Source organism: Peromyscus eremicus, chromosome 18 (assembly GCF_949786415.1).
Source record: "Peromyscus eremicus chromosome 18, PerEre_H2_v1, whole genome shotgun sequence".
Taxonomy (NCBI): domain Eukaryota; kingdom Metazoa; phylum Chordata; class Mammalia; order Rodentia; family Cricetidae; genus Peromyscus; species Peromyscus eremicus.
This window is the reverse complement of record NC_081434.1, coordinates 12,735,422-12,859,032: the sequence shown is the minus strand read 5'-3', so window position 1 is coordinate 12,859,032 and position 123,611 is coordinate 12,735,422. Positions and strand designations below refer to the sequence as shown.

The 123,611-nt window shown below is 44.7% G+C and overlaps 1 protein-coding gene across 1 annotated transcript; it reads left to right on the top strand.

Moving 5' to 3' along the window:
* The first annotated feature begins 1,955 nt into the window (after positions 1 to 1,955).
* Positions 1,956 to 82,054, top strand: Myrfl (myelin regulatory factor like). Its single transcript, XM_059245798.1, has 25 exons — positions 1,956 to 1,971; positions 2,214 to 2,304; positions 6,947 to 7,014; positions 7,108 to 7,360; positions 8,077 to 8,168; positions 17,776 to 17,926; positions 22,909 to 23,104; positions 25,787 to 25,863; positions 26,971 to 27,081; positions 28,542 to 28,632; positions 34,293 to 34,493; positions 39,590 to 39,698; positions 40,426 to 40,535; positions 54,271 to 54,437; positions 55,312 to 55,375; positions 58,177 to 58,262; positions 61,863 to 61,937; positions 62,203 to 62,255; positions 62,349 to 62,531; positions 73,985 to 74,047; positions 74,791 to 74,878; positions 77,484 to 77,558; positions 81,274 to 81,385; positions 81,708 to 81,782; positions 81,897 to 82,054. The coding sequence occupies exons 1-25, from the start codon at positions 1,956 to 1,958 to the stop codon at positions 81,981 to 81,983; spliced, it is 2,694 nt and encodes an 897-aa protein (XP_059101781.1). The 3' UTR covers positions 81,984 to 82,054.
* Positions 82,055 to 123,611: the final 41,557 nt, after the last annotated feature.

Here is a 123,611-nt window from a genome sequence, read left to right as displayed (position 1 = left end):
GTAAGACTAAGCACCTTCCCATGTGTTAAGGCTGGGCAAGATGACCCATTTTGAGGAACAGGGTCCCAAAAACCAGTTAAAGAGATGGAGACAGCCCCTGTTCCCACTGTTAGGAGTCCCATAAGAGGTCCAAGCCACACAACTGTAACATATAGGCAGAATGTCTAGGTCAGTCCCTGACTATGTAGGCTCCCTGGTTGTTGGTTCAGTCTCTTGAATCCCTACAAGCCCAGGCTAGTTGGTTCTGTGAGTTTTCTTGTGGTGTCCTTGACCCCTCTGGCTCCTACAATCCTTCCTCCCCCTCTTCTGCTGGATTCCCTGAGCTCTGCCTAATGTTTAGCTGTGGGTCTGCATCTGTTTCCATCAGTTGCTGGATGAAGCATCTCTGATGACAATTGGACTGGGCACCAGTCTGGTCACAGGAGATGGCCAGTTCAGGCTGTGTATCCGCTATTGCTAGGAGTCTTAGCTGGGGTCCTCCTTGTAGATTCCTGGGAGATTCCCTTGTGCTAGATTTTTATCTGACCCGGAAATGCCCCCCTTTCAAGAATTATTTCAAAAACACTTTAATGTGGAGAGCATTTGATTTAAGTGAGGGTTTTGAAATCAAATTGAAAGGGGGTTATTGTGGGTGTCCAACAGTTTGATATGCAATTGGAATCAAAGTGGAATAGCCAGGACTCAGAAGGTTAAAACATTTTTAAACAGGATTTGGGCAGACTGCAGAAACATTTAGATTATTATTTAGTCTTCTGCCTTACTACTGGATGACTTCATCTAAAACACTGGATCTCAAAGCTGTTCATTCAAATTATTGACTGATAAAGTGAGTTGGTCACTAGCCAATAAATTGATTGGCTCTGCCTGATTCTATCTGTGGAGGCCATGCGCTGTGAATGCGCCTCCTCTGTGAGAGGAGTCGTCTCAGGAAAGGCACAGTGGCATCGGCAGACACTAAATAATGTCTACTAAAAACTTTGTAATGCTGAGTTTTTCAGCTAAAGAACAATGTAGGTCTCTCCATTTATGTAAATCTCATCTAAAGGCCTTGGATAGAGATTTTAATTAAAAATTATTCTGGTATAATAATTAATACATTATGAAACCTATTATTTAGTATGCTAAAATAAGAAACTAATTAAAAAGTTCTTAAATGTATGCTTAGGTGGTTTAGGCTTTTTGCTGTTTTCAATGAAATCTCCCCATTGTATTCATCTGAATGTTAATTGGCATTATCTATATAAGAACAATTAGTTTTATGTTTTATTTTAGCCAAGCATTCTTTTGATGCTCTGATCATTTTTTTTCTCTTGAGTTCGCTAAGTATAAAATAATTTTAACTATTGGCAAAATTGTTTATTTTACTTATTGCTGTGTATGTGTGATGTATGTATGTGAAGGTGGGCATGTGTGTATGGGGGTTAGAAGATAACTCTTTCCTCCTCGAACCATAGTTTCAGGGATTGTACAGAAAAATTTTTTTATGTGCTGAGCCATTTCAACAATCCACAAAATTGTTTTTGTCTTCCTTAGGATACTTATTTTTACACTCTGTTTTATATTCTTTTAAAATTCTAATAATATTTACTACAATCAGTGAAAACTAATTTTTTTCATTTTGTAAGTCAAGAAGAAGGACAGAAACATTATATTTTAGGAAGTCTAACAAAAATATAAAGAATACATTGAACTTAGGTTGATCAAACCAATCAGCAAGCAAGCCATGTATGTATCCATCCATCCATCCATCCATCCACCCACCCATCCATCCATCCATCCATCCATCCATCCATTATTTGCTTATCTATCCAACAAATGATTGTTCCTTGCTTCTTTTATGCCTTGGATCCATGTGGATAAAATAAGAAAGATACAGTCCCTCTCTTTAAAGGAGAAAGGGGGGTGGGGAGGGAAAGGAAGGAGAAGGGGAGGAGAGGGAGAAAGGTTTTTCAACCATGCAAAAAGCAAGCGGTCAGTGTTACAGGGGCTTATAAAAGAGAGCACTATACCCCAGCCTCAGACAACCAGGAAGTCTTGCTGGAAAGAGTGATCTGAAGAGATTTCCAAAGGAACTATTTAAATGGAAAAAAGACTACATTCCCAACAAATACATTGTGTTTTTTGCCTTGTAAGTTTGGGTATCTGCCTGTCAAGGTTTTAGCAGTCATCCTGAAATGGTCATGGTTTTTAAGATTTTCAATTTTCCTTTGCAGCTCAGGGAGCCAGTGGTACTCTGGTGAACCCAGCCCTGGATACGAGTCTGCTTGAAGAATTCTTGGGCAATGACTTCGATTTAGGAGCCTTGTAAGTAATGGTGGTACCGCTCTCCACTTGGACTACTCGCCAGATGTTAACCTCGAGTGCACTGTACATCACCATCAATCTTGGTTTCTTTCTGGACAGTGGCACTTCTGCATCTGGGACTGTAGGCACTGGATGAGACAATGGATGCAAGATTTAGCCCTGTGCCAGCCCCAGACAAGAGTCTCCAACTAGGGCCTCTGTGTCTAGAGCAGCAGAAGATGGGGTGGGGTGGAGGGCAAGCGAGCCAGAGCCTTGCAGCTTGCAAACGGGCTAGAGGGGAATTGTGGCATCCTTCTTGTGTGTTTCTTGCTGTCCTGTCATGAGATGGCTTTCTTGGGATATCTTAGCCACTGATATGTCTTCAGAGACATTGTTTAAAAATCTTAATTCCGGGGGAGTAGTTACAAGCTCTAATTGTGCTTGGGCAAGTATTTACCTCGGAGGGACTCTGGAGCAGTGCACTCATACTGTTGAGATACATCTTTAACATGGAGGTCCTCATGGGGGAGATAAATCGTGCACGTTAAGATTACAGGAAACATCATCTGTAACAGCTACTTTATGGTTGGGGTATGAGATACGACCATGAATGAAGCCGATGGATTCTTCATCGAGAGGTTACCCAGGGCAAAGAGCAGTTTGTCCTGGCAGGGTACCCAGTTTTGTCCCCCTCCAGGACTGGTGATGCATTTGGAAAGTCATAAAAAGCAGACTGACTCTTTATAGGCTTCAGTGTGGATTTGAAATTCTCTACGGACAGTGCATTTCCTTGTTGCTGGCTCTGGGGGTAAGCCGTTTCTTTTTCCTCACTCTTGGCACGCCATAAGTGACTGTCAGGCCTCTCCAGTGGGAACAGAGAGACAATGGCAGGTGTCTGGAGTCCTTTAGTGAGATGAAGGCACGTTAGAGAAAGTAAGATAAGCAGGAAGTGAGGGATGGGGGAAGGTTACTATTTCAGACTGGTGGTGATAACAGCCCTCTCTTGATACATGAATTTACATACACAGCATATTCATGTTTTTTTTTTAAATCTTTCATATTTATGGAGTTCCAGATCTGGAGCAGGTGCTGTGCTGAGCTATGCTCACTGTGGGGCTTTAGAGATGTACCGCTGATGTGTGTGTGGAGGCAGGGGAGTCAGTGCGGAAAACCGGGAACTGGGCTACTGACTTGTTTATAGTCTTACCAGGATAGTCACGTGAAGATCGTGCTGTGATGCGTGTGGGTCCTGCATGGTTTCTCACGGTGTCATTAGCTCAGTGCGCAGTCAGTAAGTCTAGGACTCCATCAGACTTGCCTGAGAGCAATAGTGGCTGCTTTGGGGGCAGCACACGAACAGCACACGAACATGTGATCTCAGCTACTGGAAGGTAAAGTCTCTCTGGTCTCCTCATGCTTTGTGTAGCCCCCAACCTCCAGAAGAGTGCATCTGTCCATTAATCCTCCAAAAGACAAAAGCAGAGTGTGTGTCCAAGAGGAAAGAGATTATAAGGCAAATCGGTACATTTTTTTTTTTTTTTTTTGCCAGCTGCTAAGAATCTCTTGATGTTTGTTTCCACAGTCACCTGCTCCAGAAGCTAGAGACCATATTAACCACTTAGAGAGTGACCCATGTGTCCATCACTCTCTGGTTTCTGGAAATTCTTTTGACATAAGAGACAAAATCAGAGCACAAAGGCCCCAAAGAGCCTACTGTGTGCAGCCAGGGTCCTTGACCCCGTGATCATGAGGAGGGAGAGACTTACAGCACAGATTAACTCCAAACAAATGTGTGCATCATCAACGCCTTTGTTTTTTGACCATTTGTCTAGTTTTGAACATAGTGCTTATGAGTTCTTTGTTTAAATTTCCTGAAAAGAACCACAACATTTCTTTAAACAAGTGCAATGCACTGAGCCTGGGCTGACTTATTATGAAGTAAGATAAAGGCGTGGCCATGCTGAATTTGGAGGGCAGCAAACTGTGAGGAAGACACAGAAAACTTAAAATTGGTTGAAAACCACCAACTCACATTGCAGTCGCTGGATGCAGGGGCTCGTCCACTTCTCTCTCTCTCTCTCTCTCTCTCTCTCTCTCTCTCTCTCTCTCTCTCTCTCTCGACAGGGTTTCCCTGTATAGTTTTGGTGCCTGTCCTGGAACTCACTTTGTAGACCAGGCTGGCCTCGAACTCACAGAGATCCGCCTGCCTCTGCCTCCTGAGTGCTGGGATTAAAGGTGTGCGCCGCCACCGCCCGTCCCGTCCCATCCACTTCTCTGAACAGTGAATAACTTTTGTTTTGACCGGCATTTATTCTGCTCAGACAGCAGCTGTAGTAGATATTTTCTCGAGGATTGGTTCACATTTCAGTTCCCCACCACACCACACAACAGCACAGTGACCAGCAGGAGATGTGGCCAGTTATGCACTGACTCTGGGGTATCTTCTCTCTTTCCCAAGATTCTCCATTAAATTTTTAACATGCGTGTTTGTTCCACAGTCTCTTCTGGTTCCTCAGGCCCGAAAGACTGAATTTGTATTGGAGTTTTAGTTGCTCTGTGGTTCCACTTTGGTCAGCTAAGAGCTGTAAATAGACAGTCAGTGCCAGCCATTACCATCCTCTAAGTCTCTGGCTCTCCAGAATCCCGTGCTCTTGTCTACTTCCCAGCATCCCTAGGTAGTTATGCCCTCCCAGAGCTTAAAGCTCCCACCAGCTGGAGGACCGGGTTAGACAGGAGTGTACCACTCAGAGGTGGGAAAGCTGTTGGCGACTCTGCCGCAGTCCTGATCTGGTGGAAAGCTGTTGGTGACTGTCCTGCGGTTCTGAACCAGTGGCTGCTCTGGTTTTAATGTCACAGGCTTTCTGGCCGTATGCGCTGTTTCATTATTCTGTACGAGTCCTGCATGCAAGCGGTCATGTTCAAAGGTGGGCTTCACTGCAGAGTGATCAGCTAGGGATGGCCATTGATTTCCAATTAACATGACTAAAATGGGGGAGGGCACAGGAGAGAGATGGCTCAGTGGCCATCTGAGGGCGCGAGTTCCTGTCCTAGCATGTACATCTGGCAGTTCACAGCTACCTGTAACTCTAGCTCCCAGGAATCTGACACCTTCTTCTGGCCTACACACACACACACACACACACACACACACACACACACACACACACGCTCATGCATAGATATATACACACACTCATACATACATACAAACATACATACATTCATACATACATACATACACACACACACATGCACACATACATGCACTCATACGTACATACACATAAAATTTTTCTGCATCACAAATTATTATAAGATTGTGCCCCCTCCTTATCCACAAGCACGTTCAATGTTCCTTCAGAAATATTCCAGTTCCTTACTTGTCTTAAACCTGCTGAGATGTGTGCAAAGCAGGACCGGGAAAGGGTCTTACAGTTTAGCGTTCACATTTCCTTTCCTTTGGAGGGCTGGGGATAGAACCCAGTGCCCACCACATGCTAAGCGAGCTCTCCACACCGAGACGTGTCCGCAGCCTCAATATTTAGTTTGCAGTGAACCCTTTCGTGTTTATCCCTGCTGTCTTGAGTGTGCCTGGTCACCCTGTACCACAGTCTCCCTGGCTCCGTTTCCTCAGAGAACAACCTCCTCCAACTGTGGAGTGGGGAGTGGGGACTGACCTCAGGGTCCAGTCGTTCCTTATTCCCCCATCTGATTCTATGTCCAGCTCCACACTTCTGGGTTTGAAGCTTCAGGTGACGCTAGTGTCCCGAGCTGTGTTTTGAGCTTTGTTTGATGGGATTTTTCCTTGTTGTGCCCTGATACCCCCTCTTCCATACCCCGACAGTCTCTGTTAATTCAGTCCCGCCATCCAATCTCATCCGCCACCGTGTTACTGAAATGCAGTCTGTGGTGGGCTAAGTCCAGGTACTCTAAACCTTTTGGTTTTTATGCCTGTGGATTCCTTTACCTTGATAAAGATAAATATTCACTCTTCCTTATTAATAGGGGGAGAATAAATTTTAAAAGAACCAATCTGAGGGTAAAAAGTTTCTTTTTTAAAAAAAACTTCTATATTTAAAAATTACTTTTTAAAATTTGCATACAAAGTAACAGCCATCAATCATGTCATTTTCACATATACGTGTCATTGTATCCCAACCCCACTGCTTCTCCATTCTGTCTCCCCCACACCCCCAAACAGTGAACGATGAAAACAAACTCTTCTCGTCTTTGCATTTTACCGGAATCTTTTTTTTTTTCTTTACATATTCCTTTTGTGGAACCCTTGAGTTCCTTCCAAGAGCTTGGGATGCCCCACACTTACATGGACGGAAGACCTCTGCTCGCTTCCGTGACAGCATCTTGCGCTCTTTTGAACACTAAATTTCGGAGCATTACAGTACAGGCTTGGTGGACGCTTCCCCAATTCTCCCAAAACTGTGAAGATTGTGTGGTCATGATTGACATTTTGTAGGGGGCGGGGCGGAGGCCTGGCGAGGTGAAGAGCTGGGACTCAAAGACCAGCCACTCACACTGGAGGAGTTGGAGGAACTCAGCTTTCTTTCTTCCCTGATGATGCTGTACACAGAGGGCTGCTCCCGTTGGAGACTAAAACAGGATGAAAACAGAGCAAAAACAAAAAAGCAGTATTTCTAATCCCCAGGCAACGGCAGCTCCCTGACACCCCGCCCTATTCTGCATCGGACCCACGTTCTCCTCCACAGGTCAAAGGTGAGTCGTCCGTCCACATAGCACCTCTGCACGGTTGACTCCAGATCGGGTGGTGTGACTGAGAGGTACCTGTCGCTCCTGTCTTCCCCGCAGGCGCATGCTGCGGGACCCCGAGGCCTGCAGCGGGCAGGATGCCCGCCACCTTCCTGCAGTCCATCACCACCACCACCACACCCGGGGTGCCGCCTGAGCACCCACCGCAGAGCGTGTCCAGCCAAACCCACAGCAGCTTTCACAACGGCTACCTGGACTCCAGACCCCTCGCCACCCCCCGCCACCAAACCGGGCCTTCCCATCTGGGCATGAGTTGCCCTTACCGTCAGCAGCCTCTGTACCACGTTCCTGGGTAAAGGATAAGATACTTAATGCTGAGCCCACCACCTCAGCGTCCACAGCTGGAGTGCCCAGGAGGGACCGCGGCAGCCTGTCCAGCAGGTGGCAGTGTGGAGTCGCACACAGGACCACGATGAGGCCCTGATGTTCTCTGCTTAGACAGTTTTCATTAGAAATCCCCTCCACTCAAGGTCCTCGTCCGACAAAAAGTCAAAATGTCAGGAATGCTAGAACAGCTCCAGGTGGCGAGACGAAGTACTACTTTCTTACGCCGCCTCCCTCCCGCCGAGGGGCTCAGGGCAGTTTGAGAATGAGTTAGTTCTCCCATAACTGTCAATCAAGTCTTCTTCTCTTTGCTCCTCTTTTTCTGGCCTCTCTTCCTCCCTTCTCTGAAAAGCCAGGGCCGCTGGTGACTGTGTCAAAGTCCCACGAGAAGAGAATTCTCAGATGTAACATGTACTCACCTGAATGCTCAGTCTGGATCTTTCCCGCTGCTTTGAAACTACGGCCAGTTTACCTTTCAGGCAGGTGGATCTTAGATCGGTTGGACATAGAAAGACTCAATTTCAGAACAGTAGCCACCACCACCACCACCATCCCCCCCCCAAAAAAAAAAAAATCTGAAAGAATTGGGATTAGACTAAGGAAACCAGAGAGCAAAGATCTGGGAAATTCAGTTTGTTTTCGTGCAACGAGCCAAGGTGCTAATCAACTTTTCGGTTTCTTTAGAGCCTCGTTGCCTCCGACAAAGAAGAGAAAGCATGCGCAGATCCGAGAGGACTCCGGGGATGGCCGCGTGTGGGCCCACCACTTCAGTCCAAGTGAGCAAGCGGGGCTGTGTGTCAAAGCCAAGATGTGAAAGCCTTGGCTGTGGTGTCGAGGCTTTTGACCTGCCTCTCTGCAGCCCGCATAGCCATGTCCCCTCCCATAGAGGAGCCACAGCGGGCTCCGGGATTGTCTTCCACCCTCTTGATGTAGCTTTCGTGTAGGTCAGCCACACAAGCGCCCCCCAGGGACAGTTGCTGTTGTCCCTCCCTCGCGTAGGTAAAACGCTAGCCTTTGTAGTTCAGGAGGAACGTGTCTCAGGACGCAGGCTCCAAGCCTGGGCGAGTGGGTACATCCAGAGCTGCTGCTCGTTTCCTCGAGACCCTCTGTAACTTTATTACAGTTGACTCGGGATCTTTGTAAAATGCAGGCTCGGCTCAGTGAGTCTGAGCTGGGATCTGAGCGGTGGGGTGGGGTGGGGGCAAGTTGAGCGTCCCCATCGCTCGTATCAAATTGGATGCTTCCTCAGAGAGCTTGAGAGTTTGTAAAGTTATTGCAGAAGTATTTCATTAGCAACATCCGATGTCAGGCCGGGGAGATGGCCCAGTAGTTAGAGCGACTGGGCTTCACACTGCATGCTTGAGGACCTGAGTTCGGATCCCCAGAACGCACAGAAATGCCAGACGGCTGTGGCAGCCAGCCTGCAACTCCAGTGCTCCAAATGTGAAGACAGTTGATCCCAGCAGCAAGCTGGCCAGACAGGACATCCATATGGTCAAGCTCTGGGTTCCCCTGAGAGACCCTACTTCAGCGAGGGAGGTGGGGAGCAATGGGGGAAGACTCCCCAGACCAACCTCAGGCCTCCACATGTACACATACAACACATGTATCTGCACACATGTGGATATGTATACACACTGCACACCACACACATAAACTTGAGAAAACAAACAAACAAACAAACAAACAAAACCACCCAATGCCGAAAGTGGTCAGCCTCCTAGTTATTTACCTTATATAACAAGTAGCACATCTGTTTTGAGCTTAAAGTGATGGAGTTGGGAATAGCTTGGTCTTTTGAGATCTGAAGGGGAACGGTTAGAATTTTTGGGAAAAGGGATAATACTCCAGGCCTATTCTACTTGCTACTGTAAACATTCAAATGCATGCAGCGTGAACAGTGCCCCAAATTCAGTGTATAAATCCATATTCTGTCTCCAGGAGTCAGTTTGGTGAGAAGCCCAGGATCTCCTCTAGGCACCCCCCCTCCTATTCTTGTCCCCAAACTCTCATGATCCATGCTCCAAAAAGAGGTACCTCTTGCTTCCTGCAAGCTGGGGTTGCTGTCTTTGACTTAAATAACCCCGTGGTGGGAGAGGACCCTTCCAGAGACAACTGGCTTCAGCTGTGGCGTGGGCACGTGTGTACGTGGCTTTGTTGTTTGCTTCTGTGGATAATGACATCACCTTCGCAGTCAAGTCCCACGTGTGGTGGTCATCTCTGAGAGCGCTAATGCTAGAATTGCACTGGGCACCCTGTGTGAGCTGAGCCTTGAACCTCTTCCTGCCTCTTATTGATCCGGGAGCACTAGCAGTGAGACCTTTCTCCCCAACCATTGATGCACAGAATGCTTGTTAAAGCCCTGCTTTTGGATGTAGAACCCTCTCTCTCCCTTTCTGTGCAAGGTCACCCTAGTTTCTTCAGGGATCCTGGCCATTTAGCTCACAGCTAGAACATATACACTGATCTGTCCACTGTTCTGAGGACATCCCAGCTGCCTAGGTGATGCCTAGCAAGCCAGTCAGGTCTTCCAAGAGTTTCTTCCTCAAAGGGCCAGGTTGCTGCTCAATTAGTCTTGGCCATTCCAGAGTTAAAGCTTCATCCTGTGATGGTTTTCTGCCACTGTCTTAGAATGGACATTGATTTTTTTTTTCACCTTCTTCAAAGGAAGCTCTGAAGAGCAGCTGAAATGTCCCAGCAGGTAGGAACTCCTGGATCCCTTAAGTCCCCTTTAAAGGTCACTGAAAAGCTGGCTAGAGGTAATTGGTTCCAGATGACTGTTTGAGAATGAAAAATAAGCAATTTCCAGGACACAAAAGAAAGAAAAGAAAAGAAAAAGAAACATAAATGACTTAGCTATGCCGTTTTGGTATACATTTTGTGCTGTTTGATTTGGGGTCGCAGAGACCACAGACCCTTACACCACTTGGCAGGAAGGAGAAGCCTACACTGGTCTTGTCATCGAGGGTAGGACTGGATTGCAGATTTTATTTTTATTTTTTAATGAGGAAAGATAGTCTACATCAACCAACAAGGCTTTGCTAACGTATCAGTTCTATTCTCGTGTTGTTTCAGAATGCCGGACAAAGGCAGTGTCATGAAAGTCAAAGGCAGTTTATTTTGGCTCACAGTTTGAGGGTATCCGCCATCATTGTGGGGAAGTCATGACAGCACATGCCCAAGGCTTGTGGTCATATCGTATCCACGGTCAGGAAGCAGTCAACATGAATACTGCTCCTCAACCAGTATTCTCCCCTTCTCCCCATTTCTTCTTTCCTTTTTATTCAGTCATGGAACACAGCCCACAGGATCCTGCCACCACATACAGGGTGGGTCTTCCCTGTTCAGTTGGGTGTTTTGAGAAATGTTCCTATAGACACACCTCCCCAGGTGTGTTTCCATGGTGATTCCGAATCTTGTCAGATCTACAGTGAAGACTCTCCATCATAGCTGGTGACCTTCTCCCAGCAGTACACACTGGGCAAGGCCTCCATGGCACTGTTTGTGGAGCTTGAAATGTAGAACGGCTGGGTTGGTGGGAACAGAGGTAGAGTATTACAGAGAGAGAAGGAGAGAGAGGGGAAGGGACAGAGACAGAGAGAGGGAAAGAGAGAGAGGGAGGGAGAGAGGGAGGGAGGGAGGGAGGGAGAGAGAGAGAGAGAGAGAGAGAGAGCGTGCGAGCACACTACAGGTGTATTGGTTCCAGTTCTTTGACTCTTGACCCTACCTGCCTGAATAAGGGAGGGTTCCTTTGCTTCACATATATACTATTATATGTATGAAGCATTTGGCCTGCACCTATGTATGTAATGTCTGGTGCCTGTGGAGGTTAGAAGAGGGTGTTGGTTGCCCTGAAACTGGAGTTATGGATGTTTTAAGCCACCTTGTGTGTGCTGGGAACCAAGCTCAGGTCCTCTCTCTTAAATCACTGAACCTTCCCTCCAGCCCTGACTCTCCCGTATTTTGAACCCCAAACATGACAGGGTTTTCAGCCTTAAAGGCAGGATCACAGTGGGAGGTACAGTGGCTGAACATGCCATACAGGGCAGAGACTGACCTGTTTTAGCTCTTCAGCAGCTGGGGATTCTCCCAGCATGGCCTCCCTTAATTATCAAACAAGTATTGTGACTTCTGATTCGCTCACCTGAGAGTCTTTCAGAGTGAGGTCTACAGGGTATTTCAAAAGGCATTAGACACAAGCCACCAGCTCTCTCTAGTGGAATTTGGATTCGCTGCTGCCCTCAATGTCTTATATGTTCTCCAGAGATGCTCAGATAACGTGAAGGGAAGAAGGAAGTTTACATGCATGTTTTCCTCGTAACAGCTGTGACACTAAGAACGTTATTTCAGGACTTTGAACCCTGGTGTCAACACTTGTTCCTGAGATTTAGGATCCTTGTCTCACAACCAGATCAGAAGCATTTGGTGGCACATCCTCAAACATACTCTATTAGCCACAGATACAACACCCAGGCATAGACCTAACAGAAATGTAAACACCCACCCACCGAAAGACAGGCGACTCAGAATGTCCATCATTCCATCACTCATAATTCAGATGGTTGTCAATGGCCAGTTATACAATAGTGTATGATATGGCAATGAAAACAAAAGATGCCATTTGCATCAATAAGAGTCGAACATAAACATAATGGTGGGTAAAAGATGCCAACACGCCTTTAATCCCAGCACTCAAGAAGCAGAGGCAGGCGGATCTCTGTGAGTTCGAGGCCAGCCTGGTCTACAGAGTGAGATCCAGGACAGGCACCAAAGCTACACAGAGAAACCCTGTCTCAAAAAACAAACAAACAAAAAACAAAACAAAAAAGATGCCAACACCGATATTACTATATTATGTTCTCTCTCTCCTCTCCCCTCCTCCCTTCCCCCCTCCCTCTTTCCCTGCTCCACTTCCTTCTTTCTGATGCTGGTGCTGGGGATGGGACCTGCACCTTGTTCATGTAAGCACTCTACCAGTGGGCAACACCCCATCCCTGCTACCCCATCTCTACAAATTTCTCTGTGCTGTCAGAGTGCAAGACAGTGGCGGTTATCAGAAGGGATATGTGTGTATCTTCGAGAAGGCTAATCCTGTTGCTTGAGCTGATGGTGGTTATACAGTAGACGTACATATAAAGAAGTTTAAAAAGTGTGCTAATGTCAACTAAACTTCAAAGACCTCTATCGAAAAAGGGGCTTCTCACCTCGGAGATGACTTTAGGAGTTGGTGAAAAGCCAGCTCTGGGGCAGTCCTCAGGGTGCAAAATGTGCCAAGGGCTGCTTATTAGAAGTAATAAGACAACTGGTGGTGGTGGTGCATGCCTTTAATTCCAGCACTCAGAAGGCAGAGGCAGGCGGATCTCTGTGAGTTCGAGGCCAGCCTGGACTGCAGAGTGAGTTCCAGGAAAGGCGCAAAACTACACAGAAAAACCCTGTCTCAAAAAAACAAACAAACAAACAAACAAAAAAAAAGTAATAAGACAAGGAAAAGAAATTAAGAAAAAAAAATGGATCTCAGTTGCTGGGTAGTGGTGGTGCATGCCTTTAATCTCAGCACTCAGGAGGCAGAGGCAGGTGAATTACTGAGTTTGAGGACAGTCTGGTCTACAGAGTGAGTTCCAGAACAGCCAGGGCTACAGAAAGAAACCCTGTCTTTAAAAAAAAAAATGGATCCCAGCATCGACCTTGGGAAGCTAGGACTAACCCACCCCAGCATGGCCACAGGGACTCCTTTACATTTTGATGGGGAAAGGCAGGAAATGCCTTTATCTTTAATGGTAACTCCCATGTTGTTGGCACTGAACTCCCGCTGGCATTCCCTTTCAATGAAGGCTGGAAGGAGCAGAGTTGGTCTTTGGGTCCACCTGGGTCCACTGACCTTGTTCCCACATGTGAGTGAGTAGAAGCCAATGAGTTGGCCTCCAGTCAAGACACCAGATAGAGTCACTTCAGGATCGGGAGTATTTCCCAAGCTTCGTAGGAATAGCAGACATTAACAATACCACAGGCAGTTCTGTTTAAATGCTCACAGTGGCAGACACTGAGCAGACAGGGCCTCACTGAATCACTTCGGTAACACAGGAGGAAGCATGCGGTGGTTCCACTGAAGCTCGGAGACTGTCACCTTTTTCCTGGATGTTTCTCCTTTAGGAGTGAAAGTGTGATACACAGCCCAGGACAGGCTTGGATGGAAGGAGAAGCGAGGGCAGCCTCTGCTTTTGAGCCTGAAGGCAGTTGGGACAGTGAGGACGTGAGGCGTTCCAGCATTGCGCTGCTTGTATCCTCAGATGAGAAGTCTAACAACAACCCCAAATCACACGCTTTGTTAGGAGACATCTGGTGCCACTCTCCCAAGAAAGTACATTTTCTGTGACATTTGGGGTGCAAAGCAACTTGAAGCCACTCTGTTTTATGGGAGGATAAGGAAATGAAAATCGGATGAGTTAAAAGAAAACACAGACCCTTTCTCTTACATTCCCCATGGGCTGGTGGCACATTCTGTAGATGCTAGTGTTCCGCCCCCATGGCACTGCTGACAGCCCCACCTGATCTTACCAAGGCCCGCTATCTCATTCCTGATGTCAGGCAGGGTGTCCCACAACCTGCTGATCCCCTTGCTCTCACCAACCAGTCCTCTTTTTATTTCTCTGTCCTTATTTATTTGTTTATCTTGATGACCCAATGATTTTTCACTAGTGTTTCTTATAAAATACAGACATCTTACCAATAGGCACAACACTGAAGAAAATGTCTCACCCTCTCCTACCAACCACTAATTGCATACGAGTTTTTGTGAGCTACGTCCCACTCCATGACAGGAGATTGATGGCCCCAGTCTTGTTCAGATAATCACAGTGGCTATGAGCTCAAGAGAGCAATGGCCATGTCATACCCAGAACGCAGGGTTCTACAATATTCCACCCCATCCTCTGGCCTGATGTTCTTTCTTTCCTCTCTTCTGTAGTGTCCTCTGAGCCTTGGAGGAGGTGATATGGATATCTCATTTACAGCTGAGCAGGCAGCAGTTATTTATTCTTGTCACTGTGACAGTGTATGCATCTCTGTGGTCACCACTGACCACTGCAGAAAGAAGCTCCCCTAGCCACAGCTGACAGCCGCCGCCGCCACCGCCAGTGAGCATAACCATGATTATTTAGAAGACAATTGGATGGGCAGATCATGTCCATTTAGCAAAGTAACTGTGGTAGACTCCCTCTTAGGGCCTGTGGCCTCCCTAGCTGTGGACTTTTGACAGGTTTACAGTGTCAGAAGTGAATTCCCTCCTGTGGAATAGGCCTCAAACCTAAGCAGAAAGTGATTGTTTACTCCCATCACAGACTTGACACTATTGTACAAGGGGTGCATCTTGCCCAGCTGGTTGGTGGTGTTGCTTTCAGGGTCCACAATTGAACATGACTGTTGATGGTCAATCCTTCCCCAGGAGTTAGCATAGCATCTTCCAGTGCTGTGTGGGCTAGCTAGCAGAGAGGAAGTTTCCAGTCTGGATCTGATTAATTCCTTTATGTCCTGGGACTAGAGAATGTGGTACCTTTAGCAGCAGGTCTTACCAACCACTTTTGGTGGGTAACCGGTAGCAGTTACAATTGCATGTATTGATTTGGCAATCTCGGGGGCCTCCTTGGCCAACAGCCCAGGGGAAAGTAGCCCACCCCTAGCACTGGGGTTCGCATTTAATAATGCATGGCTTCTTGGGTCAACTGTATCTGTCCATATAATTTAACCTCTGTTCAAGATATATATATATATATATATATATATAAATATGTGTGCATATATTATATGTATACATATTATATGTATATACACATGTGTATATAATATATGTATAATTATTATATACGTGTATAAAATATATAAATAAATATAAATATATTATATAATATTATTTATGTAATTTTTAATTGTATATAGGTGTGTGTATGTGACCATGAGTGCAGGTGCCCACAGGGGCCAGAAGAGGGCGTCAGATGCCCTGAAACTGGAGTTACAGATGGTTATGTGCTGCCTGACATGAGTGCTGGGAACCAAACTTGGGTTCTCTGCAGAAGTATGCACTCTTAACCACCGAGCCATCTCTCCAGTCCCCTTTGAAAATAAGCTGAGGACCCAGTTTCTTTATAGCCTTTTACACATCCCTAGTTTTGATTGGCTCTCGGCCTCTCACTCACCTTTCGGCCCCACCCCCTTACACCATTTCACACCAGCGTCATCTTGCATGAGTCCTGCTACCATCCCTCAAGCTTCATTTCCTCTCTCCCGTAGGACCTTTTCCAGCTTCACTGCCTCTGCACCCTCCGCGGCGCACACAAATACGCATGTATAAAAATTAGAAAATAGGATCTTCATATGAAAGCAAACTTGTGACATTCATCTTTCTGAATCTGGGTTAACTCTCTTTATATAGTATATTCTAGTCTCATCCATCTTCCTTTCAATTTTTCATTTTTATTTACTACTGAATAGAATTCTATTCTATTTATGGGCCACATTTTCATTATCCATATACCAGTTGATGAACACCAAGGCTGATTTTACCTCCTTGCTATTGTGATACAGAGGAGAAATAAGCTCGGATGTGCAAGTCTCTCTGTGGTAGGATATAGAGCTCTTTGGGGACATGCCTAGGGATGGTTCAGTTGACCATACTGTATTCTCATTTTAGTTTTTCATGACTCCGGGGCTGACTTACATGCTAGCTGTACCAGTGTATTCTCTCATCAACAGAGAATAAGTGTTTCCCCTTCTCTACAAACCTCCCAGGATCTCTTGACATCTGTTCTCTTGAGAAGAGTCTCAGAGTAGGTTTAACTCGGTTTTCCTGATAGCTAAGGATGCTGGCACTTTTAAAAACATCTATTGGGGGAGATGGCTTAGCAGTTAAGAGCACATGTTGCTCTTATAGAGGAGCTGGCCTCACATGGTGACTCCCAACTGTCTGCAACTCCAGTTCCAGGGAGTCTGATGCCCTCTTCTGCTCTCCATGTGCACAAGGAACACACATACACACACACACACACACACACACACACACACACTCACACACTCACACACACACTCAGGCATAACACTCATCCACATAAAGTAAAATAAATAAATGTTAAAAAACATATTTATTGGTTATTTGTATTTCTTCTTTTGTAAATTCTCAGTTCAGTTTCTTAGCCCAATTTTTAAATTAAGTGGTTAGTTTTCTCACTTGGTTTCTTGAGTTCTATGTATGTTCTGGGTATTAATTCCCTGTCAGATGTGTACCTAGCAAAGATTTTCTTCCATTCTGTGAGCTATCTCTCCACTCAGATTGTTCCCTTTGCTGTTCAGAAGCCTTTGAACCCCATGAGGTCCCATCTAACTAGATGCTGGTCTCCTTCTGAGCTACTGGAGTCCTGTTGAGAAAGTCCTTATCTGTGACTGCATTTTCCCTCTAGTGATTTTAAAGTATGAGATCCTTGACCCATTTGGGGTGAGAAATAAGGATCTAGTTTGTTCTTCTACATGCAGATATCTAGTTTTTCTAGCACCAGTTTGAAGAATCTACATTTTTCTCCATTGTGCATCTTTGAAATCACTGAGAGCCACAGACTCTTGGTGCTACAAAGATCTGTAACAAATTAGGATGTTGACTGAAATTAGTAAAGCTGAAAACCCAAATCATTAAATTGCCTTAAACACACACACACACACACACACACACACACACACACACACACACACACAAGCAAATACTCTCCTAACCCAACCACGAAAACCCAAACCAAACATAAAACCAACCAGATCTGTTGGCTCCTTTGACACAAGAGTTTAGGATTGGACCCAGAATTCAAGTCATATCAGGACCGAATGCCAACATTGCTTTCCCCATTGACTCAGTGCTGTCTTCATCCCCAGATGGGCTTTCTCTTCTCCCTGAATGGTACCAGCTGCTCTTGAGAATGTATCTCAGAGGCTCAAACCTTATGGGAAAGAGAAAGCATCTTGGTCATTTCATTACTCAAAGTGCTGAGATCTACTGTGCTTTCATTGGATGAGGTCACATGGCCACCCTGGATGCAAGTAGTTAATGCTGTATCTTGATTGAACCCTGGGTAACTACACTCTTGGGGCTGGGCATAGACTTCACTAGGACCAGACACACAGGAAGTGACAAGCTATATAGGAAGTAGGATCCCACAGGTGTCCAATGATCCTTCTTAGTGCTCACTGACCTGAAAGGGCTTTTCTGGGTCCGCGGCATGTCTCTTGCCTCTTAGCACTCAGTAGCTCCTGCTTTACATACAACCCGCTCCCCAGCTCCGTGCAGCTCCCTGTGAGTCTTAGAGGAACAGCCTGGTAGGAATAATCTAACTCACCTGTTTGTTTTTGCAGTGACAAGTAGGACTCACAGCATTGATGTGCAGGACCATGACCAAGAGGGACACAATGGGATGCCCGTGGACCAGTGCTCCCCTGCTCTGAAGTGGCAGCCATACCAAACTGTTCCTTGGCACAGCTTATTAAACAGTCATTATGAGAAACTGTAAGTGGTCTTAGCAATGCCTTGGGATGGACTGGAGATTCGGTGTCAGGTGTGGGAGCCGTGCTAAATCTTAGGACTTAATCCATGTGTTGGGTGGATCACTGAGAAAGTTCTGTCCTACCCCTTATATTTTACATCTTAAATAAAAACATCATTGGGATGAAGGCTCCTGGCTTTCAAGAACCCAGGCTTGTAATTCCAATTCATTATAATTTACCCACTAAATGTCGGCAGGAGAGGAACTCTTCCTAGGATAAGAAGCCCGGTTAAAAGGAAAAGCTGGGGGCTGGCCAGATGGCTGAGCAGGAAAGGGTGCTTGCTGTCAAATTTGTTGACCAGAGTTCAATCCCCGGAACCCACATGGTAGAAAGAGAAAACTGAGTCCTACGAGTTGTCTTCTGACCTCCACATGTGCATCCAAGATAAACGTTAAAAAAGAAAATATAAAGCAAAAAGGAAACACTGGAAAAAACCAGCACCCAGCTTTGCAGTAAATGTATAAATACCATAGAATACTTGGGGTGCACTAAATTGGTTGCCAAGTGACTACTCCTAAGTTCTGTGCCGGGAATCAGTGTTGTCGTGCTCAAAGGCAACATGCTTTGACTGAAGCTTGACTTTTCAAGTAATAAATATAACATGAGATGAGAAATACTAGGAAACATACTTAAGGGTCTTTCTGGTGTTTACCAAACTCAAATATAACAAAGCTTATCTCTGGAACCCTTATCCAGGATAGGCTACAGGAATAAATGTTTTTCTAGAAGTCAAGCCCAAGGGTTCAAAAAGATTTGGGGCGTTGTGTTTACTAGGTAGCAGAAGGAAGCTGATTTCATTGAAATGTCACAGCTGTGCCTGGCTTCTGTGTGCAATTAGAAAACACAGGGAGGCTGCTGGGCCTTGCTTCTGAGTCAGCCTCCCTTAATTACCTTTTGGAGAGAATGTTCTGTCTGAAGTACGAACTGTCACAGGCAGGTGTGTGCTTTAGTAAAGCCTTCCTGTCTCCATGCGTCTGAGTCAGCCTTTAAAAGGTAAGTGTTCTCTCTCTCACAGAAGAGACTTTTAAACCATGTTTCCATGTGGCTTAGTGGGGAGAGCAGTCCTGAGTTCCATCCCTGGTCCCACAAGATGGCAGGAGAGAACCAAATCCTGAAAGTTGTTCTCTGACCTTCACATGTGCTGGCACTTAGAGCCTGCACTCACAGACAGACCACACACACACACACACACACACACACACACACACACACACACACACAGAGTCATACACACACACAATCATATACATACACACTCACTCATGCACACACTCACACACAGATACAAACACACACAGACTCACACACAGTCACACACACACAGACGCACACAAGACACAGAGTCATATACACACACATTCATACACATACTTACACACAAGACACGCAGACACAGACACTCACACATACCCACACACACTCACACACATTCACACTCACTCACAGACACATAGACGTACACTCACATACAAGACACTCACACACACTCACACACATACACACAAGATACATACACACTCACATAGACATAGACACTCACACATAGACACTCACATGCAAGACATACACACATACACACACAAGACACATACACACTCACACACACACAGTCACACACACATACACACATATACAGCCACACACACAGACACAGACACACAAGACACTTATACACACTCACACACACACAGTCACACAGTCATACACACACACACACACACACACACAGGTCTATTTCAACAGCCTGACTGTGCTCCACTGATCTGGAAAAAAAAGGAGACCCTAGATAGAATCAACTTGAAGGTACAGAGGCAGATTTATTTTGAATACTTAGGCATCATTCACTTTTTCTAAAGAAACACACACACACACACACACACACACACACACACACGGCAACATTCACTGAGATTATTATTCAAGCTCTCTTGATCTGACTATTCAAGTCACTGAGACAGAAAATCATTTACTTGTTTATAGGTAAATGTGTTTAATTTGTTATGAAAATCTTGTTTCCCTAGATTACCTCAAAACAGTGAGGTTGGGGATTAACACTTATTAACCTGCCTTTCCCTGGGTGTTTCAAGCATGAACTACCGAAGAGAGTTGGCAAAGGGAGTTCCGTTGGCTTCCTGGGTCATTTCTGATGTCAAAAGAAGAGTTTCCTTCTGCAGTGAGGAGACAGACTTTTAGTCAGAAACTGTCACAGTTCAGCATAACCCTGTTTAGTTCTCGTGGGTCCTTCCATTTCTGCTTACAGCTGCTCGGCTCTTCAGTCCGACTCTTGTGTGAGCTGTAAGCCCGCCTCTTTCAGGGTTATTGACAGTGAGGTATGAAACACTGCGAAAGTCTTCCTTTCTCACCCAGGCAGTTATTATTACCCATAAGTCAGCATAACTTCACCCATCTAGTCTTTAGACTTGGCTTTCTCAAACATTTCCCACTCACAGACCTTTCTCCTGAGCAATTTTTATACAACCCTGGGAAGGTATGTAAGATAGGTACACAAAATATTTGAAAAACAGTTCTTTGGTAGAAACATAATTTCACCATTTAAAAAAGAAAAACAAATTTGCATACTAACAAGATGGGTGTGTGTGTGTTAATTTTTATATAAAGAATTAAATCTTGGCTCATATTTGATACTGTAAGACATGGAATACCTTCAATGTTTTTCAGAGTTTATAGATGTTTTGATTTTATTATTAATGCTGAGAACACTGATTCACAGAAATATATAGTATAACATTATGAAAGGTGTATTTAAGACCATTTCAGAAACTTGGCAATTCTATCCAAACTCTAAGCCAAAATTCATTTAATTATTTTTTTTTAAATGAAACTCAAGTTGGCAACTCAAACAATTTTTAAAATCAAATATTTAAACACAATCCAGTCCAAAGATATACTAATTGGATCCTTACCCTCTGAGTTATTATGATAAGAAAATATTAAAAAGTCTCTGTTTTCTGTAATCAAGCTTTTTCCTTTCTGTAAGAACAAAGACATTTGTACGGACAGTAGAAACACTACACCCCATAACATACAGTTGTTTGGAATGGGAGCCGTGTTTCAGGCAGCCTTGTGTGGTGCGATGGTATGTGTACTACAACGTGCCCGTGTGTGTTCAGAACTGAGGGTGCAGTGACGTCATACAACATGACATGACATGAGCAATCGCACCCAGAAACATGTATTCACTGCACATTTGATTTTAATTAACTGTTGGCCACTGTGTGGCCACAAACCTGTTACTGTTACTAATTTCTTTGGCACTGAAATTTTGCCCATCCAGTTTTGTGGGCCCTGTGTGGGGTTATGACCCACAGCTTAAGAAGCGCATTAGTGGATTGACTGCGGAAACCAGAGTCAATCTCAAGTTCCTAGACAGAAGAAGGCACCTAATCTTCCTCAAATTCTTTGTCAATGGTTTTTCCTTTGCTGCTGGTGAGCACTGAGATTGTCGGACCTTCAATTGGTTACTTGAAGGCAATCAATGATGCAGGAACACCATCCATTGGCAGGTACTCAACTCGGTAAGGACGTGGACATCTCTGTCCCAAGAGATCTGCTAACAGTTTCTGGCTTTGGAGTTAGAGCAAAATTTCAAACTTCTGTGCTTTTGTGATATGAGCAGCCACCCTCGCTGGGACCTCAGGAGGCAGGTAGTCCCACAAGAGACCAGTGGGTACCCCTGTCCTCTCTCACTCCTGGCTCTGAGGAGGAACTGTTTTCCTGAGCAAAAAGTCCCGTTTTAGGAGCCTTGATGAATTAAAAACCATGTTCCACATCAGCAACATGTACAGGAAAAGTCACCAAGGAAGTTCACAGCCTTTATATTTTTGTGTCTAGTTAATGATATTGGCATCCAATGCATCCATTTTATTAATATTTTTTTAAAAGGTTGACTTTGTTAATTATATGTCTGCATAGGGGTATGTACACATGAGTGCAGGTGCCTATGGAGGACAGGGGGGTTGAATTCTCTTGGAGCTGGAGGTCCAGGTGGGTGTGAGCTGCCCAGAGTGGGTGCTGGGAACCAAACTCAGATCTGCTGGAAGAGCAGTGCACACGCCTGGCTGCTGAGCCATCTCTTCGGCCCCCTTTTATTAACACTTAAAATATTTTTATTAATCCTATTATACACAGAGCATTACTATTGGAAGTATTAAATACAGCCAAAATTCTGACTAGCCACTCTGCTGCTATCCCTCTCTTTTCTGCAGAGGAAATCCTTGAGGTGGTTTTCAGTGCAGTTACCAGACTGGAAGGACCCAAGGGAACGGAGAATATTCTAGGGGAGAAAGTGTTTCCAGTCAGTACAATGACCGACTCGGGATAACTTGGTTTAGAGTTGTCCCTAGCCCTTTAGGAGTTTCTTTTAAAGGGAGGACATTAGTTGTACCCTAGATAACTGTGAGTGATGTCGTGACTGCTAAGCCTCCAGCCTCCCCCTTTCTCCGGTGTGGTGTGGAGTCAGATTAAAAGTTCAGAAAGCGCCGGGCGGTGGTGGCGCACGCCTTTAATCCCAGCACTCGGGAGGCAGAGCCAGGCGGATCTCTGTGAGTTCGAGGCCAGCCTGGGCTACCAAGTGAGTTCCAGGAGAGGCACAAAGCTACACAGAGAAACCCTGTCTCGAAAAACCAAAAAAAAAAAAAAAAAAAAAAAAAAAAAAAGTTCAGAAAGCACCAAGGAGAATTCCGGGGAAACAGCAGTTCCATTTGGCAAAATCTGTACTGCTTCCTTATAAGATTTTAAAAAGGCCAGTGCGCTTCGAAAATGTTATTTCCATTTCTGCAGTAGAAATGCAGGAAGTGGATCGATTAAACGTTGCAAAGGGGACTTTGCCCAGTGAGCTCTGCACAATGGGCTGCTTATACTCCTGATACCATCATGCAAAAAGCAAACACCGTGCAATTGGTTTCGTGATCCCTCTCTTTTCAGGCCTGATGTGGGCTATCAAGTGGTGACGGACAAAGGGTTCACCTTCTCGCCAGTAGATGAAGCTTTTGTTTGTCAAAAGAAGAACCATTTCCAGATAACTATCCATATCCAAGTCTGGGGAAGTCCGAAGTTTGTTAAAACCCAAACGGGCCTGCAGCCAATAGAAATGTTTTACTTGAAAGCTTTTGGAATTAAGGTAGGTCTTTTATTAATTCAATTTACTTCGACCAGTATTTCTTAAGTGTTCTAGTTACCTATTACCTCATAATCCTAACCTTAGACCTCAGTGATGTAAAAATAACAGCGATAACTTATTCAGACCCCAAAGCTGCCACCTGGTCAGGTGTGGCTGTCACAGCTCACCCCTCTCCTGCTGTCAGCCAGAGAAGGCCCCTGTGTGGTTTCTGATGTGCCAGTCACATCCAGGCTTCCTGTCGCCTGATGCTGGGAGGTATCAGCTCTTCTCTGCGTGAATGTCTCAGGGAGGCGGCTTATGCTTCCTCCAGCCTGGTGAATAAAGGTCCGAGATAAAGGAAGTAGAATCTGCCACTTCCTCAGATGTGAGCCCCAACCTCGGCACCACATCGCCTCCAACTGTGGCTTTTAGTTTCCAGTGTGTACATTGTAGCCTCATCTTAGTGCATTTGCTCTCAACCATGTTCGTGTTGATGCTGGTGCGTGACCACAGGGAGTGGATTCAGTCTTAACCCAGTTCTCAGAGCGTTCTCCAACTTCAAAAGCTAAAGAATCATTATTTAGTTAGTGCCCCCTTTCTGTAGTTTAACACAGGGAAACAGAGGCCCAGTGGTGTTACATAATTCATCTAGGATAGTAATGGCAGAGTCGCTTTATCCACACTACATAATCCCTATCGCAAATAGTAGTGACTTAAAGGTAATAGCAATCATTTATTTGGGTCACACATCTGTAACTTGGTCAGTCTGAGTCTGATGCCTCACTTTTGGCAGTCATCAACAGCTCAACTGTGTTTCTTCTAATATGCACGTAGTGTGGTTTGAGAATGGCCAAAATATCTCCTGTCCAGCCCCTGAGGAGAAGTGGTGTCCAGTACACATAGACTTCATCCTAATGGCGAACCTCAGCTTAGGTGTGGTATCTTCTAAAATGTAGCTTTGTTTCCAACTGAACTCTTAAAATGAACCAGCAGCAAAAATCGAATACAGACAATGAGCAAACAAGCAACAACCATCAAACATGTTTTTATGAGTATGGAAATAATGTGTCCACCGCAAAAATGTTGGTCCATAATAGAAATGTGTGAAGAGATGGAAGGTTCCCTGTCGAGGTTCAGCAGTCAGTAGACTAATTTCGCTCTTGTTATAATGAATGGTATCCTGCTGACATTCCGTTACGAAGGTCTGTGGTAGTGTAGACTTCTTGGGATCCTGTTAACAAAGCCAACACAGTTTTGTGTTCTAAGGACGCATAATATTAAGGGCTTTATTATTGGAAATTTCATTTCCGTCTTGTAGAGTTCTTAGCAAAACTTCACTGAACATGTATGTGCCTCCATGGATGCCGGAGGATACATTCCAAGAGGGGATTTGATGTCAGTTGCCTCTTTGCTGCCTAGAAAGACTGCCCCAGTGTGAATGCCCACATGCAGTGTATGGGAGCATTGTGCGGGCAGTGTTCACAGAATAGGGTGTGTAGCGGTTGTAGAAGAAACACCATCTTATGTATTACTTATATGCCATGCCATTGCTCCTTCATGCTAGAACTTAAGCTCTGCCAGAACTGATGTGTGTGTGTGTGTGTGTGTGTGTGTGTGTGTGTGCACTCACGCGTATGTGTATGTTAATAGGGAGCAATCAATGGCCTCATACATGCTAGGCAAGGACTAACTGAACTCTATTCCCAGACTTCTTTTTCATTTTCTATTCTGAGATGGGATTCCACTAAGTTGCCCACGCTGTTCTTAAATTCGTTTGTCACCCAGACAAGTATGAACCTGATTACTGGCCTCAGCTTCTCAAGTACCTGCCATTACAGGCTTGTACCACCAGGCCTAGTGATTTTTATTCATTTTTACATTATACCTACCAATATGTATTAATCATACATATTATTGGAATTCACTGTATTTCTGTGTGTGCATCCAAGTGCATTCATCTGGTCCATTTTCAATTTTATTCACTTTTTTTTATTCTAGAAAGAAAAGGGCAGTAATAAGAGAATTGACTGCTTTGTCCACTTATCTGTAATGCTTAGAGTGGTGCCTGGTGCATAGTAGGTGCTCACTAAATTGTGAATGAATGGATGGCTGAATGAATGAATGGATGGATGGATGGATGAATGAATGAATGAATGGATGGATGGATGAATGAATGAATAGATGAATGGGTGGATGGATGGATGGATGAATGAATGGATGGATGGATGGATGAATGGATGGATGAATGAATGGATGAATGGGTGGATGGATGAATGAATGAATGAATAAATGGATGGTTGGATGAATGAATGGATGGATGATGAATGAATGAATGAATGGATGGATGGATGATGAATGGATGGATGTATCCTTTGAGCTGCCTTGCTCTTATTTAGTTTATTTTTATTTTTATTCATTTTTGCTTCTGATAGTTTGGTCTTTTAATAGCTCACTCTATATTCCGTCATTTACTTCTACAGGCATCTCTCTCTCTTTTACCGTCAGTGATAGACAGTGCCCACTATCTGGTCTAACGGGTCTTTTTTAGAATTCAGAACACACACACACACACCCCGCCCCCCGGGAGTCTAGCCTGGTACCCTGGCAAAGGTTCTAAGTACCTGAACATTTTCTACGAATGCACATTCATTTTAGAAAGTTGACTGGTTAAGTAATTGATTTACTTGTTGTCTTCCCATACAGGTAGAAGCCACCAATCAAGTGATTGCTATCGAACAGTCCCAAGCAGATAGGAGCAAAAAGACTTTCGATCCTGTTAAGTAAGAATTTCTTTTCTGAGTGTCTTGGTGAAGGTTTGGGGAAGGTGACTAGTATTATTTGTTTTTCCTATTTACAACAGAACCCATAATAGATCTAAGTCAGTAATAGGATGCTAGTATTATAAACACATGTTTATCAATAAAAATAAAACTTTGAGATCATTGCAAAAAAAACTTTATGAAAAGGTCCATGCAAAAACTCTCCATTCTTAGGAGCTTTGATAACTGATGAACTTGCTAACAATTTGATTCCCTGAGATAGATATTTTAATTTTAATTTGGATTAGCACAATTTTGGTTGAATTTTCAATATTTCCGACATGCGTACATACAGTTCATTTCCCCATGTATTTCACGGTGACCTGGACTGTTGCTGGTGTGAGAGCTTGCACCCATGATAGCATCCACAGCAGTAATGAAGTAACAAGTTAGAGTCCTCTCTCTAGCATGGCGTGAGGCCGCATCTGTTCCCTGGCTTATTTGGCCCGGATGCAGTGGAGGTGGCTTAGACTGTAGTCAAGCTCATTTGAGGCAGGATGCTTCTAGAGCCCGGACAGAGCCACTCATACAAAATGCCGTGGAGCCCAGGCTCATGATCTGGCACATGGGGCAGGAAGGGGGATGCAGGAGGGGGTGGTGCTCCCTTGCTTGGGCAGGCTGCGTGGCTTTTCTTAGAAGGATGCTGCCTCCTGTCGCTAAGCTGTGGGAGGTCACCTACTTGAAGGAGAAGCCAGAGTTCTGGAAGAACCCAAAGAGGTCCCTTGTGAGGAGTGGGGTGCTATAGCAACAGTGTAGCAACACACATGAGAGCATCTTGCCTCCCGCTGTGGAGGCACCAGAAACCGGTTGGTACAGGTTGAGTTCCTGGTCCTTGGGTCCAGAACCTGAAGCATAGCTTGTGTTAGCAAGGAGTCGTTCTGTGACCTTCCATGGTGGACACTCCTCCCCGTGCTCTGGATCCCTACCTAAGTGACAACCCCTGGAGCATGCTGCCTCTGCAGTGTGGTGAGAACACGGGACCAAACACACTGGGGGTCTCGGGAGACCAGACGCGATCCAGCGCGGCGTTCTTTTGCGGTCTTTTCACACTTCGGTTGTTTGTTTTAGAATTGACCTCCTGACTGACCAGGTTACCAAAGTGACGCTGGGACGGTTACACTTCAGCGAAACCACAGCCAACAACATGAGAAAGAAGGGGAAGCCAAATCCCGACCAGAGGTACCTGGGTCACTGTGAACAAGAATCGCCAGACGCATCACCTAGCCAGGAAGCGGTGGCCCCCCAACCCCCATCCACTGAGCTACCCAGCCTGCTTCACGGATCTCCTCCCTTCTCCGACTTGGTTTATTAACGTATCTCATTTTACCCGCACATCTTTGTTCTCCCATCCCCGCACCCTGCAGTTCCCACTCCTGGTTCTCTAGATGGGTGACTATGTGTTCTGCTCCATGCTCTTGGGTTGAGGACTGACTGTACTTAGCAAGCCTGTGTGCTGGACCTGAAACTACACCCCCCCCCCATCTTTTTTTAAAGAAGGAGTAGGAAAAAAAAGCCGGGCAGATTGGCATATACCTATAATCCCAGCACTTGGGAGGCAGAGGCAGGGGATCTTGAGTTCAAGGCTAACCTGCACTATGTAGTAAGACCTTGTCTCCAAAAACAAAAGGAAAAAAGGGAAAAAATAAAAAAGGAGAGAAGAAAAAAAATGAGGAAAAGTTCCTTAATAATGTACACTGGCTCCTTGAGGCCTGCCTGGTAGAGATGGCAGCTACCTGGGCACATTTGGAAATACAAGCTCTCAAGCCTCACCCGGATCTGCTGACTCAGGTGTTGGCAAGCGAGCTTAGCCAGCTGTGGCTCCACAAACCTTCTGGGTAGTTCTGATGCGGGCTCAAATGGGAGAGCCACTGGTCCCAGGACAGACGCTGTGCTGTTGGGTGGGCCGGAGTTTGGCCGTGATACTGTTATTTGCTGGATCAGTGACCTTAGGCGTGTAATTTAACCTGTCTGAAATGAATTTCTGTCTCTGGCCACACCACCCCGGATGCTACTGGTCTCACCTGTAGTTCATTTCCTAATCTATAAAATAACGTGAGAACAATACTTACCACAAGTACATTTTAGGGGATCTGAAGAAATGGCGTGACTAACTGTTTAGCCCAATATGTGCCACCTTCTGAGTCCTCAGTGGGAGTCCATAACAACAACGGAAGCCGTCATTATTAATATTGATTTGATTTAGTTCCAGGGGAGAATTCTTGTCTGGAAACTGAAAAGACTAGAGTGCCACTGTGAGGGCTTCTGGAGTGGCTCAGGAGTTAGGATCCCTGCCACAGGAACTGCCGTGTTCAGGATAAGCCCCCCCGCCCCCATCCTCACCCCTCAGAGCCCCCCCCCCCCCCCCCGTGCCCTCAAGAAAGACTTCTGTTTCCCAGTAGAGGAGAGTGTCTCCCAGTCCCCTGCCTGAGATCCACAGTCAGCTCTGGATGTGTGTACCCCAGCCTCTCTTTCATCCTTTTCATAGGTTGAAACACTACCATGAGCAAAGAGGGCGTGGCCTGGAAAACTTTTTTCTTCCCAAATTTATTTTATATGCATGAGTGCTTTTCCTGCTTGTATATATGTGCACCATATGCATTCTTTGATGCACCCCCATTCGTCTGCTCTTTCTGAATTAGATACTTCATGTTGGTGGTCGGACTGTATGCTGCTAATAAGGACCAGTTCTACCTGTTGGCTGCTCACGTCTCTGAAAGGATCATTGTACGGGTAAGCTTAGCTCTCTGGTTTTCCGGACTGTGTATGCTTTTCTCCTTTGCAGGAAGATACTGAATTTGTAACATACATGAGGTGTACTTTTTCCTAACGGCTGCTGTTGATGGTGATAATAGCAGAAACTATGTTAGTTTTTATACGGTGGTTCTCAACCAAGGGCAGTTTTGTCTCTTGAGGGTCTTTCAACACACCTGACATCTTGTGTGCAGAGACCCCGAGACGCTGTGGGATACTTTACAATGTACAGGGCAACATGCCCACCGGAAGCATTCCCTTCCCAAACGCCATGGTACTGAGGTTGGGAAACCCTGACAATGACTCTCTGTGGGAGGTGCTGGTTAAACATCTACCCATGATACCACCTTATACTGATGATGCATTTTCACTCTATGAGTATTCTCTATATAGTCAGAGGAACAGAGGTCTGGGTGCAGGATCACTCAGCTCGTAAACAACCGAGTCTGCACAGCAGCCCAGCTCCCTCTGACCCAGGCCTGATGAATGAGGGAAGCACCAGGAAGGTTTCCTGTGTCCCAATGTGATTGCTGACCCCAGGGCATCTGGGCCAGCGCCTCACACACTGTAAAAAGCTCAACACATTTGCTGAACGGTTGCAGCTGTGGATGGGCGTCTTGGCAGACACAGGAACATTAAGCCACTAGAGGCTGCAGCTGTGGCTGAGAGTCCAGACTGGCTGCCCCTGAGAGCGCCAGGGCGTGAGGCAACAGGTTCCACAGGCATGGCAGCCTTGGGTGAGTGAGGCTGTGCTGTGACGTAGGGAGGCTGTGAAGCTCCTGTAGGTAGCGTCATTCACTGTGGGCATGCCCATGATCACAGCCACCAACCCAAGGCCCTGGGGACACATCTACCCATTTAGAGAAAGCGATATTTCTTCTTGCCTGTTTCGAGCTGGTTTGAAACAAAGAATCCTCTGTGATTCTTTAGTCAGTTAAAACTAATAAGCTACCAACTAGTAAAAAACCCTTCAGTTACCCCTAAAAATTTTATTAGAGGTGAGGTCATGACAGAGGTGGAGAAAAATATTTGCATGAAAAGTCGGCTGTTCACACACAGGCTGTTTTTGACAGAACTGTAGGCCAATGAGGCTCTTTGGAGGCAAAAAACAGGCAGCAGCCAATCACAGAGATGTCTGCCCAATCCCCCGGGGTCAGAGCCATCCTGGACATCTCATCTGGTATAATCCGGATTGCTATGCTAACAAGTCCGATTTGAATTCAAGTCCAGAAAACAGGTTGCTCACTGTTTTTGACTTCAGAAGGAATGAGACAGCATAGGTCAGTGGGCAAGACAGTGTGGTCTGGAGCCTTGACTAACACTGTCCTGTGATTAGCACTTCAGTCATGAAGTCTGCTAGTCACCCGCATTCTTCGAATAATATACCTGGCAGTAGGGTTTCTCCTTTCCTGGCTGGCTGTGCCCTCAGTACCCTGCAAGTTCACACAGGAACTTCCAGGAGAGGAAGGGAGCCCAGCTCACCCGAACTCCGCTAACTGGAAACTCTGTTAACCGACACCTCCTCATCACAGCACGAAGGTCACCGGTGCGCTCTTATGGTGAGCTCGGGAGCTTGGAAGTTGGCGAAACTCACATGTAGTCTGAATATGAAACACACCGAGTGGTACTCAGCACAGATTAGGTGTTATGCTATTTTCTCAATTTTTAAAATTTAGAATCATATTGGACCTCAGAGACAGTAGCTTCCTTCCAGCTATTATTTTTGGTTAAAGAGAGCACCTTGCTGTAGCAATACACTAGGAGACACCAACTTACCCTAGAAAAGAACAACGGTAACACAAATTGTCACACCCAAGCCGAAACCATCTCACTGATGCTAGTTCATGCTCATTCCAAAACACAGGTGTGAAAGTGAAAGCGGACTCCTCAGTCCACTGAAATGGTTAACACTGGGGGGGAAGGAAGAGAGAGAGAGAGAGAGAGAGAGAGAGAGAGAGAGAGAGAGAGAGAGAGAGAGAGAGAGAGAGAGAGAGAGAGAGAGAAATGTAAGAGATAGCATTATTGTTTAATTCAGGTAGTTTTAGAAATGCTCGCCCAGCGTTTGCTGCACTCAACACTCTAGAAGGGACCATGTCTGTGTGGTAGATACATACGGGTCGATACTGCATTGTACCCAAGAATCAAGTGTGGCCTCTAAGGCCATAGTTCTGTCAGCTTGAGCTCCAGAATAAAAGACAAGAAGGAAAGTTTAATAATTAAAGGCACTGCATGCTTGGCTATGCCAAGGGGAGAGGGAGCCGCTCTTTGAAAATCAGATTTAGTTTTGTGGACTAAGAGCCGTTTCACAAATGGAAACCAGTGCTTTACTGTTGGATAGAAGGGGCGGTATGAGGACTGCCCCTGAGACACTGGCCTCTGGGAGGTGTCCAGGACACCACATTTGTCAAAATTCTCCTCGGAGGAAGAATGGTGGCCTGAGTTCAGTCATTGTCCACCTAACAGCTTTAGAAATACGTTAAACATGCCTGTGGTGTAAATGGACTAGTTTAGTCTCCAATAAACAGATGTATTTCCCAGGCCTTTGCTTCTGGGAGCCTTCCTGGGTGGAGGTCCTGGACGAGGCTTTTCGTCAGCTTTGCTTTCCTTTCTGAAATATTTAATTAGAGCTGGTTTGGGGGTGCTGTATGGCAAGCAGTAGAACAATTACTTTGTCTGTCTTTCAAAGATACTTTGAGATTTTCTCCTTTTAAAAAGAAACACATTTTTTTCTGTTTCATTCTGGATGGAATAGAGATGGCCCCATCCTCAAGGATTCCTGCTTTCCCCCTGCAAACCACACCGTGGTAGAAAGTCAACACCAAAGACAGCAGCATCTGCATGACTGGCGAGAGATCAGGCTAGAAAAGGCCTATCCTGGGAACCAGCTCCTTTTCATGTGCTCTTGGGGATTTCTGGTCACAAATTTTCTTTCCCTACGCATGGGCACGCATGTGCATGCGCACGCGCGTGTGCACACACACACACACACACACCCCTACCTACCCGGGGAGCTTGTGCAGAAGACATAGATAGATAGCCATGCCCACCCCAGAGTTTTTATTTTAATAGCTGGAGATGTCCAAGAATATGCATTTCTAACAATCTCCCGGCAGTGGATAGCTGTGAATCCGTACACCACCCTGTATGGCCCTGCTGAGGAATATCTTTGGACCAATTTTAGTAACTCTAGAAGAGGCACAGATTGATTTCCTAAGAGCTGCTTGCTAAGGCCAAGCTCTTCTACTGGGGCCTTGACTGTATTTAGAGTCATAAACAAAGCTGAGACAAAGAAATTCCAGCAATTTTCGTTCCAGACTCAAACCACTTCTAATGTGGTTTGCTACCCAAGCACCTGCAGGGGGCGCCCTTTGCATTGCGTTCTTGCCGAAGGGAGTCCCGGGAACTGTGACTCCGCAGGTGTGTTGCTCTGTGGTTACAGTGATGGCTGCATCCAGTCAAATGTGGAGGATGAATTTGTGTCAATTCAGCTTGCAGACTGTTCACGCACACACGATTTCACTTAATCCCACAATAGCCTTTGGAGATGTGAAAAGACAATAAATAGGGTTATCGCTATTCTTCAAAAGATAACGCTGGCACCCAAAGATAAATGGTCACCCTAGAGTCCTACTAGTCACTTTCAAAACCCAGACTGGAATGTTCAAGTCTTCCCTAAACATATGAAACCATGAGACAATATTTTAGGGAAGTACACGAAACCATTTTGGCGTTTGGTGTCCAGCCACCACTGTGGAGAGAGTACAGTACACACTGTTTTGACATATGAAGACATGGGTTCCGGGGAGGGGAAGGAAATGCATAGATCTTACAGTATTTTTCATTTGAGATGACGACCCCTTCTTAGTATTCATTGTAGATCTATCTGTGTCCCTTTGTGAGAAAATTTGAACACATTCTAGGGATTTAGCTTTAGCTGATGAAACAAGTAAGTGTTGTGTTAAAAAAAAAAAACAAAAAACTACTTACATTTGTTCCTCTAGTATCCAGTTACCAACATGATAAGAATTATCCCAGAGCTCGCTAACAGCAAGAGTCCATCCCTGTCCTGGTGTGTTGCCTCAAAGTGGTTCTAATCAGCACTCGCCTTGTGTCTCTGTTGATCGCTCACCATAAAAGAATTTGAGTCAAAGCCAACTCACAGTTCCCATCCAAAGGGCTCCAGGGATCTTGCAGAAAAGCTTTTGTTTAAGTGAATTTATATAAAATAGCATTTCAAGCTGTTGGTTTGAATTTTCCCACCGCTGTTGTCTGTGAAGGGTCAGTGGCGGGGTCTTCTGAGACGTCCAAGTTTTAAGATGGCAGAAACAGAAGAGGAGATGGGAGTTGCCCAAAAGTTCTTCAGTTGAAATCAAACTAAGAGCTGCTAACCTTGGTGGCTTCTTTTAATTTTGTTTTAGTGTATAACACATGCAGGTAGCAGAACATTCAAGCAATACCAAACAAGTGTCTAGTGAACACTGCCTCTGCTGCCCACCCCAGTTCCTAGGTCTCCCTGTGTGTGTTCATGAGCAAACTGCTATGTTGACTTCTTGGGCTGTCTAGGTACGCGAGGCCCACCAGACGGGCAAAAGTGAGGTCACTGTATTAGTGTTACCCACTGAGGTGTCAGGGTCCTAGTGAATCTGGATTCTCCACGACTAGCTACAAATGCAAAAATCACATTTAGAAGAACACATCACCATTTAGAAAAAGAAAGCAGATTTTATTGTGAGGAATGGGAGGGATTTGGAGACCCCTATGCAAGGTATTTGGAAACACGTTCATCAGCTCTAAGGAAGCCGGGAGGAAAGAGTGTAACCCAGTATAAATTCTTTGGCAAAGGGTTTTATTGGAAGGAAAGTCTTCAGAACCTTGGCTGGCCCAATAGTTTCACTTGGGTTCTTTTTAAAGATTGCCGGGGCTACCTCTAGGCCACATTGTGAAATAGCAAAGTTTGAGTCATTCTTTAGTAATCAGAGGGAATGTAGCATGGATTATCTTCCTGTTCTTGGGCAATTTATTGTCCTTTTGGTGTGCCAGCGTCAATAAAGGAGCATAACGGTGCTTCTATCAGAATTGCTGTGTGGATTATCACAGGAAAATGTAGCTGCCACTATTCCACAGTCCCACCCGTGTTTAGGGAGTAATTGAGGTGTATTTTATATGTTTGTGGTGTTTGTCAATTGCGTAGAAATCACTAATATGAGTGTTTTGAAGTTATAAAAGGCTAGTTAAACACAAGGTATTTTAATTTCCTTGAGCATTAAATAATGCACATTTTTTTTGTTCTGAATTTAAATTCTTATTATGTCTGAAATGAGAGTCCTTTTTAGACCCCGCTCCCCCTCCCCATCTTTTAAAGTTGTCCATGTAACTGAACACCCAGTGCAGTCTCTGAGAAATGTTACAGAGATTGGATGTTCTCAGCCATGGCATGCAGAGCTCCCGCTGTTGGGGGCCTCTCTAGCTCTCCTGGGCTCTCAGTGTTATCTATCTGCATCAGAGTGTTCTACCCAGGAGGGGAGTCTCACGGGAAGGACTCAGATAACAAGTCTGTTTTTCTTTGCTCCGGAGGACTCATGATCAACTGTTTCTGCCACCATAACTTTTAACTGTGGCTTGCCACTGTGTTTCCCCAGGCCTCTAACCCTGGGCAGTTTGAAAATGACAGTGATGCATTGTGGCAGCGAGGACAAGTTCCAGAAGCTGTCATCTGTCACGGTCGAGTAGGAATAAACACAGATGCACCTGACGAAGCCCTGGTTGTCTGTGGCAACATGAAAGTGATGGGAACCATCCTGCATCCCTCTGACAGCCGGGTGAAGGAGAATATCCAGGAGGTGAGCCTGGGGTACGCCACAGGGCCCTTCTTCGGACACCTCAGTCAGGTGCCTGGGACTCCAGTCTGACACTCCCGGCCAGGGCATGTTTCTGTGTCACCTGTTGGTGTGAAGTAACATCTTACTTGAAGATAATGATGGTTGGGACTGCTGGGCATCTCTGCTGCAGTTGTAAAGCTGTCCCTCTCCCTTGGGGACGGGTTTACCGAACAGAGTCAGTGGGTAGCGGTAGTATGTCACTGCTGTCACGGAGAGCATGTTTTACAGTTACTTCCCACAGGCCGGGGCCTTCCTTCCATGCTCGGCGTTTCCTGTCTCCCATTGGTACCCCTCCATCGGGTTGCTGGACATAAACTTCTCCAGCCCCTTCCTCCCAGGGTCCCTTGTACTGGCTCTGTTAGCCATGCAAGCATTGGCCCCATGTAAGATCTTTGGGGAGTACTTGAGAAGCTCCCCAGTCCGGGGCCTTCCTGGGACAACCACCTCTGGGCCTGACCCCTGGTGTCTTGCTCCACTTAGGACAGACAGTGGCCTAGTGGATAACACAATCTGGCCCGAAGAGCCACTTTGATAAAGGTGCTTCCCCTGGCTGAAGTCAGGGTCCTCAGCTGTGACATGGAAGTGGGCCTGCCCGACCCTTGGGAGTTATTTATTTTCTAATTACTTGGAACAAGAGTACAAAATTCTGGAAAGTTGTAGTAGCTCCGTGGGCCAAGGTGATCAGGATGAAGACTGAGTCTCGAGTCAGGCCACTCCTGATTCTAGCTTCTCTGGTATCTAATCTTCTCTTCACCATATCCACCATTTTTCCACCTTCTCACAAGACTGCTAAAAATTGTTTTAGCCTCATTTTCCCTCCTTTATTTGTTCTTCTTTTAACCAATAGCGGGTCTAATCTCTTAATCGGTGGCCCTTCTTCCAGACTGCGTTCCTTTCCAGTGCAAATGTGTACTGGGTTTTCTGAACTGGCTGCTGAGAGGATTCCCAAGAAGGGTTGTAACTGCTGACTTTCACACTGCTTGCCAAGCTGCCGTTCACATTAGGGTTGCTGTGACCTCCTCCTTGGGTGGGAATTCAGGACTAGAAAGTCCTGGCATATGTTTCCAAGTTATAGTTCTAAATTTCGAGCTTTAGAGAGACATGCATGTCAGCTGATACCAGCTCAGACATGTTCTCGAATCTGGCCACACCAATGCACCAATGGCTTATGACTGCTCAATCGGAAGTCTTGGTGGAGTGTCACAATTTGAGAACGTCCTCCACAATCCTGGTTGCTATCACCAGGCTTACGTAGAATTTCATTTACCAAAAGTCATCACATTTTGCTCTCAATTAAAGAAAATAGGTTGTCTTAAATAACAAACGTCCCTGGAGCTTCTAAAGTTCTTCTAGGAAGCATTCTTGGTATAAGTAACGTGTCCCCTCGCCTTAGACTCTGGATGAGGAACTCCCCACTCCTGCCTCTGTTCCCAGCAGCCTGAGGGGACAAAGAGAATTGTGGACTGTTTAGAAGGCTGGAGATGTACCCTGACAGCGTCAGCTCAGGACTTAACCCAGGGGTGTGTCAGGCTTCTGGCTTGCAATCCGTGAGGAGAGAATGCTTGGGTGTGAGCCTTTTACCCACGTCATGAGTTTTTTCTGAGATCATATGTGTGGAACATTTTTTTAACCTGTATACAACTAAGCAGTAGATTTACTTGCACAAAATACATACTATTAATATGATATATTAAAAATTTGTCTCATATTAGTATGTGTGTTCTGTCTGTGTTTGTGAAGTGGATATATTCCTAAAACTTCTAGCTGCCCCGTTTGCCACTCATTACAGATATGAGATTGACGGTGGTAAAGTCATCGGTACTGGCGTGGATCTGTGAACATCATCTTTTCTTCTCTCCGACTCAGTTTTTCCAAACTTTTAATGAAAACGCCATCCTTCCAGGGTTTCTAGAAGGATCACAGACCATTTGTGCGCTATAATGAAATGTCACTGGGCAATTTATACACAATAGAAATTTATTACTCGTAATTCTACAGGCTATTACAAGGAATTCCAAGATGAAGGCACTGACGGGTTTAATGTCTATCAAAGGCTGCAGTTAAAGGCATGCCAAGGAGGTGTGTGGAACAGTATTTTCACATGGTAGAAAGATGGAGGGGCACAAAGAAAAGAGGTCTGACTTTCTGAGCTAGTCATATATATATAATATATATACATATATATAATATATATATACATATATAATTTTTATTTTATTTTATTTTATTTTTTTAAAGAAAGAATTCCATTATGTAGCTCTGGCTGGCCTGGAACTTGCTAGGTGGTCCAGTCTGGACTTGAACTCACAGAGACGGATCTGCCTCTGTCTTCCAAATGTAGGGAGTAAGGGCCCGTACAACCACATTCCCATTCTTTATAGCCCTTTATCAAACCATTCATGAGTGTAGAGACCTCATAACTTAATCCCTGCTGCGGTGGGTTTAAAATGTTTAGGGAGCTGATTGCTTTGGCTATCTGGGGTCTTTTGTGGTTCCATATGAATTTTAGGATTTTTTTTCTCTTTCTATGAAGAGTGTTGTAGACATTTTTATTGGAATTGATTGACTCTGTAAATTGCTTTTGGTAGAATGGTAATTTTCACAATATTAATTCTACTAACCTATGGCCATGGGTCTTTCCATTTTCTGATAACTTCTTCAATCTTTTCTTCAGAGATTTAAAGTTTCTGTTGTAGAGATTCTTCACTTCCTTGGTTAGGGTTGTTTCTAGTCCTTTATTTTTTTTTTTTTTAAGTATTAGAAATGGGATCATTTTTCTCATTTCCTTCTCAGCAAGTTTACTATTTGTATAGACCAAAGCCCTGGGTTTCCTCTGTTGATCATTGCATCCTGCAATATAACTGAAGGAGTTTTCTAGAAAGGTCTGTAGGGTCTTTTGAGTATAGAATCATGTGATCGGTGCATGAGGATAATTTTAATTCTTCCTTTCTATTTTAACCCACTTGTAACGTTCTCTTCTCTTCCTATTCTGACTTTGAGGACCAGACTGAATGCGAGTGGGAACCTTTTCTCATTCCAGAGTTTACAGGAAATGCTCCCAGTTCCCCCACTTACATAATGCTTGCTGTATGTTTGCATATATAACCTCCATTATTTTTAGGTCCAATCCATTTATTACCAATTTGTCTAAGACTTTTTATCATGAAGACACACTGAATTTTGTCAAATGTCTTTTGTGCCTCTATTGGGAGGATTTGTGATTTCTGTCCTTCTGTCCAGTAATTCTGTGTATTACATTTGTTGATTTGCTCGTGTTGAACCAACCTTGCATCTCTGAGGCGGGGCCCATTTAGTCATAACGGGTCACCTTGCTACATTCTTGAATTCAGTTTGCAAGCATTCGGTTGAGAAATTCTGCATCTGTTGTCAGCAGGGAAACTGGTCTTCTGTACTTTAGTTGTCTGTTCGTCTTTATCTGATTTTGGTGTCAGGATAATGCAGGCTTTGTAGGATGGATTTGGTGCTACACTTTCTCTTCCTGGTGTGTGCTGGCAGAGTGCTGGGTTCCCCAGAACTGCTACTTCACAACTCGTGAAGGCAGGTGAAAGAAAGCTGCTGTTTCTGGATGACTCCTGTTGGCAGTCCTGCTCTCACTGTTTGGATTAGTATCCTGTGCTTACCCTGGTCAGGTTTGCAAATCTCTCTGAGATGCCAGGAGCCGTACCTCTGTGAAGCTGAGCAGTGGAGATGAACGATGCTGATTCCTATGTGTGTGTGTGGGGCTGATATGATCCTGGCTGTACTAGGGACAGCTGCCCTGATAAACTTTGGGGCAGTGGCAGCTGCTTTACCATTCACTGCTGTTGGTAGTTATGCCTTGGTGGGGGTGGCAGATAGGGTGTGGATGCAGGGGAGGCAGGCAGTCTGGTGGTCACTGCAGATCTCTGTGGTAGAAACTCACTGATGATACAGCTTCTGTAGGTGTTTGCTAGAAGAGGCATCTAAGGCTGACTTGGAGAGGGCCCAGGCCAGCATGCCTTATTCCAAGTGGCCGCTGTGGTTGCAGTGGTGGGTGCCAAGTCAGACCTTGGAGGAAGTTCACTAGAGAATGAGGCACATGTTTGTCAGTCAGTGGGTCCTGAGGTGAGAAGCTTGCCTGGGCAGTACTGCAGGGCTGACCCTATTTCCCTAACTATAGTCATCCACTCACTTAGAGATGGCTTTTAGTCTGCCATCTTACCCAAAAGTCCCTGGGTGATATATTTCTAATTGCCAAAATAGCATTGATTTCACAGTCCAGCAATATTCTAAAAGAAAAATCAGGGAACATACAGAAAAGTCGCCAGTTTGTTTTTTCAGATTAATGTCATTAAAGTTAGATGTAGCTGTTTTGTGAATTTATTTTTAAAAGATCCTTCAGATTAAAGGGGAAAATCCTTTGGAGCAAACATTTAGTTTTTAGGGAAGATTAACTTCACTATCTTGCTATCAGTTTTCTGGAGACCAGTAGAATTTGTATTGAGGACTTGGCAGTGACGACTGGGGACATCATTAGACCCACAGCTGGGGAGAAGGATGCTGAACTAAGCCCTGAGAAGCTTGGGGAGGGAAAAGAGGGCAACTCACTCAGAGAAACTTCCTCAGGCAAAATGGCCCAAGCAACCCAAGGGTATGGGACCCCTCCTTACCTCAAGGTTCTCCTTGAACTAGCAATGCGTTTTCAATTTGAAAGTAGAAGCTGGGGGAGGGGGGCAAACCTTTAGACTCAATTGAGCAGGACACCTTGGTACCCCGAACAGGCTCTCTGATGTGAGAATCCTCGAACGTTACCAAGAAGGGAAGGCGAGAGCGGAGTAGGAGGCACTTGGGCCCCATAATTTAGACTGAAATTTTTTAGGGGATGGGAGTTACCAGTGCGTATCTTAAAGCCTTGGCTTTCCTGAGGAGGGGGTAGGAAGCATCTCCTAGTCTAGTTCAGTCAACAGAAAAGGGCAGTCAGGCTGTCAATCTACCTAGCCTCTCGGGGTCATGCTTGCTGTTGATTTGAATAACAAATACATAAACAGGTGAAGTTTGCTCTCCTTTAATTAAATCAGGTTGACACAAACGAACAGCTGAGAAGAATCGCCCAGATGAGGATTGTTGAATATGACTACAGGCCGGAATTTGCATCTGCCATGGGGATAAACACGGCCCACCAAACAGGTACAGACACAGAGCCTCTTCAGTTTTCTGTTCTCAGCTATGAAGCAAGTCTTGGTCTCTTGATCATGAGCTTGTGTGCTGGGGCATTTGACAATACCGTGCTGATCCAGCACATCCTCTGTGGAGCCCACAGTCACTGGAACAGGGAAGGTTAGAGAATGTGTGGGTCACCTTTACTTAACACCTCCATGCTGCACCCCAAGTCCTGGTAGAGTAATTTGAATAGATTGCTTGTGAGGTGAGGGTGTAAGGGCAGAGAGCAGCACAAACTGTGTGAAGGGGAGACCTGGGCAGTCTAGGGACGGAGTAAAAAGATGACAGATGAGTGAAGCTAGTTAAGAGACCATCAGCACAGTAATGCTCGTTCCTCAGCCTGGGAATCCTAAAAATAAGCAGGAACACTGAGGAATCAAAGTCTCCTATAGGAACGTAAAGGAATCAAACTAATAACTTGCTTCCTTCTCTGTACAGGGATTTAAAGGTGTTTATTCACCCTTCCCAACATTAGATAGAGTCTTAAAACAATAGAAGAGTGTGGGGGGGGGAAGTCGTGGGGAGACTTTTACTTTTATTTCTATAGTGGTTCTTGCTTCAGTTGTAGATCAAAGCAAAGCTGAGGTAAACTCTTTCCAGAGTCCCCAAGGCTGTTGGTAGTCCATTCTGATGTAGGAAATCCTGCAAGCATCGCCCCACCCCCACTAACCCTGTTGGAGTGTTCTGTGTATAGGAATGATTGCCCAAGAGGTGCAAGAGATCCTGCCCAGAGCCGTAAGAGAGGTTGGGGATGTCGCGTGTGGAAATGGGGAGACGCTGGAGAACTTCCTCATGGTGGATAAGGTAATTAGTTGTTCAAAAGGTGTCAGCAGCTAGCTGTAGCTGCCACTCACCGCTGAACCCGGTGGCAGCACAGTGGGCAGACACAGTTCACCTGGAAATGTGGCTTGAAAAGAATCGTTCACTGAGCTGTAGAGTGGGTACCAATTATCACACACTGGCCACTCGAGGTACCACAAAGTCCCAAGGAGGTTTTCATCCTGAGAGGTGTCAAATGGCTGCAGTAATGAATGACTCAGTTGGTGGACTTCATTTAGTCATTCCACATTGTATTTAAAAAATTGGAATGCCACTTTATACCTCATATCTAAATATATCTATACTTTCCTAACCTATAATAACAATAGCAATGATGATGTTGGTGATGATGATGATGATGATGATGATGTTGGTGATGATGTTGATGGTGATGATGGTGATGATGATGATAATGATGATGATGATAATGATGATGATGATAATGATGATGATGGTAATGATGATGGTGATGATGATGATGATGATGATGATGTTGGTGATGATGTTGATGGTGATGATGATGATGATGTTGGTGATGATGTTGATGGTGATGATGGTGATGATGATGATAATGATGATGATGATAATGATGATGATGATAATGATGATGATGGTAATGATGATGGTGATGATGATGATGATGATGATGATGATGATGATGATAGGCTCCATAAGGGAAAAATAATGCAATGGTTAGAATCCTTTCCAGCTAGGATTATTGAAAGAAATCTGGCCCAGGCAGAATCCACTTTGTATGGCTGTTTTCAAAATAAGGTCCAGACAGCGTGGGAAACCTTAACAAAAAGCTCAGTCGTATCTCATCTTTAAAAACAGAACTACAGGTGGAGCAATGGCTCAGTGGTTAGTGGCACATGCTGATCTTCCAAAGGACCCAGGTTCAATCCCCAGCATCCACATGGCAGCTCACAACCATCTGTAACACCAGCCCCTGCACTCATGTGGTGCACAGACATACATGAAGGCAAAATAGTCATACACACAAAATAATAAAATAATTAAAAATAAAATGGAAGCAAGACAACAGCTTATAACAAAAATACTTGTGTTCTATGATACCAGGAAAATAGTGATTTTTCAATGTGCTTCTTTTCGAAATAATTAATGATTGGACACAGTGTTGCAATTTTTGCATAGTTTTTTTTTTCTCGATGAAACTGTAAGTTCCACAATGGGATCATAAAGTGGGTAATTTTTACAAGGATCTTTGTGAGTCTCTTCTGTTTCACCGAGGGCTTGTCTAGATCCGTTGATATTCAAATCGTTCTCTGTTGAAGGATGCCCCTGTGCCTCTAGATTAGGCCCCTCAGTGGATAACAGGTCTAAATTAGCCAGCTTCTCTCCTGTCAATACAGCCTGTGTGATTTGAGTAGTTCTGTGATATCACGTCTGTCAATCTTGTGACATCCTGCTCTTTTGCAAGGCTCGCAAATGACTCTGCTGCCAGCTCACGTGCATTGGATGAATGTATTAGGTATGGAGAGGAAAGCCTGATTGCCATAGGGATTTTCTTAGCAGTGGGCATGGATGTTTGTGTGGAGACTAATTTCTAATTCATTAGTTCATGGGGGAGTGCTTCTCGAACTTTGAAGTGTACATACCCCACTGGGGGCGGGGTCTCACTTAAATGCACGTTCTAATCTGCCAGGAATGGGACAGCACCCATGGGACTAAGCACCCTGCAGGTGATACCAATCTTGCCAACCCTGCTGGTCATAGCCAAACCAAACTGTGCCTTTTTGTGCTCAACTCCTCCACCATCTTCCGCTAGCAAAGCTCTGTTCAACAAACAAGTGGGAAGCAGCCTCTCAGAGGCTCGCTCCACCCTGGGCTGCAAGAGCCACCTGACAGAAGCAATTCCTGCCTCTGCTGCCAGGACCACATCTCCCTCATCTTCCTCAGAAGCTGTGCTTTAGATGCCCTTGCCCAGACTGTCGGAGAAGCACAGAGTGAGAAATCAATGGACTTCTTTTCCATTTCTTTTTGTTGTAGTGAAGATATACATATAGACAACGTGATGTTTAGCATCTTAGCCACCTTTGAAGGTCTAGCTCCGTGATCTCAAGCATATCCATTATGTGGATGAGCCACCATCACCACCCATCTCCAGAACTCTTTATTGGGTAACACTGAAATTCTGTATTCATTAGCAATCCCTCTGCCTGTCCTCTTTCTCCTCATGACTGGCAGCCCACATTTTACTTTGTCTGGATCTGACTACTCCAAGTACTTCAGATGGACGGCATCGTGCAGGGTTGCCTTTTATGATAGCCTATTTCACTTGGTCAACCAAGGCCTGTCCATGTTGTAGTATAGACAATTTTTTCCCTTTTTAAGGCAAAGCAATGTTCTGTTGCATGTATTAATCACATTTTGCTTACTGATTCAATCACAGATGGACACCGGTTGCCTTTCCATCTTAACCACTGTAAATGATGGGTGTGCAAATAACTTTTTGAGTCCTGGTTTTCACTTTTGGGGGGATGTACACCCAGAAGTGCAATTTCTGGGTCATATGGTGTCTTAGGGTTTCTATTGCTATGATGAAACACCATTCAAGTGTTTCAACACCAAAGCAAGTTGGGGAGGAAAGGGTTTACTTGACTTATACTTCCATATATCTGTGTTCATCATTGAAGGAAGTCAGGACAGGAACTTGAGCAGGGCAGGAACCTGGAGGCAGGAGCTGATGCAGAGGCCATGGAGGGGTGCTGCTTACCGGCTTGCTCCTCATGGCTTGCTCAGCCTGCTTTCTTATAGAACCCAGGACCACCAGCTCAGGGATGGCACCACCCACCATGGGCTGGGCCTTCCCCCATCAAACACTAATTAGGAAATTGCCTTACAGACTTGACTACAGCCAGATTTTATGAAGGCATTCTCTCAGTTGAGGTTCCCTCCTCTCAAATGTCTCTAGTTTACATCAAGTTGATATAAATCTAGGCAGCACATATGGTAGTTCTATTCCAGATTTTGAAGAAAAATCCTACTGTTTCAGAAATGCTGCATTCTCATTGCAGTGACAAAGTGTTCTAGTTTCTTCACCAACACTTGTTATTTTCTGAACAGCAGCCATCTCATTATGTGGCTGAGATTTGCACATTCCGAGTGATTAGTGACAAGTGTCTCCTAATGTCAGTGTTGACCATTGTTGGGACATCTTCTGAGAAATGTCTATGTCAATTTGGTTTTTTGCCTTCTTTGTTTTGTTGGAATTTTCTGTACTCTGGGTGTCCATCACTTTTTCAGATACACTTTCTTCTGGTCTATGTTCTACATGCTGTCTTCTCCTTTTTTCCCTCCCTCCCTTCTTCCCTCCCTCCCTCCCCCTCTCTTTCATTTTCTTCCTTCCTTCCTTCCTTCCTTCCTTCCTTCCTTCCTTCCTTCCTTCCTTTTCTTTCTTCTCTCTTTCTTTCTTTCTTTCTTTCTTTCTTTCTTTCTTTCTTTCTTTCTTTCTTTCTTTCTTTCTTTCTGTTTTATGAGACAGGGTTGTTTTAATTAACCCAGGCTGTCCTTAAACTCACGGCAGCCCTCCTGCCTCAGCCTCCTGACTTCTGTGACTACAGGTGTGTACCTCTACGCAGCTATAAATTATCCTTTGATTCTCTTGATAATGTCTTTTTATGTGCAGAAGTTCTTAAGTTTGATGTCCTGTTTATCCATTTTTCTCTTTTATTTCCTGAGACTTTGGTATCATATCTGAGACATCATTGCCAAATCCAGTGTGTAGACTCTGTCCTTTGGAGGGTTTTATATGTTTAGGTCTCACATTTAGCTTTTTGATGCACTTGAGTTGATGTTGTAGTCAGTGTGAAGCAAGGTCCAGCTCCAGCATGTGGATATTCAATTTTCCAATCTATTAAAAACGGTCCTCTTGTCGCTAAGTGGCCCCAGCATCCTTGTCAAAAATTACCTGGCTGTTCGTACAAGTGTGTCCCTGGGATGCCACCAAGGTAGTCTTGAGGGTATATAAGAAAGCAGGCTGAGCAAGCCGTGAGGAGCAAGCCAATGAGCAGCACTCCTCCATGACCTCTGCATCAGCTCCTACCTCCAGGTTCCCGCCCTGAGTTGTTCCCTGGTTTCTCGGGGGTGATGGTAAGCATGAAATAAACCTTTTCTTTTCCAAGTTGCTTACAGTCACAGTGTTTTATTATAGTACCAGGAACCTTAACTAAGATGCCCTCCCCCGCCGTGTCCTGCTCCCCTTAATCAGCCATGTAGACACCTCCTGTTTGTGAACCCCCCCCCCCTTTTTTTTAGTAGACTTTTTCCTTCTCATCCTCAAAACTGCCCAGTATGTTTCTGCCCCAGAGCGGAGTGTTTTCTGCCCTAAAGACTCTCCCCACAGTCAGGCTCGTTGTCTGGATTTCACTGCCCAGGCCTTCCCTGATGGTTATCTGAAATGGTCAGATCAGTTCTGTTTGTGAGGCTCGGGGTCATTCCTGGGTATATGGTAACTTTGCACAGACCCCATCTACCCCTCAGCTGGGCCTCTCTACTGTGAATATTTGTATACTCTGGCTCAAAGCAGCTTGAGGGGATTTGTATCCAACTGAAATTACCTGTAAATTTACTTGTTCTTTGTTGTCTCCCTAAAGAGTTGTGTGAGAGCCAAAACCTATGGTTTTCAAAATTATTTCTCTAGTACTTTACTGTGCCTTTTGCGCCAGGGCTTAAAGCACTGTAGGAATTCAATAAATATTGGAAGCATGAATTAATGAGTTGTGTGATGTCTAGGTTGATCCGTAAGCCTCTGAAGACACACTCTTGAGTGTTTATCCCATTGTTCTGTCATGGTAGGAGAACACACTTCTTAAACCCTGTGCTGACAAGTCCAGGGTCCATTCTGCTATAGGCATCCTGGGAAGGATTTATGTTTATTCCTGGTTTCTGAATCCCAGTAAAGAGAAGTGGTTTCTTGGCCTAAGAAAATCTGAAGAAGTAAATTTCTGGGACAGATGAGTTCAGATTTGGCCTTGAGATGTCGATTGAACCCTCAAGACGAACATGGCCAGAAGGCTATGTGGGTTGTGGAACTCCAGAGAGCAGCTGGGGACAGAGAGGAGGCGGCAGCAAAGCGTGAGGATGCCAGGAAGGGAGAGATTATGGACGAAAGTCACAGATGAAAAGCTGGTGGCCAAGTCTGGCCTGAAGATAGTTCTTCTCTCGTAGCTTAAAAAACTTGCAAATCTGTTGCCTATATTTAAACAATCAGAAATCTTCTCATGCTTTTTTAGACTCTTGTCTTCTGTGAAACATCAGAAGTCCTGGAAACGTGGGGCTGGGGTGAATGTCCCCAGCAGGGGCTTCATGTGCCTTCACACTGTGGCTTGTATGGCCCTACAAGTTTTCAATTTTATGTGGAATGAGAACTAGAAGACCAATACGAATAGTTGGAAGTGGCATTCGGTTGAGGCTATAGAGCAGTGGTTCTCAACCTGTGGGTCACACCCCCCAAACACCATCTGAAAACACAGCTATTTATATTGTGATTCATAACTATAGCAACATTTACAGTTATGAAGTAACAACGACAATTTTATATGGCTGGGGGTCAACACAGCATGAGGAGCTGTATTAAAGGGTCGCAGCCTTAGGAAGGTTGAGAACCGTTGCTGTAGAGAAAGAAGGGCACCCACAGAGACTGGGAGTATGGGGCAAATTAGGAAAAGACATGGCAAGGACAGCAAACCTCACGTTAAGAGGACCAGAAAGGAAGCAGGAGGAGATAGATGAGCTGGGAGGTCCCAGCTGGGACATATGCTGGGAGTGGTACTGGATGCGGGCAGCCTTCATGGTGTGAAATACTGCCTGGCTGGGTACGGTGACCATGGCTACAATCTCAATACTCGGAAAGCTGAAGCAGGAGGATCATGGGTTTCAGGCCAGCCTAGACTAAATGAAACCCTGTCTCAGCAAGCCAACAAACTACCTACCAGATTGCTGGCTGATTCTCATCCCCAGCACTAGTGGGACATCTGACTTTCTAAAATATGCTATTTTTATCGAATGAAATTATCTTTGCTTTTCTCTGATTAGTAAGGGCCCTGTGGGCCGCTTTCTTGTAGTCCATACTTACATTCCTTCTTCTGTGAATTTGGTCTAGCATTCTATTCATTTATATTTATTTGTTGTGTGTGTGTAGGGGAGGGGCGGGGGAACAAATTTAGCTCTTGTTATTTTATTCTTTCCTGGTACTCTCAAAACAAAACTAATATTCAAAATCTAAATCAAAATAGCTGCAGGCAGTGATGGTAGTGTTAATAACACTTTAGAACTATGTGACTTATTTCCACTTTATTCTTATTGCTGGACTGTTTCTCCATTAAACAGTGTGCTCTTTGAAGGCAGGGACTTTGTCTGCAGTGGTTGGTTTATTTCCTCCTGCTCTTCAGGAGAATGTCTAGCACATCAAAGTGTTCGATGATGAGGATGGATTCCATTCAAACCATGGATAAGAAAGTCTGTGGGCTTTGAAGCAGTTAGTAACTGTGTGTGCACACATCCCATGACACATGCCTGGATATCAGAGGACAACTTAGAAGAGTTGGTTCCATTCTTCCACCATGTGGGGCCTGGAGAAATGAACTCAGGTTATCAGATTGAGCAACCAGAACTTTCTGTACTGAGCCATCCCACTGACCCAGGTGAGAAACTATTGTTGCTGTTTTTCTAGCAAAGATAGTTAACCAGACAAGAGCTCCACTCCCTGAACCTCCCCTCTCCCCCTTCTTCTTGATTACCTAATTACATTAGATTGTGAAATAGAGCTCCCTGCTATGGGATGGGACATAGTGACCACCTACATGGGGAATAAAAGACGGAGGCCATGTTGGCCATGCGTGCTAGCTCAGTCTGGGCTCTGGCACATACACTCTTTTTGCAAATGAAATTGCCTTGCTGAGTTACTCCACTTTGCTCTCGTGTCCCTTTGTGCAACACCAAGACTACCCTTTTCCAACATTAGCAGTAATTTCTACGACAATGTTTTTCCTATCACAACCATGAAGTTGTGTTTCCGCTGAGGTATTGGACCCCATTCATAGCTGGGCAGAGTTAAGCAATGAATTAGATTCACTTGTTTCTAACCAAAGGTGATTATCAATAAGAAAGGCCTCAGGGTAGGGTGTACTCTGCTCAACACTAATAAATTCAAACCTCTACATGGACACTCTTCATGTCTATGAGGAAAGAGTTCTTCAAGCATCCAGATGTACATTCCTCATCAAATACTCTCAGGGTGACCCTATCAGCAGGGTAAAGGACATTAGAGAAAAACCACACAACTATTTCTCATCCTTACAAGCCTCATTGCAATGATGTAGGACAAAAGTTAGAATTTGAAGTGTTTTAGCAAGAGTTGATGGCTATAACATACCCTAGAAATTTCCGTAAAGTCATGACAAGCCATGATTATAATCTGACAGGAGTAATAAATTTCCTCTCCATTTTTATTGCTTTCTAAATAGGAAAGTATGTGAATTATCTCCTTGCCTATTGGACCTACTACAAGCTATATGGTGCTGGAAAATCTGACCTGAAGAAATTAGAGCTGGCCTTTTATCACTATTGACAAGTAACTAGACATGTGCAGCAATTGCTTATGTCTCCTAAGGCAGTGTTAAAAATCCCCTTGGGGAAGGCATTGCAGAAAGAGTTGATGCTAGTTAGAGAGGACTTCATCCTTCTCCACCGTCTGCTTTGGTTAGAGCTAAATCACGGTATATTGAGAAGACATTTTTCAAAAAGGAGTAAGCAGAGAAAGGATGGAGTGTGAGCAGGGCATGGTGGAGGAAGGGAGTGGACTCTGGAGCGGTGGGATAGCCAATGGTCTGTGTGTGCGTTGAGAGGGGAAAGAGGTCAGAGAGGATGGCTGACAATGTGGTTTGGACTGCTGAGTGGATATCTACTGACCATGTGGTCTGCTGTAAATATTACAGCTGTCGTTGTTCAATATGCTCTGTAATCTAAGCTCAGCGGGCAATCATATGACATCCATTTTGATTTAGAACCATGGAATAGCTCTCTTATCTTCACTATTTCTGTTTTTGTTTTACTAAACAAATGGAAAAGCCTGGACCAGCATTGGAAACACTAGAAAGGATTTTTTTCCCCAGAAGATCTTTCATTTATTTTTAAAGAAAAAAAATTTAAATGAATGTGTTTTTTTTTTAAAATGATGTATATGTATGTGTATGTGAGTGCAGATGCATAAGGAGACTGGAAGTCACAGGCATCAGACTCCCCACTGGAGTTACAGGCAATTTTGAGCAGCCATGTGGATACTGGGACTAAACTCACTTCCTCTACAAGAGCAGAATGTGCTCCTAGCCACTGAGCCATCTCTCTAGTCCCAAAGAAAAAGTTTTAATACACACAAAAGTAGAATAGTAGTTGTCTTAGTTAGGGTTTTATTGCTGTGAAGAGACACCATGACCACAGCAACTCTTATAAAGGAAAACATTTAATTAGGGCTGGCTTACAGGTTCAGAGGTTTAGTCCATCATCATCATGGTGGGACAGACATGGTGCTGGAGGAGGAGCCGAGAGTTCTACATCTGGATCAGCAGGCAGCAAGAAGAAAGAGAGACACTGGGCCTGGCTTGAGCACCTGAAACCTCAAAGCCCACCCCTAGTGACACACTTCCTCCAACAAGGCCACGCCTCCTAATGGTGCCACTCCCCATGAGCCTATGGCGGCCATTTTCATTCAAACCACCACAATCTTGAAAACCTACGCCTATCTCACTTGGACTCCATTGAATATTAATTATTTTTCTCATCACTGTGACAGAAGCTGACAGAAGCCACTTGAGGGAAGAAAGATCTATTATGAGACAGGTTCAGCCACTGATGGTGGGGACATTTGTGACAGCGACCCCATGAGGCAGCACTTCCTTAGGCTTTGTGAATCAGGAGATGAAGTCTCAGGCTGCAGGTAGCCTGGGCTAGACCCCTCAAAGGCCCATCCCACTGACCCACTTCCGGAAGCTCTGTGCCCGTTCAAAAGGTGATGAATTCTCAAAACAGTGCCACCAATCAGGCAGCCATGTGTTCGAGCACGTGAGTCTATGGAGGGCATCTTGGGCAACCCTGAGTCTGTAGGGTATCTCACATTCAAATCCTAATATACTACAGATTCTTATTTCCAACTAAATTATTTAAACCAAGTTCCAAAGTTATATCAATTTATTATAGATACTCTAACATATTCTCCCCCCCACTGTGTGTGCATGTGTGTGTGTGTGTGTGTGTGTGTGTGTGTGTGTGTGTGTGTGTGTATCTTTCCTCAGAAGTGCCACCAATCTTGTGTTTTGAGACAAGGTCTCTCATTGGCTTGCTTATTAGCCTAGCATGTCTAGCATGAGCCCTGGGGACTGCCCATCTGTCTCTCTAGAGCTGGAGTTACAAGTGCACATCACTATGGCTGCCTAGCTCTCCCCCCTTGGGTTCTGGGTGTCTAACTCATATCTTCCTGCTTGCACAGCAAAGATTTTACGTGTGGAGCTATCTCCTCAGCCCAGCAACATTTTTCTGAAAGGGAAAGACCAACTCTTAAAAACTGAACTAATACACCATTATCACACACAAAAATCTACCAATTATGGTACATTTTACCATAGTTGGTGCTGAAATTTCACAAGTGTATTTTTTTTTAAATTTTTTAAAAGAAGTATAGATATCCATCTGGTTTGGGCAACCGTTGAAAATAATTTTCTATTAAATCTATTTAATTGGGGGTGATGCTCTATGATTCTTTATTCAACCTTCGGCATTCTACTAAAATGAAGACCCTTTTCCTTACCAGCTACGTAGATGACATACAGTTGAGGATGCAAAAGCTCCATCCCTTCCTTCCTTTCTTAATGAGTTTTTGAAGAAAAAAAAACCAGTTAAACCTCTAATACCTACTGAAGGCAACCAATAAAGCATTTTTAAATTGGGTACAACATACAACTGTGGGTGCTTTTAAAACACATTTGAGTCTTTGATCTAGTTCAGCAATGTGCCCTTTGATGTCCTCTGGTTTCTCCAGGCAGTTCTTGGTTACTCTGGCATACCCACAGTCGTGGGTGGCCATCCTCTGCTGCCTCAGGTAGCTGTCTGAGCTCTCCCTTCACACCCTGCCTACCCCAAACCTGAGGCTGCCCCTCCTCTCAAGATTCCTGGTTCCTTTCAGTGAGCAGTGTCTAGAGACCACAGTGAAGGCGCTCACTGTTAGTGGGTCAGAAATATCTTGTTATTATACTTTGTCATGGGTAAGGCTAGGAAATGGCTTTCTCTAAGGATATAGAATACATCAGGAATCCATGGTGATACTTATAATTTAAACTTAGAGTTGCTAGGCTTTTACGCAAATTTTTGGCTTTGTATTTATATCTTGTATCTTAAATGCTTAAAACCCCAGGTCTCTAACATAATCATGTATCTGTTATAATCAGTTATAATCATATATGGTATATGTGTACATATAATCCCTCACTGTTATTACTAACAGTGTGATTATTAAACGTTTAAGATTTCATTGCTAATTATTTTTATTTTGGTGTATAGAATATATCTTTCTAAGAAGGACTAGTCAATTACTGTTTTAAAGACATAGTTAAAAATAAATTCTTTCTGTAAAGCTAAACCAGAAACTCAATACCACTTTATGTTCATTCCTTTGCTTTTTCTTTACAAAATGCTTTTTTGGCCTAATGATGGTTCACCATTTTTATTTTTTAATAATTTATTTATTTTTATCTTATGTTCATTGGTGTTTTGCCTGCATGTATTTCTGTGTGAGGCTGTCAGATCTTGGAGTTACAGACAGCTGTGAGCTGCCATGTGGGTGCTGGGAATTGAATTGAACCCAGGTCCTCTGGAAGAGCAGTCAGTGCTCTTAACCGCTGAGCCATCTCCCCAGTCCCCTGGTTCACCATTAAAAAAAAAACAACCGCCGGGCGGTGGTGGCACACGCCTTTAATCCCAGCACTCGGGAGGCAGAGCCAGGTGGATCTCTTTGAGTTCGAGGCCAGCCTGGGCTACCAAGTGAGTTCCAGGAAAGGCGCAAAGCTACACAGAGAAACCCTGTCTCGAAAAACCAAACAAACAAAAAAAAAAACCCACAATGTTCTTTCTTTGCATTTTATTGTATTTACATCTCTATTTTTTTTTTATAACCTTACAAAGCAGTAGGATTCCCAATGGGGTATTTGTACGTATTGCCTTTGGTTGATTTTCCCAGTATCTCTCTGTACCTTTTCCTGCGGGGCCTTTCCCCTGAGCTGACCCTTTTAATCCTGATCTGTTGTCTTCCCTACCCCACTCCCTCAGAACATCCTTCTCCCAGTCTCAGGAGCCCCTTCCTAGTTTCTTGGACTTTCCTCCTATATTCTCCCACCTGATATATGTATTTAGCAATTAGAGGGTAGATTCCCCTGTGAATGAGAACGTAAAGAAAAGTACCCACCTTATTCTCAAGGCAAGTCTACATATTACAACATAATATATATATGGTATATATATATGGAGGTTTATTTGTGGTTTTTTTTGGAGCTGAGGATCGAACCCAGGGCCTTGTGCTTGCTAGGCAAGCGCTCTACCACGGAGCTAAATCCCCAACCCCAGGAGGGTTGTTCTGAGAGCCTGGTTTTATCCACTTGACCTACCTTGCTTCTTCTTTCCCATTATGTATAAAATTTTTAGTTATAATTTTTGATTTTTTCAATATGAGAAAATTAGGCACAGTTTATATGTCTCCCTCACTTTTAGACAAAATGGATACTTTGTGTACACCAGCCTGTGGTTTTGATTCTAACATGTTCGTAGTCTCATCATCGAGCCCACCACTGATGGGTATTTGAGTTGATGTCAGTCTCTATTCCCCCTTTTTCTTGTATTTTACCAGTCAGTCTAGGGAATAGATTTCTAGAAATGGGCGTTACTGGCTCAGAAAACATATGCATTTTAGCTAGGCTATGGCTAAGTTCTGCCCCATTCCTTGTTTATCACTAGGTTTTTTAGATAGATTTTAAAAGGCTATCTGATATTATTTTAGTGGGGAAAAGGGTTTTAGAACACACACACACACACACACACACACACACACACACACACACACACACACCCTTAAAGCAAGCATAGGCCTCAGCGATGAAGCGGTGGGTCCTTAGCCTCGCAAAGCTTTCTGCTTTGCCAAGCTGCTGACTTGGCACTTCTCAGTTTGCCTGCTGTCATTTAGATTTAACCAAGAATCAACACCGTGCTTGTCCACCACGGACTCTCCATTTAAACAGAGAGAGAGCCTGCTACAGTCAGTGTGGACAAATGGCCAAGTGACAAGGTCGGGGGGCTTCAGGTAGACCTCCTTGGCTGGCTGGGAATTTAAGAAGATCAGTCAATGTTTCTCAAGACACACAAAAATTGCACAAACTGAATCTTAACCCTGGAGTGCTCAGCTTTGATCCTCACTGTATCAGCATATATCCGTTGTCCCCACTGTATGGGCATGTATTTCTTGTTCCCACTGTATGAGCATATATTCATTGTTCAAAATAACAGCTTTCATTAATTCATTCCCAGCCCTGCATATACCACACTCCAGTTCCATTTCCAGGGATGGTCTCTCAGGGTTTCAAACCCCAAACAGACCACCTCAAGTCTGACCTCCCAGCCAGAGATAACCTTGAGTCATTGGCCTTCGGGCTCTTTACCATACTGTACAGTATTGGCCTGCTCTCTCTGTAAGACCCAGGCTTTGAACTTTGAACTTTTTAGAAGAGAGAAGACAAAGAGGAAAGGTCATGGGGTCAGGTGAGCTCCAGTGAGAGTTCACCAACGTTTTTTATTATGGCCAAGATGGACACGTGTTCATAGTCCAACCAAACCCTGCGGGTGGGGAAGGGGCTGGCCTGGGCATCCCTGCTTTGGCATGGTCCCTCATTTCTTTGTCTTTTCAGGTGTGTTAGTGACTTTCATTGAACAAAAGGGGTTAAGTGCGTTTTAAAAATTCTGTTTGAGAGTCAGATTAGAAGTTGAATTACGCAAAATCACTCAGGAGATGGCAGAGCAGATGGGGGGTAGGAGGTGGGAGTCCAGGCTTTTAGAGTAATGTTGTTTTTGTTTCATTTTGAAATTTATTTTGGAGACATGGTCTCTATATGTAGCTGAGGCTGGCCTGGAACTTACTCTATAGCCCAGACTAGCTGGAACTCATGATCCTCCTGTCTCAGCTTCTGGATGCTGCACTTACAGATGCATGCTCCAACACCTAGCTAAGCTTCGCCTGAATGTCTTGGCCATATTTTACCAGGGAGAGCTGCAGTCATTTTGTAAGAAGATTTAGCAATGGACACAAATCAGCCCATGGAAGCCTGTTCTGATTTTCTTTTTATGGGTTTTACACATAACACAACGGTCATAGAAAATGCCTTTGGACTTCAAACTTGACTGTCCTTCAGCCCCATTTTCTCTCTTGGGTTACAAGGACATATTTTCATTTTATTGAAAATTGATCAGAAGCAGTTTGACCACCCAGCTGGCAGTTTGGCGAGCCTGTTCCAGGTTTTGAACCACTCCCGCTGATTTCTCCTGAGCTAACTTGAAGTTGCGGGTATATAACCCTTTACAGTGGCATCTTCCGTCTTTGGGTAGTGCGCGGACAGTTCCCTGGCCTCAGTTTCTCCCATTCTGCAGCTTGCACTGTGGTCCTTTCTAGGACCAGATCTTCATGGAGAACGTAGGCGCCGTGAAACAGCTCTGCAAGCTGACCAATAACCTGGAAGAACGGATCGAGGAGTTAGAAATATGGAACAAAAGGCTGACCAGGTTAAAACGCCTCAGCAGCAGCTGGAAGTCCTCTGTCAGTGAAGCCAGTTCGAGCAGGTATGTTCAGTGTCTCCACAGAACTCCCGGGGAGGAAAAGAGTGGACTCCTCCCATTGGGAGAGAGCTCTGCCTGGCCTTGATGGGGCAACAGTTCCACTTTCTGACACTGAAGTCCCTAGTCCTCCCGTAGAAGAGTTTAGGATGCAGCCCGGGGCAGTGGTGGCCCACGCCTTTAATCCCAGCACTCGGGAGGCAGAGCCAGGCGGATCTCTGTGAGTTCAAGGCCAGCCTGGTCTACAGAGCGAGATCCAGGACAGGCACCAAAGCTACACAGAGAAACCCTGTCTCAAAAAACAAAAACAAAAACAAACAAACAAAAACAAAAAAGACCTGGGGTGAAAGAAAAGTATAGCAGGAAAAGGTCTTTTGAGTTTAGGATGCGCTTGCCTACTGATATTTTTGTTACATGTTTTGTTGGTGCTCTTAAAATGAAATATGAGGCATCTGTTTGAGAGCCTCAACCATTAGAAGAAATGCTAAATATTAGCAAAAAGATGTTTTCCCTTTCAAGGAGGAGGGCTGGCCATTTCTAAATTTAGAAAAATCATCTTTGATCCTGGGGGGTGGGGAGCGGTTGCCATTTTATTGTTGTTTTTATTACTTAAGGAATTAAATGCACATTTCCTGGGCTCTAGTTCTTTAAAAAAAAAAAAAAAGAGAGCAGAAAAAAATAATGTTAATGCATTCATTAATGCTCACTAAAGATTTTTTTCCCCACAAAAGAACTCCAATTGCTTTGACTTTTCTTATTTCCAATGATGACTGTATTACAAAAGAAAAGTCCCCTGCTGTGTCTGTGACAGTGTGGGCCTTTGTCATAAACCTGGAAAGGCATTTAAAGTAATCAATTCTCTCTCTCTTTCTCTCTAAAGCAAATTTAGCAGAGCTGTTAGTACCTCTCCTCCAAGAAGGGCCATTTCCAAAAAGCCCAACAAGGTAAATAGACTGAACTTTAAGAAGAACAGAGATGGGATTTTTCTACACAAAATGAAGTCTTAGTTGAGCCTCCTGGTGTATGTAGATCCGTATCCCAGCTGCTTGGGGGTGGGGGTGGAGGGGGGAGGCTGAGCCAGCAAGATGGGAAGTGCAAAGCCTGCATTTTATAGCCTGGGGTATAAAATGAGTTCAAGGCTAGCCTGGGCAACTTCGTAAGAACCTGTGGGAGTAGTTCACCAGTACAGCACTTGTCTTACATATGAGTGGCTCTGTTTTCAATCCATAATAACACACACACACACACACACACACACACACACACACACACATACACACACACACACAGACACACACATACACACACACACATACACACACACACATACACACACACACACACACACACACACACACACACACACACGATTTTAGAGAAATTGATCAACACATCCTTCTTGGTCTGTTTCCCTAGTTTGTGCCCTTCCACAGGTGTTAATGGCTATTATCTATTTTTGAAACAACAAAACAACCAAAGCCTAAAGACAAGTGTAGTCAGAAGTTTTCCTGTGTCCCAAGCAAACCCACAGAGGCTTATATTAATTGCAAACTTTTTATAGTCTATGGCTCAGGCTTACTGTTAACTAGCTCTTCTATCTTAAATTAACCCATCTCTGTTAATCTGTGTATCACTGCATGTCTCATGGCTTTACCTGTGTTCCGTTACATCTTGTTCTCTTGGCGGCTCTCAGTGTCTCCCCATTCCGCCTTTCTTCTCCCTGTATCTTTTCTTGGATTCCCCGCCTGGCTGTAAACTGTCTTGCCATAGGCCAGAGCAGCTTCTTTATGAACCAGTGGTAGCCACACATATTCACAGCGAATGGAAAGACCATCCCCGTGCTGTCTTGGCACGTGGTCTCTGTTTCTGTGACGTTGACTTCCCTTGCCTGTCACTGCCAGCTCTCTAGGTGACCTTTGCCCCTAGAGGCCTCCTTGGGTCATTGGGTCATTGAACTATATACACATGGGTGGAAAGTGGTGCTCCTGGGCCGAGTGGGGAGTGTTGATGATTAAAATTCTACAGGTACTGGACTTCTAGGTAAGAAGCATGGCTGGGACCACACAGGTCTTGGTGCTGGCCAAGACATTTTCTGGAGGAAGTTGAGGCCACCTCCATCTAGTGCTAATGCAGTCAATAGAATGGCCCTTACTTTGCTCTGTTTCTCCAAAAGGTAGGTAGCTGCTGTCTCCATCGGTAGGTGAGATGGGAAGGTCTGACAGTTCCAGTTAGAATTCAGGATAAGTAGAAGAGAAGGGGAAAGGGTAAGAATAGCTACATACATCTCATGCCACATAAAACCTGTTGAGACGGAATTTGCCGGGGCGGTTAGATTTTTGACAGTCTCCATAGTCATCCTTAGGTCTATCCAGATTGGAGAATTGTTACATTGTTAATTGCCCCCCCCCCCAATAACTCAGAGAAGCACTTGGGCATTATTTTATTTTCCTATGTTAGTGGTAAGGAAGATGAGAATGAACAGTATACACAGGACTTGACTCAGTCATTTCCCGATGTGTGGTCAAAGGACTGTGAGCAAAATCAAGGAGATTTAAACTAGCCCAGCAGCTTGGTGCCAGGAGCCCTTATTCTAGGAAGAATACTATTAATTCCAACCAACTCAGCAAATTCCACTGAACCCTTTCTCGGCATGGCAGTCCTCAGACATCCTCAGAACGTTCCCAGCGAGAGTTAGGAAGGGTACCTACCAGGCACAGACTTTGTGACATTCAGACTGCTTCTGGTGGCATTCATGAAAGACTTGGTACTAACAGCCCCTAGGCTTCTGTGCCTGTTAAAAAGTATATGATTATTAAACACCCCCTCTTTAAACGAAGAATGTGTTCCTTAACTAGATAACAAATAGAAGGAATAACTAGAGGGCAATTTAAAGCTATTTCTTAGTTATTCCTACTCCTGTATACCCTTCGGTCAAAATCCCAATTCCGCTCTGTCTTCTGAGAAGGAAGGACACAACACTCCCCACTGGAGTTGTGGGACCCTCCTACATAGATAGCACTCATTACAGTGGTCAGGAACCCCTTCAGCTCCATTCCCTACCTGTTTCACAGCTCCTGGTGTGTGTTCGTAGCTCTTCCCCATTCCCCGTGGGCTAGTTTTTACGACACTATGTGTCTGCCCTGACGTGTGCTTCATTACCTTCCTAGAGACAATATTTACTGATTTTCATATCGTCTGTGGTTGTACAAAGCAGCAATCAATAAATATTCATTGAAAGAATGGAAGAATAAACAAAACATGGGCCCAGAGCTGTCCTTATTCATAGGTGGGAAAATGGGACACTCACGTGCCATAAGGTGTGCTTGGTAGGGTTTTGTGCCACAAAATCTTTCCTATGGCTTCCCCGACATTCTCCTGTGGAGATTCATTCCTTCCTGTCTGGAGGAACTTTGGATCTCTCCAAGTCCGTTAGGAGACGGGCGCCTGGGTTCTGATGCCCTTGTCTTCCAGGCTGCCTTCTTTCATAAAGGACAAGACAGTATGCACAGCTGTCCTGCACACACTAGGCCAAGGCCAGGCTGCTGTAGCCTGCAGCACCTAGCAATGGGAGGCTTTGAATGAGATTGTTGTGTTTAGAGAGGCAAGAGCAGAGGGGGCAGGTGTAAACTGAGGCACATTGGGAGGAGTCACCATCATTGTGAGGCGCAAAGATCTTGGCTGGTTTGGGTCTTCAGGCCTCACAGCTGCTGTTCTGATCTATCCATGTTCCTCAACTTTCCCACAGGTGTCCTTTTCAGGGAGGAAACAGTCCTGTCCCAACTGGGTTTTCCAGACACTGGTTATAGCTCTAATTGCTGTAATGACGTTTTGGTAAGAAAAACTTCGATGTTATGCTATCAAGTTTTTCTTTTCTTTTCTTTTTTTCTTGTCTTTCTTTTCTCACACATGAACTGGGGACTGACCTCTTTGCTTAAAGATAAAGAGCTTTCTTTCTTTTTTTTTAAATCAGGCACTAATCTTTGATAACTTAAAGATGATGGAGCCCCTTTGAAATTCATATCTTGAAGAAAACACAACTGCATTTATGTACTTCGATGTGAGATGAATGTTGATCTTATTCTTTTCAGTCAATTGTGATTTAGCAGCAGACCATGGTGTGTGTGTGTGTGTGTGTGTGTGTGTGTGTGTGTGTGTGTTATATTTGTCTTATCTTTGCAAATAACTCTCTCAAATTCTTTGTTTTCCTTTCTGTCACTTGGGAGAAAGGGGCAAGTGGGAAATACTATACATCCTGTGCTGCCCAGCACTGATGTCTGTTAGGATGCTTTGTATTCTGACGCAAAGACTTTTCTATCCAAGAGCCCCCAAGAACTGTGAAAACGCATAGACACCTGAAACCATAGCCCAGACTGCTAAGAGAGTAAGCAAGCAGATGCAGCAGGGAGGCTGTGGTGGCTTTGACCTCTGTCTCTGCCTGGAGGTGGTGGTTGTGGAGGTGAGATTGGAGGAGATGGTGGAGGAAAGAGTAGAGGTGATTGTGGAGTAGGAATGGAGGAGGGAGTGGGAAGAGAGTGGAGGAGGGAGTGGGGGAGAGTGGAGGAGGGCAGAGTGATCCTTGATGTAATGCTGCACTTTCTCACATCTCTGGTCTCTAGGAGCCTGTGGTCACAGGGACAGCTCCCTACACTTAAGTTGTCTTGCTTGTGCTCTCTGGGCTTGTAAACAGTACATCCTTTTCTTTCCTCCCTCCCTTCCTTCCTTCCTTCCTTCATTTCTTTCTTTCCTTTTGGTTTTTGTTGTTGTTGTTGTTGGGTTTCTCTGTTTAGCTCCGGCTGTCCTGGAACTCGCTCTGTGGACCAGGCTGGCCTCAGACTCACAGAGATCTGCCTACCGAGATTAAATGTGTGCGCCACCACCCTGTTGAACAGTATTTTTTTGTTGATGGTCTGACGTAGTAAAAGCAAAGCTATGCTTTGTGTGTATGGAAAGGAATGATGTCTGGGCCTTGCATGGAGGAAGACGGTTGTTCCAGAGGCAAAGCAAGTGGAGTGCCAAAGGTGCTCCCTAGCTGTGCCAGAGATGTTCCCCAGCTGTGCCAGAGGTGCTCCCCAGCTGTGCCAAAGGTTCTCCCTAGCTGTGCCGAAGGTGCTCCCCAGCTGTGCCAAAGGTTCTCCCTGGCTGTGCCAGAGGTGCTCCCTAGCTGTGCCAGAGGTGCTCCCTGGCTGTGCCAGAGGTGCTCCCTAGCTGTGCCAGAGGTGCTCCCTAGCTGTGCCAGAGGTGCTCCCCGGCTGTGCCAGAGGTGCTCCCGGCTGTGCCAGAAGTGCTCCCTTGCTGCGGGACACTGTGTAGCTCTCTGTCCTCTTCCCTCAGTGTTTCACTTTTTAGATGATTGAGTGAGTGAGTGATTTGGCCCTGGGGATTACACCCTGGGCTTTAAGCATGCTACATCCATGCTCTCATTGACTAGAACCTTAGTTCAGCCCAGCTAATGCCCACGGTGGGAGTATGCCCAGGTGTTTGATGTCATGACCTGAAATTCCTATCAGGAGCCTTTGCATTTCCCCTCAGTTTCCTAAGTGCTCATCTTCTGCCAGGTTCCCCATCTCAGGGGAGGGTGAGCATCTACTTTTAGCAGATATACGTCACATGCTCCGGAGATACAGCCCCAGCCCTGTGAAGAGGTGTAGATGAACAGTCTTATTAAATAAGAAACACAGAGCCAACTGCAGAGTTAAAAGCCCAAGAGGTCAGAGCAAAAGCTGAGAGCTAAAAACCCTTTCTTACCCTCACCACCGCTGCTGTCCTTCCCCTCAGCAAAGAGGCCTACTTCCTGTGTGTCTGTCCTTTTATTGACTTTCTGTTCTGCCTTCTCATTGGTTGTAAACCCAACCACATGACGACCTCGTCACTGCCCATCTATACAGACCTCCAGGTCTTCTAAGGTTGGTATTGAGATTAAAGGCGTGTGTCTCCATGCTGGCTGTATCCTTGAACACACAGAGATCCGCCTAGCTCTGCCTCCCAAGTGCTGGGATTAAAGGCGTGCACCACCACCGCCCAGCTTCTGCTATGGCTTGCTATTAGCTCTGACCCCCAGGCAACTTTATTTATTAACATACAAATAAAATCACATTTCAGTACAAATAAAATATCACCATAAAGAGGTGATGGGAAGTCTAGTCCTGAGTAAAGTCACTGCATTCAGCGCCTGTTTGTGAGACCCTCTGAGCCCAGTGTTGGCCATTAGGACCACAAATGCGAGGTAATAGGCTCCGTCTCTTGGTCGTGGTCTCTGTCGTGCCTGAGAAGCATCAAAACCTGGGTTTGCCGCTGCAGAGAGCATGTCTGTTTCATTCTAACACACTAGAAGTCATCTGGTCTGTGCATTGAGACAGACGTCAAACACGAATCTGGGGAAAGATTTTAGAATTAATAGTGGGGGGACAGAGAATGAGAGACACGGGCAAGCACAAAGCAAGGGAAGCCGGACTACGGTAAATGGTTGCCAGGGTGACGTGACAGCGTCTGTCTGACACATCTTCAGACTTGGTACCACTTTTCCAGAAAGGACAGAGCCTGTTGGGCATCTCCCAGCTGTCTCTGAGAACACGTTAGGGCTTCCCTTCTGGTGAGGGGAATTCATTTGGGGAACATCGCCGTTTTTTTAGGCAGCGATGGTAAATCTACCATCTTCAGGGGAGAACACAGTCCCGAGGAGCTGGGTTTGGAAAGCAAGGTGTGAAGTAAGGCTGCCAGGACGGCAAGTCGAGTGACCTTATTTCCAGCAGACTTATGTGACTCGCGAGAGAGTCTAAAAACTCCCTGCGGAGAGGAAGGCACACAACGTGTAGACGGATAAACATGGCTGGGAATCGTGTCTCAAATGCCGGAGCCCTTCAGGGACACTTTCATTTCGCTGTGTAAATTGTGTGAATAAGAGGAAAGGCTTGTTCATTATATTTCAAAGTCACGTGGCTGCTTTGTGCCTTTCCTTTCTTCCTTCTACATAACTTGATATATTGGACTCTGGACCATGTTGTAGATGACCAAAGGGTTTGGGCTCCGTGGCTGACCTCTGCCTCCCTTCACCTCCCAGCTCAACAGTGTGGATGAACGCCACCCGCAGGAAGCGAGTTTTGTCCCTATCTTTCCCGCCTCCAGCTGTTGACAGGCCTCCCCTGGAGACAGCTTGCCAGGGCCAGGGAGTCTGCTCTGGGGAGAGCTCCTTCGGCCTGGAGTCCTGGGAGTCTCTGAACTACCAGGAGCCCAGGGTTCTTTTCAGTTTCCCAGGCAGAAAACCCTCACTGTGCTGTTTCCATGGTGTTCCTGCCAGCCACAGCTCCCTCTCCTCACTGTTCCCGTCTGTGTGGCCTGCGAGTACATCTGTGGCCAGCTGGAAGGTTGACTGATATATATATATATATATATCTCAAAATCCGCCACCTAATGCTTTCTCCCCCCTTTTAACAGCGCCCTGACAATAGTCGCCCTTTACATACTTAGCTTAAAGGATCAAGACCGACGCTCCCCAAATCTCCCTCTAAGGTAAGAGTTCAGACCTTGTGTTCCTTTAAGAACTCAAGGACTTAAAACATTATTCTTATTTATGTGTATGTGGGTGCCTGAGGAGGCCAGAAGTGGGCATTGGATCCCCTGGAGGTGGAGCCGTTTGCTGACTGAATTCACTGACATGAGGGCTGGGAACTGAACTCCAATCTTCTGGGCAAATGCTAACCACTGAGCCGTCACTCCAGTCCTAACAGTAGGACTCTGGAAGGCCAGTTTCACTAACCATTTTGTACTCTTGCAGCAATATTACCAGTTCTCCAGAGCTGACTCTGCCGTCGACAGCTTCCCCCTCAGGTACCGTTTTCCTGTTCCTCACCATAAGCCCGACCCGTTTTCCCTCCATGGGCCATGACGTTGCGTGACCCTCCTTTGCTCAATGCCTTGCAGCTCCCCACACAACCTTGGCGACCACACAGACCTCCCCTCAAGTGCCTGAAATCACTTTCTGTGAGATCCTGACATGTCAGGAAACTTACTGCTGCCCCGTGTGGGGACCAAGAATGTTATTTTCAAGTCCTGCACAGAGACAATTGGCGGCAGAGAGAGAAATCCATCAGAAAGAGCGGGCAGGTAAACGCTGTTCAGAGCGAAACGAATAAGCCTTCGAATTTGAGGTTTTCCCTGGTTGATATTTACCTGGTTGATAATGAGTCCTGGAACTCACAGAGATCCTCCTGCCTCTGTCTCCCGAGTGCTGGGATTAAAGGTGTGCGCTACCACTGCCCAGCGTTTAATTATTTGTAGTTTTTACCCAGCAGAAATATTTCATTTGTCTGTCACCAACAAAGATGGCGAGGTAACCAGGTGCACATGGGTTAGTTTTTTCTCCTCTTTGTTTTGTTCGTGGCTCATTTAGAACTTACATGGTGTAGTGTCCGGGCTTTCTGTTTAACTAATCTAGGGGAAAAAATATAAGAAACATAGAAAAAGGAAGAGAGGAAAGGAGTGAACGAACTTTGGAAACCCTGACTTGAATATAGCTCGTGGGACCCACGAGCTTGGCTTTCCACTTTCAGAAGCCTCCCTCTCCTTTTGTACACGTGTGCACAGCTATTGGTTTTGTTGGCTTGTTTGATCTTGTGTGTGTGGTACACACATAAATGCATGTCAGTGTGTATAGGCCCGTGTGGACATGCGGAGGCTATCTTATTTTCTGATATGGGCTATCTCACCGAACCGAGTACACTCACTGACTGGCTGGGTTGGTTAGCAGGCAAGCTCTGGGACTCGGCCTTGGTTTCCTGCGGCACCCACTTTCCCCGTTCTACCCCAACCTAGTACGAAGCTTGCTGCTGTGCCCGGTTCTTACATGGGTGCTGGAGATGTGAACCCAGGTCCTCAGGCGTGTATAGCAGGCACATTAGCTAGCTCATTAGGGCCCTTTATATGTTTAAAAAAAGTTTTTAGAAACTTAGTCAAGGGCTCCAACTGAATTGATCTCTGTAAGCGCAAATGCATTTCTTTTCTTTTTCTTTTTTTTCTTTTCTTTTTTTTTTCCAGAGCTGAGGACCGAACCCAGGGCCTTGCGCTTGCTAGGCAAGCGCTCTACCACTGAGCTAAATCCCCAACCCCACAAATGCATTTCTTCCAAATGGATTCTAGTTTATGGTCTTAGAAATCTCATTCTGTATACACACATTAACAAGTGTCCAGGATAGCACTGATAATAATGGAAGGTAGTATCAGCAGCGTAGACTAGTGTGGCTTGTCTCAAATGATGGAGATGTCAGGTGCCAATAAATTATTTCTGACTCTATGAAATGTGTATTAAAACAGGACTCTGGCTCACCGTGTTCAGGACCCAGCTGGTGGTGATTCCGTGTCTCAGTGTTTCGATAGTAACTGTAGTCATGGCAAGAAAACAAATCGCATTCGTCCTCTGTAAAGCTCCCACCTCACAAAAGCGCATGCCACTTCTGCTTGCACACTGCTGGCCAGAGCAAGTCGTATCGGTCATATCTGGTTCCAGATGGATGGAGGGGGTATACATTTATCATGGATCTCGATGAAGTAAATGAATAAAAATAGTATTTGTAAGCAGCCTGCCACACCGAATATGGTCAGGTTGGCAGAGCCTTAGGGCGAAAATGTAATCTCCTTCCCCTGGATTAATATGCTTACAGATCACATCCCCGTTTATCACGAGGCAATGAGGTATGACGCCACACAAGACGCTGTAATAGCAGCTCACACGAATAAGTCATTTGCTCCTCACACACACATCGTCTAGGCACTGTTAATGTCCTCTTTTTTGTTCCCAATGGGGAAGCTAAGACACAAAGTGTTTTCTTGTATCTCTAAGAGACTTGGGTTTTTTTTGTTTTTTTTTTTTCCTCATCAGAATAATGTTGAACCGAATTTGGGAAAAGATGTATCAAGCCAGAGTGGCTATGAAGCTTCAGTTGGAAGAAAGGGGTTTGTGTCAGCCATCTTGTTTTCAATATAGTGTTCTCTTTTTACGGTTGCATGTGCACGTCTGTGTATGCATATTTGTGTGTCGGAGTGTGGGCACATGTACACCATGGCCTGCATGGCGGAAGACAACCTGGAGCATCAGTTCTTGCTTTCCACCTCGGGGTGGGGTCTCTTGCTGGTTCCTGCTGAGCATGGCAGGCGAGGTGGCCTCTAAGTCTTCATCTCCCTTCTCACTGGAATTACAGTCATGCGCAATTACGTCCAGCCTCATACGGGTACTGGGGAGTTGAATTCAGCTCCTCACACTTGTCCAGCGAGCGTTTTATATCCACTGAGCCATCTTGACAGATTCCTACATATTTTTAAATAGAAAAAGTCAGTATTGAGGCTGGAGAGACGGCTCGGCAATTACTAGTGTTACTGCTTTCAAAGAAGACCCACGTTTGATTCCCAGCACCCACATCAGGTGGCTCACAACAGTCTGTAACTCCAGTTTCAGGAGATCCAAAGTTCTCTGGCCTCTGCAGCCACCAGCATGCATGTGGTGCACGTAAACTCATGCACACACAAACACGTGCACGTAAGTAATTTCTTTTTAAAAAAGAAAGAAAAGAAAGAAGAAGAAACTAATACCGTCCCCCAAATCCCTAAAACCTTCATCTCTTGCAAAAGAATGTGGAAGATTATGGTTGCCAAGCATTTTCTGACCTTGACTGTCCTCACTGAAGACATGTAATGTCCGTCTTTGACAGTTGTCCCCAGAAGGGACCATTCCATCTATTCAAGATCTATCAATGACAATGAATTCTAAAGAGGGAGAGGTCAGAGCTGCTCTGCTCTTCATTGTCAGGGCTTTGTTTGATCCATAACAACCAGTTCTCCATATAAGAGAATATAGAAGACAGGAAGTGGTGGTGCACGCCTTTAATCCCAGCACTTGGGAGGCAGAGCCAGGCAGATCTCTATGAGTTCGAGGCCAGCCTGGTCTACAGAGCGAGATCCAGGACAGGCTCCAGAGCTACACAGAGAAACCTTATCTTGAAAAAAAGAAATATATATATATATATATATATATATTATATTTATATATTATATTTATATAAATAGGAAAGCTCAGCTCTGAGCAAACTGGACAGTGAGTGTCTGCTCATCCTGTATTTCCACATCTGTGGGAACTCCTAGAGAAAGATCTGTTGCTAGGTGCCTGGGCATGTCTTAGATTGTCAGAGAACAGCTGCACTAGTGACCCTTTTTACCCTGAGAATCCACAGTTAACATACTTTCATAATGACTGTATGGAGAAAAGCATAAGGCGTAAATGTAACTGCAAGTCCAGCTGAGCTTCTAAATGAATTGTGTGTGGTAGAAATCCATGGGAAGACGCTTCCTCCCAAGACCATGGACAGCACCATAGACCTGTTTTCTGCGATCACTCAGGGCTTCAAAGCTTTACTTCAGAAGAGCCTCTGATTTATGGCGATATCCCTATTTTATAACATAATCACTGGTGAAGTTAGAATTAGAATCTAGGCCCCTGTTTCCATGACCATGGTTCCTCCCAATCTGACATCCTGCTTTTGTTTATTTAGACTTAGGGTGTGCACATACGTGTTCCCATCTCTAAAAGATGCGGACAGTAACCACTCTGAGCATCCAGAAAGCCTCTCCCATGCCTCCCTCCTCATTGAGTCTACCTATAGCCATCAGGATGTTCCCTGATGCAGGATCTTTCCCAGGGTGGAGGAGGGCTGCTCGTCTCTTGCCGATGCAGCTTCCCCCCCTCTGTCTAGGGCAGTGTTTCTCAATCTGTGGGTCTCGACACCTTTCAAGGGGGTCAAATGACCCTTTCACAGGAGTCACCCAAGACCATTCGTAGTATCAGATATTTATGTTATGATTCAACAATAGAAAAATTACAGTTATGAAGTAGCAAGAAGAACAATTTTTACAGTTGGGGGTCAACACAACATGAGGAACTGTGTTAAAGGGTCGCAGCATTAGGAAGGTTGAGAACCGTTCATTTAGGGTGATGTATAGCCTCAGGGCTCCCAACACAAAAGAGGAGAATGTTGAGTGACTGTTATTTGCAACCAGATGTTTCTGAGACATGAAGAACAATTAAAAATTAAGGAATAAAAATAAAAAAGAAATTCAAGGAGTTAAAAAAAATCAGAGAGCTCTCAGTGGGATGCAGAGTACTATCTGACAATTTACTCAAGCCCAAAAGACATTTGTGAGACTCTTCCCTGAGCAGTCAGATACAATAAAGCAAGTGAAAGAAAATCTGCGTTGTTATGACATGCTGAGCTCAAGTTATAATTTTTCTTTTAGGTCTAAGTTGATTGCCTAAGTATTTGTAAAGTGTCTTTCAGAAAAGTCATCCATTCCTCTCCTATTTCTCTGCTCTTTAATAAAAAAGTTTGAGAAAGACAGATCAGGGAGTAGAAAGTACTTCAGAATATTGAATTTCTACTCTGAGGAGGCAACTGAATATGATGGACTAGGTTTTAACCCATGGGACCCAGGAAGATTTAAGTAGTCAGAAGAGTTTAAATATGAAAAAACAAAAGGCCCATCGGGAAAACATTGATGGAATGGTACGTATTGTAACAGGTCGGTGAGCCTTAAAAAAAAAAAAAAAAAAAATCGAAAATCAAAACAGCACCTGGCATCCTCCCTCATTTTGTTTTGGATGTAAGAACTTTTAGGAGAATGAATCCCCCAAAGAAAATGGTCCCCTGTGCTAATGGTCTCAGGCATGATGGGTCGGGCGCATTGACCTTTTGCTATAGGCTTGCTTCAGTCATGAGGCAGGAAAGGTATCCTGGATGCTGCACCGAAATTCAGCCTTCAGCACAGTTGTACATGTAGTGTGCTACCCACGATCTGCCACAGCAGGATGGATACCGTTCTACATCTCTCTGCTCTGGTTTTTAATTTAGTTGACTGGGAGGTCCCACCCATCAGTTATGAAATACACCCTTAGCCTCCTAAGGAAAATCACCTGCGTTACACATTAAGCCTATTGTGAAAGTTCTGGAAGGCGTTTATAGAAGGAGAGCTTCCCATTCGGCTCATTAGGAGTTATGGTTTTCTAGTAGCCTGCTTTTCAGAGTAGAGGAGTTCTGCTTCATAGAAGTGACAAGTTAGGGACATTGTGTAGGGAATTTAAAATGTATCTTCTGTCTTTGGAAAAATAATTTTCATAATTTTAGGTTAGATAAATTTATGTATGAATTCTAAACATAAATTTAGGTTTAGATAACCTCTAAGGTCATCTCTTCTCAGCCTCCCCTAAATTTTTTTACTTTGTTGTTATTGTGTGAGAGTGTGTGGGTGTGTATGGTGTGCGAGTGAAGACATACGCATGCGTGGTGTGCATTAGAGGTTAGAGGTCACTTTAGAGTCAGCTCTCTATTTTCTCCTTTTATGTGGGTTCTGGGGATAAAAAAAAGTTCCGGTCATCAGGCTTGTGCGGCAAACACCTTCACCCACTGAATAAAATGGATATTTTTAAAAGTAAAACGAAATAGATATCAATATAAAACAAAATAGATATTTTTTGAAAGTGAGGTTGAGCCCTGATCCTCAACCTCACTTTCAAAAAATATCTATCTTATGTTTAATTGTGTGTGTGCACACGCACGCACCATGCACACACACGCACCATGCATGCACACATAAATGCAAGTGCCCGTGGCAGCCAGCAAAGGGCGCCGGATGCCTTGGAGCTGGAACTACAGGTGGCTGTGGGCTGCCTGACATAGGTGATGTGAGCCACCCTTGGGTCCTTTGCAACAGCAGTACAAGCTCTTAACTGCTGAGCTCCACCTTCTCTTTTCATGACTTCTTAAAGAAATACTTTAGCAGGGCATGGGATCACATACCCAGAACCCCTACAGTTGGGAAGATCAAGAATTCTAGGCTGTGCTAGCCTGTTTTCGATAGTAAAACCTTGTCTGCATACACACACACACACACACACACACACACACACACACACACACACGCCAGCAAGAACAGTCTATCGTAAGGTAACCAATCTTATCCTCTTCAAGGGCCTATAAACACAGTTCTGTGGAAGAGAAGGGACTCTGTAGTTGCTATTGTCAGATTTTACAATGAGCTGCTCTCCCTGCCAGCTCCGTGAGGAAGTAGAACAAAAAGCAGGGGAAGAACAGATAGCATGGAGAAGTTCTGGTTTCTGCTTCTCTGTAGGCCTCAATTGCCTTGGAAACCTGGGGCCTTCTGTGGAAGCAATCTTAAGTGAAACTATTAGTAGTCGACTAGCACCTAAAAATTATTGTTGGGGCAGCTCGAATCTAAGAAGTCTGGAAGCCCTTGGGAAAGCATATGTATTTCTGTACAGAAGAAAATGAATATTCAATTTTCTAGAAATTTCTCTTATCTCAAGATCCATTAATGGAACACATCATTTTGGGCTGCATGCTTAGACCCTTGCATTGCCGGTACGCTATCCTCACTCCTGTTTACTGAAATCTGGGGGAAGAAGCAGACTCTCACATCTGTTCTAAGCATCCTTCACATCCTGTCCCAGGAGTTTCACCTCTGAGTAAGGGAAGATATTTAAAGGTTAAACAACTGGCTTGTCTTTTTCATTTCCTTCCCCTTTCCCTTCAACTCTTCTGCACACATTTGCAGAGTGCTACAGAGGGCCTGCGTGGCCCATCCTTTTAACCACAAACACAGACATTTTCAAGATGGTCACAGTCGTGTGAGCAGGGTGTTAGCAAGCCCTTCCACCTAGTGTAAGAAGTGCGGAAGAGCAGAGAGTTTTCAAGAAAGACTGACTCTAATCATTGGGCCCAGTTGCTTCTGCTTTCTATCCTGAAACTGAATGTAGAAACTTGAATGCAGACATAAATCCAAAAACCAAAACCAAAACAAAGATCAGCTCTCTGGAGTGGTTTGAAGAAGATGTTCTCCAGTCTTGGCCTTTTGAATATTTTGTTCCCAGTTGGTGGTGCTGTTTGGGGAGGCTTAGGAGGTGTGGTCCTGTTGAAGGAGGGATGTCACTGGAGGTGGGCTTTGATAGCATAAAGACTGCTATTGGAGTTCCTTCTCTGCATTGTGCCTTCAGTTTAAGATGTGAGCTCTCAGCTTGCTGTTCCAGCCACCATGCCTGTGTGCTGCCACTCTTCCCATGCAAGATGGTTGTCCCTCTGGATCCATAGGCCCAGATAAACCAACTCATCCTTCAATGAGTTGCCCTGGTCATAATGTGATTTTTTGTTTGTTTGTTTTATCACCATGAGAAAATACTAGAGAAAAACAACTTACACATTTTGACTCCTGGTCTTAGAGGATTCAGTCGATGGTGGAATGGCTGAATCATTCTGGACCTGTGATGGGCAGATTACCATGGCAACAGGGTATGATGAGGAGGTGAGGCTCACCTCTTAGCAGCCAGGAGATGGGAGAGATGGAGAGTGGGCTTGCTCTAGAATGCTCTCTCCTGCTTCTATGCCATCCTAGATCTCATCTATTGAATGGTGCTGTCCACATTCAGGGTAGGGCTTTCCCTATCAGGTGTGCCCCACCTAGCAGCCATCTTTGAAATGACCCTACTGACACGCCCAGAAGTGTACTGTACCAATCACCTAGGCCAGGGCTTCTTAAAATTTTCTACCCATGATCCTTTTTTTTGTGTGTGTGAGAAATTTCAAGTGACCTTAGGTATAGAAGCATATAAAATTGGCATAAAAACCAAACACTGATAGGCATGTGTGTGTGTGTGTTTAAAGAAATTCACTCTAAAACAATTCTTTGGTATTATATCATAAATTTATTTTTAAAAATGTTGGGTGGCTCACTATCACCTGGAACTCCAGTTCCAAGGAATCTGACGCCTGCCTCCTGCCTCTTTGGGTTCCTTCACATATAGAATAGTACATATATACCCTCAGGTACATATACATTAAAAATGTAATAAAGATGATATTTTTAAAAATAATTAAATCTTGGTTGAATATTTGATACTGAAGGACCCAGAACACCTCTATTATTTTTTGGAATTGATCAACGTTTTGATTTTTATCATCACTGAAGCTGAGGATGTCTCTGCATTAATACATAGTATGTAATTGCAGACCTGTGTTTGGGGGCATTTTAGAAATGGTTAGAAATGCTTTCCTAATCCCAAGCCAGGATTCATTTAATGACTTTTTATGAAACTCAAGTCGGCAACCCGAATAACAGTCTTTAAAATCAAACATTCTAACACAATCCACCCCAAAGATATACTAACTGGGTATTTGCATGCTGAGAAATGATGGTTGGAAACTATTGAAAGGCTTTGCTTTCTTTTATCGAACAATATGTTGCTATAAGAGCAGAAAGCTTTTGCAGTTGAGTGAAAACGTGATAGCATACTATAGTATACTATAGTCTCAAATGTCATCAAGGCCAACTTAAGTTGGTGTTGGGTGGTGTGTTGACAGAGTGCACATGGGGCGTTCAGAAGTGAGCATGACGGGTGGAGTGGCAGCATGATGGGCACTGTCTGAAACACCTGGAATTCAGTCAGCTTGTGATTTTATTATTTTATTTTATTTTTTTGGTTTTTCGAGACAGGGTTTCTCTGTGTAGCTTTGCGCCTTTCCTGGATCTCACTCTGTAGCCCAGGCTGGCCTTGAACTCACAGAGATCCTCCTGCCTCTGCCTCCCGAGTGCTGGGATTAAATGCATGCACCACTGCTGCCCGGCATGATTTTAAATTCATTTTTGATTGGTGTGCACTCATAGCTCTTTTACTATTGACAGACATTTCACAACTATCACATTCATTTATGTGACCCCCAGAAGGTCACAGCTTAAGAAACTGTGGCTGATTCATTTCTCAGTGAAACCGAGTTGCCAACCAAGGTTAGCCAACACACCACCAGGTGATTGCTCTCGCCATCTACTTTTTCTGTTGTTTGTTTTTTGATATAGTGTCTCTCTGTGTAACAGCTCTAACTGTCCTGGAACTTGTTTTGTGGACCAGGCTGGCCTCAAACTCACAGAGATCTGCCTGCCTCTGCTTCCCAAGTGCTGGGATTAAAGGTGTGTATCACCAGCTCCAGGCTTCTCTCAAAGTCTACTTTGCAGAGATTCATCGGGGCTGGAGATGACACGGATGTTAAGAGGACTTGTTGCACTTCCTGAGGCCCCGGGTTCAGTTCCCAGCATCCACACAGCAGCACACAGCCATCGGGAACTCTAGTCCCAGGGGATCCAATGCCCTCTTCTGACCTCTTCAGGCATGGGGATGCTCATGGTGTCCATACAGACATGCAGGCCAAATCTCAACTATATACATAATCTTTTTAAAAAAGCTTTTTAAGTAATAAAAAATTAAAAGATTCATTTTGCGTAGTCCTGACATTGAGCACTTGCCTCCTCAGTGCTTTGGGAATGCCATTTTGTACCGCAGGCAGAACAACCACACTGCCTCTGTCCCCACCCCAGTGCTCTGGCTCCCGTCTCCAGCTGGCTGAACCTCCTCTTATAGTTTAGACTCACTTTTTACCCCTGTGTGGATCTTGTTTCACGTAATTCCGGGATCCCAAAATGGTGGTGTACAGAATCAGTTAGTTTGGGGTGGAAGTCCTTCTCTGTTCCTTGACTTTTGTACTCAATGTCTTCATCTGTCACGTAGGGACAGCCAACTTTTTGGGCTGCCACTAGGTGCTCAGAACAACATCTCATAGAAAATGTCAATGAATAGTTGGTATAGTTATCATTAGTATCCTTCACTGTAAATATATATATTATTTTCCCTAATATAAAAATATTCAAGTTATTAAATAACCGGGAAGGAGCCGGGCGGTGGTGGCGGCGCACACCTTTAATCCCAGCACTTGGGAGGCAGAGGCAGGCAGATCTCTGTGAGTTCGAGGCCAGCCTGGTCTACAGAGCGAGTTCCAGGAAAGGCGCAAAGCTGCACAGAGAAACCCTGTCTTGAAAAAGCCAAAAACCAAAAACAAACAAAACAAAACAAAACAAAAAAACGGGAAGGAACACCCAATCAGTTTTATAACCCTGCTCATCTTTGGGTACCTCTAATGCTGCTTGTATGAAGGTTAATATTTCATCATTTTATTGTAGAGATAGTTTGCTTCCATTTATTTTTCTTCATTTTTTACTCACTCTAAACATGACCTTTGAACCATGTTCTCTAATTTGCTATGCTCTATTATGTCGGACATGGAAGTAGTCACGGTAGAAAAAGCCAACAGGAACAAATGTACCCTTGACTCCATGCCCTAGTGATACCTGGACTGAATTCTAAAAGGATTATTCCCTAAACAATTGTATCGCCTTACTCTCCTCTGAGTTTCCAGGATAGGTCAGAAATCAAATTCCAACGTGCATGTGGTTGTTTTTTCCTCGTTCTTGGTTTCTGAATGTCAGTTTGTAGTGATTTTTGTTTTCACCTAGAAATAGAGGAACTATGACCCTCAGCAGCCACATAGGAGCCCGGCTTGGGCTGGGCACAGCTGCTGCCTTGAGGGCCTATTGTCACCCGAAGTAGAAGTGGCATCGGAACAGATGAGCAGGAAGATAGATGTCATCTCAGTGGAATGTCCTGTCCCTGGAACTGGGAGTCTTCCGATACTGGATGTATTCACATAGAGACCCACCTTTTAATGACTTATTTCCATTGTTTAAATATCACACAAACAATGCTGATAGCAATCCTAAGTCACATGAGTCTAATGGCTTTGAGTAACAACGTTATTGATCCAGAATCTAGATGAGAAGTGAAGCTACCATTCGTTTCTCACTAATCAGAGAAAACTGCTTCCTTAATATGATAAGACTATGCCGGAAGTTATAGAGAGTTGGAGAATAATAGAGGTTTCTTACTCTGAAATGGTCAAGAAGGAATAAAAACACATTTGAACTTAAGGGTAACACAGAAGTAATACACTTTGGGCACAGGGGCAGATGTGTGTCACTGACTGATGTGTACATGCTATGAGGCTGTGAGGAGGCAGCTGTGAGCTCTGGGGCCTTCTGGGATGACAGAGAAGTCTGCTCAGGCTGCCATGATAGAATACCCCTGACTGGGTGGTGTAAACAACAGACATTTGTGTCTTGAAAGTTCTGGAGGCTAGAGGTCCAAGATCTGGAGGCTTCTCTGGAGGTCTTCCTTTTGCCTACAGAAGGCTGCCTTCTTGCTAGGTCCTCAGATGGTCTTTTCTTTGTGCATATGTATGTGCACAAAGACACCTCTGGTGTCTCCCTGTGTGTCTTCATCTCCTGCTGTGATAAGGACAAGCTCTCAGATTGGACTCCAACTTGTCCAGCTGTCCCCAACCTCATAACCCCCTCCTTCAAGGCCGTATCTCCAAATGCAGTGGCATTCTGAGGAAGAAAGTGTTGGGGTTTCCTCATATGATGGGGTGTGTGCAGCTTACCCATAATGCATGGCTTCTTGGGTGAGGATGAGAAGAAACTAGATCGGGAAGAAATGGGATAGTGTGGGTAAGTGTGGGGGTGGGAGAGGGGAGGGTGGAGATGCGGTCGACTCACAGGTCAGTCAGCTGTTTATTATCATCCTGAGCAAGCCTTCACGACTGACAGATGTTTTTACTCTTCAGAAGACAAAAGCAAATCATTCCTGGCGAGAGATGCACTTATCAGCCGTGACTGGGAGAGCGACTGTGAGTTGACATTTAAGCGACACCCTGTTTGCCCTCTGGGACTAGGCAGCACCACAAACTGTAAGAGCATTACTAGAGTGACAGCCACCCTACCTGACACTCCCACCTACCACACACAGACACACACACAGAGACACGCACATACAGACACACAGAGACACACACCACACACACACTCACACAGAGACACACCACACACACACACACACACACACACACACACACACACACACACACACGCCACTGTGGACACCTGTGTAGCCATGTTTTATAATCCATGTCAGCCTGAACATTAGTGAGGGATTCAGGATGGACACTGAAGCCAGATAAGCCGCGGCTGAGCTCCGTGATTTTAATATTGTCTTTGAAGTTCCCACCTTCCTTTTGTTCTGACTGTATCTTTAGTTCATTTTCCATTTCCTGAAGCAGATCACGTGTCACATCGCATCCCCTATCCATAGTAAATTCCTGTTTAGCAGGACTTCTGCAGTCCAGAAACGCTTATGGATGTGATGCTGGCTGTTTCTAGGAGATTTGCTATAAGCACTCCACCCCCAAGCAACAACAAAAGTGCTATCCTGACTTTTTTCTCCTTTTCCCATTTGGATGTGGATGGGACATTGTTTAGGACTCTTAGCTTACATTCTGCAGTTGGAGAACTGAGCAGGAACGTGATACTCCCCTTGCCCCTCCCCCCCCACTACACAGGAGTTTATTTCCTTTTCTGTTTCTCTTTAATGCAGGGATTGATACAACCATTGCTTCTATTCAGATTATGGAGATCCAGCAAGTGATCGACCATCGGTATTGCAGCAGGATGCTGCACTGCGGGTGGGTAAGCCTCCCAGGATGCCCTGGCTGCTTTTGCAATTTATTCAATAGTATAGTTTGGAGGCTGGAATGAAAACCAAAGCTTCATGTTGAAATCCATGTGTGTTGACATTGTTCCTTAAGTAAAAGCACATTGGGTACATGGGAGATGAGGGAATCAGACATGGTGGGTATTAGCAAATGTCAGTAAACCGCAACCACCACCACCCCCCATCCCAGTCTCCACGTTCAATGGCTAGATCCAAAGCAAAATCCTGGGGAACGGGCTGACTCCTGGGAGCACACACTAATGACTGCGGTGGCTAGTTGATTTTTGAACACCAAAGCAAAATCCTGGGGAACAGGCTGACTCCTGGGGGCACACGCTAATGACCACAGTGGCTAGTTGATTTTTGAACACCAAAGCAAAATCCTGGGGAATGGGCTGACTCCTGGGGGCACACGCTAATGACCGCAGTGGCTAGTTGATTTTTGAACACAAGATGGACATGAGTGAGTTGACATTTGTATAACAACAAAGGATATTGTTATAACTGCGATGGAAATCTAGCTTAGCTTAGTATAGTTTTTATTCTAGGAGGCAAACAATTGCTGAAGTATTTCAGACGTTTTCTGCAACATCCATCCCCGGTGTTTATCGTAACCCAGCCCCCACCCCCAAGCAGAGCAGTGATGAATCTAGACACATAGAATACAAGTGGGGGCAGCAAGCGCAAATGAAAATTGTAGACATTCAGAACGGATTTTATTTCTTAATTTGATATGTACCTGTTGGGTGCCTAGAGGTGAGATATTACTTTCAGTTGAGTGGAGGGCATGAGTTCTATAGGTTTTCAGCCTTAGTTCTTTTTCACCCCAATAGAACTTAGGCTTCAAGTTGAGGCCAGGCAGTGGTGGCACACACCTTTAATCCCAGAACTCAGGAGGCAGAAACAGATGAATCTCTTTGAGTTCAAGGCCAGCCTGGTCTACGCAAGATTGATCCAGTGTAGGAAAGAAACAGAGCCAGGCAGTGGTGGCACACACCTTTGATCCCAGCACTAAGGAAGTGGAGACAGGAAGTCGTATGGCTGGGTGGAGAGAGGAATATAAGGCGGGAGGAGACAGGAGCTGAGGGTCCTTTCAGGCTGAGGAGTTGGAGATGTAAGAACTAGTGGCTGGCTGCTCTGCTTCTCTGGTCTTTCAGCATTTACCCTGATACCTGACTCCGGGTTTTTATTTATTAACACCAGTTAGGCTTCCTGATACATGAATGTGCTGAGTTGTAAAAATAATGTGTTTAAAAATTATTTATGATGCCCATGTTTATAATCGTATTGAATTCTCACATTAGCTGTGAGAAGGTGGTATTGTTTAGCTCTGTTTTGTAGTTTTCTGTGAGCTGAACAAGTCCACATTAGATCACGCCTTTAGTGAGCATCCAAGACAGACGTTAGTTAATATGGTAGAATGGCCTGATGGTGACAAGTCAGATGACTCAGGTCCAAGTTCTAGACTCAAGCAAATGTTCGTTCTTATATATTCTTTTCTCGGGTGAATGGGGGTGCCGAGAACCAGCAGATATTGGAAGGTCTGTAATGGGAAAGGAGTTCCATGTATTTAAGCATCTCAGTTGAGCTCTGATCCTGAGGTAGACTGTGTGTGTGTGTGTGTACCAATAATGTTAAATTTTTCAGCTTTTTTGACATATAATTGACAAGAAAAAATGAAATATATCTGTGGTACACAATGTGATGTGCTTTTTTTATGTCTTGATATACAGCTAACTCATTTATTTTTGGTTTTTAAAGATGTAATGATAAGTACAAATTGTACATATCCAAGGTTCACAATATCATATTTGATATTCTTACCTATTGTAAAATGCTGGCTTTTCCAGCTCCCTGTGTCTTTTTTTCTTTCACGTTTTGACACTTAGTTTACTGTTCTTTAAAGAGAATCTAAAATGGCTGGTTCTTTTCCCTCCTCATCTGGTATGTGTTGTTTTCCATTCCGTCCATGGGATGACCAGTTGTAAGGAGTGCTTGGTTAAACACACACGTGCTGGTTGCTGGAGTGTTCCATTGCAGTCGCATCAGTAAAGTACCCCCTTCTCTCCACGCATCCCTCATTTGGTAGGTGGACCTAGGGATAAGCAAGTCTACCTTGCAATTTCTCCCGTCACTGAGTGGTAATCAGGGCTATAATAATTAGAGTTGACTCTGGTTCTAAATGTATACATTTCCTGCTAAAATCGTTTAAAAAGGGAGAGTGGTTTATGCTGGTGTCATCTCATGTTTCCTTTCCAGGGGGATTTTCAGTTTACCTCGTTTGTCTTCTGAAATTTGTTTCTCTGTGACCAAAGTCATTTCCCAGGCATTTGATTTTGGGTATTTGGTCTGGGACTTGACTTTCTATATTTTATATTAAGGCACAAACACGTGCATTCTGACGTTGGATGAGCTTGTCTCTGAAAACTACAGAAAAGGGATCAGATTAAACTCAACTTTCTAAATTTTTCATGGGTTAGTTTGCAGTTTATATAGTATGTAGTAAATAGTAAAAAGCTCCTTGAAGCTTTGGGGGACACATTTTGACTTGTGATTTTATTTTCTTCTAAAATCAGGTCTGGTCTTTATAATTATAATATTCCTGTTAATAAGAACACACCCACCAACGTCAAATTCTCTCTGGAAATCAAGTAAGTGTGTGGCTGTAAGAATCAATTTCTCATTCACTGGCCAGTAAGTCCAAACTGATGTCATAGTTTAATCCAGTTAGGAGATAAAATGCTGTCAGTCCATGAAAATTAATAAAGGGTATAGAGGGTGCGGTCACCTAGGCTCCTTGGGAGAATGGGGGGGACTGGAAGCCACACTCTTGCTTGTAGGAAGTTTGATATTCACAGGCCACAGGTGTCCCCTGGCTGTCTCCTTTGAACTGGGGTAGGAACACAGTATTAACATGGCCCCTGGATGAGAGATGAACGTTTTGGTGACTTCCAGGTAGGAATACAAATGTAGGTGGTATTTTTTTGCTTTGAGACAGAAAAATAAAAAGGGAGCCTGTGTTTTGAATTGGGCAGACCAGGATTCAAATTCTGTCTGTTACTTCCTCATTTTGTGATCTTAGAAGAGACAGGTACCATCTACCACGCTACCATCTCTCCACCTATAAAACGGATATTACATAATGCCATGGCATGTAGCATTGTTATGAGAACTGTTGTCAACACTGATGGCCTTAGTAACTGTCATTCATGGAGCACAGACTATCTGTCAGATCGTCATACTGTCCTTACAACAGCCCTCCCAGGAGGAGTTTCTTCCTAGCGTATGCTTTACAGGTGGGGCAATAGGGAACACAGGTCGAATGTGGGTTCTGGAGCTGGAGAGAGAGCTCAGTTGGTAAAGTACTTGATACACAAACATGAGGACTAGTCCCCAGTACCCATGTGAAAAGCTGGGTTAGTGGTACTTGTAACCCAAGCACTGAAAAGCCAGGAGAACTCCCCTGGCCAGCCAGTCTAGTATTGGGTGAGATATGGGATTCCCTGTCTCAAAAAATAAGGTGCAAAGCAATAGACAAAGACACCCAACATCCGTCTCTGGCCTCCACACATGCACATACATGGGTACATACCACAGACATAGACACTGTGTTCTGAATTCATAGCCAGTGAGTGGTGGGGCTAGGCTTCAAGGGGGGCCCCCAGCCATTCTCCCGCCAATCTTGTAAGAAGATGGGTGTAAGACAATATCCCTTCCTGACCCGCAGTTAGGCACTCAATGGATAGATAATAACTTGTTTTATAGCTACAGTTCCTCTAAAATCACAGATATGAGTCATAATTTAATCATCCTGTAGTTCAGATTTCTTTTTTTGTGGTGGTATGGATCAAACTCAAGGCCACGAGCATGTTAGGCAAAAACTCTACCACTGGGCTACATGTCCAGTGCTTGGATATTTTCAGACAAGGTAGCTCAGCCTGGCCTGGCAATCACAATCCTCCAGCTTCTACTTCCTGAGTTCAGGATTGTTGGTGTGTACTACCACATCTGGCTTGTCATCTCGTGCTTTAAGTAATTATAACTTTCAACCCACTTCTCCAACTTGCGCAGTGAGCTTCGTGGGAGAAGAGAATCCTATTCGGCCTCGTGTCTAGTCTCGGCCCTGTCCCCACATTTTCACTCTTCTCCCTCTTTTCTTTTCCTCTAACTTCTCCACTTTCCCCCACTCCCCCAGCTCTGCTGTTCCTCCTCCATCATTCTCTATGCCCCTTGTCTCATTTGGGCTTCCGTATTCCTTCATTCTTAACTTTGCTCATCCCGGAGATAGTGAACTCAGCCCAACTGCATGCTGGGAAAGGGAACCGTAGTTTCATGATGTAGTTAGAGTTTTCCTGCCTGGCCCACGGTCAGGGCAAATCTCTCTCACCTGCCAGTCCCACAGACACTCAGACCCGATCAAGTAAACACAGAGACTTATATTAGTTACAAACTGTATGGCCGTGGCAGGCTTCTTGCTAACTGTTCTTATATCTTAAATTAATCCATTTCCATTAATCTATACCTTGCCACATGGCTCGTGGCTTACCGGGACCTTCCCACGCGGCTTGTCATGGTGGCGGCTGGCAGTGTCTCTCTGACTCAGCCTTCCACTTCCCAGAATTCTTCTCCTTGTCCCGCCTATACTTCCTGCCTAGCCAATGGCCAATCAGTGATTTATTTACTGACCAATCAGCAACATACTTGACATACAGACCATCCCACAGCATCATGACTTAGAATCCACCATCAGTCAAGGTCAAGTGAATGCTGGGTATACTAGTGCCACAGCCCCAGGGTGCTGCTCTCCAGTGCCCCTTGGGTAACACGGAACGGCATTTCCGTTCTCATTCCTAGCTTTCATAGAAGCGAATAAGATTATACATTAGAACCCCTGAAGGTCCATATCTCCTTGAACCACTAGATCATCACTGTGGGTTTATGAACCAGTTTTCAAATATCAGTGGTTTAAAAAAAAAAACATATAATAGTCCTCATGTAGCTATAACTTCACTTACCCATGATCAACTGTGGGCCAAAAATATTGAATGGGAATTCCCAGAGATAAACAATTCTTATGTTTTGAACAATATATTGTTAGAATCATTCCCATTTTATTTTCAGTGCTGTTAATCTCTTGCTATACTTAATTAAACATTATTCGCTCTCATAGAAACGTATGTATCTGAGAACAGATAGTAAACACTGTAGTTTCGTCTGTGGTTCCAGGCAGCCACTGGTGTCTCTGAAAAGATGCCCTAACCATGAGGAGCTACTCAACTTAGAATGTGGGGTTCTCTTAGTTGTGCAAAAATGGACGAATCTCATCCTCTTAGGGAAGAGACACTTTTTTCATAGGTCTTATGACTCCTAACTTTAAAAGTGGTGATTACTTTCTTTTTTTTTTTTTTTAAATGTAGTTCTTTGATAGTTTCAAGCATGTATCTAATGCATTCCGGTCACCCTCTACCCCAACCACTGCCTAGCTCCACCCCACCCCTGCCGATCTCTCCTCCCTTCCAAATCACTGCTAACATTTGCTTGCCATGCCATTTCCAACACTGTCTACCCAAACCAGGACTTCGCAGCATCTAAAGTGTTAGGGGCTTCTGGTAAATGCAAATTCAACTGCCCACGAAAAGAGAAGCGATGTATCCAAAAGCAATGACCGGTGGAGCTAAGAGGTTTTGATGTAGGGATTAGAGTCGTGATTCTAGACTTTGAACCCTATGGCGAGTTAGACATCTGAGGACCAGCTTCCTTCTATAGCAGTGAGATGAGAGGGAGCCTCTTGGCATCACTGAGGATTATGTAACGAGATGTCTGCTGTAGACTGTGTCCGTCAGTTCTACGTCAACTTGACACAGTTATAGTTATCTGAGAGGAGGGAATCTCAATTGAGAGAATGCCTCCATAAAATCGGGCATTTTTTTTCAGTGATTGATGGGGGAGGGCCCAGCCCATGTGGGTGGAGCCACTCCTGGACTGGTGGTCTGGGTTCTAGAAGAAAGCAGGCTGAGCAAAGCCATGGGGAGGAAGCCAATAAGCAGCACCCCTCCACAGCCTCTGCATCAGCTCCTGCCTCCAGGTTCCTGCCCTGCTGGAGTTCCTGTCCTCATTCCTTCAACGATGAACAATAGAGTGGGAGCGTAAACAAAATAAATAGCTTCCTCCCCAAGTTGCTTTTGGTCATGGTGTTCATCACGGCAGTAGGAACCCTGACTAAGACATGGTCTCAGGGAGGCTTTATAAGTTCATCCCTGATCCCCACCAGTCATCTTCTTATCAAAATGGAGCCTGGTAGAATCTAACTACTGACCACTTCTGTAGGAGACTCTGCTAACTGCTTTGTCCTCTCCTCTCTCGAAGCACAACCGAGCCACTGATAATCTTCCAATGCAAATTCACCGTTGGGAACATATGTTTCCACAGTCAAAGGGAAAGAACCCAGAGCCACAGAGAGGACGCCCAGATGACGCAGGTAATGTTTCCCGGCTCTTTAACCTTAGGTCCTGGTTCCAGTCATTTAGGATTGTGGCCTCTGCTCCCTGCTGAGGGAGGGAGGCATGCCCGGAACCCAATGCCAGCACTTCTCGTTAGCTGACCTCGGTCACCCCTGCTTGGCTCAGCACTGGCCTTGCTTCCTTAAGAGACTGTAGACTGTTCTAGCAACATGTATCAAAGACTGCTGTCATAGAATCTCTCCTGCAGTTGTCAAGGGCACGCCACCCTAGCCTGCCCTCCTTCCAGCAGAGTGTATGTAACATGGGCTGTGAGATGGGTGTTTCTCCTTCGTCACTTAGGGCTATCAGCACATTTGGAGTCTCCCCGTGGCCCCGTTCTCCGACAGCGCCTACCACTTTCGAGTAGCGGCACCAGTAAGCATGACTGTTTCTTCTTTTCCTTTTTAGTAGGAAACTAAACAATAAATAAAAGAAACACCAGAGATAGTTAGCTTTTACATTCATCTTTCCCTCTTCCTGTTCCCGTAGGATCTAGCGGACTGTTCGACGGATCCTTTTTTCGCTGGGATTTTCTTCACAGATTACTTCTTTTATTTCTACCGACGCTGTAACTAATTTATTCAAGCGTGAGGACTTTACCAAAGAGAAGCACGCAGGAACACAGTTAACAGAAACTGGCATTTGCTCTCACAACTTCTTTGACCTTTCTGTAAAGCACTCATATATATTTGCTGAAGGAATCCTTCAGGTTTGGCTTCCAGGGGTTTTCAGACTTGATGAGAATAAAGCGTTTGCCAGAGCTTGAGAGAACATGGAGTTTGATTTTGTCATGACTGTGAAGGAAACATTTCTGTGTGGGGTCTGAAAACTCAGCTTCATTTACGTAAAAAGTTGTGAGGTCAAGATAAGCCTGTCTGGTTTTACTCTTGTTTGTTGCATTTCTAGGCTTTGGAGGAAAAAAAAAAAAAAAAAAAGCCAGGTTAAGCTGGATCCACTAAATATGGAGAACTTGTGACATGATGGGGGAGGGGTGGGACTGGGGGAGAGGGTGAGCGCTGCATGATGCTGAACTTGAATTTAGGCAAACTATTGTGTGCGTGCAAGTGTGTTTGTGTGTACATCTATACACATATACACACATGTAAACATTAGATATAAATCTGGCTTGATAATGAAATAGCTTTGCCATACTTAATGAATACTGAGTTTTCTGGGTGAAGACAACAGAAGCCCCTATTTTTAGAGCCCATTGAAAGTAACCAAACTAGCTAATTCTTCATCTCCTTGTTCTTCCTTGTGGTGCATCCCCGTGGATGGCAAGCCTGGTTCCTCCAGTGCCTCTGTGTGCCCACTGTCCCCAGGACACCATCCATGGTGGACAACATGGTCTCTTGTCTTGGGAACAGTGAGGTAAAGGTCATCCTTTGGCGGCAACCACCAACTGACTAATTTCCACTATGTGGCCAGCTTTTAGAATACCGAGAGCCAAGCTACACATGTCACAGTTCCACGGTACAGAACTGCTGAATGTCTGGCTTCCCTTTGAGCCACTCCAGTCTGTGGGTCAGTGAGAATGAGGCTGTTTGATTTTTTTCTTTTATCTTCACAGTGGTTATCAGTAGTGATAATACCTCTACTTTGAGATACTCTGAAGCATGAATAGAAATTAATGCTGTGACCTTGACAGTCTAGCAAAGACCAGGTACTTGTTCTCACAGAGGCATTTTGAAGACCAGGTACTTGTTCTCACAGAGGCATTTTGAAATAATGCACAAGGAGTTTAAAGTGGCGATTAGTTAGGAGCTGAGACTACTGCCCACTGGCCCACCTGAGAGTTCAAATCCTGGCTTTGTCCGTGTTTCCTTAGGTGTGATCTTTAACTTCCTGAAGTCATTTGTAGAGCAGGGGCTTCTGGCTGTAAGAAAGCGAATTAAGATGGAGCAGAGAGAGCGCAGATAGGTCCTAAGTAAATACGGGCTATGCTTGAAGAACTTCAACACAGCGGACAGATTCCAGTGGGATTAACCAGGCACCGAGCGACTAAACACACAGATAATGGCCTTTTCATCAACCAAAACCCAAACTGCACATAGAACATATACATCGGGCTTAATTTTCTTTTCCGTATTTTGGAAATAGTCTTTCCTTTACTAACTGCATAGCCTTTGTACAACATGGGAGAAAGTAGCTAATTCCTGGGAGCAGCAATTCAAGACTCCCCCCCAACCCCAGTTTCTTATATTCAAATTCAAAGCTACTTCTCCTGGGCTGTGATGTCAGCCTGCCCCCACACAACTCGGTGACCCACTCCATGCCTCAATAGTTTCAAGTGGTGGCTGTGGGACACAGACCCACTGACTTGACTCTTCTCACAAAGGGGTGTTTGTCCCAGCATAGGTCCCATGTTTTATTCAGATCTTTGTATCACAGACACCCTGGGAGTTCCACATTTCTACTGTAGCAGTCATGCTGACCCTAAGGCAACCGTTTCTATAAAGAAACTGCTGTTTCACATTCACTTCCAGTAGAAATTTGAAGCATCCCCCCCCCCCAACAAACCTACAGGAGATTGCTGTAAGTCTTCAGAGGGGATTTAAACTCAGTGCAGACTCATAGTGACCACCAGCTATTAGGAGAGCTGCGGGAGATTCTGTACTTGAAGTCACTTTCCAGCCGAGAGATGCTCACTGTGGACCAGGCTGCCTCCAGCCCATCAGCTCTTCCTCATGCCACAGAATGATTGGCTTTCCACTTGAACATTCCCAGCCTCTAGTACTTAAAAGCCCTTTAACAGCCTCCCTCTTCAAAACTCATTACCCCGTGATCCCGAGGAAAACATCACACGATCCCTGAAAAAACGTAGTCCTACATACCTACATAGTACATCTCTAAAGTGTCGTGCCACCAAAAACAAGGAAGTTGGAGAAACTCAGACAGCAGCTAAGAGACCCTTAGGGGTTGTGGTGACTAAAAGCAATATGGCATCTTGTATGGATTCCTAGAATGAAAAAGGGTATTTGTTACAAAGAAAATATGAATAAAATATTAAGGAAACGCTGGGTTTTAGCTAGTAATAATATGTCAAAATTGACTTAAATGTGAAAAGAATGCATCAGTAATGTAATTTGTGAGTCACAGGAGAGGGCTGTGGAGGTGGCTGAGCGGCTAAGAGTGCTTACTGTGAAGCATGAGGACCTGCGTTTGCGTTTTCAGCATCCACGTAAAAAGCCAGGCATGGATGCATGCCCCTGTAACTCCGCTGTTGGATGGATGGAGACAGGTAGATCCTCCAAGCTTGCTGGCTGGCCGGCCCAGCCAAAATGATGACCTTCCAGTTCTGTGAGAAACCCTGTCTCAAGGCAATAAGACAGATAGCAATAGAGGGAGAACACTGATACACTGATGCCCTTTACACGCAGCAAACACAAGCATGTGTCACACACACACACACACACACACACACACACACACACACACGCACAGGAGAAACTGGGCATGGGGTTTATAGGAACACTCTATATTATTTCTGTGATTTTTCTGCAGGTGTAATGCTGTTGTAAAATAAGAAGTTTATTTTAGAAGCATTCAGAAAAAAAATTTACCCAATAGCAGAGCAGCAGTACCACACACGACCTAAACACCACTTGCTGATAACAAATGGAAGTTCAGCCTGGAAAAATGGGCACCGTTTTAAATCTCAGGTACTCAAGGAATCTTAGCTCCCGGCTTTGACTGTCTTTTAAGGTCAGATTGTGTGTCTCAACTTAATTAACCCCCAAATATAGAGTACGGTAAAATAATCACACAATATAAATGTGTACAATTCTAGTAACTTTTGTGAGCTCTAATAAAGATACTTGAAACTTTGAAAGCTCTATCTGAGTTTTCAAAAGAATAGAACCATAACAATTCACTTGTCACAACTGGGATGTAGATGGCCAGTCCTCTAACAAAAAAAGTGGAGTGAAAAATCTTAAAAGGGATAGGTTACTCTTATTGAATTTTCATTCTTTTTTTTCCTATAAATTTTTTTAAAAAATAATTTATTTTTTATTTTTATGTGTGCCTGTGTGTGGTTGTGTAAATTTATGTACCCCATGTGCGTGTAAAATCTCACAGAGCAGAGGAGGGCATCAGATCCCTGGAAACTGGAGTTACAGCTAGAGTTGTGAGTTGTCATGTGGGTACTGGGACTGAGCACAGGTCCTTTGGAAAGCCAGCCAGTACTCTTAACCTCTGAGCCATTCAGCCACCCTGGCTTTTAAAAAAATATTTATTTATTTATTTATTTATTTATTTATTTATTTATTTATTTATTTATTTATTTATTATTTATTTATTTATTGTGTGTGTGTGTGTGCGTGCGTGTGTGTGTGTGTGTAAGATAGTCTCACTCACTAGTCCAGGCTAGCCTCAAACTTTCGGTGGTCCTTCTGCCTCAGGCACCCAAGTTCTGGTAATAGAGGCTCAAGCCATTATGCCTTGCTCCCGTACAGCTTCTGGATTTCATCTTTAGTGATAGGCTCTCGATAGTACATTAAGTCATGAAGCCGGTGAACTTCAAAAGAAAAACAAAACAAGCGATTCTGCTAGCACTTCCAAGTCCACTTACGAGCTGTCACAACCTTGTGACTTGAAAGAGAGGGGAGCCCTTCCTGTCTCCCGTCTCTCTGGGCACCAGAAATGAGCCAGGCTTTCTGCTGCTAACGGTCATCCCTATCCACTCCATTACTCCATTTACCCTTGAGAAGTTTCTTCTTTCTCCACAACTCTTTAGAATTTACGAGAGACCACCAACTCAGCTATCGACCCACCAGATAAACCACGAACACGCTAATGGCTTAAGTGACGGACATTTCTTTGGGACCCGTAAACTGATTAGAGGCCATTTAGTCATAATCCAGGCTGGGGGTGGGAGCGTGGAGGGACAGAGAAGGGTTGACTCTCCTGTCACCAGCCACTGAATTCCATCTATCTATATTGCACCAGAGCTTAACGGATCGGATCACTTAGGAATGCTAAATATCAGACTCACTCCGAGGAACACTCCAGTAAAATCTTCACTTGGTGAAGCTAACCATCTTCAAGGGCATGTGTCATTGATTTCTGTGTCTGGTTCTAAACAGCCAGTTGAGCTCTTAAGCAGCACCCAAGGATTTAGGTCTAGTGCATTTTTGATGAGAGGTTGTTTAAAGCCAGTGGAGACGTGACTTCAGAGACTTCCAGTTTACCAACAGTGGTGTTTACCCACATCCATTTCTTCTTGGCTGGCTTCCATGAACGGAAAAGTGTCTGTCTTATGACATACAATGGGAGGAAGGGATGGCTGCCAAGGATCACAGTCTCAATCCTTCAATTTCTTTATGGCCCTACATAAATATAAGATGAGGTCATGTTTTAGAAAGATTCCTGATAACATTCCTTGACCAGAGTTGACCTCTCAAGCCAGCTGTTAGTGACACCAGACTGACTTTCTGTTTAAGTGCAAAATAACCAGGAGGCCACCAAAGCTCAGAATTAGGTGGCTTGGTACTAGCTGTGGCTCAACAAAATGCCATTGGTGTCATCTTGGATAATCCACTAGCCTTCCGTGCATTGCACTTCCTTTTTGCAAAAATCAGATGGATAATAATCATCTCTACCACTAAGGTTTTTTGTGAACATGAGATAAAATAGATATCTATGCAGAACTTCACCATAGAGAGGAAAGACTGTGTGGATACTAGAATCGTTAAGTTTGGTCTTCGGCAAGATGCTAATTGGAAGGAGTAAATAAGACATGGCATTCTCCCCTTTTAAAATGAGATTCGGTTTGTTATGCTAAGGGAAAGTTACTTACATGTCCATGAACTGTCCTTTTCAGCTGGAGAACATGCTTCCTAGAACATAATCATGCTCAACAAACATTTATTGAGAAATGTGTAAACTGAAGCACTGTCCCTCTTATGTAGGGCAGTAAGGAAAGAGAGCATACCCAAACACATTCAAGTTCATTTCACTCTTCTCTTGTGATCGCTCTTAATGCTAATATTTGGAATAAAAATATTGTTATGTTGTTACTGCTTATAGTAAGAGATTAGTATTCTTTTTTCCCAAGCATACTTAAAAAAAACAAAAAACAAAACCTCTTAAAAGCTTCCAGTAGAAACTATGGAAAATCAAATGGCCTATTTATTATCTATCATAATATTCCAGAGCACTGACAGTTAACTACAGTTTGTTATTCATCATTTATATTTATTCTGCTGCATTTAATTCTGTACAGCATAACTGCATAAGCATTTAAATTAACTGCAGATTGATCGTGAAACATTTAATGAATGTTTCCTGTTGTGTTCAAACACTGAATGCATGCTGTCAGTAACCCGCTGCTGTGGTGTTTTCATGGACATGAACCATCAGATCTCAGACCTGCCATCCTCCACGGTTACCTAGGAACAGTTCCTGTTGAGTGCAGACATGCTTGGCTTTCCAGAGTGGTATCTGGAACTGTCCACAGCAGGAGCAGCTACTCAAGGTGATACTGCAAAGAAAAGGACTCTTCTTGCTTTTAGACTCTCCTAGAAGTGAAAGAAAAAGAAATTAATAAAACACCTCAATGAAAATATAGACATTACTGTACACATTTAACTTCCCAAGCTCTGCAGGACTCACTCACTCCCCTACATTTATGCATGACTTTCTATGCCGAACTCTGTATGAGGGGCTAGGGAACAGCAAAGTTTGAGGACATCGCTGACCCTTCTGAGACATCGTGGAACACCCAGATAGCCATCCACAACATGAAAAGCCCTGCCACCCCAGCACTGGCCTTGTGCTGTGAGAACAGGGTTGGGGCGATAGATGGTGTCTCTTCGGGACATGCAGGAGATGGAAGGCAGAGGAGAGGCTTCCGGTGGGAAGACATGCCTGAGCTTTCCTGGACAAGATGATAAAGGTGTTTGCTTATTGTGGTGATATTTTATTTGTGCTCTAACAAGTCAAGCTTGCCTGGGGATCAGGGGACAAACCCAGCCACTATATTAAACATAGAGTCAGGCAGTGGTAGCACATGCCTTTAATCTTAGCATTCAGGAGGCAGAGATTCATCCGGATCTCTGTGAGTTCAAGGCCACAATGGGAACAGAGCCAGGCATGGTGGCACATGCCTCTAATCCCAGCACTAGTTAACCATAGAGGACTGGAGGTCTGTACAGACAGACAGGAAATGATAGAACTGGGTAGAAAGAGGAAGTGATGTAGCTGGGCCAAGAGAGGAAGTAAGATGGCAGGGCACAGAAAGGTATATAGGCGTGGATATACAGGAAGTAGCTCTCTTGGGCTGAGGATTTCCTAGCAGTAAGAACTTGTGGCTGGCTTGTTCTATTCCTCTGATCTTTCAGCTTTCACCCCCATATCAGGCTCCGGGTTTTTTTTTATTATTATTAATAAGGCCATTTAGCAATTCATGTTACAGCTTATGCTTTAAACAGGAGTGGGGAGATGGGGCAAGTTTCACATAAATCTGCTTTTTATAATGAAGAATCTGATTTTAAAGGCTGAGGTAAAGCATAGTAGTAGAGCATGTGCTTAGGGTGTGTGGAGCTCTTTACCCGTCTTGTTCCAGGAGAGGGTCTCTTGCTTCTAAAGACATGTGTCTTCCCCATTGCCCAGCTCTCTATTTGTCCCAGAAGATCCTAGGAAACGGTGAGAAAAGCAGAATGTACTGGGTGGAGTATGGGGTGACTCAGGGAGCTGGGTGGGAAGCTGGGCCTGGAGACAGTGACTCATCCGTTGATTCTGCCTCCCTGGGTGATAGGGGCTTGACCAAAAGTGCAGTGAGGTGAGGCATGTGCCTCACTTTTGGTTACTCTGCTTGTTTTAAAATAGAAAGGGCTTTCCTTCTAAAGAAGGTTTATTTGTCCTTTGGTGCTCATAATAAGAAGGCCTCAGAAGGACTAGAAAAGTCCCTCAGCATGGCTTCCCTATTCCGTGGTTGGAACACCCTAGACTTTTCTTCTCCAGAACAATCTTGGCTCTCCATCTCCGTGAACTTTTGAAGCCAATCCGATATCCACTCACTACAGAGACATCATCACCGACCCAGGCAAGAAAAGGTTGCATTCCCTTGGCAACAGTGATAGCAGAGATGTAAGCATAAGACCCAAGTTAGGCCAATCAGAGCTAGTCCCGAGACCATAGACAAAGATGCACTACTTAGTAGGAATTAAGCTGCCGCAGCTGGCATCTTACCATGATGTCATGATGTGGACTGCCCACCTGACAATGAAGCCACTGCTGTGGGATGTTCTGTATGGCAAATGTGTTGCTAATTAGTCAATAAATAAAACACTGATTGGCCATTGGCTAGGCAGGAAGTGTAGGCGGGACAAGGAGGAGAATAAAGCTGGGAAGTGGAAGGCTGAGTGAGAGAGACACTGCCAGCCGCCACGATGACAAACAGCATGTGAAGATGCCGGTAAGCCACGAGCCATGTGGCAAGGTATAGACTTATAGAAATGGATTAATTTAAGCTGTAAGAACAGTTAGCAAGAAGCCTGCCACGGCCATACAGTTTGTAACCAATATAAGTCTCTGTGTTTACTTGGTCGGGTCTGAGCGGCTGTGGGACTGGCAGGTGAGAGAGATTTGCCCTGACTGTGGGCCAGGCAGGAAAACTTTAGCTACAAGCCACCACAAAGGCAAGGAGCTAGGAGAAAGACAGATGTCTAAGCTAGATATGCATGCCCCAGCCTTAGCAGTCAGGTGGACTACCACATTTACGGTTTGCTTTTCAACCAGGTTGAATTTAGATCTTGGCACGGAGTCAAAAGAATTTGGCTGGCTACAAGCCTTTATCAAGACTGAGCATTTTCCACACAGGATGTCCACTAGCTGATCCTATGTCCCGATACCTTGTTTATGAGAGTTTGACACTCTCCAGCGTGTGGAAGATTCGTGAAGTTGCTCTTCCCTGAAAGGTCAAGTTGCTTGCTCATTCTTCCTCCTAATTACTAAGTTTGAAGTGAAAATGGGACAAAGCTATTGCTGTACTTGTACGGTGGGGTAGTTTGAATGTCATTGGCCCCCATCATCTCATAGGGAGTGGCATGATTAGGAGGTGTGGCTTTGTTGAAGTGGGTGTGGCCTTGTTGGGGGAAGTGTGTGGGGGCAGGATTTTTTTTTTTTTTTTTTTTTTTTTTTTTTTTTTTTTTTTTTTTTGGTTTTTCGAGACAGGGTTTCTCTGTGTAGCTTTGCGCCTTTCCTGGAACTCACTTGGTAGACCAGGCTGGCCTCGAACTCACAGAGATCCGCCTGGCTCTGCCTCCCGAGTGCTGGGATTAAAGGCGTGCGCCACCACCGCCCGGCGGGGGCAGGATTTGAGGTTCCCTACGCTCAGGACACTCCTCCCCCCAAATGTCTGAGTTGACTTCCTGTTGCGTCAAGATGTAGCACTCTCAACTCCAGCACCACATCTGTCTGCATGCTGCCATGCTCCCCACCATGATGATAATGGACTAAACCTCTGAAACTGTAAGTGAGCCCCCTCAATTAAATGTTTTCCTTATAAGAGTTGCCATGGTCATGGTGTCTCTTCACAGCAATAAAAGCCCTAACTAAAACACACTATTTTTCATTTTACAATTTTCTATTTTTTTTTTCAAGGAACGAACACTTGAAAGTTACTAGAGAGTGGCAGGCTTATCCTGTAAAAATGCAGAAGAACTCCACACCTAATGTAGAAAGTACAGCTAAGCTTTATGGGAACTAGACAGTCACTAGAGGCTTACTCCCATCTCCTTCTCCTTTGAGGACTACATGACATCTTAACAACTCCTCTTTAATCGGCCAATTCTTTCTTTGTTCAGCCCCAGTTTCTCTGCTCACTTTGTTTTTTTCCCCCGAGACAGGGTTTCTCTGTATAGTTTTGGTGCCTGTCCTGGATCTCCCTCTGTAGACCAGGCTGGTCTCGAACTCACAGAGATCCGCCTGCCTCTGCCTCCCGAGTGCTGGAATTAGAGGTGTGTGCCACCACCGCCTGGCCTCTGCTCACTTATTTGTTTGTAGCCATCATGGTTATCCTAAAATGTTGCCTGGACCCCATGGTGTCACTCATTTCCAGACTGGTTCTCTAAGCTTAAATGTCTCTCAAGTTTCCAATCCCAAGAAAGAAAATCTGACTGGTGCCTCAGCTTCCCACTTGGGGCTTAATCAGCTGTGACCAGCTAAAAGGGTCACATGGTCTGTATGACTGCCCCCATGGCATCTTCAGTATAGCCTCTTGATTTCGTACTTTGAGAGGTAGAATAGTATTACTTCTATTTTTATATAAGGTTAGTATGATGGTTAATACTATCACATTGATAGGATCTAGAAGTACCTAGGATTCTGGGCACGCCTGTGTGGGATGATCAAGATTAGGTTAACTGAGCTGAGAAGATCCACCTCAAAAGTGGGCAGCACCATTTCCTAGGCTAGAGTTCTGGGCTGCATGAAAAGGAGGAAGTGAGCTGAACACCACCATTCTCCTCCCATTGCTTCTTCTCTGTGGAGGCAATATGACCAGCTGCCTCAACCTCCTACCACCAAAACATCCCTGCTGTGATGGATGAACTGTGAACTATAAGCCCTTCCTTTCTTAGGTCGTTTATTCTGTCACAGCAAGGGGGAAGGTGACCAAGTCAGTATCCTGTCTGAGGCTGTGCACGGAGTATATAACAAACCTACCACATGGTCATATAGATTTGGCTAATGATTAAATTTGGCTATTGATTAAAGGCAGTGATTGTCAACCTTCCTAACGCTGTGACCTTTTAACACAGTTCTTCATGTTGTTGTGACTCCCAACCATAAAATCATTTCATTCCTACTTCATAACGGTAAGTTTGCTACTGTTATGGATTGTAATGAAAATATCTGATATGCAGGATATCTGATACGTGACCCCAAAGGGTGAGAACCACTGGGCCGGGGTAAAGGGTGACTTGATTCTTAGTTGGTGGGTTCGAGGTAAGTGCTGCCAGCTGAGTGGTGGTTCTGGTTATAAAGTGTCCTGTTTCGATGTTCTCTAAATACAGGTGGCTCAGGGTCTCGCTGACAGCTCATGTTCCCACAAACCTACATGTTTCTACTTGTCCTTTGTTTCCTGTATCCCACTGAACCAGGGCTTGCGGGGAGAAAGGAGCAAAAGTTCATTCATGCACTCACAAAATTGTAAGATTCAAATTTGCCTTTGATGTGGCCTATTTAACTCTTCCCCTAAGCCCAAGTCCTACCTCCAAGAGTTCTGAGAGTTCCCAGGGTCTGTCATTGGGGCAACGTGGTCTGTCCTTAGCTGGGGTGTGGCACTCACCATTCTTTCCCTGTTATCTTTGTGTCTCCTTGGGGGATTTTTAGTGGTCCATCCACTGATACCTACTGAAGATGCCACACGTAGTTGCTCAGTACTGTTCTCACGGGCCCTAGGAAGTAGGCCTCTTCAGCTGCTGTCAGGTCCATGCGGGGACTCTGCCTGTCCCCTACCCACACCCCCCGCATGTCAGCTAACACGCCAGTGCCTCTTCTTCACAGCGCCTGGCCTCTGGCAAATTGTTTTAGGCAGCCTTGTCTCCCTAAGATTCAGACTCAAGTAGACTCAAGATGCCTGGATGGAGGGATCCTCTGAAAGCTGCATTATTCAGTGTTATGCCTGTCTCCCTCACCGAAGCTGCTGCTTGTCCTGGAGCCAAGCTGATGGGTCTTCCCTTGCTTCTCCTATGAAAAGACCCTGGAGACTCCCCCACAGACAGCTGTGCTTAAATGCTAGGTTAAATATAGATGAGAGTATAATGTAAACACTTAAATGTGAGTAGATTGGCACCTTCTGCCAGATGTTCCATTGTTACCCAACAGTGTTTTATGTAACCTTACCACTAAGGGAGAACAAAAGCAACTCCCAGGGCACCTCGGAGAAATGCAAACGAATCCCAGGACACATGTGGTTCTACCCCAGCTCCAGTGCTACTGGGCTAAGAGGGTCTGGATTCAGCAACTAGACCCCAGCTTCTCAGCAGGGAGGGGCTGCTGCTCTTCAGACAGGCTTGTTTTTCACTTTCGTGTCTATGTAAAAATAAAATACCACGATTCCAGAGGTATCCTCCCATTGAGACACCCTCCAACTGGAAGATTCTTCTCTTTTTGCTGCGCTGATGCACCATGTAGACCCCTGGCCTTTGGAATTTCAGAACAAAACACAGTGATTTAAATCTGGGCACTAATGATACAGTCACACATTTTAGTTTTTTTTTATTCTTGTCTTAGTCATGGACTTTCTGGAACTGATTGTTACATCAATCAAATTTAGCACATCTATTTAAAATACTTTTGAAATGCAAAGAATGTTTTTGATTGACAAATGGAATTATTTCATTTCTGTTATGATGCTATGGCAAGTTATCAAAAACGTGTTCTCATGGTTACCTTTTGGCCAAGGTTATGGACAATGGAGACAACAAAAGTCAGATGGAAAAGAAGAACAATGGCGTGTGTGTGTGTGTGTGTGTGTGTGTGTGTGTGTATGAGTGTGAGTATGGGTATGTGTGTGTATATGTGCATATATACGTATATGTGCATATGTGTGCATGTATGTGTATATGTATAGTATTTGTATGTGAGACTATGTGTGAGTTTGTGTGTATATATGTGTGGTTGTGTGTATGTATATGTGTGCTGGGTATCTCTGTGTGTGTGTTTGCTTGCATGTGTGTACATGAGTGGTGTATTTGTGTGTCTATGAGTGTGTGTCTGTGGTGTGTGTGTGTATGTATGTATGTGTATGCCTGTATGTGTGCAGAAAACAGAGTTAAGGTAGCCAAAGTCAAGAAGGTTTTACAGTCTGGCTAATCCTCCCAATCTTGACAGGTTCCTAAATGTTATAGAACCTCATAGCAGTCAGGAAGCAGATCCAGCGCTCAGCTCAGTTAATAGGTGTCTGGGAAGCACCTACTACCTTTCTTCCATACCTACCAGGGATTTCAAGAGACAGACTGAGGCCGAGGAGCTCTTCATTCTGAGTTGCTTTCTTTGATGGTCTTCCTCAAGCACTCTGCACAGAAGAGACTTCAAATCCTCCTTGGTTGCTCCTCACATTCAGACCAAGTTTAGCAATCTTTCCCAGGTGGGGATAAGACAGTTTTGTACAGGTGGCTTTGCATTTTACCGGCTCTCCTGATTTTATAAGGCAATGGCTCTCTCACCTAGTCCTTGACTGAGAAGAAGGAACTGATCTGTAGACATAACCCACTCGGACGGTTGGCCTAGGATCCCACTCTGGTCAGAGTAGGAAGACCCAGAGCCATGTTGTCTTTGGCAGTATATGCAAAGAAAACGGAGCCTCCAATTATAACAGGCTACATTCATTTAGTGATTTTGGAGCAGAGCTCCCTGGAGCTTCCTGCTCATCTGCTGATGGTGCCATTTTACCAAGAAGGCCTTTCAAATGTGCTCCCCAATGCTGCCCTGCCACGATCTACATTGAGGATGAGACTTCTCTGCCATCCTGTTCAGTGCTCACTGCACTCCTGTAACCCCAGCATCCCCATTCCAAGGAGCCAATGCAGGTTCAGCGAGGCAAACAGCTTGCCCAGGGATGAACAGCTGGCAAAGACTTACTTCCTCTTCTTCCACGTAGCTCTGACCTCCTTGGCACACATCCACTCTTGGCCTGTGACACGTCTTAGAAAAAGCTCCACATTCAAACCTGTATCTTCAGTGTGCTCATTCACCAGGACCCCAAACACCCAAGTTGTTTCTGCTCCTTGTGGCTTGTCAGAGCGCCTGTTTTAAGGGGCTCATTAGTCACACATTTGCTATTTCCCCCCACTTTACACCTCCAGAGGTAGCTAGGAAGCCCAGTTTCTCATGTGTGGAGACTCAAGTATTTATGAACATGTAGAAGACTGAGGAATACCTACATAGAACTACAGACTAAGAACACTAGAAACAGCAGAAGCTAGCCGTTTATCTAAACACAGTGAGTAAACACCAAGACTTCAGGGTTCTTCATTCTGTCTCTTAATTACTGTGTGACTTTGGGCCATTTATTAATGTCTCTATGCTTTGGTTTTTCTTACAAAAAGAGACTTTTACAGCCAACACAAGACGAATTAATTCACAACAGGTCCCAATGTCTATTAAGTGCTCCAAATGATTAGCCATTTTTAGGTCCCAAAGTTAATACTGAAGCTTAGCAACTTCCCTTAATAGCAATGACTATAATCAAATGACCACCATAGCCATATTTTTATGTTTTACTGGCAGGCTTCACTAAAATTAAAAAATTACCAGTAAAAATATTTAAAAAATCAGCAGTCATCACGGTTACTCATCACAGTCTAATTTCCCTCATTTTTCTTTTGGTTGTTTTGGTTTTTTGAGAAAGGGTCTGTCCACATAGCCTAACTCACTATGTTGACCAGGCTAGCCTCAAGCTCACAGAGATCTGCCCGAGTCTCCTTAGTTTTAATAACGAGCCACCGAGGCTCAAAAAGCTTAAGTGATCTCAGCATTCATTCCCGAACAACCTTGGCACTTTCCCAGGGTGACGGGAAGTGAGTGACCGGTTGATGACAGGACTCAGGTAAGTCTAGAAATAAAGCCGGTAACTGAGTTCAGACCCTTTGGCTTCGGTTCTCTGGTGAGGAGTACACAGACGCATCCTGGCACAGTTCTTTGGGAATGGGATTACAGACAGCTCCCGCCCTCAGCCCCGCCCCAGCAGCAGCCAGTTGACAATATTGACTTACATAACCACTACACTACCATCTTTTCCCATTTGGCCCAGGGAAAGCCTGGGAGCGTGGGATGAAAGAAAAAGGAGCTTAAGCTGAGCCATGGTACTGCAGACCTAGCCGAAGGGGTGCCTTGGTGGACGTGGGGGTGGGGTGCGGCTGGCAAAGCCCTGGCACATGGTTGTGTTCTCTCTAGGTGAGCTTCCAGCCCCACCCAGAGACTGCTGGGTTTAGGGCCAGCACAAGCCACCTGGCTAAAGCCGGTGCTACTGGAATTTCTGTTGCCCAGGACATAAGGAATTGGGTTACCCCGGCCTGGGGGTGGGTGGGTCAGTGGTTAAGCAGCTGACCCTCCTACCTCACGAGGCAGCTCTCTGTTTCAACTGGATTGAAAACCTTTGTCTTCAGAGAGTTCTCTGGCTCCCGGCTTTTGTGCTTTTGATGGAAGCAGCCTCTCCCTGGTCCTCAAATTTCAGGTAAGGCAGCTGATGTGTAACTAAGGGATAATAAGCGCAGAGGGAAACGCAAACCTTCCATTACTTATGGGAAGCCAGGTAGGTCCGTGCACATAAACAGCAAAGAAGTACAAATGAATCGAAGAGAGAACGTGAGCGAGTATGACTCCCAAGAGGCTGCTCCCCATGTTTAGAAAGCACGAACCGACCCCTTAACTTTCCGTAGCTTTGTATGTGCGGTTTTATTTAAAACACACGTTTATGGTTATCAGTAGCAACTGAAGAGCTGCGTCCCTTAAACAGTTAGCCTCTTATTGGAAGTGTTCTTCTCTGAGTGCAAAGCATCTTGGTGTTATTACCCACGTCCCTCCTTCAGTCACACTGCCGGCGATACCGCAGCCTTTGTGTGCAGAAACCCAGAAACATTGAACATTGTCCTTCCGAGGCATCCTCGCCCTGGGGGATTTGCTGCCCTAGATACAGTGTTTCTGGATTACAGGGAATAAAGGGCTCCGAATTGCAGGGTGTGTAAGGAAGAAAATGCTGAGACTGTTTGCTTTTAGACGGGGAGCGGGAAGTTAGTCTCCAGTGAACTGATTTGGCTACACATGGACAAAAACCAGGGTAGAAGAATAATTATTAGAACAATACATACACACGGTTTCGGGGCTAGCAAGCTCATGCCCAAGCAATCGTTCACGCATGCACAGATTCCGTCTTTCACAGACAGCCACCTTCCACTGTTCTCACTAATGATTCTTGTACTGGGTCCACACTTTTGCAATAACATGCACGTGCTATGGTCTACCAATTATAGTGGAGGCTGTGTGTAGTCTTAACTCCCACCCCATCCTCCACTATATCTATAGAAAATTCTGCAACAACTCATATTTTGCTTTTTTTTTTTGCTTTTACCTATTATGGTTAAGCATATAATAAGTAATAAGATTGTATTTTTGTAAACGTTTGTTGTTACTGTTCTTGTTGCTTTTTCTGTTTTCTGTAGCTGTTGGGACACTGTCATCAGTTGTAGCTAATGTTTAGGTTCACGATCAGAAGTTGCCTAGTGCTTTGGTCAGTGGGTGTCTCCATTCTCTACATCTCGTCTGGAAACATGTTCATCTAGCTTGGTTCCCTGAGGTGCCTGTCCAATTCGCAAAATGTGAGGCCCCTTCAGAGTCCAGATTTTTAAGGAGGAGTTGGTAATAGCAAGAAGAGAAAGCATGCTTGGTGAGAGAGCTAAGGGGTAAAGGGGCTTGCCACCAAGCTTCAGGACTTGAATTCTGTCCACAGAACCCACTTAGTGGGAGAGGAGAACCAACTCCAAAACGTTGTCCACTGACTTCCACATGGGCACTGTGGCATGTGTACATCCACGTGAACACACACACACACACACACACACACACACACACACACACACACACACGGCAGAAATAACTTTCAAAATATTTACAGAGCTGCAAGCCCCTCTTCTTACAGTCCTTGGACTCTGAGACTCTCTTTTAGTTTTGTCAGTGACATTTAATCTAACCAACCATGAATTGAGAATTTCTTTCTAAAGCTTTCAACCTGAGAGGTATAATTTCAAGAAGGAAAACAACAACAACAAAAAACCCCAAAACAAAACAAAACAACAACAACAAAAAACCCCAGTTGACTATTGGTGCAATGAATATGGTTGTAGACAGAGTTTTCGATCCATAAGGCAAATGGAGATACTGTGTAGAGGATCTCCCAGTGGAAGCATTGTCCACAGAGGATCTTCAGGTAAAAGCCCTGCCCATGAGTGGTCAGTGCTGTTCTTCAGAGACTATCCCAGCAAACTGTATCATGGGTACTCGGCCCACTTAGCAGGTGCATCCTTAAACCTGGAGCTGGCTGACTCAGTGCATCAACCATCTGATGCATGGACCTTGCTCTTACCATTCTTAGCTCTGCACCTATGTTTTCTAAGAAAGCTTCCTACATTGCTCTGGCTTTCTATTTAGAGTTTCCTCTGGGGATCAAACATGGATGGCTATAAGCAGCCCAGTCCACCTGGCAGATTCGGCTTTTAATGCAAATGAGTGGATCTTCCATGTGCACACCAGTTATTCGAGAGGTGGGTTTGTATAAGCCTGACCACCAGAGATCTAGTGTCCCAGCCACTACACGAATAAAACTAGGTCAATTATTCTACAAATTTGAGGTGGTCCAACTAACTTACTTCCCTTTGCTCTTGTAAGCCTGTCCCTGTCATTTTCAGAGTTCAGGGCAGAAGGACAAATGGGAAATCTTAGGCCCATGTCTCTGCCTTCTTTCCTTTCCGCCAAGGAGTCTTCCTTACACATCAGGACAGATGTGAGAGTACATGAGGGCCCCAACCCACAAGGTCTGTCCTGCGGCCATCTCTCAGTACTAAGGGTGTGCATGACTTCCTTTGGGGAGAAAAACCAAATGGGATCAAGGCGAACCTGGTGTTAGCTCTGAGACCATTTGGTGATGGTCTGGAGGACAGGGCTTGACTTCAGGTGGGAAGATGGCCTTTGTATGTGGCCTTCTCGGTCTCTGGAGAGGGGTTTGGCTGGAGGAAAGCCACAGTGGGGCCCAGGCAGGAGACCTGGCTGCCCAATTCTACTCCTGATGCTGCCCACTTAATCATCCTTTCCTCCATCTAAGACCCTACGAGAGCAATGACCACCTCTTCTGGTGAAGTTGCCATCTCAGTCCTTCAAAACTCTAATCATTTCTAACAGAATTTATTTAGCTGAATCGTGGTCTAATGGGAATTTGATGGATGCCCCTGGGCTATGCGCAAAGTGATATCTTGTCTGACATTACCCCTTCAGAATTAGAAATAACTCCGGAGATCTCTGCTAATATTTATATAGGTTCCTCAGATGGCAGTCGGGGGTCATAGCCTCGTTTGTTTTAATTACATGGTCAAGGACACAAAAGACGTTACTTAACCACAAATGGAAATTCTATAATCTGAATGAACCTGAGCCATTTGGCCCAGGAAAAACAGCACAGAGTGTCAGGAAATGACATTCAAATAGTTTGGAATAATCTAATCTTCCAGAGCGCTGTGTTTGACTGATGGGAATGAGAATTGGAAAGGAACAGAGTGGGACCCACTTTCTTATAAATGTGCTTCAGGGCAGAGTGGTTGCGGAAGGGATCACATTTTGTTCCAAGAGATTTCCCTGAACAAAGACTCCATCTGACCTTGTTTACAGAACAGCGCTGTAGAGCTGGATAACTGTAGAAGAGGGCAGATTTTAATTTACTTGTCAAGCTGGTCTATCATCCAGGTTATACTCCAAGGAGAGGAACAGGAAAACAGAAAACGTAATGTAACACAGCAATTTCATGCTGTCCCCTGATAGAAGATGCCTTAAATGGATGGAGAGGGGCTTTGTCCAGCAACTGATGGAAACACATGCAGAGAACCACAGATAAACATTAGGGGAAGCTCCAGGAATCCTGTGGAAGAGGGGAAGGAGTGTAGGAGTCAGAAGGGTCAAGGTCATCACAAGAAAACTCACTAACCTGGGCTCATAGGGGCTCATAGAGATTGACCCTATAAGTAGAGAGCCTGCATGGGACTGACGTAGGTATTCTGCATGTACATTACAGTTGTGTAGCTTGGTCTTCTTGTGGGTGATAGGAATTCCAGCCACGCCCCCATGATTGCCCATGCCCCGGGACACTTAGTCATTTCTGCCTAGTCATTTCCGGGTCATACATCCTACGTAACCCATGTGCTGCATGGTCATGTAAATTGTGCTTGGCGTGACCATGTGATCTATGTGCATGCATGCATGCATGCATGGAGTAGCCACGTGAACCTGTGTGCGCATGCTCAGGGTAGTCCTTAAAAGGTTGACCCCAGGTCTCCCCCCCCACACACCCCTTCCCTCAAGTATCCTTTCAGCAGGCCTGAACACATCTATCCCTTCTCCCTTCCTCAATAAAACTCTTGTTAGTGGGTCCTGTTGTGTGTTGTGACTTTTCCTCTCAGGGTAAGAGCGCCACTAAAAACTATCAGTGGGACTCCTAACAGTGGGAGCAGGGGCTGTCAATGACTCTGTCACCTGCTTTTGGGACCCTTTCCTCCTGCTGGGTTGCCTTGTCCAGCCTCAATAGAAGAGGAGGTGCCTACTCTCGCTGCAACTTGATAAACCACGGCTGGTTGACATCCATGGGAGGCCCGCCCTTTTCTGAAGAGAAAAGGGGGCGTGGAATGGGGAGTAGGGAAAAGGGAGAGGAGAGGGACTGGGAGGAGAGGAGGGAGAGAAAACTGTGGTCCAGATATTAAAAAAATAATAATTAAAAAAATGAAATGGATGGGAAATCCGTGTTGTGAAAATCCTAGATGGGATAAAAGGATGTCCTTTCTCCATAATATTCAGATGGCTGAGGAGGAGTGGCCAGAGGGAAGACTGGCTTTTCAGCTGTTCATTTGATTCTATGTCAATTATTCATTTGGCAAATATCTGAGCACCCACTTAATAGGTTATAAGTCGTTGTTCAATGAGCCCACTTCCATTGATTCCTTGCCATGAGCTCCTTTCTAGTCTTTTCCTCGGTCCCTGTCTTTAACCTCGTCCTCAGGGAGGTAAGATGATGGTTCACCACACAGGCACTGTGAATGTCAGGAAGTCACTTCACATCTCTGAGTCTTGGTTTCTTCGTCTGTAAAATTGGAACATTATCAATGCCTACAGATCAGTAAATGTGAAATATAAATTATATAAAAATAGGGCAGTGGTAGAATGCTTCCCTAGACTACTCAAGGCTCTAGCATAGTACACACACACACACACACACACACACACACACACACACACACCAAACCAAGCCTAACAAAATTTACCCACTCAGCCAGTTGCTTCATGGGCTGCTGAAGAGAACGTAGAAATCACAATTACAAAAAGAAGCTAGAAATTAATCTAGTTTGATATTTGATATGAAATCCTTTCCAAGGACTTACATTTCTTGAGCATGAAAAATCCACCAGCATTTATTGAACACGTGTTACATGAAGTTATAATCTGAATGTGCAATATCCTGCCTGGCAAGTGTGTGTGTGTGTGTGTGTGTGTGTGTGTGTGTGTGTGTGTGTGTATGTGTGTATGTGTGTATGGTCGTTCAGTGCTTGGGACTGTGCAAAAGACAGACTAATGGGGGGGGAACTATTTATTTTATATGCATATGTGGGCTGGCTAGTTTTATCTTAACTTGACCCAGGCTAGAGTCATCTGAGAGGAGGGAACCTCAAATGAGGAAATGCCTGCATAAGATCAAGCTGTAGTCAAACTTGTAGGGCATAATCTTAATTAGTGATTGACGTGGATGGCCCACACCATTGTAGATCCTACCACCCTTGGGTTGGTGAGTCCTGGGTTCTATAAGAAAGCAGGCTGAGCAAGCCATGATGAGCAAGCCAGTAAAGAGTACCCCTCCATGGCCTCTGCATCAGCTCCTGCCTCCGGGTTCCTGCCCTGCTTGAGTTCCTGTCCTGACTTCCTTCACTGGTGGACTATGATGAGGAAGTGTAAGCCAAACAAACCATTTCCTCCCAAGTTGCTTTTGGTCATGGTGTTTGGTTGCAGCGATAGAAAACCTAACTAAGACAAGTTGGTACCAGTGTGTCGGGGTATTGTTGTGACAGTCCTGACCATGTTTGGGAGAAGATTGTGGAAGGACTTTGGGACTTTGGGCTAGAAGAGCCACTGAGAGTTAAGAGCTCTGTGGGATGTTCTGTGGGACCTTGGAGGATAAGAATGTTGAGAGTAGTGTGGAGGATGGATGCCTGGCTTGTGAAATATCAGAGGAAAGTTTAAAGACTCTATCAAGGCCATTTGCTATTTTGAATTGAGATTCTGTGGTTCTGGTTAGCTGGGGCCGAAGAATCAGCTGTGATTAACAAGATACCAGAACTACTAAAGTGAAACCTTTGTGGTACTGGGACAATTGATGCTGGTCAGCTGGAGCTAAAAAATGAACAGTGATTAAGAAGAGACCAGCATCACTGAGGTGAAATCTTCTGGGAAGTATTTCCTGAGAGCACAGAGAAGCTGTGTTCCAGAGGCAGCCAAGGGTGTACCTCCTGCTGGCAGCCAGACTTGGTAATATATGAGTCACTCAGGTGGTACCAGTTTAGAAGGCATGAAGGGGTCATGGAGAGCAGCTGAGGCTTGGCACTGTGAGAGGTCAGGAGAGGTCGTTGGTGAAGGTGTAGCCTTAGTTGGAGGTTAAGGCCCAGGACTGAAGGGGTCATGAAGAGAAGTTGAGGTTTGGCACCATGAAGAGAGCCTATGAGAGGCTATTGTGAATTGCAGCCCAGTTGCAGCAGAGACCCCAGCATTTTGGAGATGCCAGTATCATGGGAAGACCACCAAGAACAGCAGCAGCAGTGGAGTGGAGCCAGCTGGATCCTAGAAGATCAACTATGGTTGCTACAGATGGCGGAGCCAGAATAGTGACCCAAGCCCTTTGGAGGATTCCAGAAAATTGTGAGTAGATCCCAGCCACTGGAGGTTGGAATTTTGTTTTTCTCTATTTGATTGCGACTGTGCCCTGATTTTTTTTTTTCCCCTCTTGAAGTAAGAAAGTATTTTACTGCAGCCCACAGTTGAAAGACTTTGAATTTTCAAAGACTTTAGGATTTTAAAAGTGGTCGGCTATTTTAAAGGGACTGAAATTTTAATGTGTTTGAATTTGTAAAGACTGTGGGACTTTTAAAGTTTTTTGAGATCTTGGGGATGAATAAAACAGGAAAGACTGTGGCTTAATCGTGATGTTTGTGTGTCAAGGTGACAAGGGGTCAGTTGTCCTGGCTGGTTTTGTGTGTCAACTTGAGACAAGCTAGAGTCATCAGAGAGGAAGGAGCCTCAGCTGAGGAAATGCCTCCATGAGATCCAGCTGTAAGGTATTTTCGCAGCTAGTGATCAATGGGGGACGGGGGAGCCCATTGTGAATGGTGCCATCTCTGGGCTAGTGGTCTTGGTGTTTGTTTTTTGTTTGTTTGTTTGTTTTGTTTTTTAACATCCTGGTCACAGTTTCCCCTCTCCCTTCTCCTCGCAGTCCCTCCCCTCTTCCCCGCCCCCATGTTCCCACCCCCAATACACTCCTCCATTGTTGCAGTAAGACTAAGTACCTCCCCTTGTATTTAGGCTGGGCAAAGCAACCTAGAATGAGGAGTAGGGTCCCCAAAAGCCAGTAAAAGCATTGTAGATAGCCCTGTTCCCATTGTTAGGAGCCCCACAAGAGGAGCAAGCTGCAGAACTGTAACATATACGCTGAGTGCCTAGGTCAGACCCATGCAGGCTCTGGATTGTCATTTTTTTAAATTTATTTTTATTTTTAAATTTATTTACTGGTCCTGGGTTCTATAAGAAAGCAGGCTGAACAAGCCATGAGAAGCAAGCCCATAAGCAGCACCCCTCCATGACCTCTGCATCAGCTCCTGCCTGCAAGTTCCTGCCCTGTTTGAGTTCCTGTCCTGACTCCCTTCAATAATGAACAGTAGTGTAGAAGTATAAGCTGAATAAACCCTTTCCTCCCCAACTTCCTTTTCTGTCATGGTATTTGGTTGCAGCAATAGAAACCCTCACTAAGACACTCCCACAGGCTAATATTTTGGATCCTTGGTTCCCAGTTGGGGGTGCTATTTGGGGGAATTATGGAAACCTTGAGAGGTGGGGCCTAGCAGGAAAAAGAAGCTCACCTAGGGATGTGTCTTTGAGGACAGTCTTTGAGATCTCTACTTCTCTCTCCCCCTCTCTCCCCTCCCCACCTACTGGCCAGAATCTGAACTGAGCTGTCCTGCTATGCCCTTTCCTGCCCTGCGGAACTGAGTCCTCCGAAACCACCAATAATACAGACCTTTCTCTCTTTGAGTTGTTTCTGTTGACTATTTTGTTAAAGCAGTGGAAAGGTAACTGACTCATCTAGAAATGAACTCCTGGTGGACCGATGCCTGATCAAAAAGATTCGGTTCGTACCAAAGCAGAGGCACACAGAAGCCAGAGTAGCTTGAGGCAGGGCCAAGTCATGAAGGTGAATTCAGACTGCTGATCCTCAACGCTCTAAAGCTACCATACCAGAGAGCGCTGGGGTGTGGCTCAAGGGCAGGAGGCTTGGTGGCCATCTGCAGGGACCAGCTTCCATCCTTCCTACTGGGGAGCAGCAGGCAATTGCTGTGCTGTTTCCACACAAAACTCCTTCCCTCTGAGGATAAGCTCAGCTGCTTCTCACAGGAAGCCTCGGGTTAGGAATGAAGTCCTGGATATCCCTGCCCAGCTGGTGGCCTGTTGCGGCTGCTGCTAGGGGAAGGAAATCAGGGGTGAGAGAGCATGAGATACCAAGCCCTTAAAGCATCCTGATCAGGCTGATTCCAGGTTTTCTGGTCAAGCAAAACAAAACGTGACCGTTTGCCCTCACCCCTTTGGATGTTATGGTTTTTGTTTATGTCATTTACATTCTCCTCTCCAAATACCCTTGCCTCTCTCCCTCATTTCTTACAAAGCGCTCAATCGGCTTGTCTCTTAGGACCCTTACCAGTTAGTTATGTCTTGAACCATTGAGTGTCTAGAGACTCTGTAGCCAAAAGGCTAGGCTGCAGTCCTGGCTGTGACACCTACCAGCACGGTTATATTGGCTCTAATGACATATAAACAGCTTTAGACAAAGATCTGGGCCCGAGCTCTTTTCCTTTTGTACCGCTCATCTTGGTAGCCAGTTGTCCCATCCCACAAGCCCATTGTTAGAGCTCTTTTTGATTTCAAACGTTGTCATGCTTTTGCCTGCAACACCCATCAGGGGACTGATATTTCCTGCCCCTCTTCTACATCCAGTCCTTTGTCCCTGAAAATATGCTGCAATCCAGACTTCCTGCATCTTCCCCATATGCCGATTCCTGATCAGAGTTATGACAAAAACATAACCCCAGTGACTGATGCCTCCGGCCTGGAGTCTAGACATAGCTGGTGCTTGAAGTGTAATAGGGCTGCTCCAACAGCTTCCCCTGGCCGACAACAATTGATACTACAGAATGGCACAAGATAACCCTACTGTCCCTTCTGTAGACCTCCACTGTCCTCCCTTTTCTTCCCTGAGAGGCAGTCCAAGGGGTTAACTGATGACAAACCTCCTCATTCAAATAAACGCGCTCTGAAAGAATATTGCATCCAGATGTTCATCTAAGATGTTGTCCTTTGGCAAACAGGAAAATAAAGCAATGTGATTTAATAGAGTCAAGATGTATATAAGCAGGGAACACAGGATCAAAGGCTTGTAGACAATGGCCTGGGTTATGATTCCATTTATGTCACTTAATAAATATATGCCCTTAGGCAACTACATAGTTTCTCAGTGTTCCGTTTTGCAAAATATGATTAATAATAAACTACTCAATCACCCTGAGCTATGATGATGACCAAGCTGACTGGGGCAGGGTTGCCTTGCAACCTAGATACGTACTTTTTCTATTACTGTCGTTAGCAAGTGACCTGGGGTGTGAAATCTGATGTCTTCGGGGCAGTTTTACACAACACTGGTAAAGGTTGAAACTGAATGTATATGAAAGTCCCAAGCAGAATTCTCTAGGAACAGACTTCGTTTACTTTGTAAACAAAATAAGATCCGAATATATGAAGTCTTTCCCTTCTAATCTCATGTTTAAAGCTGACAACTGTAAGTAGATTAGATAACAATAATGTGATATGACTACATTAATATAATGCTTTTGATGGAAAAATGAAATAGACCCTACAATCAAGTAGAAAAGCAAATGAGGGTATTGAACAGGAGAAATCCACGCTTGGGGCTGGGTAAACATTCTTTAGACTTGCATATAGGACTTATACTCATTGTGCTCCGGTCAGTATTGGGCTTCCCTTTTTTAATAGGGTTCAGAATTACTCAGACTCCTTACTATAGTATGAACTGAGGGTCTCAGGTACTAATGAATTGGTCTCCTTAAATCAGATGAATTCCAGAGGCTTGACTGTAGGTGGTCATTAGGTTGACATTAGTGTAGATTTTAATCTGCCTCATTGATTTTATTTAGTCAACAAATATTTCTTGAATCCTTCCTAAGTGCCCACTGTCACATGCATAAAGGAAACCCCACTTGACCCCATATGCATAAGCAAACTGGACTCAACTGATGACACCTTAAAATCAAGCAGAGACTCCCAACCACAGGTCCCCAAACACCATCATGTAGAATTCTTTGCTAGCAGAGACTCCCAACCACGGGTCCCCAAACACCATCATGTAGAATTCTTTGCTAGCAGAGACTCTCAACCATGGGTCCCCAAACACCACCATGTAGAATTCTTTGCTAGCAGAGACTCCCAACCCTGGGTCCCCAAACACCATCATGTAGAATTCTTTGCTAGCAGAGACTCCTAAGCATGGGTCCCCAAACAGCATCATGTAGAATTCTTTGCTAGCAGAGACTCCTAAGCATGGGTCCCCAAACAGCATCATGTAGAATTCTTTGCTAGCAGAGACTCCTAAGCATGGGTCCCCAAACACCATCACATAGATAAGAGCTTGAATATGATGGCCATGATTCATCTTTGGGAGTCTGGAGTAATAAGCACAAGAAGATGCTGTCCCCACAAGCAGCAGCCCAGAGGCCCAGAGACTATGGAATTGATAACACAAAACTCAGGAGGAACTGGGACAAACTAGAGCCTTTTCCAGGTTCTGGGTCCCAGGAACTCTTCTGTCTGGTTTTATCCTTGAAGATTCGGGTTTACTAATGGCTAAAACAGAACGTTCCCCCATCCATGTGGAACTGGGAGAAGCTTAAGGAAAAATGGCATAGAAAGAAGTGAGGGGAGGCAGTGAGAGTGCCTTGGGGATGCCCCGCACTTGGGTGTGGGGCTGGAGGAGAAGATGGCACTCATGGACACTGCATCTGCATTCAAGGACTCATCCTACAGAGAATGTGTCAATGAAGGGTGTACATCTGTGTGGCATTTGGCTTGTCCTAAGGCCACACTGAAGTTTATTGTGTGTTGGTAAAGCCACTAATGACTTGCAGTCTATAACCAGTTCAAAGTCAACTGATGATAACTCAGAAAAAAACAGGCTCAGAATTTGGAAAAACCTTTGGCGTATTCTCTGGAGAATAAGCAAATATGAGCAGAAAGGAATTTAACAGAGAGAGAAGCAATGCACTCCAAAGAAATGTGAGTGAAGCAGAGGTTTAATTTTCATACACAGTATCCAGAGGGCCACTGGATCAAAGACCATTCGTCAACAATTCTGCCAGCTTTTCAAATTCTCATTTTCTCCAAATAACACTCCAATTGTCATGTGAAATCTATTTGGGTCAGGACATTCATTTTGCTGTAGGAATCCAGCTCATCTTCATTACCACATTTATTTTATTTATGTGGCAAATATTTACTTAATACTTTCTAAGTGCCAGCCATCACAGGCACAGAAAAAACTTCATACGTTTTTAATGTAGCAGTCACAATACTAGCCTAACCTCAGACCCTGCTTCCTGTCCCTTCCAGGGCCCAAGCAGATGCTAACAAACTAAGGGAAGGTCAAGTGAGTACTCCAGGGTCCCACAGCTAGGAAAGTCACAGAGCAGGACTCAAGCTCAGGGTAAAGTGCAGATGTAGACAGTGGTTCATTAGCACACCATTAGCTGGCTGCCCTTTTTATAGTGTAGATCTGAATTTCATTAAGGACTTCTCTGGAAGGTCAAGCTGATATGTGGTTGTATGGGATTGTGTGATGGATGTGGGTGGGAATGATATTTTTAATTTCTGGTCCTGATCCCACCGCTACCCCTCATATGCACTGTAGTCTCTTTTCTTTGGCCTGCCAGCCAAATGCTGATGATGAGCTTGTAGACGACTCTAAGACACTCATGTATGAAGAAACGGGGTAGAAGAAACTGACTCCATGGGGGAGTGTATGTAAATCACCCCCAAATGACTCCCAATGGATTATCATTATGGGAGCACATAACAATGACAACAACAACAACAAAACCCAATCAACTAAACAAAGCCAACCTTCACTTTGTTAACCCTGTCTCCACAGCTGGACGGCTAGGACACCTTGTGTGTTCTACAGTGGGGGGGTTCAAAGGTCAGCAGGCGAAAGAAGCATGCAGAGACATCATACCTCATGGGAATTACTTCTGAGGACATCTCTGTATTTGTGGACACTTTCCATCCCCATCATCATAGGCTCAGAGCCCTAAAAAGAGCAGGATAGATCTTCCAGAGTGTGATGCTTTTACAAGAATAAAACATGCAAATGAGCCAGGCATTGGTGGTGCCCGTCTTTAATCCAGGCACTCAGGAGGCAAAAGCAGACAGACTGCTGTGAGTTTAAGGCCAACTTGGTCTGCAGAGCGAGTTCCAGGACAGCCAGGGCTGTTACAGGGAGAAACCCTGTCTCCCAAAACAATTAACAACAACAAAAACTACAGATGTTTCGGACAGCAGGCTTCAACCATGTATGGACAAGAAATTGCCACACCTATACCAAAAGGCAATCCAACTGAGTCTTTAAAACCTTATTGACTAAACACTGAAGTCATCATACCTACTTTCTCCACTGAAAGCGCAGTTCTCACATGGATGATTCCCCTGGATAGCCTGACATTGCTCATTCTGGCTGACCCTTGAGATGCTCTTGGGTGTATACTTTCTTAGCCATTTCTTCTTTGGATGATCATTTGGAGACCAACTCCCCAGTACAAGATTCTTCTGCTTTTGTATCTTATCACTTTATGCCTTTGAGATTTGGCAAGTTTTGATCTCTGAGAGTTCAAATTACTATGCTATTACATAATTCCCTATAGACCTGCAATTCAATCTGTGAAATCATTTGCAAAATGGTGCCCATCCAAAGAGCAAAGAGAAAAGTGTTGTTTGGGATGGGGTCTAAAATATACCAATTTTATAGGTCCTGCTGTCTAGCTGAGGACAAGCCAGCCCTCCAAGGTAGTGCAGTGTCCCCATTGGCACACCCTGGGCATGGATTAGGTGTGGGTGCCTGCTCAGTTACTGAAGGCCTACTGGAGCAGCCCATATAGGCTGATGAGATGTCGTGGTACAGGGTTCCAACCTGTGAGACCCTTGCTTCCATCCCAGTGACCTGGTGGCTGTCTGGGCCACTGCTGTGGATATTGATCGCTCTGTATGCTGTGAATGTGTTGCTCTGATTGGTTAATAAAGTGCTGATTGGCCAGTAGCCAGGCACGAAGTATAGGCGGGACAAAGAGAGAGGAGAATTCTGGGAACAGGAGGGCTGAGTCAGGAGACGCTGCCAGCCGCTGCCAGCCGGAGAAGCAAGATGTCGAAGCAGAGCTGAGAAAAGGTACCAAGCCACTTGGCTAAACATAAATAAGAATTATGGGTTAATTTAAGTGTAAGAGCTAGTCAGTAATAAGCCTGAGCTAATGGCCATACAGTTCATAAATAATATAAGCCTCTATGTGTTTACTTGGGTCCGAGCAGCTGTGGGACTGGTGGGTGAGAAAGATTTGTCCTGACCACCGGCAGGCTGGGACACAGAAAGACTTCAACTACAGGCCACCATTATAGAGATGAGAGACCAAGAGCTCAGTGGGGGAGGAAGCATTAATATGGCCCTGGAGGTAGAATTATATTTGAACTTAAGCCCACTGCCTCACTGTCACTATCCCATTTCATCAACAAAGCACAAATTCAAAGCTAAGATTATTGACTGGGCCTGGTGGCATGTGCTTGTAATGGCAACATGGGGAGGTGGGGAGACAGGTAGATAGCTCCAGCTTCCTGGCTGGCTAGCTTAGCCTGATTGGTAAGCACTAGGCCAATGAGAGACCTTGACTCAAATAAACAACCCCCCCAAATTGAGGGCCTCATAACCAAGGCTGCCCTCTGGTCACCGCATGCATGCACACATACATCTACGTACCCACACGTGCTCCCACGTGAGCATACGCACACAACATACACAAAAACTAATCCAACAAAGGTAAGATTAGTAAGAATCTCAAGACAGTGGTTGGAGAGCATTCAACTCACTATGGCTTTTTCCAAACAGAGGCCCAAACCTCTGCATTGGTAGCAGCCCCCCCCCCCCCCCCCCCCCCGGAGCCAACCTTGGTGAGGGAGCATTTAATACCCGCTAAGGACTAGGACATAAGCCAGAACAAGTTTACATTCTACTAGAGCTGATAAAAGATGCCAATAAAGACTTCGAGGGGCCACCCTTGAACAGCTTAATTACAGGGAAGGGCTGGCAGTGGCCTTTGGACTCCCCATAAAGATCTGAACCCCGGCTGGGTCTTCCACTTGGATCAGTGGCATTGCAACACTGGGCAGGTCCTGCTCTCTGCACCCATCTCCCATCTGTAAAGGAGAAAAGAAACTGGTACTGGGCTTACACAGGCAATACTCACATCTCCTGTTATTGCTCGTTGGTGCCCAGAAGTTGTACTTTGAAAGAGCGGAAATGAAAGGCGTGGAATTGGGAGGTAGAAGGAAGAGAGCGATGGGCAGGTGATGGGAGGCCCTTTCCATAACTGGTTGTAACTAGCTGACCCCAGTTCAAGGTACGCAGCTGAGTTAGCTTCTGTCTTTTATTTTCTTGGACTAGGACAAATGACCGGTACTGGGTCAACGTAAAACTGAAATCACCAGCAGGCATTCTTTTTATTTTGTTAAATAAAACACATTTGGAAGTTAAAAGAAGTACTTTTTTTTTTTTTGATTGTCAGAGTAAGTAGGTGATGATCCAATGGAATGGACTCTTCACTGTGTCAAGAAGTACCACATTCTACCACTGGCCTACTGAAGCATCCTCTTAACTCTCTGGAGACGTCTGGTGACAACACTCGTCACATTTCCTACTGAAATATTTTGAGGGTTAGATAAAACCCTTACAATACTATCCACATAATGAAAGGTGTTTGTTCCAGATGAGAAAATCAATGTCGAAGCTGTTTCCTGCTTGAAAATCCAGGAATTGTTTGCAACAGAGTTGGGCCTCTCTGCCTCTTGAGCATGACCTTCCAGAAAGGCATTCATACATCTGGAATTTCCCAGAGTGCCTTGCCAAGAATTAGTGTTGGGTTACTAGAGAATCGATATGATGTGTGGTTCACCTTTATCTGGACAGTAATCCTCTCTCTGCCTGTCTCAACCATGCCCTTCTCAGCTTTCTTCGTTCGTGGGCTCTCCATGGTGTTGTTTTCCCCAGCTGGGAAAAAAAAATCTGCATTTGTTGTAAACAAAAATAAAGTCGTATGTTTTAAAACACATCCTGAAAACAGATTATGTATTTTCTTTTTGGATATATTTATTTACTTTCCTTCAGCTGCATCATTTCTTTATTATTTAGATTGGTTTCTAGAACTCATCACGCAGGTCCCTCAACCTCTCTGTTGGTCTCTCATTGCTAGGAACTGCATGAGTTTAAACCATCTCCATGCCCCATACCTTCTTTTCTCCCATTTCTGTGTGTGTGATCTCAGCAGCGGTGACGTCGGGGATTCAGATTCACAGGCACTGCTCTTTTCTGAGTGTGAAGTTCTCCACACACTTGGTTTGGAATCATTGCAAGCTGCTGAGGACGGTTCATCTTTTCACGGCTGCTTGTCTCTATACCATTTGGGAGCCTTTTGGGTGTCCTGCTGAAATCTCAAGATGTTTAGGACTGTCTTGTTAAAGAAATCTTCCCCTTTCTGCTTAGTGTGGTCCCCGAGAAGCTCAAGAAGATCACTGGGTTAAAAGGGGAAAAGGCGTGGATAGGGCAGGGGAAAGAGTCTGGGAAAAGAGTTAGCTTTTCCTTAGTCTGGACTGTTACTTAATCTCTGTCCCATCAAATGGATCCTTAAGAGACCTCAGAGAATTCCAGGCCTTTCTCAGGAAGTGGATGACTCTCAGAGTGAACTCTTCCCTGGAAAACACATTATACAGAGTTGGGGGTGGGGTTGGGGTGTGTGGAGGGGTTGAGGGAGTAGCAGAGGGGGGCAGGAAATGTCCGACACTCCCCTATGTCTACTCAAATAATTTACCCTCTCCCCTGAGCACTGGGGCTTCTTCATTCTGAGTTGACTTTGTTGAAAATTCCAGTGACTACCTGTAATCCAACAACCTAGGTTCTGCTCAATTTTGGATTAAATAGGTAGTACTTGTCAGGCTCCATAGTGGAATTTTCCCATTTCTTCAAGGAAAAAGAAGGAAGTGATTCAGTTTTTCTTTTCTTTTTTTAAACTCCAGTTTTAAACAAGGCTCATGAGAGCCACTGGGTATTTATCATAAAGGTTCAGAATGCTCAGCAGTCGGCTTAGCTACTGTGTCAATTTTGGACAAGTTACCATAATGATGGCCTGCCCCCCCCCCCCCCCCGACATCTGATGGGTGCGTGAGAGTGTGTGTGTGTGTGTGTGTGTGTGCGCGCGCGCGCGCGCAGAAACACTTCGACTCTTGTTCTCGTTGCTAACCCTATCCAGGAAGGCAAGCAGAGGGCTGTGGTGTGAGTGAAAGGAGACGTGAGTAGTAGGAAACGTGTCTTACTTTCTCATTCCTGTGACAAAAATACCCCGATGGAAGCAACTTAAAGGAGAAGGGCTTATTTTGGCTCACAGTTTTGGGGGACACAGTTCATCATAGCAGGGAGGTATGGTGACAGGAGCCAAAGACCGCTGCTTACACTGCATCCACACTCAGGAAGCAGAGAGATGAATGTTGGTGTTCGGTTCATTTTTCTCCTTTTTATATGGTCTAGGATCCCAGGCTAGGGAATGGTGTCACTCATTGTGGGTGGGTCTTTCCATCTCAACCCAATCAAGACAGACTCAACAGGCTTGCCTGGAAGCCTGAGCTCCAGGTGACCTGATATTATCAAGCTGACAATTTAGATTAACATGACACTGATGTATTTCCAGGACTGCTTTAGAGGGCATGGAAGTTGGTTCTGTTATGTATTGGGTGTGTAAAATTGGACAAGTTCTTCAACATCTCTAGGCCTGTTTGCTCATCTGTAAAGTGGGAAATATTTATGGGACAATAGTTGACACTGTTTCTTACAGTTAACACTTTCAGCACTGGGCCAAGTGTTTGTGTGTCTATGGTAACCCTTATAAGTAGAAACTATGTATAAGAAAGAATTCAAGTGAAATGAATAAGAATAGTTAGCTTTTCCTGGATAAGTGTTATATCCTATTATTACAGAAAACATATTATTTATAATATATTTCATTTGGTTTTTCTTAAGACCTCTGTAACATTGGTATTGTTGTCCTTTTTTTTTTTTCTCCTTTGCTCATGAAGACACTAAGAGGTTAATTAACTTGCACATATCTGCTTAGTTGTTAAGAGCTAGGCAGAGGTAGGAGCTAAGTTCAGATCTTTGTGATCCTAAACGTATTCTTTTTTCACACACTGCCAAACCAATTCTTAGCCATCCCTCAGATAGGAATATCACCTTCTTCCCTATACTTCAAGGTTCCTAATTGTCCATGGCCTTCCTTCTCAGTACTAAACTCGGTCTTAACAGCAGTGTGGAGGAATCAGCATCCTGGTGCTTATGTACTTGACACAGTATTTGATAGTATTCATGCAAGTGTGTCTAGCTGTTCCTATCATTCTGAGTCTACCCACCAAAATCACTACGACCACCATTGCTACCACCTCCCAACCACCATTACAACCACCACCACCACCACCTTTTAAACTACCACATCCACCATCACCACCATCACTATGACCACCAGTATCACTACCACCAGAATCGCTACCACCACTACTATCTCCTAAAACACAGACAATATTACCAATATTGTCTCTATCATCATCACAGTCCAGACTACCACCACCATCACACCGTCACCATACCCCCACCATTAGCACCACAGTCACCACTGCCACTGTTAGGGTTTCTATTGCTGCTGTGAAAACACTATGACCAAAAGCAAGTTGGGAGAAAAGGGTTTATTTGGCTCATACATCCTCACTGTAGTCCATCACTGAAGGAAGCCGGGACAGGAACTCAAACAGGGCAGGAAACTGGAGGCAGGAGCTGATGCAGAGGCCGTGGAGGGATGCTGCTTTCTGACTTGCTCCCCATGGGTTACTCAGCCTGCTTTCTTTCTGTCTGTCTTTTTACTATTGTTTATTATTTGTTTATGTTATTAGTGCTTTGCTTGCATGTATATCTGTGTGAGAGTATCAGATCCCCAGGAGCTAGAGTCACAGGCAGTGTGAGCTGCCATATGGGTGCTGGGAATTGAACCTGGGTACCCTGGAAGACTAGCCAGTGCTCTTAACTGCTGAGCCATCTCTCCAGCCCCCTGCTTTCTTATGGAACCCAGGTCCACCAGCCCAGGGATGGTACCACCCACAATGGACTGGGCCTTCCCCCATCAATCACTAACTAAGAAAGTGTCCTACAGCTGGATCTTAGGGAGGTGTTTTCTCAACTGAGGTCTCCTCCTTTCAGATAGTTCAAGTTTGTGTGTCAAGTTGACATAAGAGTAGCCAGGGCAGGCACTATCATTATCACCACCCAGACTACCAACCACCACCACACCATCACCATATCCCCACCATTGCAGCCACCACAGTCACCATGACCACCATCATCCCCACCACCCACACCACTGGTAGCACTGCCACCACCATGTTCTGACTAGCCCTTCTCTTCAGGGCTTGGCTCAAGCATTGTGTCGTTCCAAAGCCTAACCTCATGGTATTTTAGTCATTTGGTCAAGTATTGAGAGACGGTCTTCTCTGACTCTGATGCCGTTCTAGATCCCACGGCATTTAAAAGGCGGGTGAGTGAAACTCTATCACAGTGCTCCGGCAGCCAACCGGGGAACAAAACACAAAGTCTCTGAGGTCCCAAAGGCTTCGTGTTGGGAGCTACCTCTTATACGTGGTTCCTGCTTGGGGGATGTGGATATAGAACTCTTTACACAGTGCTCATTGAAGCATAGATTGGAGCCACCCCGTGGTAAGCATCTTGCAGAACTTAGGGAAGCATATCTGCATTCACCATTCCAACACTCTGTCCCTAGGATACTCCGGGTGCCTTCCTGTAGATGTATAAGGTACATATAAGAATATTAATTGTAATACATGTGAAGGACTCACTAGGAAAGCAAATGGGTGGCTGTGGGGAGTTCAACGGAATGTTATGTAGCTAACAGGAATAACAGGTTAGATACACATAAGCAATATGGACTCTTGCAGTATGTAGCCATACTAATGCTTAGTGGGAACTGTAGACTACAGAAGAAGATATTTGTTTAAAATGCACAAAAATATTATGTGTTTTGCCAAGACACACACAAATAGGTAGATCCACAACTCAACGTATTAAAATGGTTGCCTAGTGTGAAAGGAAGGTGGGGATGGCGATAGGGAAACATACAAATTAATTTATCTAACAAATTAATTGATGAATAAAATCTGCAAAGACTGATAATGTCACCAAACGGAAGGTTCAAAAGCAAAAGCAAAACCAAACAAAAAACCATTTTCTGGAGCACGTTTCCTGTTTATGACACCACCTGCCAAGTGGGGCTGTCTGTGTAGCCAACGTCCTGGCGTAATCTTCGGGTCACAAGGCCTGCAGAGGTGTTTAGGAATAGAAGCTTGATTCTCTCTTCATCATGACCCTTGCTCTGCGTTTCCCATGGCAGCTGTCTGTGGACTCTGAGTGCCCAGTGTCTGCACTTGTCCAATTTACTGGGGAATTTGGCAAGGGGGTGTCACCAAAGTCAGTACTGCTGGCTCCGAGATGCCCATCAGTTCTTGGGAAACATCTGTTTCTGCCTCACTGTGAATGCACATGTCTCATTTGCTCAGTGATCCAAATGGGGGCATCAGGGCAGGCCTCGGTCTGCCAGTCATGTGTAAATAATCATGTGACTCCTGCTTTTAGTTCACATCAGTGCAGCTGTGGACTTTGGCTGTCTCTGCAGGTGTCACGCTCTTTGATCATCCCTGTCATTGACACGGTTGCCGGGCTACAACTGCTGAGAAGTTTCCAGGTCTCTGGCTCTCCAGGTGATCACAGAGGCACCACAGACCCTGGTACGGTATTGGGCCCTTACCACGGTGCCGTAATCAACCATGCTTTCTGCCTGGGGGTTGGTAGAGGCCAAACTCTCCAGTGTAAATCCATGGGGTTATCACGGCCCAAGAAGCTTCCAGAATATATTAAGGAAACTACACATTCTAAAAGCCAGTACAGACTGGGTAAACCAGGATGAGGAAATGGAGGAGCTGGATGGGATGGAATCTACTGAACTATTGCAACTTGGGACAGAAGTTGAGCCTACCGCAAATGAAGAAGATCATTAGCACATCCTCCCAGAGGGTAACACATTTTGATTTTTGATACTTTTTTTTTGAGACAGGATTTCATTGATTGGTAGCCTTGGCTGTCCTAGGACTAGCTCTGGTAGACCAGACTGGCCTTATACTCACAAAGATCCTCCTGCCTCTGCCTCCCAAGTGCTGGGATTAAAGGTATGCACCATCACCTCCCGATGATACTTTGATTTTTTAATCTTATATCTAAAGGAATATTAAGGCAAGCCTGAGAAATATTCTGATAACTTTAAAGAAAATGTCATACCACTTTAGATTGTGATCCACTCTCGGACCTGTCCATAATGCCCTGAGATGAAATTCGACTGTAGATCTTTTTTTTTTTTTTTTTTTTTTTTGTTTTGTTTTTGTTTTTGTTTTTCGAGACAGGGTTTCTCTGTGTAGCTTTGCGCCTTTTCCTGGAACTCACTTGGTAGCCCAGGCTGGCCTCGAACTCACAGAGATCCGCCTGGCTCTGCCTCCCGAGTGCTGGGATTAAAGGCATGCGCCACCACCGCCCGGCTTCTACTGTAGATCTTATTAGTAATATAGAATTATATTATTTTAATGGTAAATACATTGACTTATTAGATATAAACTTATTAGAAACATTGACTTATTAGATATAATAAGTTACAAAATTTTGTAAAATTCTTTTGCCATTTCTTTGTAAATTATATTTCCTGAAGAAATACATGTGTGAATTTGTGTACATTGGGAGGAATCTAAAAGCCTCAAAAAAGGAGAATTGGTTTAAAAATTTTAGTTTTTGAGAAGCCTCTGATCATGGACACACACACACACACACAGCTTTCACATCTACAAATAGAATCAGAGGACAGATTTTTTTTTCCCACTTACAAACATGTATCCATTCATATCATCCTCTATAATGGCCTCATGGTTTTCATTATGTCATGTACTGTAATTGTTTATCAGAATTTCTTTTGCTAATGATTTAAGTCAGCTCCAATTTTATAGTAGTTAGCATCCTGTTCATTCATTTTTAGCCCATTTTCTCAACTATTTGCTTGGGGAAAATCCTGGGGGGTGAGACTTCCTTTGACTTATCAAAGATTTCTAAGCCTTTTTTTATTATATCAACTTATACTTCCTCTTGATTATATCAACTTACACTTCCATTATCAAGCTGTCTGCCCACCAACCTAAAAGTTGGCTTCTCATGCCTGGTGCTGGGGTTTTTGTTAGATGGTCTTTGGCTCTTGGAGGGACCTTTGCCAGCCCAGATGGGAAAATTTCATTTAAACTACGTATGTGTATTTATATACTGACTTAGGTGTATTATAGGTATTTTTAGCTAGATAGTTGATATTATGGTTCCTTATGACCATTTCAGAAAACATTATCCACTATTGCTATTACCCTTGGTTACCCCCAGAGGTGGAAAGTGAGTTCCTCTTGCTGAAGACACCATGTACCTTAGACACAAGGCCAGAGGCCCCCAAGCTGGACTTGATCTCCTCCATGAGGATTAGAAGGCACCATCAACTTTAGTTAATACAGTACCTGGAGGTGCCACAGAAGCTCTCAGATCAGGGAAGTGACAGTCCTATCCAGCTACAACACCTGTGAACCATAACAATGGCCATCAAGGCACAATAACCCTATGGGTTCAGTAGTGACACATACATTTTGGCTACAACCAGCAGCTCTCTAATTGGACTTCAGACCTGCTCAGCAAGAAGGGAGGGAAATCATGCCAGATACTGGAAACCTAGCCAACTGCCCAGGCTAGTGGAGTCTCAGCTCTTGGAGAAGCTACAGCCACCATTTCACTAAACGAGTATAATCCCTCAGCACGTTCTGAATCTTCGTCCTTGTACCCACAGTTAAGTGCGGTCTTCCCCACATTAATGAAAAGTTCTCTTTGCAACAGAAAGAGTCCATTGCAGAAAACCATAACTGAACAAAATGCAGAGATGTGCTGTTCTGTTCCAACAGATATATCTACAAAACAACTCCTGCCTCCAAGGCTCAGGGAATGTTGTGGGAGAGGATATATATCCTGTATATTATATGTGTTAAATATAAATAAATTTTATATGTTGAGATATAAATATCAACAATTAATGAAAAAGAGGCCATGGATCTGAAAGAGAGCAAGAAAAATATATGGGAGCATTTGAGGTGGGGGAGAGAGAAGTGAGAAATGATGTAATTATATTATAATATCAAAAAAAAGAAAAATTTAAAACAGGTCTCTGCACAGCCATGTGATCAAGCCCTCCCTGAGTCATGTCAGTCTTGATCACTGCCCTCTGACCCAGGGCTCTGTTACCAGTAGCTTGGTCTCGCTCAAGGAAAGGAGGCATGGCACTTGAGTATATAAAGGTCTGGGTTCCCATTTCAGGGACAAACCAACTTTTCCCTTAAGTCGGTGAATGTTTACTCTGGTCTACAAGGTCGAACTAAACTTTCCTTGAAATGTATGCCTGGAGTTCTGGATTGACTGGCAGGGAGAGATGGGTAAAAATAGCTGAGTAAGATAGGTGGCCAAGGAAAGGAACGTGTGTGGCCAGGACCAGCCTCAGCAGGAAAATCATTGTCAGGCTGTCACTGAATGGCAGGTCACCGCTCCTCTGATTTATCTTAGAATTCCAGCTAAACCAATCTGTATTCTTCTTTTTTAAAAAAGAAAAATCTCTGTTTAATCCTATCATTTGTTATGCATCTAAAGTTTCTTGTTAATAATTTATCCCACTTGTATCTAACCATATTAAAGTTTTTGCTTCATCATCTCCCACTAAAGCAGTTTTAAGATGCTTACGGAAATTATGACAATTCCCAAGGAATAATAAAGTCACAATTGATGGTGTTTTTTTTTCCATTTTTAATAACCTAGATATTACTACCATAAGCACCTGCTTGCATGCACATGTAGAAAGTTTAAATAGGCTTTTCTGCCAGGAATCATGGGTCCTTCAAAGAGTTAATCTTCTATCCCTTATTTTCAAAAGTGTGGAGATGCCCAAGGCCCTCACTTCATCCCACACTACATTAGTTTGGGCTTGGCCTTCGGTCAATTAAGTATGAAGTTCAGACTAGAGCTGCTGCCACCATCCCTGTGACAGGTGTCTCTGTTTAGCCTGAATTTGGAAGGAAAAGAAATTTGCAAGTGCTATTCAATTCACATATTTTTTTTATAGAGTTACTTTTTAAAGATCAAGTTTGTAGATATGCCTTAGCTCATCTTATTGTTTCTCCAGATTACCTTTGTTAGAGGCCTTCAGGACCTAAGAGCCACAGACCATGGCTGCCTCATTCCCCAGAGAATGCAAGGGAAGGGACTAGCTCCCAGCAAGGGATAAACCAGATAAACACAAGTTTATTGGAACAAATATTGAAGATTATTCCCACAAACTAAATCCAAGGTGTCTGACGAGGGTGACGTGCGCTAAGCTCACAGCTTTCTAATTAAGCAGAATTCATCAAAGCCCGGGCAGCTTTACCATAGTCTAACTTCAGTCCTATTGTTTTTTCTAAACCTCATCATGGTATCACTTGAAATGTTAGATGAGATAATATGTATAAATCTTTTTGTACAGCACGGGTTGCATGAACTCCTCAGTTGTTGGAGTTGCTGGTGCAATCGATGGAGACTTGGGGGCCAGTTTTTCTTCTTTGACACTATTCAATACACTGTACCCAACTCGTTAGGCCAACTGTAGCAGCCCAAATTCAGGCCTTTGCTTATAGGCTCAGGGTAGTTTTTATGCTTATACATGTTTGCGAGATGATCAAAGGAAGGCTATTTTGTGACATATGCAAAGGACAGGAAATGCAAACTTTGGTGTCCATAAATAACATTCTATTGGGACCTGGTCACACCCATCAGTTTTGCTATGACTGTGGCTCTTGCTGTGTCACAGAGGCAGGAGTGAATTTATAGTAGCAATAGTGACCAGATGGCCTGGCCAGCCAAATACACTACCTGGTCCTTTACTGAACATATACAGAGCTCTGCTTTAAGCATGGAGCAAAGATGAGACATCATTTCTCTTCACAGGAACAGAGAGGGTGCAGCTCTGTGTGGCCTTTGCTAATGGGACCATTGTCTAAGCTGTCCCCTCAACATCTGTGGGTCATCTTGACAACAGTGTAGTAGTTAATGTTTAAGAATCAGCATCACGGAAGGAGAAGGAACACAGTATGTAATCAGCCGATTTTTGTGTTTGATTACTTCCACCATGATTGATCTGAAGTTTACCAATTTCATGCCAACTGGCTCAAAAAAAAAAAAATCCTTATGGCTTTGAATATTGATTCTGGTGAGGTAACCAGTCCCACTGCCCTTGGTTCCTGCTCACAGCCTTGCTACAGCTCTGGTGCCTGGAGTTCCAGGCCCATGACTCACAAGGAGATTGGGATTAGTTGGGGCGGGGCATTGATTTACTCCTCTGTCGCGGGCTTAGCTCAGATGTGTTATTTGGAAACAGTACCCACGTATGAGAGATTTGACACAGAGGAAAGCTGGTATGGAGGCAGAAACTGCTAGGAACTAAGAAGTCTGAACACTGGAGAAAGATTTGACACACATAGTTTTTGATCTGAGTAGCTTCTCCAGTGTCACAGATCCTACTGGTTTGTCTGTCTTACCCACCATCCTCCAGTGCTAGCTCCTTTCTGAGCATGACTGAAGAAGGAAGGAACAGAAGATATCTAAGGAGAGTTTCTGGCCAAGGAAAATAACAGCTAATGTAAAGGTCCTGGGGTGACTGTCCCTCAGTTTCCTGCCTCCTCTGTTTCCCATGGGACCTGATCTTTCCAGCTCTGGCTTTCCTTTTGGGAAGTGCTGAGTTGCTGTCTGGGCATTGGTTAGACTCAGCTCCAGAGGCCAGGACTACCATCCTCCTCTCTCTACCTCCAGTGTGCAACACAAGGCTAGATACGTGCACAACAAGTGTGTAACACAAGGCTAGACACATAGCAAGTGTATACAGACAGTCCGCAGTGTGTAACACAAGGCTAGACACACAGCAAGTGTATACAGATAGTATGCAGTGTGTAACACAAGGCTAGACACACAGCAAGTGTATACAGATAGTATGCAGTGTGTAACACAAGGCTAGACACACAGGAAGTGTATACAGACAGTATGCAGTGTGTGACACAAGGCTAGACACACAGCAAGTGTATACAGACAGTATGCAGTGTGTAACACAAGGCTAGACACACTGCAAGTGTATACAGACAGTCCGCAGTGTGTAACACAAGGCTAGACACACAGCAAGTGTATACAGACAGTATGCAGTGTGTGACACAAGGCTAGACACACAGGAAGTGTATACAGACAGTATGCAGTGTGTGACACAAGGCTAGACACACAGCAAGTGTATACAGACAGTATGCAGTGTGTAACACAAGGCTAGACACACAGCAAGTGTATACAGATAGTATGCAGTGTGTATGTAACACAAGACTAGACACACAGCAAGTGTATACAGACAGTCCGCAGTGTGTAACACAAGGCTAGACACACAGCAAGTGTATACAGACAGTCCGCAGCATGTAATACAAGGCTAGACACACAGGAAGTGTATACAAGCAGTACACAGTGCACTTCACCCAGTCTGACTCATTCATCCATCCATGCTCTGTTGCCTCACAGACAATTTTAGGGACTCTGGAGAGATGCTTGTCGCCCCATGAAGCAAACCCTTGCAGTGTCCCACAAAGGCCACTTCCCTTCCCTGTGAAAGCCCACATGGTCTGCCTTGTCATCCTTCAGTGTTCCTGCTGAGTGTTCCTCTTCACACTCCCCAGGGGAAATCTGAAAGATGAGCCGGAGAAACCTAACAAGGGGTTTACATGGGTGCAGTAGAGTGCACAGAGCTCCGAGCCCTGCACAAGCCCACCTTCAGCTCAGGGTGGGACCCAGTGTGGGGAGTCTGGAGAGACAGGGTGTCTCTCTCTGCAAGTGACCAGCGTGGGACCATGAAAGAAAACCCGCCCTTTCAAAGAGTTCGAATTCCATAGTCTTCAGCCTTCAAAAGAGCGATTGAGGGGCCTCATGCCCATACCTCTTCCTTCCTCATCCCTTCTCTACGCCTCACCGAATCACCAGCTTCTCTTTTCAAACTTCTTCAGTGGCTCATTTTTTTTGTGCTCTGTGACCAGGTAGGGAGCCAAGCATAGTCTCGAATTTGCATGCTGTGCAGTCATGGGGAGGCTGGCTTCCCAAGGTGATCCATGCTGGCTCGAGCCAGGCATAGTAAGAACTTACTTTGGGTAGAAAGTGCATTGACTCAGAAGGTGTTATTTTTGCAGTCCTTGTTTTTCTGATTGTAACCATACTCCAGGAACATCCTTGGACTGAAGCCATGGCCTTACCACCAAGGCCTACAAGAGTGCTTCAAGCGTAGTATAATTTTGGCTCCAGCCGCCAGCCATGCTAGCAAAGCAAGGTAACTTTCCACTGCCTCCTCTTTCCTCCCTGAGCATAAAGCAAGCTTTGGATTGTCCTGGGGTTTGTGTGTCACTTATTTTGTTCAGGAAACTGCAAGGTTTTGCTAGCTGAGGGAGGTAAGTGCATGACTAAAACAGGCAGCCTAATCCAAAGAGCATCAATCACTAGTCGTTTCCATCATCCACTCCCAAATCAGGCCCCGACAGGGCCAAAAAAATGCATTCTTCCTTCTTTACCTCAGTAAACGTGTGTGTGTGTGTGTGTGTGTGTGT

What these genes read in the sequence shown, in the direction of transcription:
- Myrfl (XM_059245798.1), top strand. An exon ending in GGCCCACCACTTCAGTCCAA is followed by an intron (nt 8,169 to 17,775) that starts GTGAGCAAGCGG and finishes TTGTTTTTGCAG; the next exon opens with TGACAAGTAGGACTCACAGC. An exon ending in AGGACGCCCAGATGACGCAG is followed by an intron (nt 81,386 to 81,707) that starts GTAATGTTTCCC and finishes TTCGTCACTTAG; the next exon opens with GGCTATCAGCACATTTGGAG.